General features: G+C 42.6%; 2 protein-coding genes across 4 annotated transcripts; both read right to left on the bottom strand.

Moving 5' to 3' along the window:
- Nucleotides 1-64,534: 64,534 nt before the first annotated feature.
- NSG2 (neuronal vesicle trafficking associated 2) lies at nucleotides 64,535-113,190 on the bottom strand. Its single transcript, XM_053376630.1, has 5 exons — nucleotides 112,939-113,190; nucleotides 112,003-112,153; nucleotides 85,786-85,905; nucleotides 66,499-66,609; nucleotides 64,535-65,053 (listed from the first exon to the last, which is right to left on the bottom strand). Exons 2-5 carry the CDS (start codon nucleotides 112,129-112,131, stop codon nucleotides 64,862-64,864), a joined length of 552 nt encoding a protein of 183 aa, XP_053232605.1. The 5' UTR covers nucleotides 112,132-112,153; nucleotides 112,939-113,190; the 3' UTR covers nucleotides 64,535-64,861.
- An 11,649-nt stretch (nucleotides 113,191-124,839) lies between these two features.
- LOC128407802 (uncharacterized protein C5orf47 homolog) lies at nucleotides 124,840-136,962 on the bottom strand. Of its 3 annotated transcripts, XR_008328907.1 has the most exons (6): nucleotides 135,989-136,962; nucleotides 133,271-133,359; nucleotides 130,091-130,193; nucleotides 127,738-127,792; nucleotides 126,663-126,712; nucleotides 124,840-125,225 (listed from the first exon to the last, which is right to left on the bottom strand). XR_008328907.1 is itself a non-coding variant. In XM_053376628.1 (5 exons), exons 1-5 carry the CDS (start codon nucleotides 136,410-136,412, stop codon nucleotides 125,199-125,201), a joined length of 693 nt encoding a protein of 230 aa, XP_053232603.1. In that variant the 5' UTR covers nucleotides 136,413-136,939; the 3' UTR covers nucleotides 124,840-125,198. The 3 variants fall into 3 exon arrangements, 2 of the variants coding, with proteins under 2 accessions (XP_053232603.1, XP_053232604.1); XM_053376628.1 differs by lacking the exon at nucleotides 127,738-127,792 and having other exon boundaries at nucleotides 135,989-136,939; XM_053376629.1 differs by lacking the exons at nucleotides 124,840-125,225; nucleotides 126,663-126,712; nucleotides 127,738-127,792 and adding an exon at nucleotides 126,725-126,790 and having other exon boundaries at nucleotides 135,989-136,960.
- Between the last annotated feature and the right edge of the window lie 7,217 nt (nucleotides 136,963-144,179).

Below are 144,179 nucleotides of genomic sequence, written 5' to 3'. Positions count from 1 at the left end.
CAGTGAGCTATGCAAATTTCAATATATTTTTCAAAACATTTTTAAAAAAGCATTTTCACAGCATTTTTTATATGTGTTTAGATTCCACCTGAGAGGCAGTGACTGGCTCAAGGTCACCCAGTGAGGTTCATGGCCCAGTAAGGATTTGAACCCTGGTCTCCCAGGTCCTGGTCCAACACTAGAAACACTACATCATACTAGCTTGCAGACATGTGTAGCATGTAGTTCCACCCTTAAAATAAATCCTGGGATTAACTGTTGAAGTGTGGTGTGATCATCTTTTAAATAACAAATCCTTACTCAGTAAAATAAGGTTTACCTCATCTCATTGGATGTAGAATAAGGATTTATTTTATTCTTCATTAATTAAGCCCCAGGAAGGCTTACAATAATTAAAACAATACTTACCACACTCGATTTCAAACTAAGGATTTCAAAGGATTTAGCTACGTATGTATCCAGTCGGCCAGTCACCTTGCTTCAAGACTCCTTCCTGCTTTAGCCTGGCATTTCTTCCCTCTGCAAGCACAGATGATTGAACCATGATAACACTCATGGCTGAGCTTTCAAATGCAGGTGAAATTATACCTAAGAGCAGGAAGGAAGTGCCAATCAATAGGTATATGTTGTATAATACGCTCAATATGTGACCCAAATCTCTGGGAAATCTGTTTGTAATTATTCCTTATTCAAGGCAAATGGAATCCATTTTCTAAACTTTTGCTTCAATTCTCTTAGGGCACCTTGCACTATATTACCTGTGGCATTATTTATCTTTCTTTCTTACTTTGCGTTTTCTCTGTGAGTTCTCCCACGCACACACAGACATTATGTAGGAAGTCTTGACACTCTCCACCCCAGCATGACAGACGAAAATATACAGAGCACTGCACTGTAAAATAACAACAAGCACAATTTCAGAGAGTGGCTTGTGTACTGCATTCTCTTCAATAACACCCTTACTTAAATCAAATCCAAATTTAACAGAATGCCATTGAGCTACTAGCATGCTATTTGCCACCCACCTGGGGTTAGAAAATGAAGCACAGATTAAGAAAGGATAGTTTTCAAAGAGAGTTATGTGGCAACAGTGTCACAACATGCAGCTGCTAAGAGATTAGGGTGACCATGTGTCCTACCTTACAGAGGAACCTCCTCTTATTCAAGGCGTCCTCTAATCCAATTTTACTTTGAAGATAACAAATCTAGTATGAAGGCAGAGTCAGGGGCCTTGAAGTTCCCCATCACCACTTAGCACCTGTCACACACTGTGCTGAGATGGCCAGCTCATTACTCATCCCTGACTCTACATTGTTTATGAACAAGTTGAAAAGTTTGAGGTCCATACCCATCCATGCTGGACTCCATTTTATTTTATTTTATTTTATTTTATTTTATTTTATTTTATTTTATTTTATTTTATTTATTTTCTTTTCTTTTCTTTCTTTTAAAGTTTTCAGTTTTACAATTACAGTCATACCTCGGCTCCCAAACGCCTTGGGAGTCGAACATTCTGGCTCCCAAATGGTTGAAAACCGGAAGTGAGTGTTCTGGTTTTCGAACTTTTTTTGGAAGCCAAATGTCCAGTGCGGCTTCCACTATTGTTTCCTGCAGAATCGGGAACCAATCGGAAGCTGCACCTTGGTTTCCGAACTTTTCAGAAGTTGAACGGACTTCCGGAACAAATTCCATTCGACTTCCAAGATACATCTGTACACTGTTTTCCATTCTTATACAGTAGTTCTTTTTTACTTCCCACCCAGCATTCCATAACAGTTCTTTTTACATCTTGCTTAGCTGCATATACATTAATTCCTTCACCTTATTTTCCACACTCTCATCTCTTTTATGTTGTCAACTGTTGGTCACAAAGTAGCCCCTACCTGGAATTTACATTTGAGGTCATTTTTTTGTAAATATTCCCCTAGATCCCACTCACTCCTTGCCTGTTTGTCATCTTGATTTCTTATTTTAAATCTCATACTGGCAAGCTCTGCATATTCAATTAGTTTATTTAGCCATTGTTCTTTCCCTGGGGTCTCTCTTTGTTTCCAGTATCATGCATATACTTTCCTTGCAGCTGTTGTTGCATATAGAAATAGGATGTGGGCTTTCTTTGGTAACTTATTCCCAAGTATACCTAGAAGGAATGCTTCTGGTTTCTTGGGGAATGTGAATTTAATTTTTTTTAAACTTGTTATACACCATCTCCCAAAATTCCTTTGCCCGTTTACATTTCCACCATAAATGAACCCTCTGCTTCTAGACATTTCCAGCATAGTTTTGAGCCTCTTTTATATATTGCATTTTTTGAATAGTTTCTCTTATTTGATAACATGCAGAGAAGTTCATTGCTGAATTCTGTATTTCCCCCCACTCAGCAATTTCAATATTATGCCCAGTATCAATAGCCCATTTTATCATTGCCTCCTTTATAAGTTCATCTTTAGTCTCCCATTCTAGCAATAGTTTATATATTTTAGAGATTAATTTCTTGTTAGACCCCAAAATCACTTTTTCAAATTATGATCCTTCTCATACAAATCCTCTTTCTTTATCTTTTTTGAACATCTCCTTTGTTTGGAAGTATTTAAACCAGTCAGGTATCCAATTAGACACCTCCCCCATATCTCTTAGTTTTATGTTGCCATCTTTATATTCAAGGAGATTTTTGTATTTTCCCCAAATCCTATCCATATTTAGCCTTTTTACTGCAACTGCTTCCACTGGTGAAATCCAAATGGCAGTCTTTCTTTCTAAAATGTCTTTATGCCATGTCCAGACCTTATATAGACTCCTTCTAAACACATGATTAAAAAATCCTTCTGAACCCTAGTGTTCTCATACTAGAGATAAGTGTGCCATCCATAGATCAGATCAGCATCTTCTAAATCCAGTATTTCATCTAGCTTAAACAGGTTGCTTCATAATATAATTTCAACTCTGGGAGAGCGAAACACACACACCCACACACACACACCCCAATGCTTTTCATCTGTTAGTATTTTATATTTAAGCCTTGGTTTTTTCTTTTACCATAGAAAATTTAGTATATCTTTTTCCCATTGTGTAAAGCAATTGGGGTTAGATATTACTAGAAATGATTGGGGAAACAAAATCATATTGGGGAGAACATTCATTTTAATTACGGATATCCTACCCAAAAATGACAAGTTCATTCACTCCCATTTTTAAGTCTTTTTAAATTTCAGTCCACACTCTGTTATAGTTACCTTGGAATAAGTTTAGATTTTTAGATGCAATCCAAACTCCTAAGTAATTTTCTTTTTCACTTTAATTCCTAAGTCATTTTCTAGTTCTCTCTTTGGTTATTTATATTCTGAGTTTGCATTTTTGTTTTATCTTTATTAATATAAAATCCCACTAGATTGCCACAGCTATTGGTAAGCTTACCTATGGATTCTCTACTGTTATTACTACATCATTCGCAAAGGCTTTGTCCTATCAGTATGCCCTTTATTCTCTCCTCCTCCCTAATCTTTCTTGCAAGTACCTCCAATACCAAATTAAATAATAATTAAATAAATTAAATAATAATGGAGATAGATCTTTCGTTAGCTCTTATCACAGCCAAATCATGTCTGTTCTGGAATGGACTTTCTTTGGGTGTGAATAGTAGGTGTAACTGCGCTTGGTGGGGTTTTCATGTCCTCATGCATCAACTAAATCTAAGGTTTGTGTCATTTCAAAAAAGGATCTCAGCAATTTCCCCTCCATTGGTTGGCCCTCGTTAGAAGTTTTATCTTCCAGAGAGATCGCCTCATTGTAAACAAATTAAGTCCAACAACATCTGTTTTTGCAAATAATTCACAATTTTATTTCTTTTGGTTTTGATGTTAAGACCATTTACATTCTAATTTAAAAGCTTGATGTTCATCCTTTCTGTTATTTGGTCTACTTTTGTTCCAAAGGCTCTTTAGTTTCTCCTAACACTTTTTTGCATAGAAACTCCACTTTCTACATTGCTCCCATCTATTCCAAGCAAAGGAATAGCCTCTTTGTACATTTAAATGTGCAATCATTGTGGCTGTGTGTGTGTGTATAATAACATGCTAAACTCTGGTTTTAAAAAAATGCTAAGCCATTTGGTGGGATTTCATTTCTTACATGCCAAATTCAAATGTACAAAACTCCCTTCCCAAATCATGAAATCTGGCTTTCACTATGTGTTTTGCTGCTTTTATTTTTTCCACATCATCTGCTCTCTATTTAATTGGAAAATACAACCTCCGTACTGTTCCTGTGTAACTTGGATTATGTTTTGTTTGTTTGTCTGTTCTTTTGATTTTTACATTTTAAAAATGGTAAGAAGAAATGTTAGGAAATGGTCCCTGAACAACAGGAAACAAAGACAGAAGGAATGAAATGCAGAGGAGTTGTTTCCTGGAGAGGGGGTGGGAATTCCAAACGTGACGGAAACAAGGCATTCCTTGGATGGGCAGGGAGTGCCCATGTTTAGTGAAAATATGGCCAATTCCCTTTTCAGTGAAGTAAACAATTTATGGACAGCTGTGCTGCTGCTGAAAAAGTGCCGTCTGCACCGTGAATAGTGCAGACGGCACTTGATGTATATGACATCATGCACCCATCTGCATCTTAGATTCCTGCCCTATTCCTCTCCCACTGGGAAGGTGAAAAGCGGAGTGGGTGATGAACATCATCTAACTGTCCATGCACCAGAATAGGGAGAAAGTTTCATCCTATCCTTCTCGGGGCTAACCAAGACGTGTTCCTGCCTGGGGTAAAGAAGAAGATGGCACCTCCTCCGATTCCATATACTGAAGCCTACTGGACTGGCAGTTAAATCTTTCTTCCCTACTGGCAGTAGAACCAGTGTGCTCCGCTGCACCGAAGGCAACAGGACAGAAACTGGGGTGCAGGATAGGCCATGAGGTACACATGGATCTGTCATCCAGCAGCCAAGAAGCTCAGGGAGAACAGCAGGGGCAAGGTCTTCCTTATTGTCATCCAGGTTTTGTTGGCGTGTGTGGCTGGGTGGGGCTCTATAACAGGGGTGGGACACCTTTGGCCCTACACATGTTGCTGGACTCCACCTCCCTTCAGCTACAGCAAGCATGACCAATGGCCAGGGAAGATGGGAGATGTAGTTCATCAACACCTAGAGTGCCTCAGGTTCCACATTCCTGCTCTAAAATTTTACTTCATCTGGATCTCACTATGCACTCACTCTGTCTTGCTGAGAAGTAATTACATTTTACCAGCGCCTGGTTCATTCCATTTTGAAAGCATGTTTTCAACCCCCTCCCCCCTCCTCCACAAAGTCCATTTGTTTTGCTTTGTTTTAGTGAATAATAATAATAATAATAATAATAATAATAATAATAATAATAATAAATTTATTTATATCCCGCCTTCCCCAGCCGAAGCCGGGCTCAGGGCGGCTAACAATACTAAAATAGTGCAACATTATAAAAACATTATAAAAATTAATTAAAATCAAAATTGATGGCAACCATAAACTAAAGTTTTGTAAAGATTGCATGCCTTTGGTTTCCCATTTCCTATGAGACAGCTGCAAATCACTACATGCACATAATGCATGCACAGAGCAGGGCCAGGAATGCTTAAAAAATTAAAAATCATTGCAGAGTAAAAGAGAGGACTTGGGAATAACTCTTCTCTTGTCTTTCTTCCTTCACCTTTCACAAAAGACCCTCAGCAGTGAAGCAAGGGCTTTCTAGAAAACATTTCCCTTGCTGTGACTGAAAGGGAACGTGGGCAGCAAAGGGCAAAGGAAGGAATTGACCTGAGAATTGGCTCTCTCTCATCACCGCCTAACTAGAACCCAGCTTCTGAGGAGATAGAAACCGAGGAGATGATGTGTGAGTCTCTGAGGAACTAAAGCTCGAATATTAGCAAAGCCTTTTAAACACTGATTGGTGATGCTTTGATTTGATGAAGTGGAGAAAGTCAAATTAATATCCAAGGCTTTGGAGCACAGTGTGGTGTCACTGGTTTTCTCAGTGGGTGGTACAGAAGGAAAGCCAGAAAAGGCAGTGAAAGGGAAAATGGGTTAGACTTATATACACATCACCCATCCACATGGTTGAGTGATCCCATAGGTGGAAGAGAGCTCTCTCTAGGTTTAAGAGTGTGTATTAGTTCCTGGGTGCTAAAGGGTACGATTAACATCTGTCTTTCTCTTACCTGCTGTTGTGTCTTTGCCCATTTAAACGTTTACAAAATTTACACTAATGGGCAAGTATTATCCAGTACACCTGCAGTTTTGGTCACAGTTTTGAGAAGGAGGCATGGGAGCTCCAGCAGTGTCCCAGAGCCCTCCTGTTGCCTTCTCAAAGCCCAGTACGCGTTTGCCTAGCTTTGGAAGGGAGATGTGAGAGCAGTAGGACCCTGCCAGAGCCCTCACACCTTCCCAAAGTCCAGCGCATCATTTAAATATATATATCTTCCCCCACCCACCTGCACAAAGCTGCGACCACATAAGTAAAATAAGCATAAGATGAGAATTGGTTGTGTATTTAACCAGGGTTGTAGGGTGGGATTAAGTCTCTTTTTCAGATATTGTACCAAGTGGGGTTCAGTTTAGTTTCAGCCTGATCTCTCTACCTTTTGCTTTTCTCCTGGGTTCCCCCACCCCCTCTATCACCACATCACTCAGTCTGTCTCTGAGCTCATCTTGCTGCAATGCTCCACATCTATCTCACACCTATACACACCATTGGGTAGCGAGAAGTGTGGTCCAGAGAAGCAAGAGAGGGCTAGAAGGAACCAGACAGGCTGCTGCTGTCATAGGCTGAAAGTCTGCCCTGCTATAGGGAGATTGGTTGCAGGGTTGAGGCCTCTAAGGTATGGAAGGGAAGAGACTCAGTGACAGGACTCTCAGGGCCTAATCCATCCCTTAGGTCGGTGGTTCCCCACCCCCAGTTTACAGTAAAAGGGCAAATGCAATTGCAGCCATGTGCAGATGGTCTGAATTTGCCCTCTGATCTCCAGATATTAAAGCAGAGTCCGGTAATTGAAGACAGAGACATAAATGACTGCATTTATCAAAGAGCAAGAAATTGCAGAGAGTCAGAAATAATGGCAGTGCTAACTTGTGAGTGGGACCTGGCTGCCAGGGGGGAAATGTTGTTTATTATACAACAATAGGCAGCAGATTTGTGTCTTTACAGGAACCACCCAGACTAATAGCTTCCCTGCACTTTGGAGGCCTCTACTAAAGGAAGTTCAGTAGCGGGCCCACATTATTATGACTCAGACGTGTATTCTGATGGGCTGTCAGAGGACAGTCCACTGTTTCAAGAGGGCGTCTCTTTAAACAAGACAGGCTTAAAGAAAAAGAACCATAAAAGGGGGGAGCAGAAGGAGCCCATCAGCAGTTTGCAGCACCTGGTCAACAGACCAGCAGGCACATGTGTCACACACCTGCTGTCTTCCCTGCTGTGGCAAGATGCACTGTACTTAAATTATAGTCATTATTTCTCAAATTGCATCTATATGTACAAATTACCATATGCATTTTTATGCAAATTGGTGCCTTCTTTTGTCCTTGCCTTTGATTATGCAAATCCTCTTCTATGGTAATGCTTAACTGGCCACCCGATGCAGAATAGACCCGTAGCCTTGAGGACCTTTTCCTGAAGCCATCACCTGTAATTGGGAGGTAGGCTGTGATGGTATGGAACATCAGGGTTTACTTTAAATACAGTGCCTCTGCCTGTCTGTGCACACACACACACACACACACACACATATACCTAAATAGGGCTACATGTTGGGAGGGAGAATATTCCCTGACTAGTTTGTAATCTCCAGTGGGAAACCACATTATAGAGCTTGATTTTCCCTAAGTGTAGACAAGACAACAAAGATTAATAAGAATTTGGTACAAAATGTATTTGTGCCATTCTTCAGTCTGCTTGGAAATACATTTCCATTTTAATTTAATTTTTTTGTTATTCTATAAAGGCTTTTGAAATTCCAAAGGGAGAATTTGAGCCAATGAAAAAAAAAAGCCTGTTTCTTTGAACATTGTGCAAGAATCAATGCAGGCCTTTCTCCTTTTTAGAAGACTTTCTTCTCATTAGTTCTGAAACCATTCATAACTCTAATTTATTAGGCTCTTCTGTGCTGATTTCCCTTGAAGAAGCTACCGAGGAAACCGAAATGGTACTCCTGCTGATTAGGGCCCTTTATGCACTGTTTCTCACATCAACATGTTTTCCTGCTGAATCTGTAACAAAGCGACTGCTGTTTGGTTTAAGTGTCACTTATGTTACCTGAATGATGTTGAACTCCATCAAAAACCTGAAGAAAACCAAAAGGCAAAACAGTCAAACTGGAAGGCTAAAGGATGAGTCAAAGATCCTGATCCAGAGACTGTTGCCCGCAATAAAGGGTTGCACACACAACTAGTAACACAAGGGGAATTTGTGTGCAGTTACATTACCTTATTACTCGTTGGTTAAATTAATGTGCCCATTCAAGACACATATAGTTATCTGTCTACCATATTTTTATACTGTTTTGCAATTTATCCAATGCCATAAGAGGCTCACAACATTGTTTTTTTAAGGAAGAATTCATTTAAAGCAATAACTCCAATGAAATCTAAATTTAAATCTTCAACCATCAGCAGATCAACACCAGCAGAATTAATCCTCAATACCTACTGGTAAAGATGGGCCTGTGTTTTGCAGTGCATGTGCTCTAAGTTGCACAATCTGTCCAACTGAACCACATCTCTGCATGTTTTCACTGACTTTCCTGTGCACAGTTGGATTTTGTAAAAGAACAGGACCATTTCCTGGACTCAGACTCTCACCACTCTCAGCCAGCATGGCCAGTAGGCAGGAATGGTGTAGGCCAAGAACATTGGGAGGACCACAGGTTCCCCATCTATGATTTACAGGAATTGCTGAACTGGAACATTAAAGCCTCCAACATTTCTCCGGTGAATACAGGGACATCCCATTCCATAATGATAATTTTACTATTCATACCCCACACATCTTACTGGGTTGCCCCAGCCACTCTGGGCAGCTTCCAACATATATAAAACATAATAAAACATTTTTTAAAAAAAACTTCCCTATACAGGATTGTCTTCAGACAGCAAGGGGGTCAGATAACTCCATACCCTCCAACATTTCTCTAATGAAAATAGGGATATCCTAAGGAAAAGCAGGACATTCTGGGATCAAATCAGAAACAGGGATGGCTTCTCTAAATCAGGGATGACCCTGGAAAACAAGGACACTTGGAAGGCCTGGAACATGTGTGCCCCAAGAGACTGAAGAAAGGTGGGGAGTCCCTTGCATCAAGTCTTTGGGTTTGTGTTCATAGTATCAGCCAAATGTTAAGCCTTCTGGCAACATGAGTGTCACCCCTCCCAACACACAACAATATTCCATGCCTTTCCTGAACCAATGGATGTAGCCACACTCATGGCTTTATGGCACAAGACTCTTTAGTCAGATATGAAAATTGAGATTGCAAGATACTTCTGGCAGAGGTCTATCGCATGATCCATGTTTCTCTTTTAAGTAGTTTTGTGCATAAACATATAAGAATAGCCCTGCAGGATCAGGCCAGTGACCCACCTAGTCTAGCATCCTGTTCCCACAGTGGCCAACCAGATGCCCATGGAAGACCCACACGCACGATGTGAGCACAATAGCACTCTCCCTGCCTGTTGTTTCCAGCAACTGATATTCAGATGTACACTGATGAGGCTTTATAATTAAATAATGTTAATGATTATCTTTAATAAACTACAGCTGACCCTGCAACACGCAGGGTCTGTGATTTACTAGGAACATCCCTTGGAGCACACCAGAGAAATGAATATATTCTGAAACCAAACTAATAATCTCTTTTCTCTGTCTCTTATCAAAGAGGCCTAGATTAGCCCATCCATACAATCCCCTCAGTCAGATCATTCTTGAGGAGTAATAAAAATTTCTCATCCCTGCTTTGCAGAGGCAAGTTTGATCCAGGATTGGACTACAAAAGGCTCACGCTTCATGCTAGCGAGCATGCTAAGGATTTCATCCACATACGCACCCCACACATACTCACACACCACCATCTATGGGCAAAAAAATCTTGACACTCAAAATGGAGAATACGTCATCCACCCATCTAAAAACAGTACAAAATGGGATCTGCAGTTTAATGTTAGGTTACTCTAAACTACAAGGTGGTTTGTGGAAGACAGATTGGTAGCCTAGCAACAGGGTGCAGCTATTTGAAGCCATCCCTCGTGAAAGAAAGAAAGAAAGAAAGAAAGAAAGAAAGAAAGAAAGAAGGAAAGAGAAAAGGCAAAGTATTTTTACTAAGGTATATCCATAAAATGTCACTCCCTTATACCCTCATTTAATATTACCTTCCCAACCCCTTTTGGCACACTTTTTCTTTCACAGACCTCACCACCTTCCTAATAAGAGTGTTACTGAAATCAGGTTTCCCACAAGCATATATTTTCCATTGTATAGAATGAGTCCTATTCAGTCTATACCCTGATATGCAGGAGAATATCTAGGGATTGTGCTGACACCCCCTGCCTCCCTCAAAATCAGCTCTAGCCATGGGCTATGGACAGATATTCCCCTCTGTCAAGAGAAATATCTCCTTGCGCAATGGAACATTCTTCCACCTCTCCTCCTCTCATGCACCTTCTAAACCTGTTCCAGGGGTCCCCTTAACCCTCTGAAGCAGATTTGGGGAGGGTGTAGGGTACAGAAGGATAGCGCGGGGGAAGCCCCAGTGCAGGGGGGACTCCTTGCACTGACAGGATGCAGTAGTTGACACAGGGTGTCACACTTCCACATCCATCTGCGATATTGTTTTTAAGCACTCACAAAAATTAATTGCAGTTTAATGTGCATTTAAATTCAATTTGATATAATATACATGTTTTTGCAAGCAATTTCTGCCAATGGAATGCAATTTTTGTATGTTATTGCCACATGTGTGAATTTTTGTGTACACTTTCCCCTAACGTACACAATTCCTGTACACAAAATTTGGAGAAGGGCAAATTTCAAAGGACAGCTGTGCATTTCAGTCCATGTACTGTTTGGGGAAGTGCAAATTAGGCAGGTTTTGCATGAAAATGAAATCTGAACCAAATTTCTCCCTGCTCCCTAGTGGCTCTAGGTGTACCATAGTCCTGTTGTCCAACATATAAGAAAGGACAGCTTGTCTTCCATGTTCCATTCCTTCAGGCAAAACACTGTTCTCTAGCACTGTCCATCCAGTACGGCTGGGTGGTATATGAAACCTGTTTGAAGTCCATATCGTGATATCAGCTTCATAATTTTTGACCTGGCAATATATCACGAATCATGGGGTGTGTGGGTGTATGTGGGTGTTATGCAAAAATTTCAGTGTAGGAAAAACTGTGAAGCTAGCCAATGCCTCTACACAGTTCCATCTTTATTTGAGATATTGTGATATATTGGTCTATCGTGGCATTTAGCTGGTTATATATTGCAGTGTTGAAAACCAGGTATTGCCCAGCCCAGCCATCCAGACAACAGCATTTGTGGTGAATGCACATATGTGACAGTGAAAGCAGGAAGGCAAGATTGTATGCCTGTTCAGTTGTATGTCACGGATATATCTAGGTGCACACAACCTGCACACACGTTGATTCTTATTTGTAGTTGGGGTACTTTGCAAAAAACATAATATCCCTGCATACATACCTACACATGTACAGTATGTATGCACACACACATATGAACAAGATGGGTGGGGGAGCAGAGCTTGTCACTGCAAACCTGCTTCTCCTACCCTGAACACATTTACTGTACAGATCATCGGATCACCTGAACAGCCCTCTCTGTTCATGATATATGGCATGGTGGGGTGCAAAGCAAAAGCTTTTCCATGCTGGCAACTGTTTTATGGAATAGCCTCCCCAAGGAGGCCTGCCTAGCTACTTCATTGTCCTTCCTGTGCCACATTTATATACATGTTGCACACACATTTTTATGTTATACTTTTTTATTGTGGATGCTGCTTTGGGCACATTTTATTAGCAAGGCAGCTTTAAGAGATAAGTAATAAATTAAATACAGCAGTTCGCCAGCTAAATGGGGCAGCAGCATCCTTTACCAGCATCCTTGGAGCAGCAGAAAACAAACTGGCAGAAAGCTAAGGGCATCACAACATTGGGAGGGTTAGCAAGACAGATAGGTTATTTATCATGTTAATTGCTAATTCAAACATCCTACCAAAAAGAAGAACAATATTGTCATGATCAATAAATTGCATTTTCCCCATTCTTGGCCCCGGCATCTCCGAAACTCATCTAAATGCACCTCTTTTACAATCTCAATTTCAGTCTCTGAAGAAAAGGAGGGGAGGGAGGGCAGCGTGCGGAAAGTATTCCATCCTTGATGCCAAAATGATCAAGAGTGTTCCACCATAATCAGCAGACCTATTGAATGTAGGGCTAGTATGTCGCTGCATTTAAAATAAGCTGCAGGCTATTCACTCAGGGATACCCTTTCATTGATCTTTAGGTAATTCATTCCCATAATTTATTTTCTGCTCGGCTCTCAGAGCCCTGTAAATGTGTTTGCATTCATCCAGCACAAGCCACTGCTTCCATTGTTTTTTTGGCACGGACAGGTGAATTTAAATGGAGCTTCTTAAAACTTGTCTAGAATTGTTAAACTTGGGTTGCTCTTATAAGGGTGAATGCCAATAGCTGGATTAATTTCCTCTTTTCAGCAACAGGATGAAATTGCATCCAGCTCAGATTAGTAGCAAATGGGAATGCATGGCATGTGTTGGGTTTTTTTATTCTATTTTAATCATTTCCAGTTCCTCACACCATGAATAATGATAGCAGCTAAACTGCAAAACTCACAGTGTGTGTGTGTGTGTGTGTGTGTGTGTGCGCGCGCGCATGTTGGGAGGAGGAATCTCTCCTATAATGGTAGAGCCACAAATCTTTTCCATGACAAGACCTGCCACCTTATGGAACGGAACCATCATTTCAACTGCCCCATAGGATGGTTTCACAGATGTGTTTTCATGTCCCCTAAAATGTCTAGCAGTGACTGGAACTGCCAAAAGCTGTATGACTTTCCAGGTGCAAATTTAGTGGCTGGAATTTCATTCAGCAAAGCTGTTTTACCACCACCACCGTCACTAGGAAACAAATAATACTTTTCTTTAGGAAAAGGTCATACAAATTGCATATGTATGTTACTGTGTGTACACACGGACATAATCAGCTGCGACCAATAACATTCCTGAAACTCAGCAAAACAGATATATGCAGGATTATCACATGTAGCATCCTACACAGAACTGTAGGGGAAATGCCACATTTAAAGTTAAGCACATGCTATAAACCAAGAATTTTCTGTCCAGATCAATTCTATGCATGTCTTTGCAGAAGTCTCGATGAATTCAGTGAGATTTGCCCAGTAAATATGTCACAGGACTGCAACCTTAAATGCCTGTTTGCCCTTTGGTTGTGGGAGAAATTTCACTGCCATCAAATGAAACATTGTGTATTAACTAAGTTCAGCACTTTTCTACAAAAGAACTTTGTGGAAGGTGTAATGACTGCCATGCAAATCAAGACACTGCTTAAATCATCCTGTGTTACCCTGCAGCCATTGCATTAGTTCCATCTCCTGCTGTTAACATAGTATTGAATACCTTTGTTAGGTTTTAATTTTTCATTCATTCATTATTACACAAAAGAAAGTTATTTTCACATATTGCATGGCAATTCAGTCAAGCCAGTTTGTACTGTGCAACCATTTAGGCTACTAGAAACGAAAAGTTTAAGGGTATCACCAAGAGTGACAATATTTTGCTGTAAATCTCAGAGTAGATGCCAGTTCGTTTTAATCAAATATTGACTGGTCAATCAAATGTTGGCTCATATATATATATATATATATATATATATATATATATATAGAAATTTGCAATAATATATTCTAGGAGTGTCCATTGTCTCTGTGTGCATCCTGAATGCATAGGTGAATTGTGACTTTTTAGGACAGACTTTCATGTTCCTTTCTGAGCTGGATTGTGCTCTCAGCAGAGTGTATCAAGAGAGATCATGCTGTCCCACGCCTTCCAAGTAGCTCTGTTGCTTCAGTTCTTTAAAAAACCTTCCTGCCACTACCACCCCTTTTCTTATATAAAAGAATGAATCCAAGCTGATCGGACAAATGCACAGAGCTGGAGAAGGGAGTGGGGTGGATGTTTCATGCCAGTGGACAACTCTAACTTTTAGTCACAGTGAATTATTTTTGCAGTGTGTACTCAGCACAGTAATTTCGGGGAGGGGTGTTGATGTAAACATGTGGATCTTTGTTCTCCTCCCAAAGTGCAGACTTGAGGAACAGCTTAGGTCTTAAATGTGAAAATGTAGGAAGGAATTCAACATGCTGTTGTTGATCATTGCATTGTTTCAGCCTGTCAGGTGGAATGATCCAACACCAACACTCCTCTGAGCCAATTTCCAGGGAGAGGCATGTGGATTGCCATGGGGAGGAGAGGGGGTAAACCCTGTTGTGCATTGAGGTCCACTCATAAGAACACGTCAGCACTACAAATACATACTGATCTATAGTTTTTGCTCCCACCGCAACCCAAGATTCCCTAAGGAGAGAAACAATCAAATTTAAGTCAGTGGTATAAAGTGTTTTATAGGTAAAGGTGAAGGGACCCCTGACCATTAGGTCCAGTCGTGGCCGACTCTGGGGTTGCGGTGCTCATCTCGCTTTATTGGCCGAGGGAGCCAGCGTACAGCTTCCAGGTCATGTGGCCAGCATGACTAAGCCGCTTCTGGCGAACCAGAGTAGCGCATGGAAATGCCATTTACCTTCCTGCTATTTATTTACTTGCACTTTGACGTGCTTTCGAATTGCTAGGTTGGCAGGAGCAGGAACTGAGCAATGGGAGCTCCCCCCGTTGCGGGGATTCGAACCGCCGACCTTCTGATCGGCAAGCCCTAGGCTCCGTGATTTAACCCACAGTGCCACCCGCGTGTTTTATACTTGGTGGCTTATTGTAATCTCTGAAGATGATGGAATACCATATTTTTCCGTCTATAAGACGCCCCCTATTTTGGGGGCCTCAAAATTTAGAAAATAGGGGGAATTGATCTTTTGGGGAGGATTATTTGGGGGAAATGCCGAAAATCACTCACCCGCTGGAATGCAGCACACAACCGCTCGCATCGCAGCTGCCTGATCGCCACCATTAGCCCTCCTGTTTGCCGCTGTGGCAGCCAATAGACAGCTGCCCTTGTCACAGCAAGCAGGACCCATCAGCTCCCCGATCGCTGCCAGCGGCCGCCAATCATACTCCCACTTGCTGCGACAAGGGCAGCTGTCTATTGGCTACCATAGCGTTCTGGCAGGTGAGCGATTTTTGGCATCCCTCCCCCAACAATCAAGCGGCCAATCGCCACTTACAATCTCAGACTCGCACCAAAAAACCATTTGCACGTCAGTACTACCCTTGTATAAGACGAGCCTAAATTTTGAACCTCATTTTTGGGTCAAAAAAGCTCGTCTTATACACGGAAAAATACGGTACATCTTGCAATTGAAATGGTAGACACCACAGGCCTGCACATTCAGTTCAACTTTTGATTCTGCATTGCCACAAAATCACATGAAACATGGATGATGCAGGTGACTGCACGCCAAGCATAACCTAGTTCAGCTACTTGTACTAGATTGCAACGGTTACAGCTGCAGCAGCATGGAAAGGGCTGCATTGGACTGAGTCCAGTGAATAATAACAGCAATTAACTTATGCATGAGCTTTGGAGCCCGTGGTAGTATAATAAGAAATCTGTCCACAGATTAAAAAATCCATGCCTAGCACACGTTCAAAGGGTCACATGAACAAGCCCCAGACTAGCAACATGGCGCACGCTTCCAGTTATCTAACAGTATCTTCCCAGAGCCAGAGAAAATATTTTTGAGTTACATTGAAGCAATATTTCACTTTATGGCAGTGCCCCATCTAAATCCCTGTCTCCATCTGGAACACTTGCTGGAGGAGCTCTGAAATACAGGGATTTAACATGAGAGGTTTGAAAGGTCAAACTCTTTTGGTGCCATCTTTCAGGATTTGTTTTCTGTCCTCGTACTCCAGCTCTTGTTCAGCAGCACAGATTCCTGTTCCTTCATCCACCAACTCTTTCCCCATCCTCAGACATCCAGATTAGTCAACGGCTATAAATAAAAAGGTCGCCTGGCTTTGCTGTTCTGGAAGAGTCCGGCTTTCAAAGGATTTTCAGACCCATAAACTTTCTGCTGCTCAGGCACTTGCATCTCTCACACTCAAGAACAGCAGGTGATTGCTTCATTGCATCAGAGTTTTTGTCCTTTTGGTCCTGCCTTGGACCAGGGTGAGAGATCAAAGTCAGCGGCCAATTTCCGCAGGTTGGTGCACCACCAGTACCAAGCTGCTGCAAGTCAGACATTGATAATTATTTGGTAGTTGAGCATGCAGAAGGCATGTGGGGAAGGTGAAGGAGGAGGGAATCAAATTTACACAACTCACTACAATGGCCTTTAAAAGACTTAGCATGAAAAACACATGACCTACCATGCATTATTTATTCTGCAATGAATAGAATTTTATGAAAATCAGGCTCCTGGGTCAAGGCTGACAAATTCGGCTTATTTAAACCTCACATCTGCCTGTCTGCTGGCCGTCATTAAGGGGATGAAAAGGCACCATAGCTGTGTGTCTGTATTCCTACATTTAAAAGATGTCCAGGTTCCCCCCTCCCCTTTTCCAGCTCACATGGGTTCGGCAGCTTTGGTGTGGTGCTTTTATGAATACTCGGGCATCTTAAAGATGAAGCCAACTTGCAATTTCTGAAATGAAAAGCCTCTTTTAAATTAAATGTCTACAGAAGGATCTGGCTTGACAACCCTCCTACACACACACACACACACACACACACACACACACACCGAGCCCCCTCCTGCTGTCTCTTTTGTTTCAAGATTCCTCATGCTCCTCCTGAATTGCATTAAGAGCTGAGGCACTGGGCACACTCCCTCAAGCAGCGCTGCTGATAAATGCTCTCAAGTTCTCTCTCATTCTCTCTGCCTTTCCCATTGTAATTCTTATTTGAAATTAATTTGGTGCAGTCTGTGGCCCAGCTGTGTTCTGAATGCTAATGAAGCCCATCTCCTGCTTCAGCTGGGGCTGCTCACTCACATGCTGGCCTAATACCGGATGAGGCAGGATGCTCTGTCTCCAGTGCCATGTACAGCGGCTTCCTCAGGCTTGCTCTTGCTCTCTCTCTCTCTCTCTCTCTCTCTCTCTCTCTCTCTCACACACACACACAACACACACACAAATCTGCACCCCAAACATGCATGCTTTCAACCAGAGCATGTTTGCTAACATGCTGTAAGATTGCTGGCAAGAATGACAATGCTTTCCAAGGTCAGACTTGGATACAAACTGCACAGACTCAATAAAGCCTGCCTTGGGTAAGAGGCGAACATTGAAAGGCTGCCCTCACCCCCCCAATGTTCTTCTCCGGCTTGGATAAAAATCTAAGCAAAAGAACAATACCCAGTTCCCACCATCACCCATCTCCATTAGCCCCCACCCCACTTTCCAGAAAAGCTATTCCTGCCACCTGCCCAAACAGTCCCTCCCTTGGGAGATCAACACCAGAGGCTAGCTCCAAGGACAGAGGAAGGGAGTGCTTTCCTTTTCCTCTTCCTTTCCTTCTTCCTGCAAAAAATGTTTACGTTAATGGAAATAATATATCCCCAAAATGCTTTATATTAGCAGAAATTGCTTTTTAAACTCTGCATATTTAAGCAAATTGCATAATCAAATGTGGATATCGGGAGAAAAAGCTGATGGGTTTTCATAAGGAAGCAAACTGATGCAGAAATGTGGCAAACTGAACTTTAGATTGGAAGAATGAGATACCAGAAAAACGAGAGAAGATATTTTAAAATGCTTATTTGGAGGATAAAGTATTTCAGATATCTAGATTTAAAAGTAGATATTCATGTAGATTTTTTAAAGGAATTTTGTTTAATGTGGAAACAGGATGGAGCAGACATATGAGTGAACAAATGTAGACTTGGCACAGACCAGAAATTGACTGATTTGTCCATCCGTTTGGAGATAGTTTGTTGGTCTTGGGTTGGGGGATTTAAAGATGGCCAAGCAGTTCTGAGGACTTGGGCTATGAATTGGGACAGAACTGTGAAGACACATAAAGCCTGCCCTTGCATGTCCAAAAGTGATCACAAAGCAGTGCAGTGTGCTAGAGGAGTCTAGGATTCCAGGACTTCATAGCCTGGAAACCTCATAGCCTGAAGCTTGGTTGAGCCAAGTGGGGTGCCTCTTCCCAGCTCTCAGTCTTCTCCAGGCACTAAAAGAAATAGGAGTTTGCAGCTTCAGCCCCAGTGATTAGCAAGTAATACAAAGCCATTGGATCGCCCAGGCCTGGTATAAGTAGGAAGAACTGGCCTGCAAGCCTTACCTGTTCAACAGAGCAGGGCCACCTGCTTATGGCACTTCAGACTCTGACCCAGTGCCAGATTTAGATATAAGCTAAATAAGCTATAGTTTAGGGCCCCGCTCCCTTGGAAGCCCCCAAAAAATTTAAAGGGGGAAAACTGGATGTACATTTCTAAAATGCAAGATAAAAAACAAATAAAATAAAACCTACATACAGCAACAGTGTTTTGTGTTGTGTAGGCTCCTATGATGTAAGCAATGGGCCCCACCTGCTAGCCTGCTCCCTAAAATATCACTGGTTTGCTCATTTCTATATATAGGGTGTCTACATTCTGCATGTGCAAACGGCTTTAGACACCTGTTAAGTCCATAAATTACCATATAGCATATATTCAACACAACCAGTGACAATTTGTTGTTGACAAAGGACAGCTGGACATATAAATGATCCCATTACCTTTAGTAGCTTAGGACCTGATCAAACCTAAATCTGATCCTGCTTTGACCTCTTCATCTCCAGCACAGGCACCCAAACTGAACTCCAGCAACTGATTTCTGGAATCCTGGGCTGGAGAATACATTATGTCCATTTGTTGTTGTTTAGTCGTTTAGTCGTGTCCGACTCTTCATGACCCCATGGACCAGAGCACACCAGGCACTCCTGTCTTCCACTGCCTCCCACAGTTTGGTCAAACTCATGTCCGTAGCTTCAAGAACACTGTCCAACCATCTTGTCCTCTTAGATTTAATTAATTAGGCTGAGCCCTGACATTAAGTCTCTGAATAAATTAAGGTTAATACAAACATTCATAACAGAAGCTTCTGTGGTTTGGAAGTGTACCAACTGGGAAACCAATTCTGCCAGCTTTGTAGTAGGTTTGTATTACCTGGTGCTGATTGGTTAGCATTTGAACATGTACCATGTGTATCAGCTGCCAGCAAGCCGACTGACTGACAGATGTAGTCTCTCCTGTCTTCACACACACACACACACACACACACACACACATCCTGGAGAGGTTTGACAAACATATGGTGTGTGTTTTGAAGTAAGGTGTCAAAGGAATGAATAAACTAATTATATCATGTAACACCTAACTATTGTAAACCACTGCAGGCAGGTGGGATCATAGCCTCCACAGCCAATCAGCACAATGCACAGCCAGGTGCCAGCTAGTTTAGCACTGTGCACAGCTGATACTGCAACAAAGCCTCCAGAACTAGCTAAGTAAGGAAGAAAACTGTTAGCCTTGATGGTAAGAAATAATAATGATAATGATACAGTGCCTACTACTTACAGGTACATCTCTGTACAATGCCAAGTAGACATAGAAAAACGGCAAAGGCATTATTCATTCTTGGCAAACTTAATATTTGCTTTTTCTTCTCCTCTCCTTGAATCAGAAAATGACACATGCAAAGCATGAATCATAAAGAAACTCGCAAATGTCTCAGTGCTAAGTGATGCTAGAGGAGCAATCTAGTCATACTTGTTTAGATATTGCCTCTGTCTGTAATGGAACCCATGGGAGGTCTGCATACTAATATTTATTTAAAGTAGGCGAGTTAAAAAGTAGAATCATGACCTTCGCCACTTTGTACTTGCAGGCAGGGTGCCGCAATAATGCCGCATGCAAAATTGATTCTATAAACTGGTTGGTGGAAAATTGTTACATAGAAGAGTAAGTTTTGCTGAAGTGGAAGCAGCATGCCTTCTGCCAGGGTAAGTCTTGCCTCACTAACCTTTTAGCATCATTTCAAAATGTCAACAAGCACCTGGATAGACACTGTGTGCTTGGACTGTCACAGATCCTTTGATGGAGTACCTCACCAAAGACTTGTGAGTAAGCGTTGCAGTCATGGAATTAGAGGAGAGGTCCTCTTACGGCTCAGTAAATGGTTAAAGAACAAGAAGCAGAAAGTAGGAATAAATGCCTCTGGAAATGAATAGAGATATTGTCCAATCTGCCCCAGACACAATGCTTTTCAAAGGAGTCAGTTCACACTTTTTAGTGAGAAATTCACTGTTTCCGATTAAAAAAACACCTATAGAATATTATTCAAATCAGCAAGATCAGTGAAATTATGTGTTCATTATAAAAGGAAATGGATTCCAGATAGCAACAGAAAATATTAGACAATTTATGGGTATTTTGATTTGGTAAGGAATCAACTTTCTTGGTGGCCACTATTTTTAGTGGGTGGTGTTGAATGCCTTGGAAGTCCACACAGTTCAGGAAAATTGGAAATGGAAATGGGGGGGGGGAAGGTGGGTGTGTTCTGTCTTTGTTGGGAATGTAGCAAAGTGCAAGAGTTTGAGAACAATGGTAATTAATCCAGTTAAATTAATATTTTAAATTAGTGTCCTGCTAGATTCCTTGATGTGCCTATTGAATTGTGTGAAAGGGAAAACCAAACCAGTATTTTGAACTTGGATATTATATATATTTAACTGTAGCCAGACTTCCATAAGCCAGATCATGAAAATACGCCTACAAGCAGAGTAAGTTTGATATGATTAGGAAAAACTGGGAGCAGCTGAGAACAATAAAACTAACGGTGCCACTTAAAGATAAAGAAAGTATACAGAATTTAAAGACCAGATGGGATTTAGTAACCCAATATGTTACATGATTTTATAGGGTAGTTTTAGGATGAGGAAATCACTGGTTAAGGTAATTTAACAGCCAAGTTCTTCTTTTAGAAAGACATCTGCTTGGGATGTATTTAATGATTATTTTAGCTATTTAATGAATTATTGGATGTATATTGTTTTTGCTTTTAATGCTGGTTTGTACAACTTCTAGGAAATAAAATAAAAATCAGTTGATGATGTCACTGAAAGCCAAGGCACCCATTAATTCTCTTCCCACATTCAGCCCGACAGACATCTTGTTACAATTTGTTGTGTTTTGTATAACATAGGAATAAAGGAAGCTGCCTTGTGCAGAATCAGGCGATGGGTCCATTCTAGCTCAATACTGTTAGCATTGAATGGCAGCAGTTGCCAGGATTTCAGACAGGCAAACTTTCTCAGCCCTACCTGCAAATGCTGCAGGATGCATCTGAGACCTTCTGCATGCAAAGCAGATGTTCTACCACGGAACTACGGACCCTTATAGAAATAGTATACAGATAGAGCAATCCAATCCCTGATCTAGAGGGGGGTTTGGATAAGAAAGTGTCTCCCACCAGCTCTGCCCAGCTGCACTAGGGCTCTACTGGTGGGTGACTCCACTAGTGGGTTTTCTGCCATCACAGAGTTTCTGGCTGCATCTGCCTAAACCAGAGATATTGGAGGATTCTGGTGGAAATGTGAGTGGAAATTGCCCCATGTCCAGAATGAAAAACAACTCATCAAAACATCTACTATTGATGTAACTTTTTGGTATCTTTCTGATCCTCCCTCTTTCCATTATTATGTTATATAAGAAACATATTTAGTGCCTGCTATTGATAATATGGTAACCTAACTTGTATAAGGCCCAGTCTATACTGAAAGGCTATTATGGGTTTATGTAACTTTCTGATGAGTATATTATATACCTAAAAATAAAACCTTCCCTACTGCTACCAGTATATTTCTCTACTTTACTTTTCTTTTCGGTACAATTATGCCCCAATGGGTCCAAGGTAATATACCATTCGGTTGTAAACAATATCCTAAGACTGCTATATCTCTTCACACTTCTACAGCAAAGTGCAATACTTCACGCTGATCAAACATCAGGCATAGTTCAGAGAATACAGCAAGAGAATTAAGATTATACTCAATTATATAGTTGGGGGGGGGATCCTGGCTATTGTTATTTCTATGAAACACTGACACATTCATTCTCAGCAAAATGGTTCCATGAAATTGCTATGCATATATATAGCACTATTTTCATATTTCATTTCTGATGTGCATCTTGACGGTTGCATTCATAGTGAATGTTCATTTCTTGACTTTTATCATGTTGATCATGTATTTCACCTATACACACACTCTATTTTATCCTCAGCTGTACTTTCTAGTATAATTCACATGGGGAGTTTGGTCCACCCTGTTAAATTTTCACACTACTGCAGGACAATAGAAGAGCTGTCAAGTGTCAATAAAACCAAGGCACAAAAGTCCACTATAAATGTAGCAGCCAAGAATCCTGTCGTGACTGAGATATTTGACAAATGTTCTCTCTGGCACATCTGAATGACTTTTCTTATATTCCATGGCAACCAGGTGGGTGATTGTCTGACCACATCCTTACACATGTTTACTTGGAACCAAACTCCATAGGAGTAAACCCCACTGAATTGTCTTGATTTCAAACTTAAATATGGTAAAAGAAATCATAATTAGACTTGTAAAATCTGAGGATTTGGTTGAGGAAGTAGGCTGGGAAAGACCCAATATTCTTTTACAATATACACTATGCGATAGACTCCCATTGCCACATAGGAAGTATGGGTCTCTATCATTGCTACTGGAATGACTTATTGATCTGGATTTCCAAGCATGTCTCCACTGCCTGATATCATTAATTAAGCATTCTCTTTCACTCAAGCTCTTTAATTGACCACAGATGTAGCTAATGTAGCCCCAACTCAAAAGCACATAATAGAGTCAAGGTCAGTTCCCTGGAACCAGAGTTTTTAACACCTAAAGGTTTGAAAAGTTGTTGCAGTTGGTATAATCAACAGTTACTATCTCACATTTATGCTGTAATCCAGTGGGAGGAAAATGAAAATCAAAAACTCTATTTTACTGACAGAGGAATGGAATGGATTTCAGGGAGCTTAGCTAGCAAGCTGGAGAACCTGGTAAGCAGGAGGCTAGAAAGCAGGCAATTCTTCTCATGTGAGTGGAAGATTGTGGCCATGCTCCCTCGCCCCAACCCTGGCATTATACCCTTGCCAGCCCTTCCACACATTGGGGCAAAGATCTGAAGTGGAGAGCCTGTTCTACACAACAGGAGCATAGAAAGCTGCCTTATACAGAGTTAGACCATTGGTTCATCTAGCTCAGTATTTGTCTACACTGACTGGCAGTGGTTCTTCAAGGCAAGGGACATTCCCAGCCTTCTGCGTGAACAAGGAGCATGGTCACATTCTCCCTCCAGAAGGATTGGTATTGTATGATGAATGAATGCCCAAAATAGGCCTTGAATTCCCTGCCTATGGGAACTTGCCTTTGAAACTCATCCTTCCTTACTTACTTACTGGACAGGACTTACACAAAGGTTAGCCCTGACTGCACAATGTTGTTCTGGAGGGAAAGAAGAAATGTTGGAATCTGGGTGTAACAAAGATCAAACGCAGACATTTGTATGCATCCTCTATAATTCAACCCTCCCCCCCCAAAAAAAAAAATCATTAGGAAGTAGGGATAGAATGATCTATCAATTTCACTTCTTTTCATTCTTCCAGTCTTCAATCCAGTTCCTAACATGGCTGTAGCAATTTGAATAAATAAATAAAATCCTCATAGAAATTCTTCAGCATTTTTGTGCCATTTTATGCTATCATCATCACTATCATTATCATTATTATATTTATTTATTTATTTATACCCTGCCTTTTCCCCTGCTCAAACTCAAGGCAGCTTACAGATAAAAATAAGAACTGCTAAAACCATAGAATTTTGTATGCAGCTTTGAGAAATGTACACCTTTTTGAAAGCAATTCCTTCTATTATAATGCATTTTTGTATGTAATCTTCACTAACATGTTCACTTTTATGTACATTTCCCTGTAATATATGCATCTTTGTAAACATTTGTTGGTTGGAGATGCGAATCACAAATTTCGGAAAAGTGTGAATTTTGAAGGATGGCTGTGCTTTGGTTTTCATATAGTTTCAGAAAGTGCTTTAAATGAAAACTGAATCAAATTTTGCTCCAATACAAGGAAGTGCAAATCAAGTTGGTTCACTTGAAAATGCAGGCCAAGCAAATCCGCCTCCCGTGCTCTCTTGGCAGAATGCTGTGTGTAAACAAACAGACCTAGAAAGAAATTGTAGCATAGAAATATAAAATCATTTCCAGAACTGCAAATTAAAATAGTGGGTGGGAAGCGATTGTGAAAGTTTGAAACAGAATGGTGGACTATTCATACATACTATTTTATTAACCATGAAAAATTCATTCCATTCTCCAATGTTTAATGCAATCCAGAACAGAGCATTCCAATGCTTTGGGTAATATCAATATAATATTTAAAAGAAAAGCCATCAAGCATACTAATTTGCTTCTTAAAGAAACTAAATAAATAAAGGAATGAATAAAACATAGAATGCATTGAAATCACATTTTATTTAGGAAAGACAATGTCTAACTTTGGGCTTATTGTGAAGAGGTGTGGTGTTGAATTATATAAGTTGAGTTTGACAAATCAACAGCCTTTCCCCATCAAGGAAGGCAATCAGCCTGGGCAACTTTTCAAGGCAATTCATATATATTTAAGCTGTCTCAGTCATCTCTTAGGAACTGTGAGTGAGGAAAACCAATATTATCTACCAACCTATCAATTAAAATTATATGTGATTTTTCCATCTTCATAAGATGCTCGAGTTTGCTAATAGCATCAAAATTAAAATACAGATAGCATCAACAAAAATAAGCATAAACATAAAAGTAAAGCAGAACTTCTTACAGAAAAAAACACAATGATACAAAAGGCCTGATAAAATAAAAATATTTAACTTTCCACTGGAATGCCAAATGAAATTCCAGAGGCAGAATGTTCCATAGTATAGGCACTATTATCAGGAAAGCCTTTACCCATGTGCCCACCAACTATACCTCTGAAGGCAGCTGAACAGAAATCAGTGCCACCTCTGGCAATCTCAACGGACAGGCAGGCTATATAAGAGAAGAGGGTCCTTTTTAGATGTCCAGATTTCAAGCAATTCAGAGCTATAAAACTGAACTGTGCAAAGAAACAGACCAGAAGCCAAAGATAGTGAAATAATAATGGTGTGATCCTTTCCCCCCAAACTGGCTCTGGTAAAAATCCATGCTTCTTTTCATACTCTGGGAAAGTGGAAATAGAGGCCTATGGTTTTATGAGAAAAGGTTAAGGTAGGGAAGGGTTAAACATGGCGTGGACCAAATAATTTGAAAGACAAGTTCTCTAACTGTACTGTTATATTTCAAATAAAATAACTATGATTTTAAGATAATAACAACACATAGCTTTGGTAGGGAGGGCAGGATATAAAATTTAGTGGATAAACAAAACAATAAAATACCTGTAAAGTGCTGCCCCCAGCTGCCAGGTGTCCTGTTCAGATGAATGCAGAGACTCCTTTCCCCTTCAGTTGCTACTCACTGATGAGGACTTCTTCCTACCTCTTCATATTTGCCATACTATTTGATAGCCCAAGACTTGGAAAGCAAAATTCTGGAGGGGGGTGGGACTGTCCATGGGCAGTATTAGAACTCACCCATAAAAGGGAGAATCTACCGCTAAAAAATTCATACCCAGATGCAAGAATGTGGATATTAATTTTTATTATTTATAGCAATTTTGTTAGGCTTATTGATGCAGATCAATAGTAGAGAAGTTAGGATTATTCCACCCTTTGGGTTGTTCTTCTAAATTTTAGTTAACATTTTCTAAAGAGTATCATCTTAATGAATTTCAAAATTTAATATTCATGAAAATGAACTGTGTATTATTTTCAATAGTTTTTTTCGCTTTGCATGCGTCTGCTCTTATAAACAGAACAATGTGTGAATTATATATAAACAATCATGGAATTATAGAGTTGGGTCATCTAACCCAACCTCCTTTTAGCTGCAGTTACTTAGTTTCCACAGTCAGCAAAACTCCAAAACGTAACTTGGAAATAGAAGAAGTCACTATAGCAGAATCTGTGTACTCCCTGCTTTCACTCTGTTCGCGAGCTGAATTTTCATATGACATAGAAAAACAGCTGAAAGTGGTCCAAATTTCAGATCCAGGCCTTTTTACTGCCCGTGATGTAAATGTCCATCTGAGCTTGAAACACGCCAATTCAACTCTGCCAAAATACTGACATTATAACTGTGCATATCAAATCCTGGAGGGGAGGGGAGTCAGGAGAGAAAGGCACATTGGGAGGAAGCAATAGCAACTAAACATGATCACCATTTAAAGCGAAAAATAGCTGCAGCACAAACCAAGCCCTAGTTATGAGCTGAAAGTCTATGAATAATAAATTATCTCTACTCTGCTGAGGACTGAATAGGAGAGCCATTCTTACATTTCCTTTATGCTTACTGGCATTCAATTTCACTTTGTATTCTTCAGTGACATGAATGTATTGATGTTTACATCACTACTATACATAGATGCCAGTACTAATAACGGAAAGATACTGCGATGCTGCTAACATGAAAATTAGCAAGACAAAAGTCCTTCTCCAAGAGATTTATAGTGCCCAATTACTCCCCCGATGCCAAACCACATCTCTGGCAGGGGAGTATCGACTCTTGTTTTTAAGCAGATCTGAATAAATGTGATTTAAAAGGAGCCACCAGACTCTTTGTTGATTTAAAAGGCTGAGACAGAGACAGGAATAACCACCATTTTCTGTTCAGTTTTTGGTTCTGATTTCCCATAGTCATTCTTTAGCATTTAGGGCTGGCTGGAGATGAGTGCATACAGTATATGAAAAGCAGCATCCTTTCATTTCCACGTGCCATATTTAAAATAAAAATTAAAATGTTGAGGGGGGAGTTAGATTGTTGGGGAGGGGACTTCTCCATTATGAAAGAGAGGGTTGTTGTTTTTTAAAAAGGGGGGGGACATTTCATTTCAGGGAGAGAGGCTTCCATTTCTGTCACAAGCTGAAATCAAGATGTCTTGTAACACTCAGGCTGCTCTCCACCCATAATGAAGTGTGATTGTTTCACAGCAGCAGCTCTGCTTCCTGGTGACAGCGCTCAATCTGCTAGATTCATTATATTTATGACCTCAGGATGAACTACAAGCAAGGTCTTGCTAGTATAAAGCCAGCACTTTTTAATGCATAGCAATGATGAATTCAACCAGGGAATTACATCTCAAGACATGTACAGTGGTACCTCGTGTTACAAACATCTTGGGTTACAAACACTTTGGGTTATAGACTCCGCTAACCCGGAAGTAGTACCTCGGGTTAAGAACTTTACCTCAGGATGAGAACAGAAATTGCGCACCGGCGGCAGCGGGAGGCCCCATTAGCTAAAGTGGTACCTCAGGTTAAGAACGGTTTCAGGTTAAGAACGGACCTCCGGAATGAATTAAGTTCATAACCAGAGGTAGCACTGTACATTTAATATGTCTGTGCCACCAAGCTGTAACAGATGACCCACATATTTGCAGGAAGGAAATGCAAAAAAAGCTACTTAGCAGCTGCAATGGACCTAGACATTTCGGTGCTCCAAGTTGTGTCAGAGCTAGCATTGTCAACCAACTATTCTGGAACACAGTCACATGGCAAAAGCATGGCACATGCACACAGAAGACCTGTATATTAGTAGTAGAGCAGAGACTTTGTTTGCAGAAGGTCCCAGGTTCAATCATTTATTTTGTAAACCGCCTTGTGATCCTCAGGTGAAGGGTGGTCTATAAATTTAACACATAATAAAATATGGTTAATCACTGGCATCTCTGATTAAAAGAATCAAAGAGTAGGTGATATGGAAGAACTTTGCCTGAAACTGCCAGTCAGATGAGTCCATACTGGGCTCCATGGAGCAATGGTCTGGCCTATCATAAGGCTTATTAGGGGCAGGTGATTGGTTTTCATTGCTCAACAGCACTCTCTGGTATGTGCCAACGCACAACAGAAAATGATACCTTAAAACTATCCACCCTACTCCTGGAAAATGCTGAGAGGGTATTTCATTAGACATTCTCAATAAAGGACTAAATTCTCCAGCAGTTTATTTTAGAAGAGGGAACATTGGCACAGCTATCTCTCCCCCCCCCCTTCACCAAATGCAACTGCAGAGCTTTTCTGTTGTCAGCCCAGCCAATAGTTTGTTCCCCAACAGTGCCCCATAGTCTCATTCTGAAGCATTGTATATGTGGAGGAGGGGAGAATATGGCCACCAAACAAAAAACAAAAAACCAACCAGTTGAGAATATCCAGAGGATATTCTACAAAACTGCAAAATTTCAGAGGGGCTCCGAACGAGAAAATCAGGGCGGTCTTTAAGCTCAGCTTTAGTCCCAAGTGACCATCTGCGTTGCTTGGGTGATGGCTTACTTTGGCTAGATTATTGCTCATGCATCCTTGATTCAGCACAGTCTTTGTGGCTTTCACTCTTTGTTCCCTTTGCTCTTCCCTTTTTCTATATGGGGAAAACATTTTACAAGGAAATTAATTATTTAGTGGCTTCTCGGCAGAAGCTCATATTCTGAGGAAGATTTTGCATAAATAATATCTCAAAAGATGTTCAGCCAGCTACCTGGGAAGGAAATTCCAAATTAATCTGGTTAACTGGAAATGAAAATAGAATAGACTGGAACTGTGCTGTCTTATGCTCTAGGTTAATGCTTAGTAAGTTAAATATCCCTTTTTCATCTGTCAAAAAATTCTTGACAGAGCTCCATCAATATGGTGCTAAATGTAGAATGCTACTATAACCCCCATTCTTTCCAACAGGGGTTTAGGACTGCAGCAATCTACCTATTGTTTCCCTTTCTCTTAAACAACAACAAGGATCCATTTGCAATTTGCATATTTTATACTTAATTAATATGGGGAAATTAGGAATGATCTTTTTTTGAAGAAGGGATATAGCACTCTGATAGCATATCTGCAGTGTTATAATCTGCCTTGGGCTAATTGATTAAAATAAAACACAGGAGAAATTATTATAAGATGCTAGGGTCCTGAGCTTTTCAGGTTTCACCTTAAGCATGGATTGTGATATTTCAAAACAGCATTTAGCTCATGCATGAAAGCAACATTAAGAGGTGTCCTGGGAAGAAATATATGCCTTCCCTTCCAGCTACATGAAATTAACTGAAGAAAACCACTATTTTGTGGATCTGGGAAAAACTCAAACTCAGCCATGTGATTGTTATGGAAGGACAAAGTTCTTGACATCTGGTGGGAGGGCGTTTCACCCGCCCTGTGGAACGCCCTCCCACCAGATGTCAAAGAGAAAAATAACTACCAAACTTTTAGAAGACATCTAAAGGCAGCCCTGTTTAGGGAAGCTTTTAATGTTGAATAGGTTATTGTATTTTAGTGTTTTGTAGAGAGCCGCCCAGAGTGGCTGGGAAGGCCCAGCCAGATGGGCAGGGTATAAATAACAAATTATTATTATTATTATTATTATTATTATTATTATTATTATTATTATTTTATTCCTAAGGAGAAAGAGTTGAAACATTGGACACTGTTACATCTGGCCAATAAAAAGTACCTAATTTTGAAAAATTAAAGTAGTGGACACAGATGTGGAATTGCTTGGGCCTGAATAAGCAATCAGCAGAGAGAGATTTGGGTGCCTTGGAAGCTGGAAAACAACACTTAACACAAAAGGTGTGGAGTAGAATGAGGTTGCTGGCATTAGGAAAAGATGGAGAAAATCCATCTATTTCAGGGAAAAGAAAAAATCTATTTTGTTTTGTTTTTGCATTTCTTATTTATTTCAGTAAAACTCAGAATCTCCTTGTGCGGGAAACTTGAGTCTTTTTGTTTGTTTGTCTCAGACACAATTCCATGACTTTGCCTGACTTAGGTCACCAACAGCAAGAGCAAGACTGCATCAGGCCAAATATCACGGAGTAAATACTGAGCTTTACCAGGTGACAGAAATAATACTTGAGACTTTATCCCTCTGTCTCTTGTACTTAGTTTGGAACTACAAAGCCTACCTTCATTTTCCCTGGTGAGAGCTTTACAGAACTTTCTCCATTTTGTTCTCATTAGAGGCAATGTCAGCTCATCAGACACTAGTGAATCTTGTTTCTGTTTTATCCAAGGCTAAATGTACCATGCCGTTTTGGTGTCTTATGAACAGATATCCTGTCATTTCCCATGCTTCACTGAGAAAAGCTGCACTTCCCATGTGAAACACACTGCGTGTTCCACGAAGGTCATCCAGTTAACTTAAAACCTGAAAAATACTGTACTGGCATCTCCAGAACAAGACTTGTCAGGGAACTGCCATCTGAGACGGAGGAGGTGAAAGGGCTCACGGAGGGTGAGAGAAACCATTCAGCTGAGGAGGGGACCAGCAGGGGGAGAAGTGGAGTTCCAAGGGAAAGTGAGTCGGAGGGAGGGCTCAGAGACACTTCAAGCGAAAATAGTGGGGAGATTTCAAGACCTCCTGTAGGGACACCCACTCCTCGCCGGAAACTGTCACGCCGAGAGTCCAGGAGACGCGTTTCCGTTAAGGAGCTTTTATGCTGGAAGAAGTTCCGCAAACGCCCACTGTCCGATTCAACGAGCGACTGATGGAGCCATGCTTAAGGAGCTCCGTCAGAGACAGAGGTTTGTGGACTTAGCCAAACTCTGAGGGACTAGGATTTTACGCACAAGCAGCTCACCATCCCATCACAGCAATCGGACAGTCCCTGAAAGCAGCTTGTGCAGAGAGGCATCATGAGCAACCCAGCCGGAGCCGGGGGAGCAGGAGGAGCTGGAGAGGGTCCAAGCCTGGAAGAAAGGTACAGGGTGTTGGAGCTCCAGCTAGCGCTGCAAACGGCGAGGCTAGAGGAAAGGAGGGCGCAGGATGCAGAAAAGACAAAAGGCGCCCCACTAGCAAGAAAGATGCCAGGATTGGTGCAGAAGTTTGGGGGGGACCCCAGGAACTATCAAGCCTTTAGGACAGAGATGCAGTATGCTCTCGAGCTGCAGTTTAACGACTTTCCCGATGAGGCATCGCGAGTGGCGTTTGTGATTGGCCATCTCGAAGGGGGGGCGAGAGACTGGGTTAGACCCCTGATGGCAGGGAATAGTGAAATGCTGAAGGACACGAGGAAGTTTTTTCGCGCCATGGATTTGATGTTTTCCAGCGAGATTGAACAGGGACTGGTGCGCAGACAATTGATGGCTTGCAAACAGGGGAGCCGATCGGTTCGTGAGTACTGGACTGAGTTTACAATGTTGATACATAAATTGGGATGGGACCTATCGGCGGAACCCATTCAAATGCTCTTTGAAGAAGGGCTTTCTTCGGCAGTGAAAGACGAACTTTCCCGGGCGCCCAGGGCGGAGTCTATGGACCAGCTGACCAAATCAGCGCTGACCATTGGAGCGCGCCAGGAGGCAAGAGCCTTGGAGAAGCGGGAGGGGAAAGGAGAGCGTTGGAGGGATTTCCGCATTCCAGAGATTCCAGAGCCAAGTTTCCCGCCAGGAGAGCCGATGGAAGTTGGAACAGCGTGCGCGCGCGCAGTTTCAAATCCCAGTGAAGGGAGGAAGAAGGAGGGAAAGAGCGCCAAGAAATGTTATCTCTGCCAGCAGCCAGGTCACTTTGCCAGAGTCTGCCCGCAAAGAAAGGAATGGCAAGGGATGGCGGGAGCTGTTGGGGGGAAGGAGGAGGGAGTCCAGGAGCCAGTAAAAGCCAACGCCTGGCTGCCACCGTCAGGGCACTGCAGCCAGGCCAAGGAGCAGTAAAAGTGCCCACTCCGGAACCTCCAAGACCAGCCCTAGTAATAGAGGTGTTGCTAGAGCTGGCAAACGGATACCCACTAAAGACAAAGGCGCTGTTGGACTCAGGCAGCTCCTGTAATTTTATGAGTAAGGAGTTTGCAGCTGAACACCAGATACAGACACTCCCTTTAAGCAACCCCCTGCAGGTGACCACGATCGATGGGAGGGAGCTGTTGGGAGGAGAAGTTAGCCTACAGACCGTCCCAATGGTTATGAGGGTGGCCAGGCACACCGAAAGGATAGCGTTCAATGTGGCCACCCTGGGAGGGGCTCCCGTCATTTTGGGAATGAGCTGGCTAGCGTTGCATGACCCGCTAGTGGGCTGGCATCAGAGAGTGGTCTCCTTTGGGTCAGCACATTGCCTGGAACACTGCAGAGAGGGAAAGGTGCCAGAAGGGGCAAAAGCCTTTCTAGCAGGGACGGAAGTGGCAGACAAAGGGAAGGTGCCCAAACAATACGCTGACCTGAGCAAGGTCTTCAGCGAAAGGGAAGCAGATAAACTACCACCGCATAGAGACTTTGACTGCCAAATTAACCTGGTCCCTGGGGCCCAGCTCCCCGTGGGCAAGCTGTACGCCATGTCAGACAGGGAAATGCAGGAGTTAAGGGAGTTTATTGATAAAAACCTGAAGAGGGGCTTCATCCGAGAGTCCAGAGCGGTGGGGGGGAGCCCAGTGTTTTTTGTGGACAAAAAAAACACGGATAAACCCAGGCTTGTAGTGGACTACCGGCGGCTAAATGCCGTGTCAGAACCAGTGACTTTCCCCATGCCCAGGATTGATGACATTTTGACCAGGGTGAGGAAGGGAAAGATATTCACGAAACTGGACCTGAGAGGGGCATACAACCTGATACGAATAAAGAAAGGGGATGAATGGAAAACCACCATGTTCACCCCTTTGGGGGCTTTTGAATATCTCGTTATGCCATTCGGATTGCAATCAGGCTCCGCCTGTTTTCAATCGCTCATGAACCATGTCCTGGGACCTTTGCTCTACAAGAATTGCATGGCCTTCCTCGATGACGTGCTGATATATTCAGAGAATGAGGAGCAGCATGTAAAGGATGTCAGGGAAGTGCTGAGCCAGCTGCAAGCAAACCAGCTGTGGGTGAAATTGGAGAAGTGTCAGTTTCACACCAAGGAGGTGGAATTCCTGGGGTACCGCTTATCAGACAAGGGATTAGCCATGGATCCAGGCAAGGTCCAGTCGGTGCTGGAATGGAAGACACCGAAAACGAAAAAGGATGTGCAAAGGTTCTTAGGGTTTGGGAACTTTTACCGTAAATTCATCAAGAACTTTGCCCACTTAACGGCTCCCATCACGGACTGTCTAAGCAGCAAGAAGAAATTCGTTTGGACGGCGGAGGCAGAGCAAGCATTTGAGGAATTGAAAAGGGCATTCGCTTCGGAAGAGCAGCTCCTGCATGTGGATTTACAAAAACCCATGAGAGTGGAAACTGATGCCTCAGACCGGGCGGTGGGGGCGGTGCTGCTTCAGCCAGGGAGCAATAAGTCGGAATGGAGACCGTGTGCCTTCTTTTCGCGTAAGCTGAACAAATCCGAGAGGAACTACACCGTATATGACCGAGAACTACTCGCCATTCACGAAGCGTTCCGGAGATGGAGACACTTACTAATTGGCGCACAGCATAAGGTGCAAGTGTGTACGGACCACAAGAATTTGGAGTATTGGAGAACGGCACGAGTGCTCAACCAACGACAAGTGAGATGGGCCCAGGAGTTCTCCAAATTCCATTTTGAAATCTGCTATGTGCCAGGTCCAGAAAACATCAGAGCGGACGCTCTCTCTCGCAAACCTGAATATTTGGAGGGGGAGGGAGCGCCTGAAGAGAGACATATTATCCCAGAGGACCACTGGGTGTGTGGGGCGGCCTGGGTGGGGCAAAGAGAACTGGTAGAGGGAACGGTAAACGATGAATACGCCCAGGATAAGCTCAGAGGTTTAAGGAGAGAGGGAGAAGACCCCGGAGGTTTTGAAGAAAGAAACGGGGCATTGTATTACAAAGGGGCACTATATATACCCGAAGGGGAATTGAGGGGGAGAGTACTCAAACAGCTGCACGACAATCCCACAGCGGGGCATTTTGGGCAACACAAGACCATGTGGTTGGTGACCAGGGAGTTTTGGTGGCCCAAGGTGAGGGAGGATGTACGGGAGTATGTGAGAAGGTGTGACCAATGCCAGAGAGCCAAAGGAGAAAGGCGGGCACCAGCGGGGTTATTAGAACCGTTACCCACACCAGAACGACCGTGGGAGGCGGTATCGATAGATTTTATGACTGATCTGCCTAAATCCCAGGGGAAAACCGCCATACTAGTCGTAGTAGACCTGTTAACTAAGATGGGTCACTTTGTAGCTTGCTCACATGCAGTCACGGCGGAAGAGACAGCGAAATTGTTTGTAGAACATATTTTTAGGCTGCATGGCGCCCCCTTGAGGGTGGTCTCCGACAGAGGGAAACAGTTCACGTCCAGATTCTGGAGGAAACTTATGAGCTTGTTGCACGTAGAGGTCAACTTTTTGACTGCCAGGCACCCTGAGACCAATGGGCAGGCGGAGAGGGCAAATGGTATCCTCCAACAATACCTGAGGTGTTATGTCAATGACAGAGAGAACGATTGGGTCGAAAAGTTGGCGCTAGCGGAATTTGCTTACAATAATGCAGAGAATGTGTCCACCGGGATGAGCCCCTTTTTGGCTAATTATGGGTGCCACCCCAGGGCGTTTCCAGGGGGAGGAGGGGAGAGATGGAGTGTCCCGGCCGCTGAACATTTTGTAGAAGAAATGGAAGCGATCCATCGTCAACTCCAACTCAACTTAGAAAGGGCCAAAGAAGAATATAAGAGGCAGGCAGACAAGAGCAGAAGGGAAGGTGAAACCATTAGGGTGGGGAGTCAGGTCTGGCTATCAACCCAAGGGTTGCCGTTCAAGGGGGGTTGCAAGAAATTGAGACCCAAAAGATTGGGACCATTTGAGGTCATCCAACAGGTCAACCCAGTGGCTTTCAGACTCCGGTTACCGAACCACATGAAACTGCACCCAGTATTCCACAGGTCATTACTGTCACCATATAGGGGGGAAGGTGAAGGGGTATCCACACGGGGGCCAGCCATAGAAGAAAGGGAAAGCAGCAACCATGTGGCGGAAATCATCGACTCCAGGTGGAAGGGTAATCAGGTGGAGTATTTGGTCGCGTGGGAAGGGGAGCCGGAGTCGGAAAACACCTGGGTGACGGCAGAGGAGGTCCGTGACGAGATCTTGATCGAAACGTTCCACCAAAGGTTCCCCAGGAAACCTCAGCCAGTAGCGAGGTTCCGGAGGGAGTACTTTGGCACCACCGACGATGAGGAGGAACTGGAAGGATTCAGGGAATCGGAGTTGGAAGGAGGAACAGACTCCGATGAGGAGGAGTACTTGGAAACCGGAAACAGCAACAGGTGGAGGGAAGTGTTCGAAACTTCGGAAGATGAGGGAGGTTCCTTCAGGGGTTTTACTCCCTCGCCTCCCGCAGAGGAGGGGAGGGAAGGGGGTGAAGGGGGCCCTGGAGGGGAGGTGGATGTCAGGGAACTGCCATCTGAGACGCAGGAGGTGAAAGGGCTCACGGAGGGTGAGAGAGACCATTCAGCTGAGGAGGGAACCAGCAGGGGGAGAAGTGGAGTTCCAAGGGAAAGTGAGTCGGAGGGAGGGCTCAGAGACACTTCAAGCGAGAACAGTGGGGAGGTTTCAGGACCTCCTATAGGGACACCCACTCCTCGCCGGAAACTGTCACGCCGAGAGTCCAGAAGACGCGTTTCCGTTAAGGAGCTTTTATGCTGGAAGAAGTTCCGTAAACGCCCACTGTCCGATTCAACGAGCGACTGATGGAGCCATGCTTAGGGAGCTCCGTCAGAGACAGAGGTTTGTGGACTTAGCCAAACTCTGAGGGACTAGGATTTTACGCACAAGCAGCTCACCATCCCATCACAAGACTGAATATCTATCCTACCGTTACCCATGATGGCAGGCAACAATTCCCAGGGCTCTGCTGTGCTTTTTCTAGCCACTGTTTTTGAAACTGCAGCTAGCCATATCCACGATGACAATGATTCACACAAGGTACCTGGCCATGAGAATGCATAGAAAGGAACACACAATTATACAAAACCTATCATGCAAACCAGCTGGTATTGATGCACTGTTTGAAGAATTAGACGCACGTGAAACTATTATTTTGCTTCATGATCTTATACCCTTCAGTATAAAACCTTTCCAGGATGTCTTGCAACGAAAGGGTGAAAAGAACAATAAGGATGTCATCCTTTGGTCCCTGGAAGAGCACCGTGCAAAGGAAAAAGCACCTAAATACAAAGTATATGGTGCTGTTTAAGAATCTGGGAGATAAATTACAGATTGCAGCTTTAGCACAACAGATGTACCCCAAAAATGCTCAGTTTTTCATTTTGCAGACTGCACAGAAACCTTATTATTACTTTGTGGTGGATTTAAATGTCTCCACACCTAAATCTTATGGCTGACTTTTCTCTCCAGACTAGCCTGTGTTAAGCACTATGAAAAAGGCCACACATAGTTACAAAAGGTACGGATTTAATCGCTTTGTATTCTCTTGAGCCTATCTGTCCCACCAAGCAGCATTCACGGCCACATAAAGAGAAACTTGCCCCTCTTACACCTTTTTATGAAGGCCCCTCCTCATCAGAGAAAAGCCATTTTAAATGCAGCATCAGGTGACCTGATTTCTGCAGTCTCAGAAATATCCCTCAACACTTCAAAAGGCAATATGCTGAAGTCCTCCTCACCAGGTGCATGTATTAATAAAAAAGCATAGCCTTATTAAAAGTCTGAGCAACAAGAGAGTATCACTAAGAAGTACAAAGCAATTGATGAAACCATCTGGAGGGGTTCTTGCACTATTACTAAGTTTTGCCATCCCTCTGATATCTGGACTTTTAACTAACAGGTGATGGAAAATGCTGCAAAGATGTATTTGGTTCCCAGCCATTATCTAGAGCAATTAAAGGGAGCCCCTCCTGCTACAACCTATTCACTTGATACCGGGGTGGAGGGAATTTTTTTACAGGATGGATCTAACTGATTCTGATGCAACTGTTCAAAAAGTACTGGGCAGTCTGCCTGTTCGATACAAGAATCATGTAAGAGTGCTGTTAAACAGAATGATGCAGAGCCAGAGTGTTTCTTTGTGGGATGAGAAAGGAGTCTTTGTGTACAAGGGGAACGCTATAACCACTTCCAATATGCTAGGCTTGGTTAGACTTGTGCCCTACTGGGGGGGCATCCCAAAACATTTTGGCACCTGAGGTGGACTGTGAAATGATGCCTCCCTGGCCAGGGAAGAAGGGTTGAGTGAAGATCTACATCAGGAACAAAGGGGAATAAAGATCTACACCAGGAACAAAGGATGGAGGAGACCAGGGTTGTAGAGGGGGTTGCTGAGGAGACAGCAGATCCAACCTCCAAGGAGTATGCCACAGCTGTTGCTGCCACCACAGCAACAGCAGGTGATGCAACCCCTGGCTTACCTGACAGGAAGTCAGTGTGCCAAGTCACAAGTTCGAAGTCTGAGGGTCGATCCACACAAGCGAAGTCCAAAGGTCAGGAAATGAGGTTCAGGGTCAACCCAAGTAGCCATGTCCTAAGTCTAGCAGTCAGGAGTGAAACCTGAAGCGCAGTCTCACTGAGGTCCAGAAGCATCTATGTCAAGCTCCATCAACATGGGCAGTTGAGCAGACACAGCACTTCAGCTCTGCTTCCCTTGTGTACTTTGCATGCTGATTGCAGCATCTGACCCTCACCTGCTCCCAGCCTGCTCCAGCTGAGGAATCACACACCACCTCCCAGAGCAAGCGAGCCCCATCTGGCCAGCTAGGGAGCTGAGCTGAGGGCCCTTGTCTGCCTCAGCCTCCTAGAGCATCACTCCTGCTGCTCCCTACACTTCAGAGCCCGCCATATTCATGGAGACAGGGGTCCCTCTGGCTCTGGTGATGGATCCTGCTGCTCTGGTTTCTGTACATTGACCTCCATCCCCTTGCTATCCTCCGTCACCTCATGTGTACTTCCTACACTAACCTCTCCTTCCCCATCCCCAGTCTGCCCCAGCGTGTCCCAGTCCCAACTACACCCCTTCCTAGGATCCTCTTCCTTCTCTTCCTCTTCCCTATTGTCCTGCCAGTTCATGACACTCTATAGGACCAGTCGTGCACCCTATTTGGGGTTAAAGAAATAGAACTTTAGCCTTTTGGTCCATTGGCAATTACATGCTCGTAGAGGGGTCACATGACTTCCATTTCCTAGATCCTCCCTTCTAGGGTGGGACTCCCTGGGAGGCAGAACATCCAGTGATATCATCAGAGGTAGGCCTTCCAGGCTTCTGAGATGGGACTTCCTGTGATAAACTCAAAAAGGATGGTGCCTAAAGAATTTGAAAGGAGGTGTGCTACCTTTACAACTGGTGAGGCAATTTGGAATCCAGCCTGCTGGCCAGCTTGAATTCCCCATCCTTGGTCTAGAGTGTTGAACACTTTCCAGTGTGGACTTTCATTTACACCATAGCTGTCACCTTTTCCCTTTTCTTGCAAGGAATCCTATTCGGAATAAGGGAATTCCCCTTTAAAAAAGGAAACGTTGACAGCTATGATTTACACATTCACTGTCAAAACTCACAGATGTGCACTGCACCTATACTTGATGCAGATTAAACCCAATCGCTAAAGAAAAAGCAGCTGGCATCCCTTTTTATGAATCATCTCTATGCAATGGGGGAGGGATAAAATGTGTTCATTCTCAAGATAGGAACACGAAGTTCAGATCTTTCAGAAGTAACTTTTTTCTGGAAGTACGGTAACTGAAATCATTAATTGATAATGGCTTTGAGATAAGCCAGGCACAGTGTTTTTCATTAACTTTTCATTTTCATAGTTAAATATTTAAAAATTTGAAAATAAATGGGCTGCAAAATTCTACAATTCTATGCATTGTTATTAAACCTTATGCTTTCTCAAATCCAGACTTTTAAAAAAAATATCTGTTGAAAGATGGATTACTATGGGGGAAGGGTGGTGCTTTACAGAGTGCATGAGAAAGGGAGGTCGAAATAGATTTAAACAGGAAAATAATACGGGATTGTTTCAATTCCACATGTTTTGCGATGTCTTGTTTCAGGCTTGGCCTCAGGGTTAGTTCTAATCAATAATTATTCTCTCATTTTCTCTTTTGTATGACTGATACTTAACATCTGAATAGTTGCTACTACCCAATTCACTACATAAGATATCTAGATTTTAGAGTTTTCTAATTTGGCACAACTGGGCACAGACGCGGGGGGGGGGGGATAATTTGCATTTTAATGTGAACTTACAAAATTTTCACTTCCCGAACCATTATCTAAACACAGCTCTCCTTTGAAATATGCATTTCTCTGAATTTCTCAAACCAAACAATGAAAAGAAGTGTATTAGTGAAAAGCACACACACAAAATGCATATATTGGTGACAATAAGGTACAACATGCATTTGGTTAAGGGGGGATTGTTTTCAAAAATGGGTTTACTAGGCAAACTTGCACAAAAATGCATAAGATAGGGAAAATGCACACAAAAATGCACATGAATGATTTATATATACACACAAATGGATTAACCAAAGTTTGGAAAAATGAGAAAAGGAGGAAAAATGGAACTGACATATTAGTGCATCCTTATAACCAGGGCTGTTTTTACAAGATTGTACTTTTTAAGAAACCTCCCCCATCTTAAATGAAGTATGCATAGCGATAACTGGTAAAATTGTGTATGACTTTATTGTTACAATTTCACTGGAGAATTGTCTTGTAGACTCCGTTTCCAAATCCCTAACACAGCTACATCCAAAGAGGCTGAACAAATCTCTGTTAATCCTCCACTATCATTATCATATTCATACACAAGGCTCGCTGCAAGCTACAGATGAGAGACTGCAGAACTTCCTTCTTCCTGAATGTCTGGAGCTCATTCTAATGTGAAATCTTGCACATACAGAGAATGCTTTCCCAAGAGATGCTGGAAAGCTATTCCAATTTCCAGTTTCTGTACATGTTACACCAACATAATTTATGTTGCATCAAAAGTTCCATTATTAATACTCCTAATAAAACCATGCCCACCATTTTCTTTATTTAATGAAAACAAGCAGCAGGATACATCACTGTTGAATTCGACCAGCTTCCACTAAAACCTAAGGCATACATTGCTTATCCCACATGACTACCTACAAAGCAGCAATATCAGTGTTCAGCCAAATTGTCATTGAATTACCCATGCTGCACCATGCCAGGTCATTGATCCTGGTAAGACGCTGATATAGCCCTTCCATTCTGTCCCTTGGTTTCAATGTAATAGGACATTGATTATTTATAACAAACAAAGCCGGCTTGAAAATGAATCGATCGGCTCCTTGTTGCCTCTGTATTTGAGAGAGACAGAAAGAAAGTGGCACAAAGCTTTTTATCATTTGGCTCCATTATGCAGTGAGAGAGTTGGTTTGTGAGACCAAGCTCCACAACATCATCTAATGATTTACTAAGGCGCCAGCAGGCAGCCAGGTCAGGCCCTGGCAGAGGGGCTCAAAAGAGCCCCCCCCCCCGGCACAACCCTGCTTCACCTGTAGAACTATGAAATCTATAGATTTTTGTCCTCTTAGGACTAGGGGTGTATTTTGAGTTCATTTATTTTAAAATTATTTATGAAACATCTTGTATTTTGCTACTTTAAGCTATCCCTGAAGCAAATACACTGTGCAAGAGTCTGCATATGTTCATGGGCTTCTTTCCCCAAATTTTACTTTTAAAATAATAATTTGCCTCTTTTTGTTTTTATTTTAAAATCCTGTTCTGCTAGGTTAATTGTGCGAGTAATCTCCATTTCCTCAGTTCTATTTGTTATTCTCTTTTTTAAAAAAATCCTTATATGTTAGTTTCACTTTATAGTGGAAAAGAGTGGGTGCTAGGGAAGATAGGACTTTGATTTTATCTAGCAGGGTTGTTCTTCTGTCTGAAAAAGGGGGGAATTTCTCACAGCAGTGCTGAAGCCCTCAACCCACCTCTGCTGTTGAGAAGAGTGGAGCAATCAAATGGAGGAAATCACAACTGGGGTTTAATTACAGAAAGCCCACTCCTGTTTGTGTTCCTCAACAACTGGTATTCAGAGTCATATATCATGCAAGTAATCCATTCCCTCAATTCTACATCACTACCTTATCAGTTACATTGATGGAATTCTTTTTACAAAACATACTTCAAAGTCTTATGAAATTTTCCCCAGGCAAGGCATGCAGGAAAGAGCGAGCTTCAAAATTATGAAAAACAACAGAGCCGCAAAGCAGAATGGGTTCAATAGTTCACACAAAACTAAATGGGATAACATCTCAAATCACATCCTTAATTGGGACTGTAGATCTTTACAATCTATAGATAGATATAATGTGTTTTCTAGATCTATGGTACTCTTGCAAATATAGATCTATAAAAGCTATCAATATCAAAAACAGAGAACTTCACGTTTTGGAATTTGCCATAGCCATCACTGTGACCCGTTACAAAGTTTGACAAGTGATACTATACTTGATCTTAGCCAAAAGGCCGAGATGAACTATCACCCAACTTACTTATTATTCATCCCCTATGGAATGCTGGAAAGGTTTGTGCTTCTTGAAAACCAGAAACAGTTTCTGCAACCAAGAAGCTAAAATTCAGCCCCACATCCCACGACAAAGCGACCATGCTGGTTCCTTAGAACATCACTCCCATGGCCTGGGCACAAAGATTGAACCTTGACAATATTCGGAATGTAAGATTTAAAATTGCCATTTTCATCTTATTTGTTACCTCCCCAATACATGGGGTCAGATTAGCCGAGATCTGGGAAGCTACATTCACACCACTTTGAAATCTTCCCTGCAGAACTGGCTCTGAGTTTCCTGCTCCTATCACTTTATTTTTGGTTGCATTGTTCTCTTGGGATAATTTTGTGCCTGTCGATGGTCAAAAAGGGCAATGTGTTTGCTCAGCAGGAGTTGATTAGCATATCCACTTTATTTTCTCTGAACAGGCCTGGGGATAAGATTGTTCTCAGAGGTGGCAGATATTAAAAAGAGCTAAACAACAACAACAAAAAAGAGGAGTGTATGCACAACACTGACTGAAGTGGAGTGAGGACAGGGACTTGCTGACTTAGGAGAGCAAGCTAGTTTACCTGCATAAAGGGATGTGCTTTGCGTGAGCTTTGGGAGCTGTGAACAGAGTGTGCTTCAGGGAGGCTTCAGGCAAAGGTAATTTAAGGGGGACTTGGGCCATTGGAAAATCTAGGCAGGTGCTATGAAACAGAGACTAAGGGTAGCGTTAGAATGAAGGTCAGGCAATCACAGGTGATGCAACCATGAGAGATTGCTGTGATTAATTGCAGTGCTGCGAAGAAGAGAGTATGGGATGGACACTTGGGCTGGGAGGGCATTGTGTATATGGATGATGATGCACCTTCCTATCAAAGTTATTAATGAAGTATAAAAACTCACTGGAAAAGGAAGAGTTGCACTATCAACAAATGTCCTGATCTCAAGAACTCCTATCACACGTTTGCACATCATAGTAAACCATAAACCAGGGCTTACAAAGAATGAGCTGATTGCACCCACTTTGCTTCTTTCCACTAGTGCTGGGGTAAAACAAACCATAGTCCCTGGCTTAGTGTTAAGTCTCATTCTGTCAGAGACTGGGAAGAGGAGGACATTTGAGAGGGGGTTGGTGTCAGGGGCTGGGCAGAGGAGGAGGAGTGGTGGAGACCACCCCCCCATCCTGACCCTTCCGGGGGGAGGAAGAGGAAGACAGTATCGATTCACAACAGTGGTTTGTGGGAGATCACAGCTCAGAGGCAGGTGAGGGGGAAAATTGGGAAATAATGGGAGAGGGGCAGCAGGCAGAGCTGGAGCAGCAACTGGCTGACACATTGTCACTAGAAAGCATTCCAGACCCACCATCTCTCAGAACCCAGTGAGCCTTAAAAGCAGGAGAGCAAACAGCTCGAAGACAGAGGGCACTTAGCAGCACCCGTAGAGGATGATGATGACGAATGAGAAAGTGGGAGATAAGGGGGGTCGGATGGAAATTCACTTGGGACAATACCATTATCCAAAAGACTAGGTTCTATAGCTTCTCTCTGTGAAGTTTGAAATAAAAAAGGACTGTAAGAAACTTTTTCTTGTCTCTATACTTTCCTGGGCAACCAGCCAGGGGCTGCTGACAGCATCCTGACACATTCAGGAATCACACTTTGTTCACTCCCAACAAATTCACTTAAACATAATCTGTAGCCATGGCTACAAATTTGCTGGTTGTGGTTTGTAGAGTGAAACAACCCAGGAGACAGCAAGAAAGCTGCCTAACTTTGGAAAGGGAGTTGTAAGCCTAAAATCCACTATTTCCCCCAAGTCTTCCTATGCTCTTATGCTCACAATCTTTACTGAAGAAAGCCAAGGTAAATGCACCTTGAGATAGTAACCTAGAGGTAGAAGCCATTTCCTTTCACCCACACAAGCACAAGTTGCTAAGTTTCTTGGGTTCTTTCTTGACTACTATGAAAAGGAACCATGATCTCTCCTTCCTACCATTGTTCTGGCTCATCAGCTGTTTAACTTGACCTTCTCTCCTCTCTCCACTTTTTCTCCTGTTGCAAAGGATTACAGCTGGGAAAATCAATTAATGGGTCGGAATGTATCTGGACTAGTTGCTGTGATGAAATAGTTACAGACAGGATGGAAATGACTGCTGAGATCTGCCGGAAACCACCATAGTTGTTCCATGGTTCACTGCATTGGTATTTCTTGAGTGCTCACCCTTGAGACAGAAGTCTGTTGAGATTGCTATACAGCAGCTTGGCCCCTGCGGATTGACATCTCTTCCATTTGTTAACAGCAGGGCATATGCTCCATTAAAAATAATGTATACACAAGCTTACTGCATTCAACTTAAAGAGTTTTATTATCCACCTAGGAAGATCCTTGATACAGTCCTGTCCGCTAGTCCATCTAGTTGAGTACTTTCTATACTGACTGACTGCTGCTCTCCAGGGTTTCACACAGGAGACATTCCCAGCCTGGAGATACCAAGAAAATTGAACCAAGGATCTTCTGCATACAAAGCAGGTTTCCACCACTGAGCTACAGCCGTTCCCTGGAGTGTGATAGACGACTCACACTGAATTGGAAACTTGCTACAGATGCTAGAGAACTAACTGGTGACAGGAGCCAGACTCCCCAGGATGCTGCAGAATCTGAAAACATCACACCCAAAAGAAACCCAAGAATTCCAAGAGTGCAATAGGGAGAAGAAACCAAAGAGCTTGAAGCAAAAGCAGAGTCAAGTAGGAGCAACGGCTTCTGAACCCTTTGACTTAAAGCCTAATAATGGAACATCACAGGTAGATTATTCATACTGCTGAAGGTCATGCCCGTTGGCCCTGGCTATGTAGGATCCTTCTTCTTCTTTGGCGATCACTCATAGCCAAGTAAGATTGTCTTCAATAAACACAGTTTTAAAAGTGAGTCCATAAGTGACGGTGGAGGCCAATTCTGGATCCACATGTCCTTCCACAGTGGGGACATAGGTTTCCGGGTGGAAGTTGATCAGGGTAAGGGTTTGCCAAGTGTGCCTTCCTTTTACTATGTTTCTCCCTTTTGTTCTGAGTTCGAGTGTCTTCAAAACGCATGACACCTTTGGTAAGGCTGTTCTCCAATTGGAGAGCTGGCAGGCCAGTGTTTCCCAGTTGTCGGTGTTGATACTACATTTTTTTAGTTTTGCCTTGAGAGAGTGTTTGAACCTCTTTTGTTGCCCATGCTATGTTGGATCCATAGCAGAGGTGGCACAAAGGAGTTACTGGCCAAATCAAACTGCTTAGATTTCAATCTTTATTAACAGAAAGAATACCAATAAATCCAGTGATGCCAATGTGCTCTTTTATTTCTTAAGTCCCTGAACAATTAAATCTGTGAAAAGCCATTTCACTATTATGTTAAAGCTATGTTTGATTAATCACATGCTGTTTTATGCATAAACAATCAGTACTCAGTTTTTTCCCAAGTTAACAGAGGAAGAAGACAGGGTTGCCCCATATCAGTGTTGCCTTACGCACTCAACAATTAAAAGATGTGACTGGGATACATGCTGAATCTACAAGTTACAAAATCAGTTTGCATGCTGATGATGCAATGCTGTGCTTACCTACTCCTTTAAAATCTGTAAGAAAAGTGCTTGAAATAATAGAGAAGTTTGGTGAAGTCTCTGGCTACAAATGAACTCATATAAGTCTGGAAATAAATGTGTTGCGATCAATTAAAGCAAATTTGATGAAAGTAAACAGAATTAATTGGACAGTTAAGAAAATAAAATATCTAGTAATCTCGTTATCTTCAAACATAGAATAGTTATTTAAATTAAATGATTAACCAATGATGGTTGCAGTGGCAAAATATGTTTTAAAAATGGCCCCCAGATTGGAAGTTGTAGCATTAAAATTGAATATAATTCAAAGGCTTTTTCTGACAGACGAAAAATGAAAATAATTCCTAAGATACTTTTTCTATTTGAAAATGCAGTGATAAAGATCGACAAAACGGTATTATTGAACTGGCAAAAACTACTTACAAATTTTGTGTGGAATAATAAAAAAAGCTAGAGTTCCCATGGCAACCTTGGGAAAAAGCTACAATGAAGGAGGAATAAAATTTCCCCAAATAGTAGGTTGTTATAAAGTTCCACGTTTATAAGTAGTAGCCCAATGACTAAATGTCTCAGTGTTATCTTCATGGTATAAATTAGAGTAGAGCTGTGTAAAAAGCAATTATTCCATGGTATGGTAAAAATAGAGAAAAGAACAACAATTTTTGGTCAATTCTTGTATAGTTATCCTTGTATAATCCTTCTATAGATACAGTACTAGATATTTGGAACAGAACACTAAATATAATATTAAGATATCCGTGCTCACATCTTTTCTTTTTAGCGAAGGTTTTAAAATTAGTGGACAAATATCAAAGTGGATAGATGATGATGTAATTACATATACAGAAATTGTAAATACAGGCAGTGCCCATTTTAGGTGTGTCCAATATGTGTGCAACCGCACACTCACGCATCATGCCAAACCTGGAAGTGACCCAAAAACATCACAAAAGGAGGCAGAATGGGGCGGGGCAGAATGGGACAGGGTGGGCAATTTGGGGAGTGGGGGGACACTGAAATCATAATCCTATACTGAACCAGTAATCTGTGATTTTAGTTTTATGTAGCAGTATTGTACATATAATTGCTGTAAGCCGCTCTGATATTTATAAGATTGTAGTGTATAAGTATTTTTCAACATAAATAAATGGGCTTATTTGGCAGGATTTGGGGGGAGGGGAGCCATAGGCTTTAAATGGGTTTTAAATAAATTGTGTGAATGTGACCTTAGTTGTATATCACCCACAAAGTGGAGGCAACGTATGGCCCTGTTTAACAAATAATAATAATTGACAGCCGGGAGAGTATCTTTTTCTGACAGCATCTCATCACCATTTGCACCCCATCACTGCTGCAAGGTAGTATGATTGAAGTTGATACAATTATTGTAGTGTGTAGATTTGGAGCGGCAGCCTACAATCAGATCCCCCAGATGAGTCACAATTCATGTCTCCATCTCATTCTTCACTGGGGTTTCAGCTTTTTGTAATCAATCCCCTCCCTCCAGAAGGCGTAAGGTGACAAATCATACACAAATGGTTTGAGAATGTGCAAATAACACCTTCATCTGCCACAACAGCTTAGAAGTCCCTATGTTCAATTTGTTTCCTAACCTCTACATTATCCTTCAAATTCAGCCAGCACATGAAAAAATAATTGGATAGTTTCTTTGTAAAAAACAGTTGTATGTAACCAACCATATTGAGTCCATCACCAAACGTCACAGTTTATCACCATCTAATCAGCAGTGAGCAAGGAGAATTATCATATCGGAATATGTCTGTCTCCATCAATAAGCCAGTGATTATTCAGCCAACATGAAGGCTTAGTCTCTCTTTGTTTCTTCAAATGTACGATCCTCCGTGAGGATTCCCCACAGGAGGGATTATTTATACAGAGGTAGAGAAAGCTCAGTGAAGGAGGCGATGGGAATGCTGAGAGAAATATTCCTGAACGTGAAATATAAAAGGCTGGGCCCCTAATTGGCATTTGCAGAAAGGAAATGCAAAGCTATATTGCCTAGCAAATTAAATATGCACCCCTGTATCAGTTTTGAAATGCCAAAAGGCTGCTGATATAAAGTGGTACCACGAGAAAACCATATCAGCGGAGACAGAGAAGGGGCAAACATCATTTTGGGAACAAGCTGTCCCATATGTTAGATTTCTGACAGAAAAAGAATGGTATGTTTCACATTAATGCTGCCATCCTATTCGATTTTTATTTTGTGGGGGTTAACGTTCAAGGAAGCAAGCTTGCAGCCTTATTTTAATTTCACTTCATGATTCCATCATAAATTTTATGTGAAAAGTACTTTCACTTCAATATCCTATCTGGATATTCTTACCTGTATCCCCTTATCCTCCCGCTGGTGTCACCTGTTCTGCTGTCCTGGCACTGGCAGAACGTAAGCACCAAAATAAACAGGCTTAGGGTTTTTTTGTGTGTGTTTTGTAACTTTCTTTTAAAAGCAGAGCAGAGACTTGGGTCATAGTAGTAGCTGAAGCCACTCTTTTTCTCTTCTCTTCCTAGCGCATCCTCTGTCTCCCTCTCCCCATTCTCTGCCCAGCAGACTGCCAGGGAAAGAGCAGCTTGCTTTTGCCAGAGGTTTCAGTTGCAAAGGACTTCCACCATTCCACCCATTTTGGCTTTTTCCCTGTGGCTTTCCCCCTCCTGCCCTTGTTTTCTCCCTACAGGATCACCCACATTCACATGGCATTAGATCATGGGCCACATGTCGCCCTGATGCCACTGGCTGCCCATTCCTGGGCTAAATCATGCCCTTTTGGCTTCCTCTCTCCATATGCCAGAGAGTCAGCTACTTATCACTTTCTCAGCTGCTGACCTACATCCTGCTGGGTCTGATACCATTTCCCATTGGCTCATCCTTGCACCATTTTAGTAAAGGTAAAGGTACCCCTGCCCGTACGGGCCAGTCTTGACAGACTCTAGGGTTGTGCGCTCATCTCACTCTAGAGGCCGGGAGCCAGTGCTGTCCGCAGACACTTCCGGGTCACGTGGCCAGCGTGACGAAGCTGCTCCGGCGAACCGGCACCAGAGCAGCACACGGAACGCCGTTTACCTTCCCGCTAGAAAGCGGTACCTATTTATCTACTTGCACTTAATTGTGCTTTCGAACTGCTAGGTGGGCAGGAGCTGGGACCGCCGCAGGGATTCGAACCACTGACCATGCGATCGGCAAGTCCTAGGCGCTGAGGTTTTACCCACAGCGCCACCTGCGTCCCACCATTTTAGTAGAGCACATTAAATGAAAAAGAGCAGCAACTTTTGAAAAAATGGCCAACACCGTTAGAGGGGTGGGGCCAGAGTGTTATCCACGAGGCAAGGAGTTTGTGGTAATGTGCTTGATATCTCTTTCTATGATTGGCAGGAAGTAGCTCATGTTTGCGCTTACCCTACTGAAATCTGGACAAAATTTCATCCAAGATGACATCAGTTGGCATACAAGTTCTACTAGCAACAAGTCATCTGTGCTGCTTGATTCATGTGCAAGGCATCCGTGATAAATGTGCATGTGTGGACCAGCCTTAAGCTATGTACAAACCTCAATTATAATTACAATGCACACATATTTCATGAAGAACATTTATTCTTATATGAACATTTCATTGCCTCAGCAATGAAATATGTATGTCGAGGGAGAAAAATGTCACTTCCTATTGTGATGTTAGAAACATGCAGAGCATTGCAAGTTGCAAACTGTGAATTTACCAGCACCGTGTGCCTCCTTTCCTCTCCTCCTCTCCTCCTTCTCCTGACTTTGGCCAGCCTTATGCTGACTTCCATACATGTGCTGGCTCATAGTTCTGGCACAGCATGGTAGAAAAAGAAACATGCCAGCAACAGAAATAATAGCAAAAAGCAAGAGGTGGAGAACATTGGAAAGAGTAATAACTTTGGGATAGCTGAACTAGATAAACTGCAAAATGGTTCTTTTCAGTGTAAAATGAAGCATACGTTTTACTCGAATCTATTAAGAACTGAGATCTGTGAACAACTGTCCCTCATGATGAACCATGGTGCTGCAGGTGGCAGCTTCTCAGTGAAGTTCTCTCAAAACGTGGACTGACTCTGTACACTCCTGGGCAGGAAGGAGTATAAGAGGGTTTTCTTTTCCAGTTGAGCCTTGCTTCAGCAATGAGTTATGCATTCTTTAGTTCTGAGCTGCCCCGATCTTCAATCTGGCCGCCAGGTTTTCCTTGGCTCTTGACTTCATACCTCTTCGGTGCTGGGAGACCAGGGAGGAGAGGAACTGCTCATCGCAGGAGGGGGAGACAGCCTGGTTTCCTCACCAGTCTGCCTAATCTCTGCCTCTTGGCTCCCTTCTTCTCCAGCCTCTGCTTCTGCCCTTGAGCCTGGACTGCTCTCTGCCACAGCTTCTTCCTGCTCACTGAACCCTGTTACCTCTTCAGCATCTGACACCTTCTCCTCCTAGTCTGCTCTCTTTTCTCCTTTTCTGAGCCTTCTTTCCTTGGGAACACCTCCCATCACTCCTCTGCATCCAGCCAGTCCATGACATGGTCTTGCTTTATACCAACACAGAGACCATTGGTACATCTAGCACAGCATTATCCACAGCAACTGGCAATATCTTTTCACTGTTTCAGGGAAATGAGTCTTTCCCAGTACTACCTGGATAATCTAGGAATTGAACATGGAATCTTTTGTATGCAAAACAAGTTCTCTGCTTCCAAGCTAGAGCCCCCTGCCAACAGTCTGCTCATTACATGGATGGACTCTACAGATCACCAGCAAGCTATGTGGTTAGAGTGGCCAATGGGGACACATCTACAGTACGTAGCCACTGTACAGCCATCTACGTCCATCTTCTCATTTAGCAAATGGTGGTTCCCAGCACCTCCCAATGAGCACAAGACAAGGATTTAAGTGCATACACCAATCAAGTACTGAAATGACTAAAGCTTGGATTCACAGACTTATTTAACACTTGGCTAAGCATCACTTAATGTGGTGAGGCCCAAATCATTCCTCTCCAAAGTGGAATATTTTGTCCCAGAGGAGCTGCAGTCATTACGAATCACAATTATTAGGCTAAATCAGTTTTCAGAGAGCCAGGCAGAAAAGAAGCCCATTTCATTAAACCAGAACCTTGTTCTTCATATTATGTTTTATTAAACATGGGGAAATTGAAGCACTACCCACTGCCAGTTGGGCCAACCACTGTAGACCACAGTGACACAGTGACACAGTGTGCATAGTGACACAAATACATCGTAACTGGAAACCAGTGTAGTGCATTAATTTCAAAGACTGGGTTTAGGTTCCTACTTAGCCATGACCTCTGTGGGGAAGAAACTCAACCAAGACAGTCTCTTGAAAAGCCCCCTTACATGACCATTATATTTGCAGCAGCCACTCATACTCTTGGTAAGCCACCATTACCAGCAGTGGTAGTAGAATGAGAGGTGTCCCAGGCCGAACTCTCTATGTATTCATGCCCTGGTAATGCTCAGATTAGACTGCTGCAAGGCACTCTGTGTGGGGCAGCCCTTGAAGGTTGTTCAGAAACTAGGACGGTTTAAAACACAGGTGCATAATTTGGTGCAGAGCTTATCCTAGTTCCTGTGGCTCAGTGGTAGAGTGAGCTAGTGGCTGCTATTAATTGAAAAGACATGTAATGGTTCTCTCAGCCTCACATGAGTACAAAAGCAGACTTTCTCTGTTGTAGCACCTTCCCTCTAGAATACCCTCCCCAAGCCCTGTTATTGCGAGGCGTCAACCATTGGGTGCTTCTGCCACTGAATAAAAGCATGTTTGTTTGCTTGGCTTTTCTGGACCACTAGAACTCTTACTTATGATGCTGGCATCCCTGTTTTAAATTATTTTAATCTGTACAGTATTTTATTCTTATAAAACCCTTTGAGATTTCTTTTAACGTAAGCAGCATCATAACATTATCAAAGAAATAAACTGCTTTGCATACTAAGAACTTTAGAAACATTCAGCTGAGAGCCAGTGTGTTGCAGTGGATAGAGTGCCACACTACGATCTGGGAGATGAGGATTCAAATCCCCACTCAGACATGAAGCTTACTGGGGTAGTCACTCACTCTCAGCCTAACCTACCTCACAGGGTTGTTGTCATGGCAAAGTTACCTCCCAGTGAGATTTATTTTGCTGTCTCCCAGTCAAGAGGGATCCATTCCAACTCTGCAGTTCTATGATTCTAAGACAACTGCTGATTTTCATCACTGGGTATCTTGACCATGCAAGAGTTTGTCTCTGTGCCATGCCCATTATCCATTAATGAGAGCACTTGCATTACATCCTTATTGGAAATGACTAGAATACCATCAACATTATGCATGCAGGGAGAACCTCTCACCAAGTTCTCAGCTGCAGAGAATATTAAATGTCACAAGCTTGGACTTCAGTGATGAACATGAATCTGCCAAGTGCAAGAACAAAGGACTACAGACTGTCCACGTGCCTAACCTGCCCAAAGGGTGGAGAGAAGATGTTGTGGTACTAAGGACAATTAAAGTACTCAAATGTCATTTTTGTCCTTGTCTACCAACCTCGGGGCCTCATTGAAACGCTTTTTTAAAAAAAGGGAATTTTGTCTGGCTCAAAGGCAGAATCAGTGCTAGGAGAGGCTTCTTTTTGCTTTCAATGGATGAGAATAACATAGCCGGACTGCCTCTTTTCATCCTCTCTTGAGCCAAGGAAACAGCCCCATTTTCAGTGTAATGGGCTGCTTCCTTCTAAAGCACTCATAACCTCTGCATCAGCTGGCCATGCTAGGAGTGAAATATGTACATGGTTCCCATTGACTTTAATTGAGGGAGACAGACAGCCCAAACACATTTGGAGTCTCCTGTAGTTAGCAGTAGTGCAAATGCTCTTTAATATCCTATAAATCGCTTTTGATTAGCAGCTGGGTGACATCCATCACCATGCAGCACATCAAAGAGAACAAGAACTATTTCCTTGGTTCTCTCGTTTCTTTTCATTGCTTTCCTCCTTTTGCCAAGTTCCCGTGGGACTCACCACCTGCAGAGGGCAAATGGGCCTAGACTGGAGGTCCACCTTGGGTGGGTGAGAGGAGTAGCAGTCTTCTTTCCTTCTGTTGAGAGGCTAACTACATTACCCATGGCTGTCAATGCAATACCAAATACTGGTGAAGTTTCAGTGCACTAGCTGCCAAGATGTCCTGGGACATCGTTGCTGGCCACCAATGTGTTTGACATCTAGATCACCAAGAGTTTCAGTAGGAGCAGGCATGGCCCTTTCCTTTCTTCCCATTTTGACAAGAAAGCTTTGCAGTCACTCCTGAATTAGAGTTCTTGGAGAGTTCTTGGAGTACTTAAGGTAACACCTCCCTCATTATATGCATGTTGCTCATGGGGGCTCTATGGCATTGAATGAATGGAGACAAATCACCTTATCAAGTAAGGTCCCAGAAAGTATAGCCCTGTTGGAACCTGTTGGAGATTCAGCAACTCTTCCCCTTCCTTTCTAGGACTGGAAAATCTGCTCCCAAACCCGGACACACTTTCTACCTCCTCAGTGCCCCAAGCATGAGCCATTTGCCTTGTTATCTCGTAATTTATTCTCTGGAATGTGTGCTCAGCATCACTGACATCTTCCACTGAAAACAAATGAGTTCTGGGAATATTTAACTCTGACTGGTTTGCACCCTTGTCATTTTTGTATTGGTGTGCAACAAAAGATTAACATTTATTTTTTGTGAAAATAAGCTGCACCTGTTTTGGTTTTTGGCTTCCTAGTTACAGAGTAAACAAGTGACAGCCAACTACAACTCCCATCATCCCTGACCACAGGCCATATTGACTGGGGCTGATGGGAACTGGAGTCTAACAATTTCTGGAGTCACCATGTTGACTAGCCTTTTCATGAACTGTTTAATTTTACACTTTTTGATAGCCCCTGTTCACTGTGTGAGACTTTCATTACCTGTCTTTTACTGCAAGGTGTTTGCAATCCCGGAACCCTTCCACTCAAGTAGGGAAGATTTCTGGTGAGAGCCTTTTCCATCTGCAGCCCCCACGCCTCATGTCTCACACCATTTCCAAAGTTACTCCCACCCCATAGGAGCCCAGGGTGCAGAGCACAAGGGAGGGGCCCAGGAAGTGCAGCAGGGAGGAAAGAAACCCCTGTTCTGCATGAATATGATTAACTCTATTTTATGTATGGAAGGAACGTTAGGAGACAAGCTAATAATCATGCTCGAATTCTGTAGGTTGCCTTGTGCAAACCTGAAAAAAAGCAACTTATTCATGTGAAAAATTAAATGCACATAATTAACAAATAAATGGTTGAGTGGATAGAATCTGAAGAAGACCCAGGAGAGAAGCTGGAAAGGGTATGGTCAATGATCCTTCAAAAGGTCTTTGACAATCATAGACCTTTCTTGTTAGTGGCTGAATTATTAAGCTGGTGAGCCTGGCTCACATGAGCACAAATGAGTGAAGTAAACACAATGTCCAAAATTTGTAACATCCAGTTATTGCCAACCTGGCTTTTCTTATGAATGCAGAGCCTTTTAGAAATGAATCACTTGTTTTGAATTCTGGAATGACTGTATGTAATGGAATTCAAAAATAAGCTTTCTGAAGCCGTGGGACATTGGAAAACTGCCTTTTGGTGTTATCTTGAATGATGCCTGCTTGTGTGTTCATTGCAGAAACACTCGTGAAGGCAGCTCTGGTGGAAATAGAATTTTACAGAGTGTGAAATGAAGACAGAACAGAACTGCAGTGCAGGCTTTTTCTTAAGCGACTGGCTTTGCTCATTCCACTGAAACGTTGGGCAGCTACATGAAGCTGTTCTCTTTTAATCTTCAACTCCTGAACTTGCCAGGTCCTAACAAAATAGCAGTAAAGTGACCCAAAAGCCCCTCATTCAGACAGGCCATTTCATGTCTCACGAACTCTTAGCTCTTTTAGAACTCCATCCTCATCTTGATATTTCACCACTCACGCCCCTCTCTCGCTGCTGATTTATAACTGCGGCCATGTTGGTTACTATTATGTACTCTGCATTAAGGGAATAAGACAGTCACAGATTTTTATATCTTAAATGGTTAAGTGTCAGCAACTGCTCACAGCCAGCCATTTAGGCAACAATCTTAAGACATGGCACAGACCCATCTCTAGACTGACCCAGTGGTGGATTTATGGTCCATGGAACCCTGTGTACAGCTCATTTGGGGGCCCTATTAATTCACCTGAATAAACATGACTATGTCCAAAAATATGACAGAGCTAAATGCATAATAATGTGTTAATTAGTAACATGCATCACCTTTTTCTATTTTATTATTAAACAACACTTTTTGTTTCTAATTAATTTTCTGCTTTTCACTTCATGGCACATAATATTGTTTTGTATTATACTTTCAGTGGAACGGTGTTCATAAATATTTACTAAGACATGTTTTGGAATAACACACAAATAAAACAAACTACAGTCAATGTCACAAAACAAAGAAATAAGAATGGATAGCTAGAACACTATCCAACTGCAGTCCTGGCTCAACTCTCATTTCACTGCTTCCTTGGTCTGACTTCTCACTTCCTTCTGTACCCTTAGTGACTTCTCTTGCATTTTCCAGACACTTCTTAGAATTACTACAAGCAACTGAAAGTTCTGTCAAGTTCAAGAAAAGAACATGGCAGCACTGGGCAGCCTGTTGGCTTATATGACATCACAACCGCTACATTTTAATCACGGAGTAGGAGAAATGAAGAGTGGAAACAATGCAATAAACAAGTAGTGGAATTGAGCAAGGGCAATTCATTGTTTGAAGTATCATTTCAAAGGTGTGCTCTCAATTAACAATGTATATTAATAACTCAGGGGTGGAGACTCAGCTGCACAGAGTATTACTGCCACTACTACATTTATATCCCGTAATTTCATCCAGTGAGTTCTAGGTGGCATTCAGGGTTCATTTAATCCCCACAACCAGTGCTGTTCTTCTAGAAAAAATGGTGCTGGTACTCACCATGAAGTTGTTACAGTAAGTGCCACATTTTGAACCAGTGATTTTCTTGCAGGAAAAAAGGTGTCTGTACTGTGTACACTTGAGTACCCCCAGAAAAAAGCACTGCCCACAACAACCAGAGATGCCACAAGTCCTAGAGTGGCCCTGGGAAGGTCACCCCAGTCTGCACTGCATCAGTAAACACAGCACGGCCTGGAGCAGATTCTGGGGAAATTGGGGCATCCCGGAATGTGTTCAGAAGCCATGGCAGCTTATGTAAATTCAGCACACTTGAGGGGTCTGGAAAAGTCCCCCATAACATCACATACTGGATGTCAGGATGGCTAAGGGAGCAGGGACATATTGTTTCAGAACTATATAATCTACCATATACACACTTGCAGGACTGTTGCAATGATTTTGTCTGAAGGTAGCACATTTGTTTACCTCAGTCATCATGCAAGAAGCAGCTTGGAGAGAAGGTTTCCTCCTCCTCTCACAATTTTCAAGGCCTAGCCATCAGCTTAGCAAACTCCAGTTTCCATGGAGAGTCACCTGCTAGGAAAATCTCTTACAGTGAATAACGCAAAGTGAATCTTTAGTAGTGGGGGCTTCCCTCACTGCCCCCCACATATCCTAAGCCTTTTGTCTCTTGTTTCTCTATACATCTCAGCATCAAAAAAGAGTACAACGTATGTGTGGCTGTTCCATTTAAAATGAGGGGAAAGAGTATCCCTGAAAAGCAAGCAAAATGGCTGCTAGTGAGGAAAATGAAGACATTCCTTCTGAGGGGAAGCACAGGAGCATTTCATCTCTATTATAATGATCTCTTTTTTAGTACACACTGAATCTAGGGCTTTTTAAGGAAGTGCACTGAAGAGAACTCAAACTGAATTTTTAGATCATTCGCTGACTCCCAGTTGGTACCAGAGCAGGAAAAAATGCTGTTGTAAATTGAGCCCCCTCAATAGCAGGGGCAAATTGGCAGTGCTGTGTGCATGTGTGACCCTGGTTTCCATCTTCTCATGTCATTTCCACACCCCATGGTATAACACTTGAACAGGGCTACAGTCTACAAAGGAGTTTTTTCTGCTTTAAAGATTTCTAATTAGGTAGAAACTGCTAGCAAAACATATGAAACTGCCTGTAATCAATTTGATTCTGTGCTGAATCTATATCAAACCAAGGGGTCATTTGTCAATTGCTTTGACTGATTTCCCAACACATCAGTACAAATCAATTAAAAAACACCACCACCACAAATAAGTTGGTTTAGATTTCCCTTCTGATTTCATTTGTGAAGCAGGAGAAGTTTGATGTTTTAGGGCAGAGGGTGAGGACCAACCCTGAAGGACCTGCATTTTCATGCAGGTTGCATTGCATTGTCCAAACCAATTCCCTGCAACTCAGAACCAATTAGCAGTCTACTCTATCTGAGCTGCTCTCTGGTTTTTTTATTTATTTTCATAAACACAGCCAAATTGTTACAGTTAATTACATTCTGCATACTGTTGACAGAGTTGAGTAATAGTGGAAAGAGGAAGCCACGAGAGTAGACCGAGTTATCTGCTTTCTTGTTATCATTTGCCTTCACTGCTTGAGGTTCCGCTCAGTTGTAACAAGTTCTCATTTTTTTAGGGCTCACATCAGGGTTTGCTCTCTGTACTTGGCAATGGTCTTGTACAGCCTCTTCTTTGCCTTTCTAAATGCAAATGTTTAAGGATTACAAATCCATTACCTCCAAAGTTCTGCTTGCTACAGAAAAGACAGAGGATTGGGCTCATTCAGTAGAGGAGAGAAATGAATGAATGAATGAATGAATGAATGAATGAATGAATTTTATTTGATTTCTTACCCACCCTTCATCAATAAGGCCCCAGATTGAGTAACAGCAGTAATAGTAACCAATGCATCTGTTTAAAATCAGGTGTTATGTGGGCTCTAAACTGAACCCCAGCCTTCTGCATTTCGGATAAGTTGAAGTTTCTGAGTGATCTTCAAGGGCAGCTCCATTTAAACTGTATTGCAATAATCCAGTCTGAAAGTTCCCCTAGCCTAGACGAAATGACCAAGTCATCTTTGTCCAAAAGGTGCCAGAGCTGGCAAACCACCCAGAGCCTGAAATAGGCACTCTTACTAACCTGAGCCTCCAATGACAATGTACTCCTCCATATTGCACTTTTGCATATGCTGCTATTTTGGATTTAGGTCTCACATTGCAGGGGAGCTTGAATTTATTTTTAATGCCCCAGAAGTCAAGTAGACTGGTTTATCTGCTACACCAGTTCAAAACTGTCCACATGGTATCTGTGATTGCAAGAGTATGTTGTGCTTTGGTGAAGACATTAACACCACATGAAATTTATATTTATATTTATAATCATCACTACCACCCACTCCAGAGAAGTGATTCCAGGAGGATAAGGAAGAATGTTACACCCAAAATTTACTGCCCAAGCACCATCTGTAGCATTGCATTAAAGGATATGAGGTTGGGTCATAAATCAGATTCCCCCTTTTTACAACATTCATACAATATGCTATATGAGAAGATAGTCAGGAAGCCTTCAATGAGGTTAGGGTTCACCTGCCAGTTGACCATTTCATTGCATGGCAGCTGCGTGGATAGTGCCATTCTGTAGTTTAGGTACTAGGAAGCACAAGGTCAGAAATTTCCTGTTGCTGTTCTGTTCTAGTTTAAAACAGACAACAAAGTTCTTGTTCCTGACCAATGATACTAAGCAATTGTTTTTGGCACCTGCTAAAAACTGCTTTATTCCAGCCAGGCACGTAACTTTAACCTGTCATCTTGATACATGATAGTAATAAGCATAGGTGTTTTATAATTGCTGGTTGTGTTTTTTTATTTAAACAACTCTTTAACACATCACTTGATGTGTTGGTATTTTTAATTATTTTGGGTGGTTGTGTATTGTAAACCACTGTTAGGTCTTCTATTCTAATAAGTGTTATATAAAACTTATGAAACAAATAAATAAATATTTCCCAGGAGGAGGGAGGAAGATGCAATGTCTTTGGCACTTGGCAATGGGGTGGGTATAACCATTCCTAACGCCATAAGCCAAATTAGAATTCTTCACTTACCTTGGAGACAAAAAAGCTCTTGCTATAATGAGGCATGTGCTTGGTTCTATTATTTGGGAAAATAATGACAATGCAAAAGGGTGTGGGTGTGTGTGTGTGTGTGTGTGTGTGTGTGTGTGTGTGTGTGTGTTAAAGGTTCCATCATTCTGCAGTATTTGTCCAGGACCACCCAATGCAGAACAGGCTATCCTGGCAGTTTGCTGTTCCAGAGAAATTAGATGCTGAGAAATTCAGCCCGTGCTGCTTTGAGTCAAGGGATCCCAATTATTCTACATTTTAAATGGGCATGACCTATCACAGAAACAGCCCCTGACAGCAATATCAGTTATTTCAAGGGTCTGGGTCCCTCCACGGTCTCAATTTCTTTTTGTCAAGTTATTATGAATACTCAATATGAAAGTCAAAAGTGTGGCACTTATAGAATCCCAAGTGTTGCTGAAAATAGAAAAATGTTCCCTTTTAATAATGTCATAGAGAGACACCACTGAGCCACAGAGACTTTCTGCTGGTGGCTGGGGAAGTGGAGTCCATAAAAATATGAAGCAGAATGAAAATTAGAAGCAGTCCTCCTCCACCTATTTATTCTGCAGTGGGGTTAGGGAGGGGGAAACCTTACAAAACTCCATTTCTAACACACGTTTACATTGTCATCCATGTATTACTTGCAAATCAGAACTATCATTTTGGAAAGTGTTCACATTATACTTTCATTGAGCAACTGGTAAGGTAACTGGGATATTGTATCAATTTTGACAAGATAATCTATTCTCTTACGGTTGGCTGTTCTACATTTTAAAAGGAATTTCAAACAGAGAATAACAAAGAATGCTTTTTGATGTTCTTTTGTCTAGGATGTGATTTCATTGGGATATGAGAAACTTGGGGTCTCTAGACACAGACTAAACACTTGTTGGGAGTCAGGTATAAGTTAGCTGACATCTGAAGCATCCTTATTTGGGAGGTACGTTCAGCTGATGTAGCCCAGCACCCTCTGAATAGCCACAGGCCCCCCTTCCCTGCTTTGCAATAAGGGAAAGGCCTTCTGCACCTCCTTGAGGGCACTTGTTCTTTGTCTTTTGAGGGGCCGATTTCACATTGCACTTTGCCACTGAGCTGCAGTCCTTCCCCTCATAGTTCTGCCCTAAGCAGCCTTTATAAAAGTTGAGTCAGACAGCAATTCAGATTCAGAAAGATTGTTTCCCACACTAGCTTCCATGACAACCACATTCAAACAGGCTGATTAGTTTCCACACAGGTGATTCACTGTACTCTTCAAAGCAGCTATATTTCTCCTCCATACCTTAAACATGACACCTATTCCAATCTATTGTCCTTTGCCTGCAAAATTATTAATGGAGCTGCAGCCTCACCTTCTAACTTTCCATAAACAGAATGTGCTCAAATGTGTTCTTCCACTCATGAGAGCCAGTATGGTGTAGTGGTTAAGAGTGGTAGACTTGTAATCTGGGGAACTGGGTTCGCGTCTCCGCTCCTCCACATGCAGCTGCGGGTGACCTTGGGCCAGTCACACTTCTTTGAAGTCTCTCAGACTCACTCACCTCACAGAGTGTTTGTTGTGGGGGAGGAAGGGAAAGGAGAATGTTAGCAGCTTTGAGACTCCTTTGGGTAGTGATAAAGCGGGATATCAAATCCAAACTCCTTCCTTCCTTTGCTCCAGCAGGGACTTCCATAAATGGAAGACAGTGTGTGATTTTCACAAATTCCACCATTTCTCTGTGCTGTCTCCCATAAAGTGTTCTTCTGGAATAAATTCAACAGAAATGGCCTCCTTCTGCCTTCCTTTCAGAGATGCCTCCATGGGATTGAAAAGCCTTCTGTGAGCAGAGTGGCACAACTGGACAAACAGCCCAATCATTTGCACCTGTTGATGGGTTTTTAGTTTCCTTCTTCCATTTTTTGAGTCCTTCATGTCACCAGAGGGCAGACTTTTTTTAAAGCCTGCAGCCACCTTAGGTCAATTCTACTGGATCTCTAGGGAAATTAAAGCTCTATCATTCTAGAGTTTTGAGGAAGTAATCTCCTCTATGAAAGTTGAAAGAGTTTCGCCACAGACCTTGTCACTATGCTTAATTTTGAAACCTAACTTCTTTGGTTTATATAACTCTGTTTTCATGACATGATTGTTTGATTCAAAGGGACAATTTTATCATCTCTCAATCATTGCCGATGACTCATCAAGCAGAACTGCCTTGCACTGCAGACTTTTAGCTTGGTTCTAAATGTCTGTTAATCATCCTGGAATTAAGCAGCAACACTGATAAGATTGTGGCAAGACTGTGATATCTTTTTGCAACTGACCTTTTGTGCTAAGGTCCATTCTGGCATTCACTTCTGATGCTATAAAGTAATTGAAGCTTATCAGTTTCACAAGGCAATGATTTCTTACGAATGCAGCCCTTCTTATTTTGCATGTCAGAGGAAAGAAAGGTTTCAGGACCAGCAGGCAGCCTGATGCAGTAAATAATCCTAGCTGTCAACTGAAAAGGTCACATCATGGTATGACAACTCCCCCCCCCCATTTGTATACTGCTCTCCATCCAAGTATTACAGGGTGGTTCACAACATATTACTTGACTATGGGCTGGCCTATGCATTGAGCAGAGGCAGCAAATCTCCTGGGCACAAGTGCCACTGGGTTCATGCTAGATAAGCAATAATTGTGGACTCAGTTATATTTGGTTGCTGCAATGTGCAGTACTATCCTATGCATGTTTGCTCATGAATCCCATATCTCAGTGGGACAATACATGTTTTGCATGCAGAATGTCCTAGGTCCAATCTCTGGCATCTCCAGGTAGGGCAAGGAAAAAATCCTACCGAATCTTCAATATAAGGCAGCTTCCTACATCCCTTTGCCAGCCCATCATGTTTAGAGAGAGAGAGAGAAAGATAAGGCAAATGTGAGCAATCAGTGCTTTGCAGTTCCAAGCATACTAACTCACCCACATTTTATTTGCCTCCCCCATCTTTTAAGTGAAGAAAATAAAAATAACCGTACCATAGTAGCTGAGACTCTCAGACACATCTAGCTTTATTTGTCCTGTCAGAAAAGGTCAAGAACTACACCAAAAATACTTCAGTCTCTTCTACCTACTGACATACAATACACCACAAAATTATAAATTGTCCAGTAGTTGTTCTGGGCATTGTTGTTGGGGGCTTAACCCCCCCCCCCATGGATTTGTACATTTCAGGTGAGAAATGAATTTACAGGTGAAGTATGAAGCAGGAAGGGGGTAGAGAGATAAGGATAAAAAGTCAGACAATGAGATTTGGCACTACAGTTTTGGCTACATTATACAACCATTTATCATAACTCCTTTTGTACTCCAGCTCCAACTCAATGGACTTTTTTTTTTTTGCAAACAAAATATACATATTTGACTTAAATAAGATATCTGACTTCCGAGTTCATTTTTTAGGATTCTCACTTGCAGTCAGTATAACACTTTGATTGGGTTTGATTCAATTTCACTTTGCTTAGTTTTCCTTTTAATTTGGTTCACTTTGGGCATAATCATCGAAACGTTGCTCCCGCTGACCACTCCCAAGCAAATTCCAGCACATCTAATTGAATGATCATTCACTCAAAGAAGTTATAATATTTCTTCAGTATGTTTATAACCTGCTTTCCCTCCGTGATCCATCATAAGACAGTGTACATGGAGTTCCCAGGCAGTTTCCCATTCAGGCACTGACCAGACCCAGACCTGCTTAGCTTTAACAAGGAGGTTGTATTACATGCCCTCAAACTATGCCCTGGGACTTCCTGCACCAGCGTCAAATTGCATGGAAGTGCCCATATGATCTGGGCACCTAAGGTGGTGCTAGTAAGCCTTGATGTTTAATTGATAATGCAAGCAGTAGCAGCCAGTGGCAGGGGACAGCTTTGCCCAGCAGGCTTCCCAACGAGGAGATCACTGCTGCTAACCAAGAGGGGAGGTGTCAGTGAAGTCGAGTGTGGTGGTGGGTTCAGCAGCAGAGCTGATGTGATGTTCCTGCCGCTGCATCCACACCGTGCCAACCTCCCAGCTGCCTCAACCCTCTCCCTCTCAGTTACCAGCAGCAACCTCCACACTAGGAAGCCAGAAATGCCGCCATACCCTGCCCTGATGACCACTATCCACTCCAAGGAAGCAGCACCCCTGCTCCAAACCATGTAAAGCATATTGGGCTTAAGGGTCAATTCACACAAATACTTTGTTTTCACAACGAGGTGGTTTTGTGCAGTCAGCTGGTGATGGAGACTGGCATGGAATCCACTCTTCTTGATGCGGTCAAAATATACTTGTCTCTGTCCCACCAATGACAAGCCTAGCAAGACTTGTTTATGGGAAATGAACATCCTTTCCTGAAGTCTTACCAATTAAAGGTTGGCTTTTATGCAGGAAAATGGTGAGGCCATAGCTCAGTGGTAGCACACATCATCTGCACGCAAGAGGTCCTGGGTTCATTCCCTAACATCTCCAAGTACAGGATCAGGTAGCAGATGATGTGAAAGAGCTCGCTCGCTCTCTTTCTGCCTGAAACCCCAGAAAGCTGCTACCAGTCAGAGCATTGGGCTAGATGGACCAGTGCTCTGACCCAGTATAAACCAGATGCCTAGATGCAGTAGCCAAGTAGTCTTGGCAAAATAAACACTTATAGACTTATAGAATTGTAGAGTTGGAAGGGACCCTGAAGATCATCTGCTCCAACCCCCTGTGGTGCAGGAATCTACAGCTGCCCCATGTGGGGATCAAACCTGCAACCTTGGCATTATCAGCACCAGGCTCTAACCAACTGAGCTATCCAGGCTCAGCTTCCCCCCACCCCGACTTTTAGAGGAATTAGACTATTTCTTTGTGAGTGGGGAATGGTATATGCAAAGTGGCTCCATGTCTCTTTGCCATCTACATGGTAATAGTTGAGTATTTTAGCTTTTGGCTTCATAGCTCATGGCAAAAATATGACTCTAGAGGGATTAAAACATATCATCCTAAGGAATCTAGCTATGGTCCAGCAAGGAAAAGCATGCATATGGTACACAAGGGGTTTGTCTGCCTGTTCTTTCCACAACAGCTCCAAGTAATATGCAGATTATGTGGGGGGTATATAAAATAATCACTTTGTCTGAAAAATAAGTCAATTGGAGGTTGAATGAGGTGAGGAACAGCTGAAGCAGAAAGAGTAGGAAAAAACCCATTTAGGTTTGCAAGTCTGAGAGGCACTCACCTCTGGATGTGTTCATAGAATCTTTCTTGTAAGCTACTAATTATCTACAGAATAAGCTAATTTCAGGAGCTTATCTTCCTCAAAATACTGCTCACTGCACTGGAGAATCAATCCTCCTGTGGCCTCTGAAGCAGAAAGAGGTCATTTCAGATATTCTTGTTTCAGCTTTTCTGACATCTAATAGGACAGGTATTTTAGAAAGCAAGAAGGTTGCCCTCAGACTCCTTTTACTGAGTCAGACAACTGATCCATCTAGTTCTGGACTGTCTGCACTGACTGGCAGTGGCTTTCCAGGGTTTCAGGCAGGGGACATTTCCAGCCCCATCTGGAGATGCAGGGGATTGAACCTGGGATTTTATGCATCCAGAGCAAATGCTTTGCCACTGAGCTATGGCCCTTCCTCAGTATTTCCCTCTGAGAGAGAAACCAAAGAAATGGCAGCCATGATCCACCAGGTCATTGCACATGCAGGGGACTCCAATGAATGCATTGCATCAAGGGCTTCTACCTCCATTTTCATTTTATAGATCAGATCTGTAAAGCCCTAAGTTGGGCTAGAGCTCATGCCCTTTTGCCCAGCCTAGTGTAACATTCTATTGTGTCCCTCCATCAACACAAGTTTCCCTTTTAATCTGACAAATTCCACAGTATTGTGTGTTGTTGCTGTTTTCCCTTTGGGGGCGGGCAAGGAAGGCCTGAGAAACTATGCTTGTGATTTCTTCTACTTCCTCGCAAATGTCCTCTGGATTTGCTTTTGTTTGTGTGTTTTTTCATTATTTTTTCATTTTTCTAACAAATCTTAAGCAATGATTTTAAAAATATTTGTACATTGTTAAGATATAGTCAACACCTAACATGCCTTTGTACAGGATTTTGACTTAGTTACAAATCAACGAGAACAATGCACCAAAGGAGGGGGGAGAGAGAAAGAGTGAAAGAGCAAGAGAGAGAGAGAGAGAAGAAAGAGAGAGAAATATCCATTAAGATGACACCTGCACTTGGAGTTGCTTTATTCTTGCTGCACTGATTGCCCAGTGCCCTTGCTGAACTAGAGCAATGCTTTAGAGACATGATGTTGTTCTTCCCCATTCCCCTCCATCCCTAGGCCATCAGCTGGCTTTAATGGCCTTCTGTCTTGGCAGCCTTGGCTTCATGATTTACCGATCCAGAGGAAAGCCAGGGAGAGACGGACCGTGAGCTGGTTTGCTTGGCCATGCTGTAGTGGCTGATGACGGTGTAGAATCTGCCCCTGGAGTTGGAATCCTGAGCGGAATAGTAAGCATCCAGGGAGGCTGGAATGCACCGCTTATGCTGAAGGGAAGAAAGAGAAGCATGACCATTAAGTAGCAATCTCATTTACAGAAACATTATTCATCCTGCATTGATCCAGGAAATTCTGAACATTTCCCTCCCTCCCAATATATTCAGTATCAGGGCAAGGGACAGAGGCTGCACACACTAACCCGTTTGTAGCACAAAAAGTGAAGTTTTTCTTGTCCTGAATTGTTCATGCTCATCCTCAACATGATGCTTTCAATCGAGATTGATTCTAGATCCTGCCATCCACAAGGGTTGGTGGGTGGTGACTTGTTACATGTTTGAAAACCTCCCCTCAATTAGGTTATCCATGCCTTTTACTCCCTTCACATGTACATGGTGATTGAAATCTTGGTAAACGCCCACTGACAACATCATTGGAAAGGTGTGGCTATACCCTCCATTGCCAGGACCACCTACATCCATTTTCAAATGGACACTCTGTGGGGTAATGCAGAATCAGTCTGAAATCAATAGATCATAGAGTTGGCCGGGACTCTGAGGATCATCTAGTCCAACCCCCTGCAGCTGTCCTATATGGGGATCGAACCTGCAACCTTGGCATTATCAACACCATGCTCTAACCAGCTGAGCTGAGCCTTTATTTTCACAATGAAATCAGCCCCCCGCCCCCCAAAAGCAACAGATCTGATTCTGCGTGGACTGCATAGAAAAAGCAAGTAGTGTACACAGTCTCCATTGATTCTAGAATAAAATATAGTGTGTGCCAGATTGTCTTGTTAGGATGTGGAAAACAGGTTCAGATCTCCAGTCAACCAGAAAACTCACTGGGTGGCAGGTGTTCATTTCACACCTGTCCATACTTAACCTTCCCCAACCTCACTCCCTCATCCCTCCCCCACTCCCAGTTATGATGAGACTTTGAAATTTGCTCTTCCAGCTTACCTCATCCACAAGTTGATCCAGCAAAATAAATCACCTCTTCCTACTAAATCCCTCTCATTTTAGAGGACTGGCATGGTAACCACCACCTTTTGTTTTCTATATCCTATGTTGCCTCAACCCTCAAGACAAATATCCTGCTAGAATAAGCACATGTTTCTCCCCAAGGGCACACATCCAGCATCTACAGAGAGTTGCCACCAAACCTCTAAAATTCACTGCACACAGTCTTTATCCCAAAATGTTCAGTGGCTAATCTTCATAGTGAGCGAACTCTAAAGGCCAGTTTATGTGAGCTCATTTAGAAATATGTGGGGTTGGCTTCATGCAGATCTAAACCTGTCAAGTTCAAAATAATTGTGGTTGGCAGAGGGTGCTACCAACCCCTATTTCCTAAATCACTAACTGCTTTTCAGCATGTTGTTGACAAATGATGTCTTTGATCCTGATGCGAAAATGCAGGACTAAATTGTAGCCGTGCGGTGAATTAGATTCTGTCATTAGCAGAGACAGTTCATCCATCTCAGACTTCTTACCTTATAAACAAATCCATCTGGGCAACTGTGGTCGTAGGTAAAAGCTTTGTATACCACAAGAAATACTATGCAGGCGAGGAACGCAAGAGCCAGACTGATGAGAATAGTGACCTGCAAAAGAGGGCTAATATTAGTCTACTGACATATGCAGCATCTCACAGTTAAATGACTTATATTAACAATCAGCCTAATAGACTGCAGTCTTTATCACACTTTGCAGTGCTTAACTAAGCATGGAAATTAAATGAATACCACATCCAATATCCCCAGGTTTTTATGTCGATTTCCCCTCTAAATTGAGACCCTGATGATGTGCATTTTTCTCTATGCATCATCTATAAAACCTGGGTTTGTCCCTCTCCCACCTTGCTTTCTTATTATAAACCAAAAATTGCTGCTGCATCTCCTTTGACTTCTGCTGGTTTCACACTGGAAGAGTATTTTGAAGATTTTGCCTTGTTTGGCACTTGATGGTAAGAACCTGTGTGCTACCAAGCGTGTAACTGTTAGTGGCATTGTGGGAAGGGAGAAACAATGCACGGTTCATTCAAAAGCAGCCAAGTGCATCTTGTAAGCCTTCACCACTCCTTTTACGTCTTCTGTTGCAGACCAAGCACAATTATGATGTGTTTTTAGATTTAGCCAAAGGAGACTTTCCCTGGAATTCGGTGAGGGTGTTTTTCTTTTCCTCCCTCTCAGAATATTGACACTCCACCTTCCCGTTTTATTTGTTGTTGTTTTTTAAGATTTGTGGTGGCTTGCAGCATTGAAAAGAGTAAAACATTGCAGCATTTAAAAAAGACATGGTCAGGCTTTTTGGTTATGGAAGATCATTGGGAGTGGGAGCAAGGAGCCCCTCCCTTGGCAGGGAGTTCATCTCCAATGTCAGAGATGCTGAAGGGATGTGGGGACAAACTTCTCCAGGCAATCTTAATGAGTAGTCACATTTGTGTGTCCTTTAAATACCCTGGTCCTAAAACATAGCTGTTAACTTTTCCCTTTTCTTGTGAGGAATCCTATTCGGAATAAGGGAATTTCCCTTAAAAAAGGGAAAACATTGACAGCTATGGTCCTAAACCATTAGGGCTTTAAATGTTATAAACACTGCTGTGAATTGTGCAGCGAGTTTGCAGCAAGTGACTGTTGATGGCAGATGGGTTTGTGGTGAGCTTGACTATTGGCAGACACAAAAAGGCAATAAAGAGTTATTCAGAACTAAACACTTCATTTTTGTGCTGTTTTATTTCGCACACAATCCCAGGCCACTGTTAGTAGTTTTAGAACCAGGTTAAAAAAGCCACAGCATATCTTGTTCTCTCACATAAGCACAAGCATCTCATGCAGACCTTGCTTTGGCTGAATGTATTTTTGTGCTAAGAACAGGGAGTTGAGATGAGTAAAGGGTCAGTATGTTCCTTCCACCTACAACAATCTAAGAATAGTGAAACCTTTCGCTCTGCACCTGTCTAGCGCTATTGCCGGGAAAGGTTGAACAAGTCTGAGGAATATAAATATCAAAGCGGCTGCCTTAGGTCTTTGCACTCGCTGCATGCCTTTGAGACCAAATTTGGACAATGTGGTCTTCCTGAGGGGTGCCCATTTGGCCAATGTGACCCGATTCCATCACAATCCAATGCAGTAACTGACACTAGGACTGACCAGCTGTGAAAGATGATGTAATCCAAGAATAGCCAATGAGTAACCCTCCAGATCTTGTTGGACTACAACTCTCATCACCCCCAGTCAGCGTGGCCACTGGTCAGCGATGATGGGAGTTGTAGTCCAACAATGTATAGGCAGCAGCACTTTTCATTACCCAGGGATAGTCAAACCCTAACACAGAGAAATGTGGTCATGAGCTTGTTGGCTTGTGCGTTTGCACCATCCCTCCTTCACCATAAATCAAGGTATCAGTTGCTCAAATATGCATTCACAAGAGCACAAAAAGAATAGGAACTCTCAGAGAATTGGCTAAGTCTAACCCACACAAGACCTTTCAAATTTAGGAAGTCAAGAGACACTCAGTGAAAATAATACACCAAAAGCATATTCAAATGTATAAAAGCATATATACAAGATGCTTACAGTTTACTCTGGAGATTGTTGTCTGAGAGTAATTTGTAAAAGCCTCCCTGCACAATGCTAGCTAATAGCATCTCAGAAAAAGAGGCAGGCTGTCATTTTGACAGAAAGGGGGGATATTATTTGTATTAGGGAAGACTCTTAACTCATGTGATCCCTCCATTTCCATTCCAAAGTGGTGCACCCTCAGCAGGACTGCATGGCATGCTTTTTCTGAATGTATAAATCTGCCATAAAAATGCAGATTAGCAATGAAATACAGAGTTGTTGCTGGGATAGAAAGCTGAATTGGAAAGGGTTACAATAACAGGCAAATATTCAAGGAGAAATGTCAGAGTTATTAACATTTTGAAGTTATGAACTCCTTGAATCTTTAGCACATATAAAATGAGCAAGCTGACATCTAGTATGTAGGGAGAAAATGTGCAATTCAGCACTTGAAATATTACTGGGTTGTGCTAAACATTACCAGGTTGCATCTGGGGCACTACAGCACCTGGAAACAAGAAAAGTGATCCCTGAAAGAGCGTAAAAGGAATTGTTCTGGGAATTGATCAAGGAGAATGCATGACCTTGTAGGACAGTCAATGTGGCAGAAGGAATGAAGTGTTGTGGGATGCAGTACAATCCAAACATAGGGAACGTTAGGTTGCATTGCCTAGAGGGCAGCCAACAAATCCCATGGCTAAAGCTTCAAACAGCTGAGGACCACAGCTCCTGCACCCATCAATCCATCCCCAAAACCTGCCCCACCAACAATATTGCTTTTCTCCCTCCCTAAGAGTCCCTAACACACCCTCCAAAACTGAGCCACGTTTTTCTTCCCTCCCAACTTGTCTGCTATTCTTCCCTCCTTCACTAGCGCATCCCAACCTCCAGTCCCTGCTTCTCTCTCCCACCAGGCTCCATCTTCCTCCAACATTCCTCTTCCTGCACACCAGCTTTTGATTATTGATAGAAGTGCCACGGCTACCAGCACAGAACGCTTGCCATAACTATGGCTTTAAACATTCTCTTTAGGGACTCTACTACTGTTGTATCTGTCTGTGAACCTCCAGTTTTATCTCCCAGATTCAAACCCTCCCTCTCCCCTCCTGTTCTTAGCCTCCCCTCCCTCCGGCCATCCTTGGTTACTCTCTTCCCTCTTCTACACACCCACAGAAATATTCTGTGGTATTGCATTATACCTGAAAAATGCACAACACACAATTGATCTGGATTAAAATGTCAGCAGCCATTTAAAACCAGAGAGAAAAATTTGGGGGGGAAACATGGACTGGAAGGTGACAAGGGTGAGTTACAGCTCTCTGGGTACTCAAGGAAATACAGGACTTCATTAGCATTCAGATTCTGCATGATCAGGCAGCTGAACTACCTAATAAAACTCAGGGTTGGGGTGTGTTTTTTAAAGAAGAGTATGAACCTTGGCAAATCTCAAAGCAATATAAATCCCCACAAAAGAGAAATAAAAAATTAGGGAGGGAGATAAAACTCACAGACATTATAGACAGGAATCCTTTGCAGGCAGAGACTGCCCTTACCCTACCAGCAAAGATTTATCAAAGATGGTACTTAATTGCTGCACTGGATTGCTATGGAAACTAATGCCCTCATTCCATGTCTCTTCAGTTGCGGTGGGGAAGTACTCAGCCTTAATTTTATCACTCTCTTTGCCAAAACAGTTGTCATGGGCTTGCAGCTATGTATAAAACCTTGATTGCTGTGACACACGGTTCTAGCTTGCATATTGTATAATGCTGCTCTCTGGGGGTATGGGCTGTATTTTACCAGATTTATTTTTGCTATATTTCATTCCTGTGAACCATCCTGGGAGTTTAAATGAGTCTCCTAAATAAACAAATATGAATACATGGTGTAGATTTATGAGACCTGTACATTTATTAAACTAAGTAGCCCTGATAATGTTGCTAACCAAGATACTTCCCCTTCATGCCACTGTCTAATTCCTATTGTTTTACATTAGATCAAAGCATTGTGGAATTCTAGCTCAAAAGAAACCTCCTTTACATGTTTCTTGATTCATACAACAAGTAGGTGTCATTTAAAACAACCAATTACCATATTTTCCTATTTGACAATATCCAACCTATGTTTGTTTGCAAGATGACTTTTATCTCATTCCATGAAATCCTGACTTTAGCACTTGAATATGAAACAATCAGAAACCGATGGGCTTCCTTTCGGGCACTTGTCTTAACCAGAATACACCCATGATTTCTGTGAGATGATCCAGCTGCTCCTGCCTTTCAGTGTTTTTAGTCAATAAATGAAATCAGGGTTGTGACTGACAGCTGAGCTGTTTGAACAAAAGGAATGTCCCTCCCACCTTCAATTATTTTCTGTCTAGTGGCTTCTGTCTCCTTGTACATGCAACCCCCAATTTGTGGGGGGGGGGTTTGCATTCCAGGTCATTGCACACAACAGCAGAGCACACATAAGCCAGCTCCGCCCATTATGCCCCTCCCCCATTCCTCCCCTTTTTCCACCCACTTCTGGGTCGCTGCAATGTGCGCATGTGAGTGTTGCACGTCAATTGGCCATGCATAAATTGGTTGTTGTATGTAATCTCCATTTCAGATCAGTGGTTACCTATAAATTATCTTCCGCAGATTCTCCTAGACAGGATACTCAGAAGTAAGTTTCCTTGTGCTTCATAGGGCTTACTCCAAGGTAAGTGGGTACAAGATTGCAGCAGCCTAGGCTTTCTTGTGAGGAAGGGGCAGAAAGTGGCTCATGCGTCAGCACAATTGAATACAGTTGGGACTTACACATTTAAACACACAATAATCAGGCCAAATTGGTTGAAGCCCCAGAGGTGTACTAATCTGGCAAGGTGGCAGGGAGAAAGAGAGAACAAAATATGTCCTTTTACAAAGATGCATCATTCTGGTTAAGTAAAGCAAAAATTAATACCTGTAATACAAGCACTAAGTCCCCTTTCACAGCCATTTTATACCTCCCTCTATAGATTCACAACAGTAATGTAAGGTAGGTTTTGCTGCTGGTTGTAAGCAGGAAGTGAGCAAAACAATGGTGAGCGAAATCAATTTATACGGCAAAACTGTATGTATTTAGAGTACTTTTTATATCAGGTTTGGCAAACTGTTTTCTGTTTTGTTTTTTCCTGCAAGAAACATCAGAGTTGGATGGCAGCAACCAAAGCAAGGAGGAGAGGGAGGAAGGCATGGCTGTTTTCCTGGCTTAGCTAGGCTTGGTTAGGCTAAGAGACACTGACTGGGCACCAAGTGAGCTTCTTGGCTGAGTGGGGATTTTGAATCGTTTTAGCTCAAAAATGAAAAAGAAAAAAAAGTTGTTATTATGAGGTATTAATAAATAGCCACCACAAATGACTACACGGCTTGCTTTCTGACTAATTAAATCTTGAATTTATCCAAGCATGAACATCTGAACAGAACTGCTGTAAATCTTAGATCACTTTTGAGCCCCTCTACGCCTGATGTTGCACTGAGTGTAGTATCGCAGCCTAAAATCAGTAGGTGAAAGACCTACAGTAACGCAACACATCTACAGCTCTGGAAGCTTGAGTTCTTTACATGGTTTAGGGTTGGCATGGGTAGAGAGCAGGGCAGATACTAAACACAATGATCCTTTGTAGTGTGGAACTACAACGATGGGGAGTTTCCCACCTTTTGATAGCCTGTCTCATTACTCGGATATTTTTGTGAGTGTTTCACCCCACCTGTAAAAGAAGGTACAATTCTGCAAGTGACATAAAATGGATGCTAATTTTTGTCTCCTTTGGCAAGTGCAGCAGGGCGCCCAATCTAAACACAGCATACTGGGTGCAGAAAATCCCATTGGCACTTTTGTTGACGGCTACTGGTAGGGGTTCCAATTAGGAATCGATGAGACATTCTATTCAGTACATATTTAAGGTCAAAACTGTTGTATTTGCACTTTCGGAAACCATATGTGAACCAACACACAGCTAGCCTTCAAAATTCAGAGTTATCTGAATTTTGTAATGCAGTTCTCTGGCCCAACAACATTTACAAAAATGCATGTATTAGGGGGGAGTGTGAATAAAAATGAAGATATTAGTGAAAACATACAGAAATGCAATTTATTGGACAAAGTTGCTTGCAAAATGTATGCCTTAAAACAACATATAAGAAAATGTTTAATAGGAGAAATTTGTACTAAAATGCTGGTGAATTTTCAAGAGGATTTTTATTTAAAAACTGTAACCTGCTGCAAAATGTGGAAATCTGAACTTACGATTGGAGAAAATGCAAGAAACTAAACTGGCAGATCCTTCCACCCTTGTCCCAATAAATGCTTAGAGATGGGAAATCTTACCTGAGCTTGATTTGCAATGAGCATGAATTAGCTCTAGCTATTTTGGAACAGCTGTTTTTAATTCTTAAAAATTAAAAAATGGCTTCTTAAATACCTTTTTGAACTAACTCTCTATTCCTAATGATCTTATTTCCTTCCACATAGCCATGTATCTGTCCCAGTCCTTTCTGTTTTCTGACTCCTGACAATACAATTATTCAGAGTAGGGAAATTAGGTATAGCCTGTACTAAAAGATTTCATACTTTAAGTTGATCTGGAAAGGGTGGGTTGCAAAACAATATTATCTGGAACAATGTGATGAATTCATTCTGTACTGGAAGCTTAAAATAAGTATCAAAATATGAAAAAATGTGCTAGAAGTTTTATGATGATTTATTATTCACAGAAATGAAAATGTAAAAAAAGAAAGAAAGAAAATTATTTAATTTATAAAGCATAATCCATGTATGATGGAGTGGAAGAATTATGATACATTATTTATCTAATATTGGACAGTTGGTAACTCTCTAGAACTTCTCTGGTATTCTGTTTTCTTTGTATCATATTTTTTAAAATTAAATTGAGAAATTCTGATGCTATACTAGCAAGTTAAGAACATAAGAAGGTCTCTGAAGGATCAGACCAAAGGGCTCTCTAGGGCAACATTCTGTTCTCACAGAGGATTATGGGAAGCCCAGAAGCAGGACTTGAGTACAATAGCACTCTTCCTACTCATGTTTCCCAGGACCTGGTATTCCAAGGCATACCACCTCTGCTACTGGAGGTTAGATATAGCCATTATTACTAGTAGCCATTGATAGGCTTATCCTCCATGGTTTTTTCCAATCCCAGCCAAGATGGTAGCCTACATCTTGTGATGAATTCTAAACTGGTCATCGGTAGAATTCAAAGGCTTAACGTTAAGGACAGACTTGAAATATGTTGCAAGCCAAGCACTCGATGTGTAAAATAAAGCTCTTGCTCTCCGAAACATTTCCCTCCCACTTTTATAAAAAAACTTTTCTCCCTCCCACGTAGCTATCCCACGACACCCTTGCCCTACTTCTTCTGCACATTTTGTAATTAAGAAAGAGCTTATCAGCTGAGGTGACATCTCCGCCGCTAATTCCCCTGCCCCGCTGTCCCGTGGGCACAGTGAAAGCACAAAACAAACAAGTACACCATGTTTCCAAGCAATTTGTCAAATCATTAAATTGCCTGGGCAATAAGTAGCTGGCTCAATTAGACTGGCCAATCTCCATCACATAATATGATTTCTAGAGGCTGTTTCAGTCCTAATGGATTTGATGTCTTAAAATGTTTGCAGTGCCAAGCTGCAGCCATGTGATGTACGGCACTGCCAAGTCCTAGGCACAAACAAAAACTACCATTTCACTGTGCAAGCACCAAAGAAGTCCTAAAATGTGATTTCTAGGTAGATACTTTAAAGTCCTTAAAGTTAACAGCTTGATTCCCCCCCCCCACTTTGTCACTGAACAGCCTGGAATATTGCTCCCCATCATTCAAGCGGGGAAGTAGCCTAAAATATTTTGAGTTTTAGCACATTAAAAAAAATGGAATGGGATTTGCTTTCCTGCAATCTGTTCTCGTATTGTGGGCTTGAAGGAGAAGGTTGACAGTGTCAGAATGGCTGCAAATATTCTTTGCTGAGCACATTATTTTCTTAAGCGAGCTACTGGTTTCTCCCTGCCCCCAATTCCATGCTTTGATGATAGTCATGGTCCATATTTTACAGGGGAAAAATACAGGAGATAAATCATACACATCAAGCCAGCCAGGTTATATCACAAAAATATTCTGTGCAGGTACAGTTTCACATTTTAAACTTACTTGGCAAATTTGATTTCTTAGTGTAGAAATGGGTTTGATTTTCCTATTCCTGAGCTATTCCTATTCCACCCATAGGGTGGGTGGAGGGTGGAGAGAGAGAAGTCAACATTTATTTTGGGTGGCAGTGAATTAGGAGCCCTGTTCAGATCTAAGAACTCATTTACTCCAATAATACTCCATCTGTTATGGATGTTTCAGCTGAGATTCCTGCATTGCAGAGGGTTGGACTAGATAACCCTTGGGGTCCCTTCCAACTCTACGATTCTATAAGACTGCAATCCTACCCTCCTGAGCAGGCAACAGGTAGATCAGTAGGCCTGGAGCAGTGGCTATGCTTTTATCATCATAGCACTACAGATTAGGAAGAGGCAAGGAGAATATCTACAGAGCAGCAGCATCTCATAGTTGTTTCCTGCAGGGTCTCATCTCCTACTCCCACAATGCAGCTGGACAGTGAAAAGCAGAGAGTGGCTTGCAGGCTGGATGAGGCACCATTGCTGGCAAAGTCAAAAAGCCAGCTATAAGAACATACAAACAAAAGAAGAGCCTGTTGGATCAGACCAGTGGCCCATCTACTCCAGCATCCTGTTCTCACAGTGGCTGAACAGATACCTGTGGGAAACCAGTAAGCGGCATTTGAGCACAATCAGGCAGTCTGATGAGGATAGGATTGGCCCTGTCATTAGGCAGAGTGAGGCAAATGGCCAAAGAGTAACTATTTGATCAGAGAGTGTGGGTTCTCTTTCACCTCCCCCAACACCCTACCATCACCGCTTCCCTGAAGCCTCCCTTACCTAGATCACGTGCTGGTTCCCACAAAGTAGCAGCAGCAACAATAGGTTCCGGCAAGATCCCACAAGATCTTGTGGAGCTCTTGCGAGCTCTCGGTGCGATTTCACTGGAAATGGCCCCCACTACTGGTGCTGCTTCTCTGCTGGTGGAAGAGGTGGGCAGGGCCTCTATGGGGGCACCCCCTCTTGGCTTTCTGTGCCTGAGGCAGCTGCCTTAGCCCACCTCATGGGTGAGCCGGCCCTGCATTACCTGTCTTTTGAGTGGAAGCTTAAGGGTTTCAGCATGCCCATCTACTCGGTTGGTGTGACGGAGACCAGAGCTAGACACTGTCCTCCTGACATGTGACTTGCTGTGAAATATGCAAATATGCCGGATCTCTGTGAAGCTGACTTGTTGTCATGCATCAAAGGGTTATTTCTGCTACTCACAGTCATGTCTGTGGCAGTGTTAGTAACAATTAACAGGAGAAACATTAATAACTGTTAGTAGGAGATAATATCAGAGAGTCTATTGTTGTCGTTATTACAGCTGCTTTCTTCCAAGACCACTATTGTGGCTCTGGAAAGTGTCTACAATGCATGTAGCTGACAAGAATATTACATATCTTTTAGATTTAATACAAGCGGATGAGTAGTTTGAACTCAATATGTGAACAATGCAGTTTGCTCCCTAAATTCAGGGTTTCTGGTCTTTGGGATCTGCAAAAGCATCTGTTGTTTTTCCTGCTAAGAATTTCCTGCCAGTGTTCCCAATTAATGCCCAGGTGCAGAAAAGCTTTATCTCTCTCTCTTTTTTTTTAGTGGATCATTAGGAAAGTGGGGGGGAGCGTGTTGAGAAAAATTGGAGCTGACTTGCCTTTCAAATCACTAATTTGAGCAGGTGATTCAATTAATGGGATTACTGCATAGGGGCATATCATCCTGCTGCTGACCTTTCATTAGTGACATCTCATAACTTCCCATCAGCTTGTGCAATGTGGCACTTTGCCACCCTGGCTACATCTGGGAGTTTGCATTAACAGAAGCCTCAGATCTGCAAGGAGCCTTTTTAGATGCAACAGTGACTACAGCTCAACAAAGATATGTCTAGGGAAGTTGGAATCCTCTGTGGCCACGAGGGAAGCTCATGAGTTGCAACATCTGGCTGCTGGTGCATTACTGTTCAATCTCCCAGAATCTCAGATTTAATTACTGAAAGGAGTCCATTTTAAGCTTCTGCTGCTGCAAAATAATAGTAATAAAATGAAGGGGAAATAATCAGCAGTCAACACGATCCAGTCAGCAAGGGTGACCTATAGCAAAGTGTCTGGTGGCACCTTCTAAAGACCAACACATTAATCATGGCATAAACTTTCAAAGACCAGTGCCTCCTTCCTCACATAAATGAAATACAATTTAAGTATGTTATGCAAAAATCAAACAGAGGAGCTCTCAAACATACAGTTTGCAACTCTCACAAGTAGGAGGCCTGAGCAGAGCATGCTCAACTTGAAGACTGAACTTTTGCCTCAGCACAGATCAGCTGCACAGATGGGGGAGGGTCCACAAGTGTAGTAGCAAGGATGCACCCTTCAGTGGCATCTTGAGAACAGGGGCATTGCCCATGAATACCTCAGAAACCTTACAGCAGGGGTGGGGAACCTGTGGCCCTCTAGGTGTCGCTAGACTGCAACGTCCATCAACTCTGACCATTGGCTATGAAAGGGGTTCATATTTGCAACAAGGGTGAATGTGCAGATTGTGTGTGTGTGTGCAATTGATAACACAAGTTCATTGTGTGCATTACAAAACAAATAAGCCGAGGTAGGTGAGAATAAATATGACACCAATAAAACAATAAAGTGCAGCTATGAAATCAAAAGATCCATTTAGAACACAATTGGGAGTGCGACTTCACAGCACTGAATCAGCTAAAACAGGAACACAAAAATGAATGACTGCTAATTTACAAATGTTTGACTTGACTCTTCCATTACTCTACACCCGGCCTTCATTATATATGTCATACACATTGCACAGATTATAAAATTACCCAAACATGGATTGCTTCTTCCTGCCACGTCACTGTTTGGAGCAACGAAGCAACTATACGAATCCAAGATGAATTTTCCGAGGTTGAGGGGTTTTTGTCCTCAGATCACATTTTAACATTTCAGTTGTTCATGTGCCTCTGACATTTAGTACGACATCCCTCAGAAGTGGGGCCTCGATATCAAGAGCCCTGGAAAAACCTGAAATTTGTACACAGATCAAAAATGCAGAGGAATCATTCCTCCGTCCCAAAGCCAGTGATCTTTTCACTTGAAATGAAATCAAAGGCAGTACTCTGAAGTATGTTTTAGATTTGTTTGTTTGTTTTGAAAAAGCTGATGTAATCAAATGCACTTTGCTCGGTGTATATCATCGTAGGTCATGAAGCAGAACTTTTTAAAAAGCTGAATTCACAGATGGTGGTACGATTTCCCTTCTACTGAACACATTATTATAGGCGCATGGAGGGCAAATGAAGGCCATCTAGTCCAAGCCATGAAACTGTGGCAACAGCCTCCGCTTTATGGATGGGGCAGAAATTTGATTCACCTCACTTTTAAAGGTGCATCTACCTAATTTGTACTTTCCGAAGCAATACACAAACTAACGTGCAACCATCCTGCAAAATTTGAACTTCTCCAAATATTGTTGTGCAGTTCGCCAACCAAGCAATGCGTACAAAAGTATATTTACTAGTGAAAATAACATACAATAACGTGTTATATTAGGAGCATTGCTTTGCTAAAAAATATGTGCACAGAATGTGACTCATCAAAGCCAGTATTCCATTTCCCACAGTGGCCACCCAGATGCTCCTGGGAACTCCATAGGTAGGGCATGAAGGTCATAGCTACCAGCAATGGGTATTCAGTGGATTATTGCCTCTAAACATGGATAATTTATATTTAGTTATCGGGACTGGTAGCCATTGGCTGATCTATCCATCATCTCTAGTCCCCTTTTAAAGCCAGTGGCTCACACCTTGTGACAACAAATGTCACCCACAAATGTGTTGGATGGGGAAGTAAAAAGAACATGAAAAGTATTACTGGATCAGGGTCTCTTTACTGTTCAGTAACCTCACTGCCCTTTCTGTGCCATTCACCCCCCTTCCCTTTGCTCCTAACTTTCCTAAAATAATTTTTGAAAAACTGAACACATTACACAACCCCTGTGCTTAAGTGACCCAACTGTGCTTGACAATTCACCTAAGTGAGAGGGGACAGTCTATGCTCGTTTGATTATGCCCTCTTCCGGAAGCAACAGGGTTTTTCAGCAGTATCTCTATGCCTCAAATACATTGGGCACGAGGCCTGATAGTTGTCATGGCGTCAACTTATTTTCCTACCGTGAACCGGTTGTTGCCTGAGCCTGTAACTATTTGTTTAAATGAGTTGCACTGAATAGACAGATTGAAAACACACAAGCCTGCACTTCAGGGGTATTTTCCTTATATAATTGACTCATCCATTTTGTTCGCCCTTGAAGGATGCCTGAATGGAGTACCAGCATTGTTCAACATCCTAACAAATGAGATGGGAGGGCAGAAACATGCACCAGAATGAAAGTGAGAGATGCCTGCTTATTATTATGCTTCTCAGGACACCCCTTGAAACCTGGTTTGAAGCAAAAGACTCTAGAAAATTCACTCATACCAGGCTATTTCTATTTCTGTTTCTCTCCAGTCAGAACAGCAAACACTAAAGAGGGAAGGGCTCTTTAACCCCTCAGTGATGGAGCACCTGCTCTGCATGCAATTTCAGTCTCTGGCATCTCCAGCTAGAGCTGGGAGAGAACCCTGCTTGCTAGTCAGTGTGGACAAATATGAGATATATGCACCGGTGGTCTGATTCAAGGCAAGGGAGCTTTCTGTGTCCCCAGATTCTGTCTCAATCCATTGCTGCCATCTGTCCCAAGACTGTGGCTTTCGTTTACAATAAGTTCAGAGGACGGACTGACTATTTGGCTTCTATGAAAGAAAGATCCAGAAGAGGAAAAGGCCAAGGCTGGAATCTGCAGGCCGTCACCTCAAATGATTCAAGAAACCATGGAGCTGGGCAGACCAAGGCTGACAGAACAGCTCTGACAGGATTCAGTGATTAGTAACGGTGATGCTTAACAGCACAACTAAATTGCCTATGTGTTCAGCTCATAGAAGCATAGAATTTTAGAGTTGGAAGGGACCCTGAGGGTCATCTTGTCCAACCCCCTGCAATGCAAAGGGAATCAAAAGCTTCTGGTGGCTTCTGTGCAAATCCTGGAGTGTTTGTCAGGGAACCATAGGAAACTTTCAGAAGACTCAAAACACCTTCAAGCACCCCAAACCAAACCAAGTAACTCCAAAGCGATTCAAGTAAGATGAACAACTGTAGAGTATTCAATGTATGTTCACTGTGTGTTCAGCCTGGCTTGTTCAATGGGTTCCTTGTAAAGTAGAACATTTTTGAAGAACAAAAACCTTGTTCAGCAGGGATGGGGAAGCTATGGCCTTCTAGTTGGTGCTGGACTACAGTTCTGAGCACCCTGACCGTTGGCCATGGGGCTAAGGCTGATGGGATTTGGAGACCAACATACTAAGAACCCTGAAAGGCTCATTCATCCAGCATCACAGTAATCAACCAGATGTCTATGGGAAACACACAAGCAGAATCTGAACACAACAGCACTCTCCCTACTTGTGATTCCCAGCAACTGGAATTCAGAAGCATTATCTCTCTGACAGTGCGGTAGAACATAGCCATCATAGGTATGTTCTTTGTCTTCCATGAATTTTCTAACCATCTTTTAAAGCCATCCAAGTTGACAGCCATCTTACAGGAGTGAATTCGTTTAATGATGTTCTGCATGAAGAAGGGAGATTCAGGACAGATAAAATGATACTTGTCCAACATTCATCGGATGGCCCTGGGTTTTAGTATTATGAGAGAGGGAGAAAAACATCTCTTTATTCACTTCCCCATCTCTGTTCTAGACGGCCTTTTCAAGCACATTCTTGCAGCGCAGGAGTAAAGAATTCTAAATTAAGACCATTTTGACATGCCTTTCTGCAGGGCAAACTCAGCAATGAAAGAAATTACTTTGGGGCATTGGTGGCTGGGCCTTAATGTCATTTTAACATCATTTTCTTGTACTCCACCTACGCAGAGTAGCAATGATGTTTGTCATAATGTATGTACAAGATGAGTCATGCAGTTGCAGAGTAATTGGTCAAAGTTCCGGGATGCTCTGTAATTGAGCTGAGCTACAAGAAAAATATAGTATCATATTTCAAAAGTGACAAGCAGCAGAAATTACACAAGATTTCAGCAAGAGGAAGAGTGAGCGAACAGCAGCTGCCTAGGGACAACAGCTCCTGTCAGATGCTACCACAATTAAAGAGATCATATCAGTGCTATCCTAGATGGATGACAGATGCAGTTGCATAAGCTTCCCTTCTATGGAAAACTCCAGCCTCTTCATGATAGAAGGATGTCTAATCATTCATTAGCTTGTTCAATAAATGATCACCACTGGGCACAGAATAGAGGTCATCTTCAGAGCTACCTACCAAGCACATACAGTTCTGAAATTTTCTGCAAGGGTGAAGCCACCGTCCCAGGAAAAGCAAAACTTCTTGCCATTTTATCTTTCTAGTCCTGGAGCAGGAGTCAGGGGTGGGAGAGGGATGCTACTGAAAAAAGCCCTTGGCGACTCTCTCTCTTCTCCCTCTTTGTAATTTCTACTGCAATTCAGCCCATGTCCTTGCATGATGACGCTGTTTATTTCCTTGCCCCCAGTAGGGACAGCCAATGATGTGAAGTGGAGATGAGAAAGCACATAGCGTAAGGACATCAAGGCAAGTTGCACTAGGTGCTGTGGAGCAGAGAGGAAAGAATTTGACACAGAGCTGCCAGTTTCAGCAGCAGTTTCACGCTTCTTGTAATGTTTTGTTCTGCCCATGGACATCCAGACTGGACCATTGCAGGGCTGCCTTTAAAGACAGTGGTATAAAAGGGGGCCTCCAGAACGCTGGTGGGGAAAAGGCAGTTGAAGCACATGACATCAATCTTGCACTAATTACATTGGTTATCAGTTTGTTTCCAGGGTCAATGTGAATGTTAGTCTTAAGTTTTAACAATTAGAGGCCTGAATAGCCTGGGGTCAGGTTAGCTTAAGGACCAGCTTTGCCCCTGTGAACCAGCCAAACTTAAGATTAGGGTCACAGGCCCTTTTCTCTGGCCCATCTTTAGCAGAGATTCAAGGAGGGGAGAGACCAGTGGCAGGGCCTTCTCAGTGGTAGCACCACAGCTATGGAATTCTCTCTTTCTGGACAATCAGTTTATGTTGGTTTTAAAAGCTGCTATGCTCTTAATACAAATAAGTGTGTTTTTATTGTTGGTGTTCTTTTTATCTAAACCATATAAACTTATTTTAAAAGCTGGACACAAAACACTTGGAAGAAAACAAACTGGAAAGCAAACACCCTCTCGCTTTGCCTCCCTAGCTTCCGCAAGCTCTTCTTCCAGCAGAGCCAACAGACTGAGATATAACGAAGGTGCCAATTTGCATCCTGGGAATGCATGAAACCTACTTCCGCTTCTACAACTGCCGTTCTTAGCCATGAAAGGCTCTCAGAGACTTTTGGTTTTCACGTTATTGCTTTGGGAGCTTTACTTGGGGTTTCTGTCTTCACTTCTGCGAAGGGTAGAGTTTTCTAAATAAAAGATATAGCCATTCTTGTATGTCAGGCTGTTTGAAGGCAATGGTTAAGGGAGTGTCTATGCCATGAAACGTGCACATGAAGCACACCCTGTAATAGTGAGTGCAAAGCCTCAGGTTTGGGTTTTTTGAAAAACGGCATGCTTCTGAAAGCAGAGATATGCTTGATAACGCATACGTACCATCAGCTGAAATTTCTGAAGGCCCAGAGGCACAGGGAAGGGAGCTTGAAAAAGAACTCCAGGAGTCAGGGGAGCATGAATACCCTCCAGAGTTCCTGCCCTTCCGCCCTGATAACAACACCCCAGCACATTATGCAAAATAAGCAAATTTGAACATTTGTCTTGATTTGCATATTTCAGACAGGCTTGAATGCAGCTTTTCTTGGTGCAGAATATTTTGCAGAGTGCAGAGAACCCTGGCAACCATTTTCTCAAGAGAGGGAGGGGGAAAGGCTTCAACAGCTCATCAGGAAGAGGTGAAGCAATGTCAGCTGCTCCTTTCCCTTCATGGTAACGGAGAAGAGGCAGACTTTGCAGTATTCCTACATCACTGGTCCCCTGAAGTGGTATTGCTCACTTGGCAATGGCATGGCAGGAAAAGCCAGAAGCAAGTCCCTTCCTTTTTTATCTTCTACTGACACAGTCTTTCAGGATTCTCTTACAAGAGCCGGAAATGATTTAGAGCTGCGCGTAAGCATAACTAAGGATGCCATTCCATACACTCCTACTTGTAAGTTCCATTGAGCATGGGGAGGTGTTTCTCAGTAAAATATGTCTGGAATTGCACCCCTAATCAAATTCAAAATCACATTGTGAACTTTAAGAGAAAAATCTCTTTTCCCCCCCTTCACTCAGGGATCTCTCTAGACAGCTTGGATTATTGTCACTCCTATTCCAGTCAATGGGATGATGACTCATTTGGCCTAGAAAATATCTATAGAGCCAAATCATGCACCAATTTAGAGAAGATGAAGGCATGGCCTCTGTGTATGTATAAGCGTTTCATATTTTACTGTAATATTACAGGAAGGTGGAAATGAAATTTCTAGCACATTGCTCACTGGAGGGCCATTGAGAGAGCATCCACCCAGCAACAGAAAATATGATGATCACATTTGTAATGTCTCTACGACTATATCTATCTACCCATCGCCAAAAGCTGAGTTAATAAAACTTAAGCATTTTACTCTTTTCCTTCCCGCTACAAAAACACAAATGCAAGATGATTTCATCAGCTCTAGATAATAGATATGCACATAACCAGAGGGAGGTATATTTAATAACTTGCCTAAAATATGCACTGGGTTCAGTACAGGAGAAGTACAGAAGGCAATAAAATATAATCTATTATCTCAGCTCATTTTGGTCAGGAAATAATACCGCAAAGTTAATATGGTGCATGTGAGCCTTATGAAAAACAGGCAGGAGAAGCTTACAACCTTATCTGCTGGCAGTTGCTATGATGGACGATTAATAAGTGACACTGAGAGGCATGGAATAGAAATCATATGGACTATGGAGAAAGGAAAGGGCTTGGAAATGAAACTGTCAGGTTGAGGAGGGGAAAGAGTTGATTCTACCACTGCACTCATAAAAAAGCAAAGGGAGAACTCCTTTCTGTAGTCAATCTGATGCTTCGTTGATCTCAGCAGCAGTGCAGCTGAGGTGGAATGCAAGGAAGTGCAATTCCAGGGTGTTTTTTTCCAGAGCAGGAATTATGACATCATCTGCAGCAGCACCAGGATAATTGGGGAACCTTCTTTGCTCTGGCACAGCTTTACAGTTTTAGTATTGATTATGGCATAGCATAGAGCAGTGATGGCCAAACTTGGCCCTCCGGCTGTTTGGGGACTACAACTCCCATCATCCCTAGCTAACAGGACCAGTGGTCAAGGATGATGGGAATTGTATTCCCAAAGCAGCTGGAGGGCCAAGTTTGGCCATCACTGGCATAGAGGAAGTCAGAGAAGTCTGCTTACCACTTTAAAGCTACAAACAGCATTGCAGGCTGGCCACTGGCCACCCCAAACACTGACCCAGCAGAGGAGGGTTGTGCAGACTCTTCTCTTGGTTGGCAGGGGTCAAAAACGGGCTTCTTTGCCAGTCAGGAGAATTGATCCCACCTGCCAAATTGGCCAATGGCAGGCAGCTTCTGGGACAGGCGCTCCTCAGGGGGCAGGACCAACTGAGCCTGCAGGCTTCAGTTGGTTTTGCTTCCTGGCCATTTAAAAAGGCCCACCCCAACCTTCACACACAGTTTCCTCATTGGATCACCCACCCACCTGCTCTGAAAAGCATCTGCAAGATCGACATTAGAGCTAATGTCTGGCTCTTTCGCGAAAAAATTTAATTCTAGAAGTGCGTTGTGAAAGCCAAGTACCTTATGCTTTCCAGGTTTGGGAAGGGCTGCAAAATTAAACACCTTGGACCAACACTGAGGGCCACACATCATGTTATGTTGGAGTTCTGGGACTGGATCTTGAAATGCATCTGTTAATGCGAGTTGTGGCCCACAAAGGCTTATGGGCTAGTCTTTAATGTGCCACAAGATCCTTGCTTGCTTCCAATGTCAGTTTGGTCTTCAAAAAGCAGCCAAAGGGAGGGGTAATCTGGATCAGGGTTGCAGTACAGGGGGAGAAGGGTCAATTCTCCTCTCCCTTCCACAAACAATACATTTTTGTGCTCATATTCTCCCCCTTCTGTGACTAGCAGCAGCTGGAGGGAGCTAGCAGCTGGAACCACAGTATGGGGGTGGGCTGAACCCCTTTGCCCCATGTCATGACTGATCCAATCTCCTCCCCACCCCACAGCTGCTTTTGTGCAGCTGTAGTCCCTGCCTAGGTCTTGGAGTAGGGGCTGAAGGCTGATAACTTGAAGCTGAAGCTAAGGAGGAACAGATCTGGCCGGTGCCAGGAAGAGTGGCCACCTGAGGAGGAGGAGGAGGAGGAGGAGGAGGAGGAGAAGAAGAAGAAGAAGAAGAAGAAGAAGAAGAAGAAGAAGAAGAAGACGACAAAGAAGAAGAGGAGTTTGGATTTGATATCCCGCCTTTCACTCCCCTTCAGGAGTCTCAAAGCGGCTAACATTCTCCTTTCCCTTCCTCCCCCACAACTAACACTCTGTGAGGTGAGTGGGGCTGAGAGACTTCAAAGAAGTGTGACTGGCCCAAGGTCACCCAGCAGCTGCATGTGGAGGAGCGGAGACGCGAACTCGGTTCCCCAGATTACGAGACTACCGCTCTTAACCACTACACCACACTGGCTCTCATGAGAACCCTCCATGTACACTACCTTGGGTTCCACAATGGAAGTAAAGTGGGATATAAATGTAAGAAAATAAAAATAAATCCAAAGAACAAAATCACGTTGAGAATTCTGACCCCATGACCCCAGCATAATGCACTATGGGACCAAGTTGTGCTATTTTAAAACCAGAATCAAGGCAACTGTCATCTATTAATTATTCCATGGTAATTAGCACTGAATATAGCCAGTTAGCAATTAGCATTTCTTACCTTTAATCTTTCTGTTACACCATCAGTGAAACTGACTGTGAATTCAGCAATTTTGGGCACTCTGAGTTTTCCTTTGTTCTTCTGGTCTGGTTGATATTCTGTTCTCGTTTTCACAATCACCTAGGAGCAAATGTTAACATCTTAAGCTTTCAGAACAAGGCAAGCACGGTTTTGTTGACAGAAATGTTACTTTCCCACAAACCCTCTCCTCAGATAACCTCATGTATGCTGCAATCAACATATTTTTTATTTCTAAAAAGCAAGGAGGAGGAGGTCAACTAAGTGCATCATTAAAACCTCACAACTCTGAAAGACGGAATGTTTGTTTTAAGTGCATGAGCATCCTACATCTGGTAGGATCTGCTCAACAGAAGCCTGCTTCTTTTCTCCCCCAGATAGCTATGCAGAAACAGCATGCCAATTTGGGGCATGGAAGATCTGGGTGCTCCACACCCTTGATGCTGTTCAAGTTACTTGGGACCCAGATTGTGGCACTAGCCTTGCAACCACTTGGCAATGCTAACCAGCATCATTCCAACTGACTCCTTCCATCTACCTGCTCTCAAAAACCTATCTCCCTGAAGCTCACTGGGTGACCATGGAACAATTACTGTATCTCAGTGCGTCCAACCCCACAAGGTTGTTATGAAGACAAAGTGAAGAGGGGAGAATCATCTATGCCACCTTCTGCTCTTCTGAAAAAAGGTGGGGTGCAAATGTAGTAATAATCTGTCATCTCCAGCTTTGTCTTCCTAATAAACTGCATCCTATTGTATATTTTTCATTTACTGCTCTGCCCTCTGTGGATATTTCAGCAACCTGAATCCAGATCAGTGCTGATAATTTGCAGTCTAACTAAGGTTGGAACCAAACGTTACAAGGAGCTACTGGTGGAGATGGTGGCCTCTTTGCTGAGTCCCCTTCTTTCCCTCCATAACATGTAGTGCAACTAAACTATATCATGGCCTCTTTGCACTGTGTCTTTCCTGCCTCAATAGAGACCAGAGGGGCAGAAATTCATAGATGAAAGATGTCAGAGAACAGAGATCTTCCATTTTAAGCCTTAAAGCTCCATATAGACCAGAGGTGGGGAACCGCAGGCTTGGGGAGCAGGTGCGGCCCTCCACACCTTTCTGTCCGGCCCTCAGAATTCTTCTGAGGCTGCACCTCCTCTCCACAGGCAACAGTCTTCCCTGCTTCATACCCTAAGTATTTTTGCCTGGTTGGAGCATGTCACTGAACTTCCTTGTCTAGATGAAAGATAGAGATGGGTATACGAGAGTGTGGCAAAACTAGCTTAATGTTCAAAGGCAAATTTGCATGTTTCGCTCATCTCGCTTTGCCTCTAGCCCTGCCTATCGCTGGCATGTGACTTTTGAAAGGTTGTCCAGAAGGGAATGTGGTCCTTAGGTTCAAAAAGCTTCCCCATCCCTGATATAGATCCTTCTTCCTCTGCTCTTGTATAAAACTAATTTGGGTCCTGTCTGCCATATTCCTTGACTCCCCACCCCAAAGAGCAGCCAGCCTTAATGCTGGTCATTTTGGTTCACTTATACAATACACACATGCTTCCCAGGTCTTCATTGTGTTTTGTATTGCATTTTAATTTCAGTGGGTCACCTTGGGACCCACTTTTTTTAGCTGAAAGGGAAAATAAAATTAAATATATTTGAGAGAAGAAAGTCTTTTTTTCTGTTGCTGTTTTTTTTCCCCAGGAGTGAACACCACTGTGTGAATAACTAAGCAAGTATTTAGATTTTCCATCCAGGATTTGTGTTCTAGATTTACATGGTGTTGTTCATAAGAACCTCCCTCAGCAGCATGGCTGGCTACTTGCTTTCACCTCGTTCCAAACACTTGAATCATTTTAAAACCCACGAGCCGGAAAAGCTCTTATCGTCAGTAGCCCACCCTTCTCACCTACAACTAAGAACTCACAGGAGTGACTGCTGATCCTTTTCGTTTTTCTGAAAAAGGAGCTCTTAGAGTGAGCACTGATAAGGAGTGAACCACTAGGACTTATCAACAAGGAAGTCATTTTCAATGTTTCACCTTGCCAAGAAAGAGATAGCGAGTGGGAGAGGGAGAGAGAGAGAGAGAAGTATGCTGAGAGATTTAAGTAGGATGAACTGACAGCAATCTCCTCTCTGTCATATTTTGTAATTTGCCCTGTGATTCTTTGATGAAAGGTGGCTTATAATTAAAAATCATCAATCAATAATTCTCCCCTTGCCCTGCCCCTTCGTAACTAGTCTTCCTCCTGTCACTCTGAAGTTATCTGCTTTTTAATTGGCAGTGCAATCCTATGCCCAGCTACTCAGATGTAGGCCCTGTTCTGTTTTGATCCATGAAATGCTAACAGTAACATTTTGAACTTGTTCTGGCAGCAAGTGGGCACACCTCTGAGCAGAGCAGTTATTTGCAGACAGGATCTCACTTGTTCTGCCCTAATGGCAGCATCCAGATCAGATGTCAGAAGGCATGTAAAATGACAATGAAAAGCATCAAGCAAAGGTTTGTACATTCATCTGTTGGTTTTGTCAGGGGCCAGGAGTCAGATTCCTATTTGGGTGATGGAGCTGGGGACTCTGAACCAAAAGGAGAAAGCCATGCAGAGCCAGCCCTAGAAGCACAGCAACATCACGAGAGGCTGTGACACTGCCATTCATAGATGCAGAGAACTTCACTGAAGACGCAGTGAGACCAGAGGGTCCACCATACTACGAGACTACTGTGCCTTTAAGCAAAGCAGTATCTTCCAATGGGGGGGCTAACAATTAGGATACAGCTGCTACTATATAGGGCTGCTACTATTTAGGGCTGAGTCTCAGTTTTGTCCTTGCTGAAGCAACATGGGAGTTCTGTGTTTCCTGAGCAAAGCCTGAGTCCTTCCCTACTTTGTACAGTGGTACCTCTGGATGTGAATGGGATCCGTTCTGGAGCCCTGTTCACATCCTGAGCAGAATGCAACCCGTGTCTGCAGGTCATGATTCGCCACTTCTGCGCATGCGCATGATGTTATTTTGAGCGTCTGCACATGCGCGGGCGGTGAAACACGGAAGTAACCCGTTCCGTTACTTCCGGGTCGCCGCAGAGTGCAACCTGAAAATGCTCAACCTGAAGCGACTTTAACCCGAGGTATGACTGTATTCAAGATGGTTGGACAGTGTTCTCGAAGCTATGAACATGAGTTTGACCAAACTGTGGGAGGAGTGCCTGGCGAGCTCTGGTCCATGGGGTCACGAAGAGTTGGACACGACTAAATGACTAAACGACAACAACATGACTGTATTGCCTTAGTTTCCCTGGTATCCAGTCAGAATCTCACCCTGTTCACAGTCTGATTTCTGCCTTGCATTGCCACAAAGCAGGACTGATCTGCTGCTTTGTTGTTATTTTTTATGAAACTCTTTTTAGAAGTAAAAAAAAAAAAGAACATTTAAAAAAATGTCCCAGAGACTGGGGGAGGTTTTATTAAGTTCTATGTCCTTTGGGAGAGCAAATCCAAACCATATTTTTTCCTCCAAGAGCTGGGCTGGATGTAGGGGAGCAGAAAGTCCCCCAAGCAGTTAGACAAACCAGAGGGTGGGGCTGGATGTTTATCCTGTCTGGTGGCAGCCTACTGACAGTCTTTTAAAAGGGACCTCTTCTTCATAAAGGGAGTCTGCCAGTAAGAAAAAGCCTCTACCACCACCAATCCATCACAGACTCCAAGCCTTCATATACTGAGCAGATACTCATGTGGATCCTGACAACTTGCATCACTTTAGTAGTAACTATCCAGTTCTGCCCGATTCTCATTTGTCTAGTCAACCCCTGGCCTTTGACTTTAGCATTCTGAATTAGCATGATAATCCTGACTCCAGCATGCATCAGTTTGACCCTGAATACACAGGTTGCCTTATATGTGTTGCTGACATGCTTTTGACATCATTTCCCCTAGCACACATGACGCTGTTCCCAGTACTGTGGATCAGACAGCCGTATACTTGAAACCAGCTGTAACATAGTTAAGTGTCTTCCATATGAACCACAGGCCCTAAAATACTGCTACAGAAACGTAACTGGCATGTTGCCATTTGCTAACAAACAAAATGGCGGAGGATCCAAATATTTGAAGGAACAACCCTGTCTTGCTTTTAACATCAGTAGGGAATACCTTGTTGAGAGCACCACCACACTCTGTGGTTTGACAGGTAGCGTAGCATGAGAGGAGCTTTATCCTTTATTAGGAACGATTTGACAAAACGAGAGAATTTCACACTGCTCGTTGCATGTGGAGATTATTTGTGCAGAATCTGCACCCAAAAACTCCCCAACAAAAAACCACAGATGGCCAAAATACAGAGAGAGCTTTTGAAATACCATTAAGATCTCTGAGCTCTGCAATCTTGCCTGCTGGTTATGCCAGCCGTAAAGGCACCAAGCAGTGTTCACATCCCTCTCTCATGCTTTGTTCCTTGCTGCAGTGTCTTCTGTTCCTAGCTGGGCCCTAAGGCAGCGTTCCATTTGTTTTCTCCATGCCCTTTGTGCAGCCTGGACCATTAATTATAGAAGTGTCCCATTAGCACCTGCTAAGTAATGTTCTTCAGAAAATGCATCTGTGTTCTATTTATAAACCAATCAGGCATCTCACCCAGGCCCTTGCAGCTCTGCAGTATGTGGAGGTACATCTCCCACTATCTCATCATGAAATGCAATGCAGACTCTGCCAGAGCATCCATTTTCCCTCTGTAGTGTCTGACTTCTTTCCAGGTGTAATCCCTTAGTATTCCTTTAAATCTTTTATTCCCTTGTTTAATTTATATCTGGTTTGTAGATGACCTATTGGAATCGATACAGGAGGACTTCCCTCCCATACTCAAGGACATCAAGCATCTATTAATGTACTTTGGAAATCAAGGAGATACAAGATGTACTAAGGCTCCTATGCGCACTTACCTGGGAATGCGTCACACTGGGACTGAATTTTGCACACATTGCAAGTACAGTGGTACCTCGGGTTAAGAACCTAATTCGTTCTGGAGGTCCATTCTAAACCTGAAACTGTTCTTAACCTGAGGTATCACTTTAGCTAATGGGTCCTCCCGCTGCCGCCGCGCAATTTCTGTTCTTATCCTGAAGCAAAGTTCTTAACCCGAGGTACTATTTCTGGGTTAGCAGAGTCTGTAACCTGAAGCGTCTGTAACTCGAGGTACCACTGTATGTTTAGAGAGCATATAGCCAGCGAATAATTTCTCAAGAAGGAGTTGGCAGCTTGAAAGCTTGCCTTTGACTTGGAAAGGCAAACCACATGTGTAGATTGTTGAACAGCAAGGGGGATGCATTTGCACATGTTTAGATGAACTTTTGTTTTATAGACTGTCGTTGAACTCAGGGCCTTTAATTAATGCTTCAATTTCCTGCATGAAGAAACTGCCTAATTACAGCAGAAACTGAACTGCATAAATGTGTGTGGCAAAGAGTCTGCTTCATCAAATGCATTCATAAGGAGGAGTTATGCCTTGACACCCCTCCCCAAATGTTTCATTACCATTTGCACACTTTCTACCATTGAGCACACTGGTGTGGACCTCCAGCTCGTGGGTCATTTGGCCTACCAGGCTGACATCATATATTATGTTAAGTGTGAGAAATGTCAAGAAGTAGCTATGGAGATTAATACTTCCTTTGCATCAAGAAGTCACATTTTTATCAAATTGAAAAATCAGCATCTTTTTCTGAATTCAAACTAGTGTTGAAAAGGGTCTTCTGATAGTGTGTCATCGGACACCAGATGACTGATAACCACTATACTGTAATGTCAGATGCCCTGCCCACCAGTCAAAAGGGTCGCTTAGGATCCCGCCTGCCAGCCAGATCCATTCCACAACCCAGATTCACTTTAATTTACATGAGAGCACAAGGAACTTGCCTCACCCTGGACCTGTAGGTGTGCTGCATGCTCATATAATCCTTATAATTAAAGTGCCTATAAAGGATTTAATTATTGAACTTTCCTTCCATTCAGTTACATTTGGTCTCCATTAAAATTTCTCTATATAGTATTGTACATTGGTATTTAGCATGCCATCCTTGCTACCATTATAACCCACAATGCTTTCTGTTGTGAGCAGGTTTATATACATTCAACTTCCAACAGCTGCCAGCTTACCTATAACCAAATTCCCATCAATGAACAGACATGGCGGTCCATCTCACACAGTTAATTTTCCTACAACATGCAAACAGTTTGGAGCCTTCCTCAAGTATACACTCCTCTGGGGGGTGGGGAAGCAATATAAACCAGAAGCACATGCATGGAGTTGTACCTGATCTTAAAGGTGTTCTCGTGACGGGGAATAAATGCTGCCAGCGGAATTCTGTTCTTGAGGGATTATGAGCTATCATCAGTCTTTCGAATCTTCCAAAACTAGTTTCATGAACCTCATATTCATCAGTAATGAAAGATCATGTAAGAACATTTAATAGTATGCTGTTACCACTATCAAACGATCATTGAAGAAGAAGAAGAATTAGTTTTTACCTTTAAGCCCTAAATGATTTATGAGCAGGGCATCTAAAACACCACCTTTAATAAGAACCTGTCTGATACCTAAGATTTGCTTCAGAAGTCCTCCTCATGGCACTTGCACCATGTGGAAACTGGGAAGAGGGGCTTCTCTGTGGTGGCACCTTGCCTACAGAATACCATTCCCCCAACCAATTGTGGAAGCCCCGATACTTTTAGCTCGTTGCCTCCATAAAAACCTCTTTGTTCTCCAAGGCTCTTAGCAGGCTCATTGTTTTTTTACAAATTATTTTATTGCCGCTCCTATAGATTTTACTGCTTTCTGCTCCTCTGCTTTTTAAGATCTTAATGAGTTTTATTCACCGTAGTTTATTTTTTATGTCTGCTGTTTGTATCATACCATGTTAATGTACTGCTTTTGAAAGACACACTGTGAATATTTTTATAGAAAATGGGCTAGCACAGTTTTAAGTTAAATAAATAAATGTGGCGACCGTTCTCTCTTATTAGACCTGATTTCTCAAAGCCCGTATATCATGTACACACATACATTTGCAGAATCAAATTATTTTCAGATCTTTCACTCGGAACTTAATTAATCATTCCAGAAGAATTCCCTTTAAGGAAACCAAATGTAATAAATCTCAGAGTGTTGTATCCCCCCCCCCCCTTCATTCAAACTGTTCATCATCCCACCGTTAGTCCTGGGGGCAGGAGAGGTGCTAATATGACACTTGATGATGCCTGATGGATTCCAATGGCTCCGTTCCTGACATTCAGTAGCTCATCTGTAACCAGCATGAGCACGCCAAATTGCAACCTGGAGATCCTCTTATGTCCCATTCCGTTCATCCACCCACCATTTTGTCTTCCCACTTCCCAAACTTGATCCAGCAGGCAATACTTCCATTTCTCCTCCCTAGGGAAAGGCTCAGCGTTAAAGCATCTGCTTTGCCTGCAGGAGGGACCCAGTTTAGTCCCCAGCATCTCCAGGTCTGGCTGCCTGAAACCTTGGAGAGCCACTGCTAGTCGGTGTGGACATGTGCTCCATGTGTTTTAATCTGTTTTTAGCTTTCTTGTAATTATTATTTGAATGTTTTGAGTAGTTGTTTTCACCAATAATTTTATTGTTTTATTCTTTTTGTAAGCCGCTTTTGTAAACTACGATCAAGCGGTATATACATTTATGAAATAAATAAAAATAGGCAACTCTGCAGTAGATGGAGCTGGGGTCTGGCTCATTGTAAGGCAGCTTCCTAAGCCCCTATATTCTTCCAATCTCACAACAGTGCCCCTCCAGAGACGGAGCCCAACGGTTAGACGATAATGGTGTATGTGCTCGCTCTACTGATTTCCTTTAGATACTGCCCAGGCTATTCAAACAAGGCAAAACAATTAACACCTGCCCAATACCCTTGAAGCAGAAGGGTAGAACTTAAAATGCTCTCTGAAAGAACCTAGTAAAAATGAAGTTATGAATAGGCGGGTAGAAAATAAAGCTAACGTGCACACAAGGAGCCACAAAACATAAGGGATTGTTTCAGCATGAGACTTGAAGGAGAGAACCTCACCTATGATGGAAGTGTTTTATTATGAACTTAGGCTACAGAGTGCTCCAGCTCACAGGAGGAGAAGTCATGGGTGTTACAAAAGAAACAGGATCAGGATAGGACAAATGTTCTGGGCTTCCTCTTCGTACGCTCCTAGTGTGACATCTGATGCTAGGCAGGAGATCCCACAAGACACATTGCACCAGATGCTCAAGAACAGGTGTGGGTCCCTGCTGCTGAGTAACACGTGGAATGTTTGCTAAACCCCCCCTTTACAGAACCATTGGGTAGGTAAAAAGAACAAGAACATGCCATTCACAAAAATAAACTTGGGTTGACCTAGATTTAAAAGCAGACCAGGCTAAATTAAGGACTATTACCTAAGAGGCTTTCTGCTCCTCTTTGAAGGTAAGAACATTAAGGACTTCTGCTATAACCTCTCCAAGAAGGTTCTACGGTGACTAATATGACTCGCAGAATGAGACAGGAATACTTCATATCAAGGAATGGAGACTGAGATAGTGACTTGCCTATAGTCACCAAGAGATCTGCAACTCAGCCTGATTTCAATACTCACTGAGCCAGACTAGTGCCATTCCAAAATCATGGTCGTTAATGAGGCTTAAATGGCACGTTCACATCACTTGACTCCAACTCTAGATCTTACTTTCCTGTTGACTCAGTTAAAGGCCTCAGTACTGTGTGATGTTCAAAAAGGAGTCCCACATTCTTGCATGTCTCCCATATACTTTGCAGGATTCCCTCAGAGCTAGTTTGTGTCCTACCTGCAGGTCAGTCTCCACTAACACCTGAGCCCCTGCTAACTAGCTGATGGTGATGAGGTCCAAAGGCATGTACTTCAATCTCATTCTGAAGCTGCACTCCTCTGCCCTTCCCACCAACAATCCCAGAGGGGCTGGCAAGTCTCACTCCACCCTGGATCCTTCACAGGCAACCTCTCCTTTCTCCTTTCCACAACTTGCTAAATTATACCTACTTCATGGTCTCAGAACTATGGATTGTACGCAACATGGTGCTCTAAGAACGTTCCACCATGCAAGGATTGCTCCTTTGTGTTTTTGATTACATTAAGGGCCCCTCCAGATATTCTTTTTATTGTGCATTATCATTTGTGCTCATGATGCTATCAGGGTGGCTGTATGCAATTGCACTTCCAATGCCATTTGTACCTGCAAAAACTTCAGGGTGGTTATATGGCTTCAGCTTCCGTTGAGGTGTGCCCCTTGGTTTCCTGCTAAAATCCCATAACTGTTTATGCTACAACTGTTCCAGCTCTCTTTAGAGTCCCACTTTTACTGCACCATAGCATAAGAGCATCTCTGCAAGGTGCCAGAATGTATCTGCTTCTAACCCATTCCAACATGCTTCCTGATGATGCCAGATACTGGCATCCCTGGAGAGGGGAATATTTTTGTGGAAATGAGCAATGCTTTAGCACAGACAACCACAGCCTGGCCATAAAAGCATAAAAAGTACACAAATGGCAGTATAGTGGATTAAAGTGGGGGAGTTGCAGGGAGGGAACACAGACAATGAAGTAGGCAAAGTTAAAGTGTTGTTACAATAATGCGGGAACACTGGGGGAGCATCGCAGAACAACTGATAAGTGGGGTGACATCTGGACAATCCAGTATAAATCCACTTCAAATGAACTATTAATGCATCAACAATGGCCGCTCAACATATCTACGGGGAGCAACAGTTGCGGCCTCCTCGTGCTCTGCCTTCGACCCCGGCAACTAGAGCTTGCTCACTTGCCAGCCACTGTTGGGGAATTTCCCTTGGCCGGTGGTAGCAAGGAGCAGTCTTCTGACCAAAGAGGGCAAATGTGAATTGGCCAAAAGGAAGCCCCAGTGGAGGGTGGTGCCTTGCTGGCTGGCCAAGCATCGGCTGTTGCCCTGCCCAGTCTGGCAGCAAGGCTTAAAAGGCTGGCAGCACATGGTTTCCACACCTCACATAGAAGTAGGGGGGGCACTGTGACTAGGACCACAATGTATTACTTCGTACACCCACAATAGAACAGCAGTCTGGAGCAGGGGGTGGTTAAGAGTGTTTGGCTCAGATTTGGGCTCAGAATAAAATATGCTATTTTCCAGCTTTGTGGAGGGGAGATATTTGAGTTTTCTGAGCTCAGTTCTGACTGGGGGGGGGGCAGTTTGCCCCACGACTAGCAGCAGATCACCAGCTTTGTAGGAATGAGCTCAGTTGCATGGCAAGGCCCCGAACCCTCCCCCTATGTTGGAATAAAGACACTTGACACCAATATTTTAGGTTAGTGGGCTAAAAAGGGCCACAACTTTATTGGGTACAGAAAGTGAGTGGTATTGGCTTAGGCATTGGAACAGACTATATCTGACTCCTGCCCGCCTGCAGGAAGTCTCAGAAGGGTTAACCACAAGTAGGGGGAGCCCCGTCGATGGAAACCAACTCGAACCAAAAAAAGGGAGCGAGTTCCCACCCACAGGCTGCTTTAAATGCTGCACACCACACTCCCTGGCCAACCAGATTGGTTGGCCTAGGATGCGTCATGGAGGGGGGGACTCCCTATGATGCAGGGGCTAGCCACACCCCCGCACATGGGGCAGGATCATGTCCAGCCCGCAACTCCATTTCCCCGGGGAAGGGAAATGGCTTTCCCGTATTCTCCACTTGAAAGCTCTCAGCTAGCAGGGCTGGGAAAGAGCTCTGAGGCCTTGGAGAAGGCTCCCAATTAAAAAGCAACAGTACTAATGGACCAATGAACTAGGTCAAAACAAGGACGCTCCTTTGATAGCCCTTTGGTGGAAACCCAAACGAGTGAAAGAAGATAGGAGACCTTTAAAAAGGATTACAATAGCTTGCTTTCCATGTTGAAGAATAAGAAGACCCAGCACTCTGATTTGCAATTATTCAGAATCCTTCCATCACTTGAGGAAATCCAGGATCATTTATGCTTGCACTTAAAACTTGTCCTTTCCTTCTTTGCCCAGCATAGAGCAATAACATTTAACAGAGCTGGGCATCGTGAATGCTCCTAAATTATTCATTTCAGGAAAGGATATGTAGGCCTGATGTAATTCTTGCTTTGCCGCCAAGGAGTATATAATATGTTGTAGGTCAGGTGGTGCAAAAAAAGTGCAGATCATGAAATTTTAAAATACTGCTCCTCGGGATTATTAATAATAGAAAGTCTCGCTCGCTGCAGGAGTCCCGGGGATTGGCAAGACTGATAAATAAAGCACATTGTTCCTGCCAAGGAGATTGATTGCTTCCAGGTTCAGGATTGGCCTGTGCACTCTTCCAAAGCTCACGGTCAGGGCATTCCCCGAGCAGGAACAAGAAAAGCAAACTAAGGGTTTTCATACTTTTTGATGGTGAATTCTGACTCATCTAACTCTATATTCAAAGCTCAGGTTGCTTTCGCAAAGGGCTGCACGTTTCTGTTGTTCTCCAGCTGCAATCTCTGTGGCAAGGACTGTCATTGTGGCCAAACTGGACTCTAGGTTTTAATGTGCCCAGCTTGGGGGTAGTGAGGGAGAGGTCACCTGAATTTCACCTTCAGAATCCCACAGAAGGATGTCAAGAGACAGCCTACATACTTTTTCCCTCAAGGTTGCAATCCTACACACAAACTTCCCTGAAGAAAAGCTCTGCTGAGCACAGGGGGAATTAATTCTGAGAAAGCATGTACAGGATTGCACCCGTCTTTTAGATACATAGTTAAGTTTCGCCCTGAAGCTTGCATTTATTATTTATTCATTTGTGGCATTTATATAAGCCATCCAACGGCATTGTTCTCTGGGAAGCATAAAATAGTAAAATGCTGTATTAAAATGCAATGTCCTTTCTCTTTGCCTCCATCTCCACCCCACCCCCATCTCACCCTCATCTTTACTCTCCTCATGCTTGCTGGCTCCTTCCTCTCTGCTTTCAAACATGCTTCTGTCTTCCTCCATATGGAATAAAGAAACAGCAGACTCTCTCTGCTGCTGCCATGCTGTCCCCATCTTTACCACTTTGGGCTGAGAAGAAGTACACAAACAAACCAATGTCATCTTTCATTTCACCTTTAAATCCTTCATACATCCTATCCACAACCATGGCCATCATATATCATCTTCCAACGCGTACCTTGACCCTCTTCTGTCTAGTTTTTGCCATTCTCACTTGCTTCTTGTTTCCAGTGACTTTCCTCTAGCCAAACTGAGTGGCTTCTCCTTGTGTTCTCAAATGTCTCAGTCTTCCTCTTCATATGTTCCTAGTGTGACATCTGAAGGTGAAACTCCTGCATCTCCTATCCGATGTAAGTGCAACTCATACCACATGGGAGACGCATGAGGTCCCACGTGACATACTGCACCAAAAGCTCAAGGAGCAGGAAATGTGGATCCCTGATTCTGAGTAACATTTGGAAGTTCTGAGAATATTTCACATGGTATGCAAAGAAATTTCTAGAGATTTCTTTTTAGATATTCCATCAATGTCACCAGTTGAAGGTCAAAACAGGACTTATGGTTTTCCTCAACCCTTCTCTATGAATAAGACAGTCATCTATCTACCATTTGAGTCAAACAACCTGAGATTCATCAATGAATGACCTCCCACCTTCCTTCTCCCATGTCCATTCAGTCACCAAATTTGTAGTTTCAAGCATCTCCAATAGCTACACTTCTCTTTTACTGTTGGCCAATAAAGCCTGTGTCCAAGCTGTGGTTGCCTACCAAACCTCCTAGGGTATCTTCCTAACTGTCCTTCCCTCCTGCCAAATATCTCTACTCCAGTTTGGTTCAGAAAGTCACTATTAGGCTTTTTTTCTCCAGTTACTATGACCATGTCATTCAGCTCCTTAAGTCTTTTCACTATCTTTTTGTAACTCTTGACATGAAAGTTTGAGTCAGTCCTATAGCATTCCCCTTCTCAAGCCCTTGCTATGGGCTGAACTATACATTCAAGAGTGTCACACAGTACTGCCCCTCCGGAGTCTACATCACTTCACACAGAGTGTTTGAAATGCTTTCCTACATCAAGCTGTTCTTGCCTGTAGAAAGACTTGACCCTTGGCATGTGAGCTTTTTACAGGCAGTATGTTTTTGTAAGAAGAAAGCATTCAAATTTATAGTAGTAGACTATCTGCAGTCTGAATCAGCATTGTGGGTCAGCTCTGCATCCCTTTTCCCACTTCTTTTTACACCCCTTCTCTCAGGCCAGCCCTATCATTAGACAGAGTGAGACAGGCATCTCAAACAACCAATCTGGGGTGTCATGAAAGAACAGCAAATAATGTTGTTGCTATTTTATTTTTATTGTCTGGAAGTATGAATGATACTTGTTGGATGCCAGAATATCTTGGCTGACATTGGGCACTAGGTATCAAATGTCTAGAGGAAGTGGGGGGTTTTGCACTTCAGGCAACAAAATATATTGGGGTGGCCCTGCCTTTCTCAGTCACCCCTCTGCTCTCAGTGTCATTTCTCTGATCCCCTGAGTCTCCATGCCATCTGCCAAGCTGCACTTCCTCTGCCTAGAACAGCCTCTTCTTCTCTCTCCATCAGGCTTGATCTCTTTTGCTCACTCTCCTTTTTCTCCTCCATGTTACTTCTCTAGAAACCCGCTTCTCTAACAAATCCCTGCCTGGATTATCCTAGCCTCATCTTGCCTGCCTTCTCTTTGCCATGTGATGCTCCCTGACCTTGATCTCTCCTTCAGTCTTCTCCATCCAATGCAGATGTGCTTACTAGGCAGAGACAGTGGACATTTCCATGTTATGAAGAGCCCATCAACGCTTGGTGCTATGCTGACATCTAGAATATCTAGATGACACTACTTTATAAATCTCTGCAGAGAAGCTGCCACTCCCTAGCTTTCATCCCTTCCATTTCTCATACTGAAGTAATTCACTTACCCACCCCCAAAAATAAAATAATTCAAAGCCCTTTTATTAATGCATTTCCTCGGCAGCAGGAAGCAACGGGAGTTTCTTATCCCTCTGATAATGCATGATGTCTGGAAAAACTGAGTGTATGCTGAACTCTTCACAACGCCCAGTCCCACATGGAACTCATGAAGGGGTGGTTACAAAAAAAAAAAGCCTTATGATGGGAGAAAAGTGAGTCCATGAATCAATCCTCCATCTGAGTCAAAGCCAGATTTATTGAGGCACACAGCACAAACATCCCCTGACCAACATGCCCTCATGGATTCATGTACATACTCAGCTTATATAGGAAGCAGCGTTCTAGTGACTCGGTCTGTTGGTCCACCCAGATCTGAACAGTTGGCTGGCAGCAGCTCTCTGGAGTTTCAGAAAAGGCTTTTCCTCAGCCCTACCCAAAGATGCTGAGGATTGAACCAAGGACCTTCTGCCTGCCAAGGCAAGTGCTCTACCACCGAGCTACAACTCTTCCCAAGAACAGCTGTCAAATCAAATCAAATATCTTTAATACGGTCAATGACCAGAAACAGCTGTCATTATATGTAAATTTAAAAGGCAACCTATTTAGTTGCACAGCTCATCTTTATGAACCACATATGTTTTTTAAAACCACAGAAAGTAAACCCATCAGGACTGGTGATGGGAAGATGGACTGACGTTTTGAACAACAGTGGAACGGTCTCCCTTGGGAGGTTGTGGACTCTCCTTCCTTGGAGGTTTTTAAGCAGAGGCTGGATGGCCCTCTGCCATGGATGCTTCAGTCGAGATTCCTGCATTGCAGGGGGCTGGACTGGATGACCCTCAGGGTCCCTTCCAACTCTACAATTCTATGAAGGCAAACTGGAAACTTTGGCTCCAACCAATATATAGAAATCAGCAAAAACAAATGCAAACACAGACTGTGAGAGAACCGGTGTGGATGGGTAAGGGTGAATTAAGCTTTCCACCACAAACCGAAGGGATAACACAACAAAATAGCTTTTCGTGTTATTTTTTGAGGGGGAGGATTGAGGATTCTATTGGACAAAAAACTTAACTGTTGCTGCCAGTAAGAAAAATACTGTTATCAGAACACATTATCAGAAATGCATCCCCTCCGAGATAGGGGAAGTAATACCATTTCATGATGCTACATGTTTGCTATCTCTTAAGTCAAGCATCGACAATCCGTGAATACTGAAAAGCTCATAGAATAAAGAACTTTGATCTAACCATGAGGTAAAAGGGTATTTTGACACATGAGTAATTGTACCTGAATATGTACTGGGGGGCTATGGTTTCAAAATGCACATCCCATTGAAAGCTATGGCATGTGGGGAGTAAGAATGCATGCCCAATGCACAAACAGATGTATATTATGATGCACAGCTTTCTCACACCCACAGATCATAATGCAAGATGTGGCAGTCAGTCAGATGCTTGCACCACACATGGATCTCCTTGGCAGGATGGAGGCATCATTTTGTCCTCTCTGTTGCCAGGGACAAGATGCAATGGGTTTAAACTGCAGGGAAGTGTCTTCCTAACTATAAGCATGATCCAGCAAAGTTTCAACAGGAGAAAGTTAAGCACACACTCATGTATCCATTGCTCATGGCCCATGACTGCAGTGTGCAACTGAGCTACACACCAAGAAATTCAGTTTAAAATGAAAGTAGTGGATTGACAGAGACTGAACTGCACACAACACTACAACCGATATCAGCAATTGGCTAGTGCCTACAGAAGCTGCAGTCTTAACTGCTGGAGGAGGCTTATTTCAGAAAAAGACGACTCATTATTTTCCAGACACTGCATCTTCAGGTCTAGCAGGATTTGCCTCATTGCAGGGGATGGGGCAAGCCACGCATCCCCGAATTATCGTGAATTGCAGAAGCCTCAGAATAATCCAACCCTTTGGGCATGGGACACGAATTATATTACAGCAGCACTAGAAAGAGCCCGTGGACATATAGAAACTCCTTATAAGCAGCTTAGTATTGCAGCAAATAGAAGTGAGACCTAATATGTGACTTCAGATAGTGTGGTCTTCTTTGGACCTAATTCCATGCTGCTTTTTTAAACTCTGTAAACTCTCTATTAAGTAGAATGCTATGCGTTTGCTGCATCTGGTTTTTGTTGAAGAAGCAAAGAATCATGAAGTTGGAAGGGACCCAAGGGTCATCTAGTCCAACCCCCTCCAATGCAGGAATCTCAACTAAAGCATCCATGACAGATGGCCATCCAACCTCTGCTTAAAAACCTCCAAGGAAGGAGACTCCACCACCTCCTGTGAGAGTCCATTCCACTGTCAAACAGCTCTTACTGTCAGAAGGTTCCTCTTGATGTTTAGTCAGAATCTCCTTTCTTGTAACCTGAAGTCATTGGTTTGGGTCCAACCCTCTGGAGCAGGAGAAAACAAGTTTGCTCTACCTTACATGAGATGGTCCTTGAGCTATTTGAAGATGGCTATCATATCTCCTCTCAGCCTCCTCTTTTACAGGCTAAACATACCCAACCTTAGGATGGGACACACCTAATGAGCCCCATCAGCAAAAGCCCTGCACCAGGACCTCCACCTGCACAATGGGGCTTCCCTACACTGCACCCCTCCTGCACCCCTGGAATTGGCGCTGAGGGTTTGGGAGAACCTCCAGCACAGCCGAAAGCTGAAATGCTTGCACGGGCAGAAGATCTCCTTAGTGGAATGCTGAATTATTCCCTTATGGTTTTACTGAAAGACATTTGTCCTTCAAGGGAAGGGAGACTAATACAAAAGCAGTCCTACCCACAAAAATAGCTTCATGGCCCCTGCTTTGCACGCAGAAGATCCCCAGCTCAGTCTCTGGCATCTCCAGGTAGGCCAGGGAGATGTCATTGTCTGAAAGCCTGCCTGTCAGTATAGACAATACTGAGCTGAATGGACCAATAGTCTGATTCCGTACAAGGCAACTTCCTTAGGTAGGTCTGAGTGACAGAACATGCGAGTTGTTTTCAAAATGGCTCTGTTACTATTCCTAGAGAGTCTCAGACCTGATCTAAATGCACAAGAGGATGAGGTGGTGGAGTCCTGGGAGGATGGACCATATTCCTTTCAGACGGCTAGTGGAGTTGAAATCAAGGCTTTGAATCCCTCAAGGAGATACACACAGAAAGGAGGTGGCTATGCTAGACTCTTTCTCCCTGATATGCTATGTTCAGGGAGGAGGATGGGTGCAGCCAGAGGGACACAGGTGGCGCTGTGGGTTAAACCACAGAGCATAGGACTTGCCGATCAGAAGGTCGGCGGTTTGAATCCCCGCAACAGGGTGAGCTCCTGTTCTTCAGTCCCTGCTCCTGCCAACCTAGCAGTTCGAAAGCACGTCAAAGTGCAAATAGATAAATAGGTACAGCTCTAGCGGGAAGGTAAACGGTGTTTCCGTGTGCTGCTCTAGTTTGCCAGAAGCAGCTTAGTCATGCTGGCCACATGACCCAGAAGCTGTACGCCGGCTCCCTCGGCCAATAAAGCGAGATGAGCGCTGCAACCCCAGAGTCGTCCGCGACTGGACCTAATGGTCAGGGGTCCCTTTACCTTTACCTTTTGCAGCCAGAAGTGGTACAGTCCACTCTGTCATCTCAGCATCCTACCAAGTCCTTCTGCTGCATATCTAAAGCTGGCCACAGACAATCCCATCACCTCTAGTTTGAAGTTCTTGGTATGAAAAGGCATTGCCTCACGCAGTACTTCAATTTTCAAATCCACAGTCCATATCCTGAAACATGACTCCATGCTTTGTTTGCCGAGGGGAGGATCTCCATTTTTTAAAGAAAACGTTTTCTGTCTGCACAGCAATGTACAGGCAGCACCGCAGAGTCAGGTGAAGCACCTATTGGTCCATCAATTCCCTAACACAGTGTCAGGGAACTGGATACGGCCAGTGGGCAGGTTCCTTGTCTCCCCCACACACCATAGGGCCACCCACTTGTCATTCACCTGCCATCACTATAACATCAAGCGAGCTGTTTTTGCCTGCGCCCACAATCGGCTGTTAGAGTCTGACAGGAAGTGCTGACAGACATAAGAAAGAAGGGATAGAGGAACCACAGGAGGACACTCTGATAGGATTTTCTAACATGCAGAGATACTTTAAGCACAAGAATATCCACCCCTGCTAACTATTCCTCTTTCCTATGGATTTATTCAGACTTATTTCCGCCACCACCCCCCGCTCCAGTTTGCTATAGGCTGCACCCTGGGCGAATGAGCTATACATGCTATGCATGCTATTAACCTGTGTGGGAGTATTTTTGTTGTATGTTATTAGCACTGGCCCTCTAACGCTTGTATTGTGAAAGAGGAAACTGCTGGTTTCTATTCACTTTTATCCCCCAGTATGTCAGTATTTCTCATTTTTATTATCTCCTCTTTAAACTGGATGGCTCTAGGTCAGGGATGAGGAAACTCTGTCCCTCCAGATGTTGTTGGACTCCAACTCCCATTAGCCATAGCCAGCAGGGCCAATGGTCAGAGATGATGGGAGTTGTAGTCCAGTATCTGTAGCACACCAGGGTCCCCCATTCCTACTTCATGTTAAAGATACCTTAGCAGTTTATAGCAGAAGCACCTTTTGATTATTTTAATGCCATTTCCCCCCCCCCCCCCAGTTGTTCCTAACAGCTTGTTCAGGTTTCTGGCGACTGCAACACATTGAGCTATCACATTCAGTAAGTTATTCAAGGTTTCTTTTTGAGGGGTAGCAACTCATGTATAAGCAGTCAACATTGATATGTAACTAGGATACCGGTTTTCTTTTTCTTTTTTTCACAAGTTACATCACTGTGTACTTTTTAGCATGGGCATTATTGGCCATTTTGAGGCCTACTCTTCCATTAACTGAAGTCCTGAAGTACCCACACTATCGGGAGCATGTGCTAGGGTTGGGGCAGGGGATGGAATGGAGCCCTCTCTAGTTGGAATGAATCCAACCTAATTAACATCTCACCTGGCCCTCAGAGAAAGCAATTTCTTGCTTTCAAGGGAACCAAGCAGACATCTATTTCTCATAATAAGTATGCATGTGCCTCTGGCTGCTATTATGAATAGGTTTGCCAACTCAGTATATCGAGCTGAATGCCTCTGGGCACAAACAAAGTATTTCCCCCATAGGGAACAATATATATATAGTGGTACCTCGGGTTGAGTACTTAATTCGTTCCAGAGGTCCGTTTTTAACCTGAAACTGTTCTTAACCTGAAGCACCACTTTAGCTAATGGGGCCTCCTGCTGCCACACTGCCGGAGCACAATTTCTGTTCTCATCCTGAAGCAAAGTTCTTAACCCGAGGTACTATTTCTGGGTTAGAGGAGTCTGTAACCTGAAGCGTCTGTAACCTGAAGTGTATGTAACCCAAGGTACCACTGTATATATATATACATACATATATATATATATATATATATATATATATACACACACACACACACCACACACACACACACACACACACACACACCAGGAGAGCAAAGTTCCTCTGACCATGAACAGAATGTTGCTCCATTGTGCATTGTGAAGGAACACCAGAAGGAATTCAGCAGAGCACTAAGGAGATTGTTCCATCAATGCAAGCATTTCATTTTCCCAGATGGAATTATCTCTCCTCTCCTCCTCCCATGCACTCTTCTGAGGGTTCCCTTGATACACACCCCAAAGCCAATTGGGAGGCAGGGGGCATGTGAGACAAAGAGAAGAAGCCCTAGTTCACTAGCAGAACATTTATGCTGGTGGATCTCATTAGATGAATCCAGCCCCAGGTTCTATTAAAAATGAAATGAAGTGCTGAACACCTCCAGGCATGTGCAGAGAGCCTTCCTAATCTGACAGAAAACAATATGAAACCTAAAATCTATATGGGGTGTAGTGCATTTGAACCTGCAGAGAACACCACCAGATTGGCACTATCCTTTTGAATAAAACATAATAATAATGCTCCTATATCTTAAACAAACAGGGGATATAAAAAGCAATACTTTGAAGTCAAAGTGCAGATTCCTCGTATCCTAGGACATTCAAGAAGGAACTGGTGTCATGTGCTGCATATTCCATCAGTCACAGAGCCACATTGAGTACACTGTGCACCTTCTCCTTCAGACCAACTCCAGTTGAATGGAAATATCTGAGCACACATGCTGCACACATGGGAGGCAAGTGAATGGGTGCCACCGCAACAGCAGGGGTGAAGATAAGGAGCTGGGGACACTCGGGGAATGGGGCCCAATGAGTAAGAGCACATTGCCTATCCATCAAAACCTGGAACTGAAGACTGGTAGGTCTACGAAGCTTTTGAGGGCAGGCCCATTTGTTCTGTTCTCCAGTCTGTCATGCATTTACCCATGCTCCACATGTGACCCACCAGTGTCAGAAAACTGCTTGCACAGGCCTGCCTGTGTATGTTGCAAATCAGCTGGGAAATGGTCATTTATCATCACAATGTATTGGCATTTAATGCCACCAAAGCAAAGGACACACAACCGGAACACAAAATTCATGGAGCACTGCTCTCTTTAATTCTCCATTAAAAACAAAGCTCTGGTGGACTCAGTTGTTGGCGACTTTCCCTATGATTTATTTCATTTCAATCCCAACTTTTCCTCCAATGAGTTTTGGGTGGCATACATAGTCCGCCCCTCCCCCCCCCCCACTTTATCCTGCCAATGGCCACATGAGGCAGGTTAGGCTAAGAGATGACAGTCCTAAGATCACCCAGGTAGTTTCGCAATTGAGGTGGGATTTTAACACTGGTCTTCCAGGTCCCAACACTTGAACCACCAGACAGGTGTTTCCCAAACTTGGGTCTCCAGCTGTTTTTGGACTACAACTCCCAACATCTCTAACTAGCAAGCCCAGTAGTCAGGGATGATGGGAATTGTAGTCCAAAAACAGCTGGAGACCCATTTGGGAAACCCTTCACTAGACTGATACTTAGTACTTCCCACAGGGTTGGCAAAGCTGCTTTCTGGTTGAATCAGCTGCAGGAAACTCAGTCATGCAGACAAGCCAGTAGGCTCGAACTCATAACCCAGATGCTTATGGGTGGTGACTTCAACCCTGCTTTCTGCTGAGATCAGCTGCGTCTCTACCACCTGCCCTGCATCTGACAATCATATATGACACCAGGTATGGGGCAAGTGGGCATGGTTTGCATTAATCAGCCTCACAATCTGAACTGGGGACTGTGTCAAGCCAAATTTGGCCCACAACTGGAGGTTTCCCACACCTGCATTAACCCATAAATAAGCCTAGCAGAAAAATCCATAAACAAACCCACTAGGTAACAGCCTCTAACAAACGGTATCAACTGGCTCTGGCTCTGCAACAAAATCCTTGAAGTTGTTTAAATGCCCTTTGGATTGTCACAATTTCACTAGGAGAGCTAAAGAAGGATGCAGTAAAAATCCCCATTAAGACAAGATGAAAAATGGATTCATCAGCTAAAATCCACATTCAGAAGTGCCATGGGGATAATGCTCAACCCAATTTATTGCACACATTTACAATAGGCTAGTAGCCTGGGAGAACACTGGGTTTCTAAGAAAGAAAAGCTTACAAAGCACATCGTCAGGATAGATAGCGAGATTATGAAACCTCAACAAGTGCTTTAACAGCACATTCTAAGAGCACAAGTCTACTCTGAAGTAAACCCCATTGAGTTCAAAGGTGCTTACTCCCGGGAAAGCAGATATAGAACTGAAACCTTAAAGTACCATTTTAAGGAGGCTGTTTGGGAAAATTGAAAAGAGAAAACACTTATCACTGGGGAAACAAAAGCAAAAACCCTGCAACCCAAACAAACCACTGCCTTTCTCTCATTTACCACCACCCCCTTTTCTTTTCTCACATCCATGCACACATTTTCTCTTCTCTACTCCTTCTGTGGCTGCCACATCTTTGTTCACATTTTCATGTGCAAATGCTCACAAAATGTCCACCGAAGGCAGCTGCTCAGTGACACACGTAGGAGAAAGAAGCGCTCAGCACACAGCTTAGAAAAGGGAGGCCTTGGTGAGAGAGGCCCCACCCCACCTTGGCTTGCACACAGAGCTCCTTCAAAAATACAAACTATCCTTTGTGGAAATACTATCCAATACTATCCTTTGTGGAAATTAAGCAAACATACACATCTCTGCTTTGCTATTATTATTATTTAACATATTCTGTACTTGAAACCCAGGTTATCTAAAAAGTACAGAATGATGTGTCAGAACAAGAGGGATGGATTTTGGAAAATAGATGAATTATGAGTTCTGCAGAACAGGAACGTGGTTACAGGAACAGAGGCAAGAACATAAGACTATGATCAGGTCCAAGAATTAGCCCATCTGGTCCTGCTGGGACTAGGAATGGCTCCTCAGGGTCTTGGGAGAAGGGTTTCCCCACCACTGGATAACTGGTCCTGAGAGATGGCACACACTGAACTTGGAAGCTTTTGCATCCCAAGCAGATGTGCACTACCCCTGAGCAAAATTTCTTGTAAGAGTTTTCTGAGGAAAATATGCCCCTAACCACATGCGTACAATTTTGCCACACACAAATAGCATGGAGAATTTGGAAAGGTCATTGTAGTTCATGGGCATCAACAGGTTGCTGGAGGACATGCTGATTTTCTAGTTGGGGAAAAATTCCTTCCTTACTTAACCTCTTCTCAAACAAAGCCTCATTTAATTAATAGGAACTTCTTAAGGATCTGTCTTCTGGGCAACTGATACCAATCCACACTCAATACAAAACAAACCAATGTGCTTCCAATCAGCTCCAGAGTTCCCATAGATAAGAGCTAAGTCTATCTCACCTACTAACACTTAGCTAAGTCTATCTCACCTACTAACATGTTTCCAGCACTGACCAATTTCAGATCTATCAAAAGTAAAGGAAACAATTAGAATGTACAGTGGTGATTCCATCATCATTTTATTCAGCTACTATTCTTTGGCTACTCACCATTCAAGTGCCTATGATCAATTTAATCCATTTTAAGTAAGTTATAGTGTGGGCCAGAGCATCCCACAACCTACTTTGAAATACTCAGTATTTTTAAGAGCTGACCTCTTACTTATAGCTCCTACATATGAAACCTCTGTCAACTGGCTGTAAGAAATATTTACTTATTAACTACACATCCATGGAAGGGTTGCATGAGAATAGCACATTTATTCTCAGAAGTCACATTGAGTGGGGAAGCAGACAACGGATCCATACTGTTCAAATGATTTTTCAGTAGTATTCTTCTTCAGTACTTCAGTACAACAGTATTCTTTTTCAGTATAAAAAAATTCAGTGGCCTGGCTGCACATAATGGGAGGTTTTCTTGCATTTTCAAGCAGAAACACCTGCTAATTTGTTTAAAATAATAAAATGTGACACATCTAACACCTTGTTTTGCCTTGTGCTGTCACTAAAGGAGAGAAAGTTTTTTTCACTAAAAGCTTCTTAGTTGTTTGATATGAAAATTTAAAGTATAACAACAACGTAATGCTGGTTGTTATTAGCATCATCATCATGACTGTTCATTATTATTCAGTCCTCGGTCAAAAGCTCCACATGTGCTCAAAGATGCATGTGGAGCTCCAAGGTAATTTAAGTTCTCTTTCCATCCTAGTAGGTGGGCCAGCTTCAAGTGTGATCTTATTTTGCTGTCCACCTTGCCAATCGAATAGAAGGTGAGCTGCCCTTACATGAGTTGATGCGTTCAGGACCGGAAGAAATTGTTGGAATGAGACAAAAGGGTTTGGGAAAGTAATGATAAAACGATTGCTTTATCTGAGACATTAGTCGGGTTTCCAAAACAGCCTTCCACACTATTTAGCTTGCTGGTTCCTCAACAGATACTGAGTCCTCAGACCATGAGGATTTAGTTGCACTGTGGTGTGTGTCTCCCTCGAACAGCATCCCCCACCCCAAACCTCCTGGTTCTGCATCACAAAACCATGAGATCCCTCTCGCTCCTCCAAAAAGCATCACCACCAAAACAGCAACAACCAGGATGTTATGCCTTACACGCCCTGGAGGCCAAATTAATCTGACCCGCCCATGAGGCAGCAAATGTTAAATGAAGACTCTGATTCAGCTCTCGACTCACACTGTCATCAATCACACAGCTGAGCTGCAGCATTATGAAGGTGGTCAGTGTGAACCCACCAATTGCTTGTGCAACAACTTATTTTAGCCTAGCTCCCTAGACTCTACTTAAGCTGCTGTCGTCCATGCTGACCTTGCAGCTTTCCGTCCCCCTGTGTATACCTGCTTAAGCGCGTGCCTGCCAGATCTTGGGGCTGCACAACCTACAACAGGCTGCAGTTCTGAGATCTGGTTCATCCACTTGGTCCAAGAGCTTTTGCCTAAAAAGAGCCAGGCTAGCAGCAGTTGCCTCCTCTTCCCATTTTGAGATATGGAGTGATGAGGGTGATAAAATGATTTGCTAATGCTACTCACTGGACCTTGAAGCCCCAGGCAAAACATGCTTTTTGGTGAACCAACCATTTAGGTTCATGCAAAACTACAGCAAATTGATTTCATAGGCAAGGGTTTTATTCATATCATATATCTGAAGAGGACAGGGTCCTCTTCAGAGACAGTCCACTTCATGCCCCTGATGAAGCAGACAGGCTCTTGCCTACATGCTACAACTGATGTGTCAGTCACTAGGCTACTCCTGTGGAATTCAGAGGAACTGTTTTCATTTGGAAAAGGAAAGAATGGGGGGAGGGGCAGATTTGCATTTCCACATTTTTATTTTATTTTTGTTGAAATGTTTAATCTACTTGGCAAAATGTGTGCCTTGGTTTATACGATTTGGGAGGTAGAGGACGGAGAAAGAATTGCAGTCTTATTTTGCAGCGACAACAGGAAAAGAACAACTCCCAAAAACTGGCACTTAGGAAGCAACCCTCTTCCTTATTTTTTAAAAAAATATGAGAAAAGAAAAGAAATATTCAGTTCTAAACCCCAATGTCAGACCTACTTCCAGAAGTTTAACACCACACCACAAACACTCATCTTGCAAACTGTGTGTTCTTTGCTTCTGAGAAATCAGTTTGGATTATACCTTCTTGCAACCAAAATTGTGGGTGCTCAGCTTGTCTTCATCTCTCCTTGCTTATACCAAACTCAGTCCTCCCTCAGTTACCATAATATAGTCCCAGTGGAGTTCCTCTATATTGTTATAATGATTCACTAGGCATATTACAGTCTTTTGCCACAAGTCTGATTTTACTGAAGTAATTGAGCCCAGTCGCTTGCACCTTTCCCCTTTTCTATTTGCCAACAGATATATTAGCATTACATCACCCATATCAACATGGTTTTCTGAACATTTATGACATGTGCAATTTGAGAATCAAATGTATTTACTCTGTCGTTACTGCATGAGGGCAACACCTTCTTTGTATTGTATATACTTCATTAAAATACAAAGACGCAGCACTGCAGTGGCTCTCTTTTTCCAATAAGGATTAATGCTACATAGATGCTCTGGGCACATAGTATTATGGTGAGATGTGTTGATGGCATTGCATTATCTCTCCAAATACAGTACAGTTGGGAGTTAACCATGTGTATGGAATACAAAACAGGCTATATAAAGATAACAGGTCGATGCACAGCTAATCAATGATGCCCACTTTTCAGCATGCCAGTCGAAAGCTACGAGGTTTGATTATGAGTTTCACAAAAGCGATCACTTCCCAGAAGCCCATTTATGGGGGAGGGAGGAGATGAAGGCACTGAATGACCCTCTGCATTATTTTACCTGCTCATCTATAGAAGGTTAGTGTAATATTGAATAACCAATATGGATTGCAGATATTAACCACACTCCTGGGAATTGTAAAATAAAACACCCCAAATCATCACAATCTCAGAGCAGGCACAGAACACAATGATTCATAAAATCATTTTAGTGGATCAGACGCAGCTTTATTTCTTCCCCCACTAAATTTGAGTGAATAATCTGTTGAACAGACTCTGCCATTTTGAAGACTTCAGTCACGAACCATTTCCCAGGTTTAGGTGGTGTGTCTGCTGGGCTTTAAATCTCTATCACACACACACACAAACACACAGGAAACAGTCAATCCCTTTTTATAAGGTAGCATTTAATTGGAATCATAGCTGTGCTTTAAAAAAAAACAAAACGCTTCCAAGGCACAACAGAACAAACTAGTGGGAAGACAGTGTTGCCTGCTCCTGTTTTGTTCTGTTCTGTTCCATTTACCTTTTCCGGAGCTGGGAACTGCAAATGATTTACTTCCAAGGGTGTTATCAATGGAACCGTCTGAAAGCCATCCTCATTGGACGGCTGCTGCTTGTTCTTGTCATTCAAATTGCTCCCAAGTTTCACCATCCTTAGACCTCACTTTCCAGACCTAAAAACATATAGAGACGACTAGTGTTAAGAGGGAGGGAGAAAACTGGAAATTAAGGAAGAGAGATGTTGCTTTGCCTTGCTTCCATCAACCTTGCCTATCACCCCTTCCTTTCCATTTGAATGTCTCTGCTAGATCGCTGGGGAAAGTTACTGGTGGGTGCGGGGGAAGCATCTCACATTTGGTAGCAATCTCTGGGCACCATTTAAAACAACAGAACATCATTCCCAAGCATGCTTCTTGAGCCACCTTCCAAGACAGTCCAGATCAAGCCTCCCCTTGCTTAGATCCAAACATAATAAGCAAAGCCATAAATCACGATCATGTCAGATGAGCGAACCCCGCCTTGCTGCTTTGTTAGAAATCCAAGGGAACCAGGAGACTTGCACAAGGAAAGGGTGGTTCTGGCCTGGGGCTTTTGTGTGTGCGTGTGTGCGTGTGTGTGTGTTGCGCTGTGCCTTGTTGTTTTAATCACGACTGCTGCATTAACCCCTTGGGGTGTGGTGTTTAATCAGAATCATTCTTTTAGCCACCCCCCTGTTCTGAGCCTGCCGTTCGAGGATGGACACGCTTGTGTCTGGGGCTGCATTTTTAACAGGAAGGGAATCGGAAAGCCCTCGTTTTCTCCGGACATAAATCTGCGCCAGGAGTGCTGGGCGGGAGAGACACAAGCGAACGGGCGCTTCACCAGCAGAAAGGACCGAGCCAAACGCCCACGCAAGACCCCCAGCCCAGCCCAGCCCACCCACCTCGGAGCCCGCCAGTCTCCCGCGCTGGCTACTTACTGCAGGGCACACCGCGCTCTCAGAAGGAGGTTCTGACCGGATTGCGCAAAAGGGCTGGCTCTGCTCTCCCCCCGCGCTCTCGCCTAGGTGGTGCTGAACGGACAGCGCTTCGCTCCTCAGCCCGGCTGCTTGCAAATGCTACTGAAGGCGAAGCTGGGACCGAGTGCGCAAGAGAAAGGAGCTCGAGCCTGCGGGAACGCAAACGCTCGCAAGCTGGGGCGGCGGCTTCTAGGCGGGATCTGGCGCCACCTGCCGCTCGCAGAGCGGAGCCGCAAGAGCTCGCCCAGAAAGCGAGGCATTTACCCACCGCGACGCCTACAGGCAGCTCGGAGAAACGCGCGGCTGGATTTCTGGCCCGGCATCGCATGCGCGTCTCCAACAAGTGGGCGGGCATCGTCGTCTGCCTGGTATGATGTCATTTGCAAACGGGGACGGCTCCGGCGTTAGACAGGGCGACGTGCAATATCTGTGGCTTTAGCAGGACGAGCCTTGTCGCCAAAGAACCTTAGGCAGGAAGAGAGCATTGTCCTTGGCGGATTAATGGAACGGGGAAGAGGGGGGATGGTTTGTGATTTTGCTGATCATGAGCAATAGGCGAACTAGAGGCAAACCTCGAGATATAAAAAGCAAAAACCACTGGGAACCAGTGGGTAAATCTGAAGAAATACGTTTAGCCTTCGAAAGAGTATGCTGGCGGGAAGGGGACAAGGGGCTAGTTGCAACACAATGCACAATGTACGTGTTGATTCAAACCAGGTTTTCATATTTCTGCATTGCAGGGGGTTGGACTTGATGACCCTTGGAGTTCCTTCTAATTCTATGAATTCAGGGGACTTGCTTCCAAGTGAACGTGCTCAGACTATCAGATGAGGAAGAAGGGCTTCTTTTCAGCCTCCCAGTGGAAAAGTCAGTAATATATCCAGTACCACAGACATGAAGATGTCAAGGACTATATCTGCTCAGACTTTAATTGCTCTAGCCAGCTGTTCATCTGTCTTACTACCAGGCATTTCAGCCTAGCCCGAAGTACAGCTATGTTTAATCACTAAACAACATGGTGACTAGTACAGTGACTTTCAGCCACTGGTCTGGACCCCTGTGTTGATTCCCAAATTCATTTTGTTGGAGAGGAAAATGTGGCAAAGGAGCCAATCCACTTTGCCACTTCTGGTGGGAAGTAATTTCAAATAAAAGAGAATTCCATAGTGCTGACAAAACTGATGCTGTTTTCACATTAAACACCAAACATCTTTGTACCTCTGCTGTGCTACTTGTACCATGAGTGAATGTTCTTGATGCAAGATAGAACAAAAACAGCATGTACATTTTTGTCAGTGCGTGCTTCATAATTGCATTTGTATGTTATAAAGGAAAAAAGGCAATTAAAGCTTGTTGTAAAAAATATAGTTTACCATCCCCTACTTAGAGCCTCTTCAGTTGCACATTACATTTTTAATAGCACGGTTAAGTGTGTGTGTTTTAATTAAAGTGCACACCTAACAATGCAAAGTGTGAATGTGGCAGGCAAGTGTAACATCATCCAAAGCTTGGATTCGTAATGGCTCTCTGGTGATCATACACTTGATGGGAAAACTGGATGGGAAAACTGGGTTGTTACATAGGATCATGAAACACAAACATACACACCTCCATCCAGGCAAGCAAGCAAGCAAGCAGTGTTTTCATAGTATAAACACATTCTAGCTGGGTAAAAGTACTTGGGAGGGTGCAGAGCAGGACCAATGAGTAAGGTGCAAGCCACAGGGGTTAGACAGAGATGCCTGGAGGGTTACATTCAGCCCCTAGGTCTAAGGTGCCTGGAGAGGAATAAAGGGGGTGAAAACACCGCTTAAGGTGAGCTGATTTATGTCTACTGATAGAAAATAACTTCAGAAGACAGGAGTGCCTGGCGTGCTCTGGTCCATGGGGTCACGAAAAGTTGGACACGACTAAACGACTAAACCACAACAACATTATGCTGAAGGTACAAGATATTTCAGACTGAACCCCACATCCAGAAACACACTGGAAGAGACATGACTCCCCAGTGGTCCTACCTTTGGTTCCCTGCCTGTTATGGACATTTGGAAATTAAGAGGCAAGAGGTGAGCAATGAAAGGAATGAGCAAAGCAAGAGGTGACAAAAGGACATGAGCCTGGCTCTTTCTCTTATTTTCATGATATCTGAAAGCATGTAAGAGGTAACAATGAGCAAAGATAAGACCAAGATTGAATTTAATTATGTGTTGGACATCAGAGGAAGCATCTCTTGACTTATTGCAGGACAAAACCACCATTCCATCCAGCATGATGCCTGAATGCAACTCATGAGTTAAAAACATAACAAAAAAAGAATGCATTATAACTTGGAGGCCAGAGCCACACATGTAGCAACATCTAATTTCCATAAATTCAGCTGTGGTGGAAGACAAGACAATTCCAGAAGAAGAAGAAATAATTTGGGCTTTTCTTATTAAGGCTGTAGAAACCCCTATAGCAATTTTAGAAGTTTTAAAGGTTGATTTTAGGGTTGAAAACCCTTCTCTTTGAAACTTGCCAAATCAATTATTTGCACATTTATGTGACGTAGCACTAATGAGTTGGTATAAACTGGATGCTTCGTGTTTAAAGCTGTCAGCCCTGCCCAAAGACTTAGAATGAATGAAATCTCAGTGGAGACACTATTAAGGCAGCAGAAGGCAAAGCAAGTTGGAAACAACAAATCAAAGCAAAACTTGAAGATGTTATCGCATATTAGATGTAATCTGACATATCTACCCACACAGGGACAAGACTTATTCGGCTAACAGAAAAACATGCCTGTGTTTTTAGTCTTTTAATAAGAGTTTCACAGTGCTTTTTTATCAGGCTAAACAAATCATAGTAGAATTGCTATTTTCACTATCACTTCTGATGATCCCATATGCTTAAGGGTCTGGTCCACCCATTTCAGCTGCCCTTAGCCTTGGATCTCCAGCATCTCTAATATTTCTAAGCAAATGGGCAAAAAAACCAACAAAGTCATCTCTTCTGCCTGCTTTTTAAAGTCTGCAAATAGCAAATAGCACTGGTGACACATATATTTCCTTAACTTTCCCAGCCATGTTTGAAACATGAATAAGCAAGCATATTCAGTCTCGTCTTTGACTCTAAATAACTCTTTTCCTTATCGCGCACATCACAGAAAATAAACCATTATTTAAATTGCACATTGTATATCTACAATGGCTACACATGTACATATGCCCGCAAAATCAGTAGCAGGTCAGCTGTGCTACATCTTGACAGAATTCTGCGGCTCCCTGTCCTCTCTGGAACTACTAATTATTGCATTCACGACTACAGTATTTTTTTCTGCTACACCACTATTCTAGGACTATGAGGATAGGGACACTTTGGCCTACAAGCTGGTGATTCCACATCCTTGTTCTACAAGACGGCTCAGTCTTGCTGTGGCTATAATGAGTTCCCATGCCAGCACTACTGCTTCAAAAAGGCATGTGATACCGGAAGGTAACTCTCCATAACAGGCTGGAGATGCATGTAGTCACCAAAGCCATAAGCTAGGTGGTTATACTCACCACAGGCTTTGGCATGCACACAGTGTCTACCCACAGACCTATATTCACTGTATCAACTAGTACTAGTCCAACCGTCGGTCCATCTTATTCAATATTGTCTACACCCAAGTGCCTGGGGGTTGAATACAGCTCTCGAGGTTTCCCTATCTGACCCTTGGGACTGCTTCTGTCCCCCTAGCCTCCCCAGGCCACACTGGCCACACTCCATGACCTCCTCAAGGGCTTTTGTCAGTCTGGAATGTGCCTTTGCAACGAGACAATGCTTCTTTCTTGGCTGGAAAATGGAGAGATGGGGGGAAGCAGAAACCTCTGAGTTTTGCAGGGGTGGAATGCAGCCTATTGTATAAAAGTAAGAGTCATACCCTTTGCTTTACTGGCTTCTGGCTCTGGCCCCATTCACCTTAGGCATGTGGTCTCTGGAAGGTTCCACATGAGGGAATGTACAAAGAGAGAGAGCACAAGGAACTGAGCCAGAAAATTTTTAAAAGGCAAAATAAACCTAAGATTTTAAAACACCATTCACTGTTACCATTTTAAATAAATACATCTATACTTCCTATGTCGTTGCTTTCTGTATTAATCTCAAAGGTTGTTTTGCTCATTTGAGTACACTTAAGTATGACCCTCGGATTCTATTCGTTTGTACTTTAGTACTGTTTATACACCAGTCAACATTTTAAATCAAAATTTCACATAACTGACTTACTAACCCAGTTTCTACAATATATTTATCTTTTCTAAGGAATTGTTGGTAATTATCCCTGCTGGAACATTGATTATTTATTTATTCATTCCACCTATTCAGCTGTGTTCCCTAGGCAGTTCAGAGCATGTTAAAAACAATAAATCCCCATCATGAAAAACCAACCATACAAAACATTTAAAACAGTATGAAAACAGCAGCTGGAAGTTTTGCACCAGCATAAGCCCACGTACAAGGACAATTCTAATTCAAGATCCAAAGTCTTTGGGGGGGGGTACAGTTAATTAAAAGCGTATTAAAAGGCCTGTGAGACTTAACCTAGCACCCAAGAGAATAACATAGGCACCAGGTGAGTCCCTCTGGGAAGGGCATTCTGTAGACAGGATATCACCAACAAAAAGGCCAAATTCCTAGTAACCACTCAAAATAGGTGCAGAAATTTGAAGCTTCCTATGCGAATATTAAGACTTGGTTGGAACATTTGGTGGAAGATGGTCAATGAAGTAATCAGGCGTCAAGTCACTTAGGGAGAAACACACACACCCCCGATAAAGCACATGGGGGGAGAAGACAGGGAATTGTTCATCCACTGGGGGAGCCAGTGTGGTGTAGTGGTTAAGAGCAGTAGACTCGTAATCTGGGGAACCGGGCTCGCGTCTCCGCTCCTCCACATGCAGCTGCTGGGTGACCTTGGGCCAGTCACACTTCTCTGAAGTCTCTCAGCCCCACTCACCTCACTGAGTGCTTGTTGTGGGGGAGGAAGGGAAAGGAGAATGTTAGCCACTTTGAGATTCCTTCGGGTAGTGATAAAGTGGGATATCAAATCCAAATTCAAACTCTTCATCCAGCAAGCTGAGATGCTTCTGCCTATGGAATGATCTCCAGAGAGCTACAATGAATCCCTCCTTCCATTTCTTTTTAAATTGTCATTTAAATTTTTAAAGATGACACCCTGTCTCTCCCCATACCCTTGCAGAGGACAGACTGTAAGGAGCTGAGAAATGTATCAAAGTCTGACAGGGGAGAGTGAGAGGTCTTGGAGATAATTAATGAGTTGGCAATATAAATAAAAGAAGAGCCCTGCTGGATCAGACCAAAATTTATTTATTTATTTTTATTTCTAATCAAATGTTCAAAGAAGAAAGGTCAGCGCTCATCAGCAGCAGCCGCGCGGCTTCGCTTCCGCGGAAAGAGCGATGGATTCACAGCACCGCTACCCCCTCCACGTTCCGGAGCCCCTTACGGGGTCCCTTCTGCGTATCCGAGGTCGCTCCTGGTGCCCGCCGAATCCCACGGCCACGGGCTCACTCTACCCGTGGTTTTCCTAAACGGGTCGTCGCTGTGCCGCAGCGCACGACCCTTTTCCGCGGAGCCCCTCTTCAACAACTGAAGAGGACCGCCATTGCTGTTTCGCGCCGCCTCCGGAAACAACAAACTCGTGAGTAAGAAATTTGAGGCTTTATTTGGACATCAAATTGGTGAATTTCGGCTGAAAGCGGGAGACGCTAAAAAGGAAGTCAGTCTTCCGTCCCTGTTTAAAGTACTGAGCAAAGTTTTTTTAAAGCGGAAGCGTTGAAAGGAGTTTAAAAGAAGTTGGAACTTACCCTGCAAGTTTGGATTTGATTGTGAGACTGTGCTATACCTCTCTATATTTTGTGGATTATAAAGTTATAAGCCCCAGCTCACGGGCTGCCTGGATACAAAGTAACATCAGACTGTGGCAACTGTGTATAGAGACATAAAGTTACATTGGGCTACTTTGCAGTTACAAAAAAGGAACTGTTGTTCACACCTTCGCAAAGAACCTTTATCATCTGCAGTTTAAAGTGAATTTAGAGGGTTTCCCCCCCTTATTTTGGATTTTACCATATTTGGGAATTAAATGGTGGAAACTTTTGGGGAGCTCCCCCTGCTGGATTGTGGAAATATAAACCTCTGAGAACTGCTGGTTGTTTTGGAAATCTTTTTGCCTGGATGATTGCTTTTCCCATGGGATTTACAATTTGACCTTGAAACCTAGACAGTTGTGGAATGAGTGTGGCAGGAAAAACAAGGGCTGCCAAGAAAGCAAAACAAACTGAACTATTGCAATCAACTTTGCCTGTGCAGCCACGTAGATCATCTGTTCCAATTGTGACAGGTCTGCAAGAAGGACAATTTAAACAGCCAGTTTTGGAGGATATGGCTGCAGGAGGATTAGACCCTATTTCTAAAGAAATATTGGATCAACTGGCAGCATTAAATAAGAAAGCTGATGAACAAGCGGCTAAATTTGACCAGGTTACAGCAACGATTAATAAGTTGACAGACCAAGTTGCTCAAAACACACAGGCGATAGGAAATTTTGAAAAGACTATATCAGAGAACCGAAAATTAGCTGAGGACGCAAACACGAAAGCAGACCAAAACAAAAAAAGGATTGAGGAATTAAGAGGGGAAGTAAGACCACTGAGTAGACAGGTCACTGAACAACAGGCCTATCTGTCTATGGCGGAGCTGAAAAACCGGGAAAGTAATCTTAGGATTAGAAATATTCCAGAACTAGAAAAGGAAGATTTGGCTGGCTTTTTGACTGCAGAAATATCCAAGTTCTGGGGTTTGGCAGAAGAGAAAGACTTCAAAATCGTCACCGCTTTTAGATTGGGAAGAGTGGCCAAGAAAGATAAACCAAGGGATTGCTTGATCATATTGAGATACAAGCAAGAAAAAGACAACATACTTGGCCTACATTTTAAAAACCCATTGGTGATACAGGGAAAGACAGCAGAAATCTTCAGAGACATACCAAAACAATTGTTGGACTTAAGAACTACATACAAGGATCTGGCAAGATCATTAAGAAACAACACAATCCCTTACAGGTGGGAATTCCCCCAAGGATTATCTTTTAATTTGAAAGGGAAGAAGGTGAGAATCAGAACAGCAGAAGAGCAAGAAAAATTCCTAAACGATCACGGGGAGGACCTTCGAAAAGGGACAGCAGGTACCTGGCCACCCCCCACGCCTGGTACAAAAGATCCACCTCCAGACATAGACGAGAAGGGAGACAACCCCATCGGCTAACAAGCTGATCCAGGATGTCTCTGCAGCTTTTTAGTTGGAATATCCATGGGGCAAATTCCCCTGAAAAAAGGAAAAGGATTTTTCACATTTTGAGGAAAGAACAACTAGACGTCATTTGTCTCCAGGAAACCCATGTGACTAGGCTCCACAGAAGAGTGCTAATAAACAAGCGACTAGGCCAAGAATTTATTTCATCAGCTAAAGAAAAGAAAAGGGGAGTCGTGATATATGCAAAGGAGAGCCTAGCACCAAAATTTGTGTTCAAAGATGAACAAGGAAGAATTTTGGCGATCGAAATACAATCACAAGGAGAAAAATTTTTGATAATTGGAATTTATGCACCAAATGAGGGGAAATCTGAATTTTATGGGAAGCTGCATGAGACAATGCTGGACCATATGGACTATAATAACATCATTCTGATGGGAGATATGAATGGGGTTGTCTCCACACACATGGATAAGTCACAAAATCAAAATGTGACTAAAGATGGCAGACTACCAAAGACTTTTTTTGAACTCACAGACAATATGGACTTGATTGATATCTGGAGGACAAAGAACCCCCTAGGTAGAGAGGGAACATTCTTTTCTGAGGCCCACCTATCCTGGACAAGAATCGACCAAATCTGGATATCTAGAGGACTGGCACCCAAGACCAAAAAAGTAGAGATCTGCCCTAAAACTTGCTCCGACCATAACCCCTTGAAAATGGACTTGAGACTTACACCAGCTGGATCCTTCAGATGGAGAATGAATGATGCATTGTTTAGAGACCAGGAGATAGTGAAGAAGGCCCAAAAGACGATGAAAGACTACTTTGAACTAAATTTGAACACTTCGGTGGAAAAAAAAACAATCTGGGACGCAAGCAAAGCTGTTATGAGAGGGTTTCTGATACAGCAGAATTCTATTAAGAAAAAACTCTGGAACGGTAAAAAGGACAAGATCTTGGAAAGGATAAAAGACGGAGAGAAAAAGTTGAGACTAAATCCAAAATCAAAAGAAGTTTTGAGAGAAATAAAATTCCATCAAGCACAATATGCAAAACTGATAAATCAAGAAGTTGAATGGAAAATCAAACAGATGAAACAAAGATCATTTGAATCGGCAAATAAATGTGGGAAGCTGCTATCATGGCAGCTGAAAAAGAGACAAAAACTGAACTTTGTTACCAATCTAGAGGTTGAAGGAGAATGTATTCAGAAACCAGAGGAAATTAGAAAGTGTTTCCAGAGATATTTTAAAAAATTGTTTTCCCAAGGACCCCAAGTGGAGACTGAAATAAATAAATTTTTAAAAAGCTATGGCCTACAAAAACTAACACAAGACAAACAAACTGACCTGAATTATAAAATAACCCAACAGGAAATCGAAAATGCCATTCAGAACATGCAACTAGGCAAATCCCCGGGCCCAGATGGACTTACCTCCAAATACTATAAGATATTGAAGGAATACCTGACTCAGCCATTGATGGAGGTATGTAATCAAATTATGGAAGGGAAGGGGGCACCAGAATCGTGGAAAGAGGCATTCATCACTTTGATACCAAAATTGGAATCTGAAAAGACTCAACTTAAGAACTACCGTCCCATCTCACTCCTAAACGTGGATTACAAGATTTTTGCTGACATTTTGGCAAATAGATTGAAAAAAGTCTTAAATGGAGTTATTCATAAAGACCAAGCAGGCTTTCTCCCTGGCAGGCATTTGTCAGATAATACTAGGAACATTGTTGACGTTCTGGAACTTCTACAGACAAATTTGAATACAAAAGCAGTTTTGATATTTATAGACGCGGAGAAGGCCTTTGACAATATATCTTGGAAATTTATGAAGAAGAATTTGGAAGGGATGGGAGTGGGAAGGGCGTTCCAAAATGGCATAGATGCAATATATTCAGAACAAAAGGCTAAATTGATAGTAAACAATGTGGTGACAGAAGAGTTTAAAATTGAAAAAGGAACACGACAGGGGTGCCCCCTATCACCCTTGCTATTTATTTCTGTCCTTGAGGTTTTGCTAAATTTGATCAGGAAGGATCAGCAGGTGGAAGGAATACAGGTCGGAGGAAAACAATATAAACTGAAGGCCTTTGCAGATGACTTGGTTTTGACATTACAGGAGCCGGTGTCCAGCACAAAAAGAGTATTGGAATTAATTTCTGAGTTTGGTCGGGTGGCGGGATTCAAGTTAAACAAACAAAAAACTAAGGTTTTGGCAAAAAACTTGACACCTTTAGAAATAGATGGGTTTCAGAAGGAAACAGAACTAAACGTTGTTAATAAAGTGAAATACCTGGGGGTCAACTTGACTGGGAAAAATTTGAATCTGTTTAAAGATAATTATGAAAAATGTTGGTCTGAAATTAAAAAGGATCTAGAAATCTGGTCAAGATTGAAACTTTCCTTGTTGGGAAGAATTGTAGCAGTAAAGATGAATGTATTGCCAAAAATGCTGTTTCTGTTCCAGACCCTACAGATCGTGGACAGAGTGGAATGTTTTGGAAAGTGGCAGAGGGACATTATGAAGTTTGTCTGGCAGGGCAAAAAGCCCCGAATAAAATTTAAAATATTAACAGATGCAAAGGAAAGAGGGGGTTTTGCCCTGCCGGACTTAAGGTTGTATTATGAAGCTGCATCCCTCTGCTGGCTGAAAGATTGGTTTTTGCTAGAAAACACTGATGTCCTAGATCTGGAAGGGTTCAACAATGCTTTTGGGTGGCATGCATATTTGTGGTACGACAAGGTAAAGTCTCATAAGTTGTTTAAAAACCATATTGTAAGGAAATCTCTGTTTTCTGTCTGGACTAAATACAAGGACTTATTTGAAAACAAGACTCCGAGGTGGTTATCACCGATGGAGGCTAAAGCCACAAAAATACTTAATATGGGGGGTGGCTGGGCAAAATACTGTGAAATAATAGAAAGAGTGGGTGACACTTGGAGGTTGCAGAGCTTTGAAAAATTGAAAGGGAAGGTGCGAGACTGGTTTCACTATGCCCAAATTTTAGAGATCTTTAAAAAAGATAAAAAAATTGGTTTCCAGGTGGAAAAATCAAAATTAGAACTAGAATTACTTGAACCTAAGACGAAAGTGCTTTCAAGAATGTACAACTTGCTGCTTAAATGGAATACTCAAGATGAGACAGTCAAATCAGCCATGATAAAATGGGCACAAGATATTGGATACAACATTATGTTTGAGGACTGGGAAAGGTTATGGACCACCGGTATGAAATTTACGGCATGTAGTGCCTTAAAGGAAAATATTATGAAAATGATGTACAGGTGGTACATGACCCCAGTCAAACTTGCAAAGATATACCATTTGTCTGATAATAAATGTTGGAAATGTAAGGAGGCTGAAGGAACTTTTTACCACCTCTGGTGGACATGCCCGAGGGTGAAGGCCTTCTGGGAAATGATTTATAACGAGTTGAAAAAGGTATTTAAGTATACCTTTCAGAAGAAACCAGAGGCCTTCCTCTTGGGCATTGTGGGCCAGAGGATACCTAAGAAAGACAGAACCTTCTTTCTATATGCAACGACTGCAGCAAGAATTCTCATAGCTAAATACTGGAAGGCACAGGAGCTACCCACACTGGAAGAATGGCACACACAACTGATGGACTATATGCAACTAGCCGAAATGACTGGCAGAATCCGAGACCTGGGAGAAGAGGCTGCGGAAGAGGATTGGAAAAAATTTAAGGACTATTTACAAAAACATTATAAGATATATGAATGTTAAAAATTTGCTAAGGTTTGAGGTAAATATGCTTCAGTATTGAAATTCGGAGTTGATAGAAACAAAGTTAATGATCGAGAAAAGTTTTAATTTCAGAGTGAATAATTAGATGAAAATACAAAAACACAGGAAACAAGGTATTAATTTGCTGTTTATATTTATTATAAAGAATACAGGGATGGAGGAGATGGGGAAGTCCAGTGGATGATGAAAAAAAAAAAAAAGACTTCGAAAAATGAATTTTTTCTTGTTTAATTTCTTTTTCTTTCTGTAAAACCGCTTTTGTTGTGTTATTGATGATGGATTTAGATTCTGGAAAAAAGCAATAAAAAAATTTATAAAAAAAAAAAAAATATTTATTTTTATTTCTTATTATTACTATTATTATGGCATCAGAAACTGTATGACTCTTGAACTATGATCCTCTGCTATGAGTCTTGGGACTTCCAGGCAATTCCACATAGAAGGAAATGAGTTGGTATGTACCAGGAGAATGAAAGCTGGAAGGAAGTGAAACCTTCCTCTAACTCCCAGTAGACTTCATTAAGCTGAATAGTTCTTGGACTCCTGCTTGCGCTAATGAGACACTGACACTGCATCCCAACTTCTACACCATCAATTCATAATGTGTTGTTCTTATGACCCTGTAGTATTACCCACAGTCCACTGTCCTTGAGGATGACTACCCTATATATTTTTGAAATACATTATGAGATTCAGGTAATATTCAGGCGCACCATTACAGTGTAATGGAAGCAGGAATTAAACTCAGTTTTGAGATACAAACTCCCAGACCTGTACATTTACTTCATAGATCCATACTTTATTCTGAGAAGCTGATTATTACAGTACATACACATAAAATCAACATTAAAAATATTATATTGTATTGTAATCATACTGCATTGTATTCCTTTATGAAAACCTAAACCCAAGTGCAAAGCTGATTTGCTTAATCACATTTAAACAAAATCAAACTTACATTACAATTAACCTATTACATGAAAAACACATAAATTGTTCCACATAACATGTATAGTATTTGTATTCCAGTACCTCTGATGCTAAGAATCTGTTTCTCCTGTATAGATAAAGGATTACTGGAAAACAGCTAAAATGCAAAACCTGAAGTAAATCTTCATTTCCTTGTCGCTTTGTTTCCTACACCCATCCAAAAATGGTTTCATCCTAATGGAAAAGGGAGATTAAAAAAACCTTTGGTTATGAATCTCTTGTTTACAATAAACAGGCTTATGGAATAGTTATCTTTGGAAGAAGTCTGCTTTGCAAAGCAGCCGCTTAATTGCTCAATGCCTAGACAACTTCAGGAGTTTCTGTACTGCCGTTTCTAGTTAAGTTTGACTAGATGAGATGGGCAAATAGACAGAAGGCTCCTTTGTTCTGTCAACCATCAGCTCTTAGGATGGTTCCTGATGAAATTACAATATAGAGCAAATTAAGGAAGAACTGCAGCATGGTCAAACCATAGTGCATGCATAGATGAAGTGTGGGAAATATCATATCCAATATTTCCTACATGTTAAGAGTTGGATCCTACCAGAAACATTTTCCTTCCACAGAATTCTATGAGCAGGGACTATTCTCCTGGTTTGGATCCCATATCAACCCCAAAATTTGGACTAGATTCAAATACCTCATTCCATTAGCAGAAGCCAACACAAGGTTTCCCCCGTCTCCTCCCCACACCTGCTGTTGAGGGTTACAAGATTCCCCAGAAGAGCATTCCTCCAGGCAAGTACAAATCCTTGTTCTGAAAGAACAATCACCTTAGCAATATGTTGAATTCCACCCAATATTTCTTGGGGTGGTAATCAACTAGGATCTAACTTATTCATGCTCATTAGTTTACATGGGTCTACTCTGAGTAAAACATAGCTGAATACTGCCCTTAGACTTAATTCAATTGTTTTTAAATCATGTTGATACCACAGTTTACAAACATTTGAAAATATTTAGCTCCAAAACCTGCAAAGTATCTAGGTGGAAAAAATATTTGTCTTGGCAGTAGACCAAAGAAATATAGTAAACCGTGTAAATTCTGTATGGCTTTTGCCATTGCACAGTAAGATATATCCATGACTAAGTGAGGAGATTTCACCACTCCCATATCCAAGAATCTGCTGATGTTCTCTGCTGATTCTCAGGAGAGGAGGGGGCGGTTTCTGCTCTCTACTTATTCCGCTCCAGCCTCACATCAAAGAGAGAGAGACTGAGTGTTAGAGAGAGATTGTGTGTATAGGTAAGGTTGCTGCTAAGAGCAAATATAGTTTACAAAACATAAATATGCCCTTCCTACCAATAAGCAAAGCTTCTCATGGGCCACCTCTAGACAATTCATCATCAAAATGCCTCTCATATATATACCTGAGATAAGTTGATGATATGCATGTCACTTGGAATGATAAATTAACTCTCACAGAATTTTACCACAGTTAACTGAAGCATTCCAAAAAGAGCATCAACATTTGCAATGCTAAATATATGAAGTATACGGTCCATTGTCATCCCTGATTCTACAACTTTTGCTTACCTCTCTGTGAAAGTGTAGCCCTTATTAAATAATTTTCTATCACCATTATGTAATTGAAGCAGAGTTTTACTTACAGTGTCAATGCAGGAAGTCTCATTTTGTACATTCCCATTTACATCTCTGCCTGTGGAAGAATTTCATGAGAACAAATATATCGCTTTCATTTGTATTGGAACTCTCATTACATTTCATCTGAAGCAATCTATGGTATTAAAATTGCAATAATCACTTTTAAAGAAAACAATTTACAGAAATAGCAAAATGTGGCATTAATAATCTTGTTTTTACTCTATAAACAAAAGTGCAAAACAATAACTGTTTGGTGCAAAACAGAGGCTTCTTGATTCAGACATGTTGTTTTGCATTTGCAGTCCTACTGTGATTACTCCAATGTATTTTTACTACTTATCTGATAAAGAATTCAGATCAATAGGAGACTTATCTCCTTAGTGCAATATTGTTCAAAATCTGCTAATTAGAAAGAAGGCATTCGAATCAAGTGCTTTCAGCTAAATAGAGTTTAATAAGTGAGCCACTATTAAAGCTCTGCAAAAATGAACTACAATTAGCACTGAGGGTAACATAATGGTGCCTTTCAAAAAGAAGCAAATTATAGCCAAGGATTATTGCCACTATGTAATTTCTAATGGATGATAACAACAATGGGCATCAGAAAACACAAGTAAGGAAAAAAAATACCAATGTCCATTCCTTCCTCCTGGCGTACAATCAAAGCTCTCAACTAGGCCACGCTTACTATTGTCAAAGCCAGTGGAAGAGGGATGCATTTTTAAGTGATCATATCTGTCAAGACAGAATGTTAGCTTTGGGATTTCTTTTGTTTTTAAATAAAACACAAATGCTCTGGAAAACCCTATAACTCTTTTTTGTAATTTAGTGAGAAAGCAAGGCAGAAAAAGGCTGTAGGGGAACCTCAAGTATTATGAATCACAGCTGCAGCAGCTGTAAACCGGGCAAACAGAACCCTCAGTCACGAAGACCACAAATTAGTTCCTCTGCTTGCATACAGGTATTGCAGTGGTTTGGGAATACAGGAACAGAGAAGGGACATATAAATAATACGACATTCAGAGAGTGAAATCCACCAAAAAACCCCACTGGACATAGTTTAATTTGATACACACTTACCTGGAGTAAATTCCACTGGGTGGTATTCAACTAAGTTTTACTTTGAATAGACCCACTGTAATTAATGAACATGATTAAGTTGGATCCATTCATTTCAACAGGGCTACTCTGAGTAAAATTGGTCGATTACTTAGAAGTGAACTCTGTGGAGTTCAGTGAGTGGTAAACACACATAGGAATTGGAAGTGCCACCCAAAACCATGGGATTTGCTTTCAGTCTAGGAGTGGGGCACAAGTACCTATTACTAATATTCCAAATGGCTTGTTGAATTTTGACTACTTACCTGAGCTCATCGGAGGAAATTAGATACTGCTTTAATACCCTAATCCCATAGTGAAGCAGCAATCCTATACACACTTATCTGGAGAAAGCCCCATTGAACACAGAGTGACTTACAGTAAAATCTTATGTATTTTTATTTGGAAGTAAGTATCTGCACTGGCACAAAATCACTGTCATGGTACTGTCAATGTTTATGCTACTGTAATTGAAACCATGCTACTATAGCTGAAACCAGTCTACAATATTGGACTTTCCTAATAGATAATTAGAAATTCTAGCTAATTTAAGTTTGGCTATTTGGAGTTATATGGAATGTGAACAACAAAAGGAAATACAAAACATTGCTAACAGAAACTACCAATGGTTATTTCCAAATACCAATGCATATTCTATACTCACATAATTTGCAGACTTCTATTGACATTAATGTAAGCTCAGCAGACAAACTGAGAATATGTCACTTTAAATTTAACACATAACACTTAATGGATTGGTAAATCTGTTTCCTAAAACTAATTAAACTGTGAAGCCAGAAATTCCAATTATGATTGTAAGCATAATATTGTGTTACTTTGAATTGTGCAGCAGCTACAAAGCTCTAATGGAAACTGCATCAATAGAATGTCAGTTTTAATTCATGCTTCATTTCCATCCATCCATTCATCATTCATTTGCATCCAGGCCTCAATTAGGCCACAAATATTCTAATATTATATTAGTGTAAGTCATAGCCAGCATTCATTGCAAGCTCACTTATTTATGTAATACTCATACATTATAGGCAGTCATCTTCTAATTTTACAGAAGAAACTCATTTTCATGATAGATTTTGTATCAAACGAGTATGGCAGCATCTATGTGCATCTCTCTTTTAAAAAAAATATTTTTATTTGATTTTACAAGTGAAAGGTTATAACAATGCCAAATACATAACCATATATAGAAATTTCTTTGAATCTCCAGACTTCCCACCCTCCCCTCCACGGGTCCTATTGTCAACATTTTCAACTGCATATTTCATCATCCATATTTTGTATCTCTCCATATTGTCCACAGTATTTGTTACATTACAAGTGTTAAAATCCTGCTAATGTTTTCATCTGCTTACAGTGGTTTCTTAAATAAAATTTTCCCATTCCTTCTTGAAGTTTGTGCATCTCTCATTCATAGCATTGTAAAATGAAAGTATGGAAAGGAGAGGTAGATGGTGTCAGCTGTGATAGCTTGTTTAAGCCTGGAAAAGTAGCAAGTATCTCTTTTGCTAGGGAAGTTTAACTGTAAATTCTGCCCTCAACACCATCCCAGAGGCTCCAGAGAAAAGGAGTGACATTGTTATTTAAAGCAATATAAAATGAATACAGAAGGTAAACCTCAGTCACCACATGTCAGAACACATGTAAAATACTACTTCCGGACAATTATTCTGATAAATCTCCAGAAGTGTTTTATAAATGTGGAACAGGTACTGAGAATAAGTGGTATCTATCTCTTATATTCAAATATAATTTATGGATGGTATTGGGGCACTAGTGCCTATGCAAGCCTGGGGCAGTTAGGGCTTTCTCTGTCCAAACTGTTGGTTTGAGTTCTGCCTGCAAGATTAGAGGAAGCCTGGAAATATTCTGAGGCATGTGTGCAATCTGCTCCCAAAGTACTTCATTGTGAGCTCTCCTTCTTAGAAGAAATCCATTGTGTCCTGTATCAGCTCACTGCAGCATCACAGCAGTTTTCATAGGGAGCCCCTCATGAAACAATTCAAATTAGAACACTATCCAACTAAACTTATCTCTGCTTCAAGTCTCAGTCAAATCAGTGGAAACTCAATCATTCATGACCACCTTCTCCTTTTTATATCAGGGGCATTAAGCCCAATTAACTTTAGTTAGATTAGGGCCACAGTTTTCAGATCCCAAGGAAACAAAGGAGTGGATGTTATTTAGCATGACAGAATGTAAAGTCCATCTTACCAGATGATACTGGTGAAATGTATGCCTGGATATCACCAGAACTTTCCACTCTGGGCATAGTAATGAAGTCAAGAGTACCACAAGAAGCTTACTTCTTACCTACCTTCACTTGGAAGTTCGCTACAGGACAGCAATCTGCTTCTAAAGTGTCCATTTTCTTCTATCATTTTAGAAATTACTTTACACACTCCAAGCCAGACTGTGGACTGGAAATAGAGATATGTGAGGTATGTCAACAGAACCACATTGCCTTACCTATTGATAAGAGTTTTTAAAATGTGAGAAGAGATAACACAAGTGCCTGTTTATATACATTGTTAAATGACTGGCCTTAAACATTATTGTCTTTTATTTTAAAAGGTCTAACCCTAAAAATGCATTATTTCACTTTTTTGTGTTACTTATGAGCTAGCACCTCCAAATCTGGTTCCCCACCCCCCAGTAGGTATAGTCAAAGCTAGATGCTGATCACTAAGAATTGTATCTTCTGGTGTGGTGTTGTTATAAGTCTAGTATATGAGTGATAAAAGACTCATCTTTGTTCCTCCATGAAGCAAACCTCTTTCCTAACAGTATTTTCCAGAGCTATTTAGAACCAGCTTTTACATCATGGATTAGCAATAACACAGACAGTATAGACATTTCAATATTGACTGTATCTGTGTTGTCTGCTAACCTTCCAGGTCAGTATTCTTGCTTGCATTTCACTCCCACTTGCTTGTTTCAGTACCAATCTTTGCATATTTCCTATTTATATTTGCTTCCTCTTTCAGAATTTCAACAGAAAGGTTTTTCCCCTTAGTAAATGTTGGGGTTGTTCAATTGCATCCCTTGCATGCATGTACATGTGATGCTGTTTGCAAAAAAAAAAAAAAAAAAAGAGGAAAGGGAACCACGAAACAGAATTCTTGAATAGCAGGGCTCCAGGACTGTAAAAAGAGAGTGTAATATTGGGCTGTAAGTTTTGACTAGGAGGATGAGATTCAAGTTCAGCTCCCTATTGAGGAAAGAAACTTGGGCTAGTCACTCTCTCACTAACCAAGCCTACCAGGTTGTAGCAAGGACAAAGAGAGAATCCCATTTACACCACCTTGAACTCTCTGGAGGCAGCAAATACACAGACCGAACGACATAGCATAGTTTGGCTTCTACTAAAATGTCACACAAAATTATCTGTGTCAAGTTGCAGAGCAGCAATGGAATAAGAGAGAAAGGATCCATAATCAATGGTATATGCCATACCAGTGGGAAGCAGTCAACAAAAATATTGTATGTAGACAAATCATGCCAGAACTTGTATTTATTTAACAGTGGGGGTTTTTTGGAATTTAATGAGATGGAAGATTTTGCATGAAAAAAGTTTGTGCATACAGATCACAGGAGGTGGTGTGGACTTTGCAGCACCTTCTCACATGAAGCAGCAGATTGTTTAACAAGCAGCCACAGCCATAGACAGATATACATATATAGTCTCACAGTCACACACATTATTTCACACATATGTGTATATTTCACAAAGAGCCCCTGGTGCCTCTAGGTACATGGGTATATGTTCCAAATGAAATGTGTTTGCCTCCTTCACAGTTTAACATGTGCATTGTGTGTACATGTTAAGAATACAGCTCATAAATCAGCTCATAGTGGTAAAACAAAACACTTCTTATAACCAATGCAACTAAAGTAGAAACTGGCACTGACATCAAGCTGAAAATGTAATTCATGTACATTCAAAAACATGCTAACACAGTTAAAATTACTACTCTGTGATACATTCAATTACACAATTTGAATCACATCAATGAAAGTGGCAGAAGCCTAATGATAATAAGAGAGACTATGAGTTAGCCTTACTTCTAATGCTGAATTATAAGGCAAATTCCTTGTCCTTCTTGCAAAATATTGAATAGGTAAACCATATAACAAGATGTTAAAATATTCCTTTAAAGGAAGTAGTTTTCCTCATTATTTTAAATCATGGATCAGTGACATTTGAATAAATTAAATCTGAGTTGATTACTTTACACATAATAAAACTATTAATCAGTTGTCAATTTAACAAACATGTCTGGTTTTATCCTCAGGCACTAGGTGAACTTTTCAGAGAGCACAGAATCGCATTTATGATACAGAATGAAATGTGGCTTTCTACTAATATAGACTCTAGTCTCTTTTCCAATCAATATATCCTTATATATTGCTTCCCATCCTTTGGGAGGAAAGGTGGGATATAAATTTATAATTAAAAAATTGGATGACCATTGTATTTTCCAAACTTTTAAAGCTGATCCTTCTTTTCTAAACATACTTGCCCTTCTAGAATCTTGCCCTCCTCAGCAAAACTGCACCAACTATCACCGTATCAGATGATCATATGGAGATTATCATGCATGATGACAGGCATCCCACTGCTACATGTGAGAATCTGTGGGTCAGGGTGAATGGATATAAAACTGATTGTGTAATCAGCCATTACAGCTGCTGTGAATAGTCGCTGTGCTTATTTGGTATACAGTTAGACTCAACCAAAATGTCAGACTGTACATTTTGCATTTAATTGTCATTTAATCCAACTTTCACATTCCACCCCCCTTTATTCCAGAGGTGAGGAACATTTTTCAACCCGAGTCACATTCCCACAAGACCAACCTTCAAGGGGCCACATGGTAGTGGTGGACTGGGAAAAACAAGTCAAACAGGCATATAAAATCATGAGTGTTTCTCCCCAACCCCAACCCTTCATTTCACCCCACAATCAAAGAAATATGCTACAATAAGACAAGAGAAACATGTGCTTAATTTGAGCCTGATCTTAGTCCCACCCACCCAACTGTTTTTAGTGCCTGGGCGTAATTCTGCAACATGAGAAATGGGACGTGAGTGCTGTTGAGCATGGGCAGAGTACTTTCCCTTCACTGCTAATTAATCACATCTGGGATTAGAGAAAGGCACTTCCAATTCACCAAAATAATGTCTAGGCAATCTTAAACCCTGACATCTTATCACTCTCTTCTTCAACTTATCACTCTCTTCAGTATTTTAAATTCACCCACAACTGAGAACATAATCTGCTTTCTTAACATATTATCCTCTTCTGAAGCAACACTCAGTGTATAGAACAATAAAGCCTCATCCTCCATAGAGAACCACTCTCATATTACACCTTAGCAGGGCCCAATTGGGTAGGGGACAGCTTCAAAGAATGCTGTAATGGCTAACCAGTTCTGGAACGGCCTGCAAAGCATCTTCATTTTTTATTTCTAGTGCCATTGTGCTGATGTTCTACCTCTTTCTTTTGATGCCTGATCTCACTGTTATCAACTTCCCAGGAAGGAGGAAATTCAAATGCATCTCCTTGAGTTTCCTTGCAGCCACCTATTAAAAGAGTTGGATTTTATTTGCCACTGTGTTTGTTTCAGCTACTGAAACTGTTAACATGTGGCTGTGAGACATCACAGATTTAAATCAGATCATGTAGCTCTAATTAAAATCTTATTTTCCCCCACCTTCCCTTGCAATCATGGTGCAAGTTTAGGAGCCAATCTCTCACAAACCACTTTGAAAGATCAATATTTCATATCACTTCAAAGCATGAATGTCAGCCTTGCAGAGGGTACAGCATAATGCTGCATTACGAAGCTCATCTTGTTCTTCAGATAGTAGCTGGAAACGAAGGCAAGATGGCAATCAGAATTGGGGGCAGGGGGAAGAACTCAATATGTTTCCTGCTGCTGCTGTGAGAAAGGCTTTTTACTGCAGTACAAATGGGGGGAGGGTTTCTAATGTCTTTAGATGTGCCGAAAAATATCATTAGAACTACCGTTAAGGTTCTTTTTCTTCGGGGGATAGAGGGGATCTTTGGGTGGGTTTGCCCTCCTACCTGCAGGACTACACAAACAGGGCCAACTTAAGTATATCCAGCGCCATGGTGCAAAGATCCCTCCAGCGCTCGCCCCCCCCCCCGCTTCCTGGAGTTGCCAACCTTTTACTGCGCTGCCGGCAGCTTTGCGGGGCTGGAGGTGGCAGGAAGCGGCTGGAGAGTGACTCCTCAAGCGGGGAAGAAGCGGAGGCTCTGGGCGCGGCACCGCTTCAGCGAGGCGGGCAAGGGCGGCGAGCTGATGCCGGGAGGCGCTGTGTCCAGCCTCCGCCTCTTCCCTGGTGCCCTCCAGAACTTGGCACCCTGGCGCCCCACACCACTTGCCTCTATGGGCAAGATGCCCCTGTATGCAAATAAAGTTGTTGCAATCCGATATCCACTTACCTGGGAGCAAGCCCCAATGAACTTAATGGAAACTATTTCTGAGGGGACATATATATCAAACAATTAACTTTCTATAAGTGAATGGTTTTCCAGCATTTATAGACACTGTATTACATTCTGAAAAATAATTAATTTAAATCATGAAATACTCCTTAATAGTGAAATGATTGACTAAGACTACTAGCCTAGTACCTCACGCCTTCTCCAAATCTGTTCTGGAGGGTCGGGAAAAACCCTCAGAACAATGCACGGGCAAAGAGATGGGAGACTGTTCCATCTGGCAAGCAGATACGCTTGCAGTGACGTCATAGCTTGATGCTGAATGCCATCCATGATTTTAGAAATAAATTTAAACCAAACTGAATTGGAGTGTGTAGAGTCAGTAAGATTGAATACATGTATTTCTCAGGGAGAATTTCAGCAGGTGCAGGTTCTCCTACTAGTGTTACGGTGACAAGAGGAACATATTAAGTGCACCAAATGGAGACAAAAGTCCTGTTGAAAAAACTTGTGTAAACAAGAAAAATCGTACTAGTTTCTGGCCCTTGTGTTTGTTTGTTTGTTTGTTTGTCTGTTTGTTTATTTATAAAAACTTTTCCCCCTTCTTTCACCTTAAAGGTCCAAAGGCAGGCTATAATAATAGAATATAGTTATAAAAACAGATAAAACCATTAAAATTACATTTATGTAAAGCCATTCCAAATGGAAATCTATAAAATCATCCAGAGCCAGATCCGCCCCCCACCAAAAAAAACCTATCAAAGGCCAGAGTAGGGGATGGATCTTCAACATACAGAGAACGCTTCATAGCAGTAAAATGAAGATGTTGGAGAAAAACCTCTGCAGTGAGTTCCACAAGTTAAGGACTGTCGCAGAGAAATCTTGTTACCCACAGGCTAGTAAAACTACCAAAGGAGCCCCCTCTGCAAATCTTAACAACTCACATTGGCAGGAATGGGGCGTTCTTTTGGATATTTGGGGCCTAAGTCATTTAGACACTAATGTGTTTAAATGCATCTTGAATCGGGCCTGGCAACAAACTAGCAACCAGTCTTGCATCGACACATGAAGAAACTTTTTTAAAAAGAAAAAATCCTGAGGGCCAGGAGGTTGCTGTCTATTTATTTTAACGGGGCAAGGCTTGGTATTGCAAGCTGTTAGATGAAAAGGCAGGCCGAGCTTCTTAGTCAGCAGAACTATTTCCCACTCCTCAAGGGAGCACAATCCTATGCAAGGGGAAATCCCACATTCAAAATGGACAAGAAATGATTCTGCCCACCAGTTCCTTCATCCGGATTATTGTGAGACCCTCACCACCCCAAGGCAGAACCACCATGGGAGGGGATATGCAAGTATTGCAAACAGGGCCAGATTTCGGTTTAATGAGGCCCTAAGCTATTGAAGGTAATGGGGTCCTTTATATGTCCAGCTGTCCTTTGTCAACTACAAATTGTCGCTGTTTTTTGTGTTGAATATACTCTATATGGTAATTTATGGACCTAATAGGTATCTAAAGCCATTTGCCCATAACCAAATATGTATTTTATCAAACTAATTGTTGAACTTAAATACAATTAAGAAGTATGTTAATAGTGAAATTGGGGGGAGGGGCAAGAGTGTGACTGTAAGCTATAGCTTGTTTAGCTTATACGTAAATCCGGCACTGATTGCCAAACCCTCATTAACACCACGAGAGGATACTGGCGAGGACACGCGGCCTCCTGCCCTGCGCTCTGCTCGTACCCGCTTCTTCCTGGCCGTCGGAGCCTGTGGAGTTGGCAGCCTCCGCCTCCGCCTTGCTGCTCCGCCCTTCGCGTGGCGTCGGCGGTGGCTTGACCCCAACCAGCCTCTCGGCTCTAGGCCTCTTCGCCTCGCCTCCTTCCTCCCAGCCTCTCCCGACCCCCTTCGCTCTCGCCTCGCCAGGGGCTTTCAGCCCCAAGCAGGGGCTCCCTCGTTCCCCGGAGGGAGGACCGGCTGCACTCCGAAAGCCTCTTCTGCCCGAGAGCGAGGCAGCGGGAGACGCGCCCGAGAGGCAGGAAGCCTCCGGGTCCCTCAGGTGGCCGCCGCCGCCATAACGAATCACATTGCCGCAGCGGTGGCTGCCGAAACTGTTCACATAAACCACCCGCCGCGACCTGCCCCTTCCCAGGCCAGAGCTGGCCTTCATCCCGAGGGAAGCGGAGCCTCGGATAAGGGGCTTTCTCCTGTCAGGAATACAAACGGGGAGGAGTTGTGCTGTGAGCCAATGAGGAGAAGCGGGGCGCCCGCACTGTCCCCTCAGAGAATCCTGGGCCCTGTGGTTTGTGCAGGGTTGTTGGGAACAGTAACTCTGTGAAGGGAAAACTACATTGCCCAGAATTCTTTGAGGGTGGAGGGAATGTGTCTGGAATGGGGTGTGTGTTTCCTGAAAATTGCACAGCCTTAAGCGTTGGGGTCAAGGAACACAAAACGAGAACACACATATTCATATTAAAGACAGCTTTTCCCAAGCTGGCCTCCAAACATTTTTGGACTACAACTCCCATCATGCCTTGCCACTGGGCAGGCTAGCTGGCAGGGATGGTTGGCTGTTGGGAGCCCATTGTCATCTGGCTGTGCTAAGAATATTCCTGGGTGACTCATACTGCAGCAGCAGCAGTGAGTAAGCAACTTGTTTCCATGGAGGGGATTGAACGTCAAAATATTCCAGCTTCTTGCAGTGAAGAAAGCGCGTATTTATATTTAGCTCATCATCATCTGACAGCCAGGGTGTCAAGAAGAAGCTATCTGAGCGAGCAACATAGAGGCTCTGCACCAAGTCCATTAGAGTAGAAGCATCCAGACTGCAGTAAATGTGTTTCTCTTTTGCTTTTCTAACCAGTCCAGTATGATAAGCATAATTTGCAAACAACAGCGTAAGAATCACCCTAGCACCTCTGTAGGTACTCAGGGGGTTGAGATTTATTACAGGAAAGGGGAGACAGGTTGGCACTGGGAATCAGGGCTGCCTTCAGGTGTCTTCTAAAATTCAGATTTCCTTGACATCTGGAAATGAAAATGACAAAAGTTTATTTCCTTGACATCTGATGGGAGGGCGTTCAACAGGGCAGGCTCCACCACCGAGAAGGTCCTCTGCCTGGTTCCCTGTAACCTCACATCTCACAGTGAGGGAACCGCCAGAAGGCCCTCGGAGCTGGACCTCAGTAATGGATCTGTAATGGCTGCTGCAGAGGCAGGAGGGGCCTGACACAAATAGAATCTCATTCTCCAGAGATTACATAATGCACCAAATCCACATGTCAGACAGGGGCTTCACATACACTGCTTCAAACAAACTTTCTATATAGAACATCCCACTATTTTTTTTAAAACCCACATCTTCCTTGCAGAAACATAACTGCAGTCTTCTCATTCACACCCACTCTACCAACTAACAGGCTTGCACTGCCACGTTAGTTTTCCTACTCTAATGACGCTGCTGCCTGTGAGCTTTAGAATCAGCCAGGGTGCTGAGACCATATGATTTGTGAAGGGCCCTGAACTGCAGAGGGTTATATGCAGCTCTCTATAACTGTCTAGTTTGCCCTTCAAGCACACGATGATTGAGGATTACCAGGAATGGAATGATCATTGCACTGAGCCACAGAGGAATCACAACATGACTATTAAATTGCCACAAAAGACTGGCGGGAGGAGGCCGGTTAATAATCACACGGAAAACATTCTTGCTTGAGCACATTGCAGTTTGCTGCCTTCTACAAATTGTGTGCTTGTAACGCACAAGTCATCAGGCATCTCCTTAATACTCACTATGCAAGAAATAAAATGAAATACTATGCAGTATTTCATCTGGATTTTGTGTCAGTCTTGCACTGGCTACAGAAAGGTACGCCGAGAAAGACAGTTAAAAAGGAGCAAGGTGGGGAAATGTGCCAGTTGGGTAAAAGGTAGTGTTTTACAGCAGTGAATTCAGCTAAGCAATTTTGACTATTTGTAAAGCCATATTTATTGCTTTTCACATGGAGCATTTCACGAGGTGATAATGGGCTCTATCACAACATTTCCTGGAACTAGGGGCATGTCTTATTTATTTAACTGTTTTTTAAATTACAGCATCTGCATATATTTGTGTGAGGTTTTCTTCAGGTTAAAGACCTCCTTTAAATACAGTGGAGTTTTCACTATAACAAAATGCAACTCTATTAAAGGATGCAAACTGTTGTTCAGAGACAAACCATAAGATGGCAGGCTTAGCTATCAAAACACATATACACAAAGATAGAGGGGAAAAGGGGGAGAGAGAGAGAGAATCTGGTGAGAGAGTGGGGATTATTGTAACAAGCCCATCCCTTAGGTATTCCAGAACAGTAGTGTATTTTTATGTTGCAGGTAAAATGTCATGCTGGCATAAGCACAACTTGCAGACACAAAGCAAAATGGTTTGCCATGAGTGATAGATAATTTGCTTCCCCACAGAGCAAGAAAGGCCTATCACAATCTCAAGATACCTATTCAACAAAAATGAGAGCCCATAAAAAGAAAATAATGACCAATGAATGAATGAGAATAAAATTACTTCTCGGTATTTTTAAGTCTGTTCAAAACAGCCATTCCAAGGAAAATGTATGTGATACAAAACAGGTAGGACGTGCAAACTGGCCTGCACATTAACAAAATGAAAATTCAGTTCAAGTGAGAGAAGAAACTAGTTGCCCATATTTTTTCTTATGCAATACAAACTTAGCACTCTGGTGAGAAGACGCCAGTGATTCTGATTACAGGATGTTCTTTTATTGACTATTATACTGAATGAATGGAAAAGGTATCACAATCCTAGAAACTATAGTCCTGGTTGACTTCTGCATTCCAGGTGCTCTTGCCTCCAGTAACTGGGCACTGAATCAAATTTCACATTAGCCACACCCTTTTAGCCCTCTCAGAGGAAAAGAGATTTACCTAACATTTTACATTTTACAAGACTGATACTGCTTGGCCACTACAGTGCTTAATGCCAAGCATACGGTATGCCCTAAGAACTGTGCTGACAACAGCATCCTGGAGGGTTCAGAGTGTACGTTAGGTAGGCAAAATGTGTGGGACAAGAAACAAATCAGCTGGAAAATGAGCATTGGCCTGGGTGTGGGGTCAAGTCAGCAGTAGACTTTGTAAAGCATTTCTTAAAGAGCTTGGAAATGATTTACAGAGAGATTGTGCCTTGACAACTAATGGCAGAAAGAAGGTTTCTGTCAAGCTGCTCCCTACAACTGGAACCAATAGAATGAGAAAAGGGGGTGATACCAGATGAGTTAGTGTAGAATGTGAAAAGCACTGCAAATGTTAGCATCTGCTTGCAGAACGAAGAAATGCTTTAAAACGGGTGGCCAACTCCCAAGAGACTGTGATCTACTCACAGAGTTAAAAACTAGCAGTGATCTACCCCTTTTTTGGGGTTCAGGTCAAAGTTGTTGTTGAGTTTTTTTCAGGTAAAATGTTGAGCTTTTTTTAGGGGAGCCACAGTTGTTCAGCTTCTTTGGAGGGAGCCAATGATCTACCAGTGATCTACTTGTTGAACATGCCTGCTTTAAAACAAGGATGCGTGACACTTCAGATATTCCCATCAGCCCCACCCCCTCCCTCAGCCAGCACAGCCAATGATCAGGGATGATGGGAGCTGTAGTCCAGAAACATCTGGAGGACCACAATTTCCCCATCCCTGCTTTAGAATAAAGACTAAAGCTTAAGGTTGATGCAGACTGTGGCAAGAAGCCAGTGCAGGTTTTCAAGGAGATGAGTGATGCATTCATAGCAATGGGAGGGAACAATGAAATGTGTGTTTTAATTTATGTGCTGTGCACAAAGCAACTCACCTCAAACACCAGCTTGCTACCAAAAGATGCAAGTACTGTTATATAGGCACCAAACAGTATGGAAATACTATCACTTGCAAATTTACTGATTAATTTGCAAGCCCTCAAGTGATGCTATTGTCCTATGAGATTCTCCTAAGAATCCAACAGCCTTGGAACAAGCACACTTGCCTTGTCTGCTTTGATAGAATTCTGGCAACATCCAGTATTTAATAAGCATGCAGGAGCCAAGTTGTGATTTCAGCCTGCATAACCACCATGGAACTTTTATATTCCCTTAGTGAAGGTTATTGGGCTGTTGTTTTTAAGCATGGCTCAAACCCAGTTACAAGCGAAGCTCTCAAGTTTATGATATTTGTGACGCGTAGGAAGGAAAATCTGCTGTTGAGTCATAGCAGAATTACTTCAGTCAGCTATAATACAAAGGCAGAACAGATTATCCACCTTTAGAGCTAGTATCTGGAGACACCTTGATGGCAACTGAGGCTACCCTTTGCAGTGACAAAACTCTCGCACATCTTTGAGAGGTGCTGATCAAGAATAAAGTGCCACAACAGGAGTGCCTACTTCTCCAGGAAACTGTCAGAGCCCCTGTTGCTCTCACTGTGGCCCCCACCCTGTTCAACAAGCTGTTCCCAAAATGTAGGGTATACATGGGAGTAGCCTTTAATGTGGTGTGAGATGCTGGAACCAGAGCAGGAAATCAAGATTGCACTCATGCACACATGAACACGTGAGCAGTCATCCCAAAAGGCTCCTTGGATCCAGACTCCAGAGGACTTTTGGAGAAGGTGATTCTCCAGCTTGTGAAAGACTAACTTCCCATTTAAGGGCCATCTGGATATGCCCCAGGCATGTCAGCAAGGTATATTTTATTTCCAGCAAAGGTTATGTGTGTCACTCTCAAAGAGAATATATATCCTTGCAAAGCAAGATTCACAATGAGTCCAGAAGGGACATAATGCTTACATCTGCAACTGGAATTTATCCAGCACATGCTGTTCCAGAAGCATTTGTAATTAGGGCTTGGGACTAAGGGCCAGTTCACAAGTACTTGATTAAAAAAGGATGAGTGTGAACTTATCAGAATGTGCATACAAGGTTCTGGGCAACTGTTTCTGCGATCACAGATTTTGGAGGAAGTGCAACCACAATTATCAGCATGTACAGCCGAGTTCACACTGACGTTTTGTGGTCTTGCACCGACACATGTAGTCATGCGGAAGAATTTGATGTGTAAACTTGCCCTCCACAGAATTGTTTCTCTTCCCTGGTTATGCCCCCATGTCTGCTGCTTGCTTGCTTATAGCTCTCATATATAATATGGACCTGATCATCAGGACACAAATAGCTTGTGAAACTTCATTGTACAACAGTCCTGTGAACCAGATGACCCACTGGGACCCACATGGATAACATGGATGATGGGGCAGTCCTGCCCTTTGCCTGCTTTTTGAAATTGCAGACCTTTTCCCCCCAAAAGGTGATAGATTTCAAAAGAGCATGGGAATGTCCAGAACTAAAATGCATTGGTTATTAAGAAGCTTCTATGGCCACTAAATCTTTCTGAAAGCTTGCTATGCAGACATTGCCTATGAACAGCAGAGAGCCCTGCAGGGCACAGTCCATTCATCACCTGGGAGCTCCAGTTAAAAAGGATTGAGCAAAGGTGATGAGAAAAGCACCGCAACTCAGAGTAGACAATTATCTGCTAGATGTACAAGAGTCACCTGGTGTACGGCAGCTGCACGTACCTCTGGAAAAAGCAGTAATAGAATTATTCAGAAGGCCCAGCAGAGGGAGTGCAACACTGTTAATTTCATGTGCAGAGAGATGGTGGGTGGTTTCCTTTGAGTACTAAAAGCCAGAGAACACAACACACTTACGTGATGGGCAAAAAACGGCCACTTCCACAACCTGCTTAACATGAAATAAATGTTAATACTACCTTGGTTACCCACAGATGATAATTCTATCATATTGCAGTGGTATAAGATGAAAGGTATTTACAACTAAGCCACTTGAATGTGATATATATATATATATATATATATATCTCCTGCAAAAGGCAGCTGCATACAGAGCTTCATTGCAGACGTTTTTCATACTGACGGACTGAATTGGCTTATTTTACTGAGAAGAAGAGATGTCAATGTTTTCTGCTCTGCTCTCCCTTCTGAGGCCATTATTTGTCTCCCAATTTCCTGTAGGCAGGCAATGGGCCTTTTGGACTGTTGTCTGAGCTGGCTTTCATGACACTGAATAAAGAACAGCTGAGGAATCGCCTCATAGGCATTTGCTGGGCAGCCAATTTTCTATCAACCAATCCGTTTTGAAGCAATGGGGAGATCTATTCTGCTTCCATTCCCAAAACGAGAGCAGGCACACACAATCAGGAATAAAATGGACATTTTGTCACCTAAAAATCACAAGAGGAGGATGGTTTTCTTGCGTTATAACAGTTTGTAAGGGATGGAAAATTTTCGGCATGGGATGTGCTATGCAGAGAAATGTGCAGTGTTCTAACCCATTATGCTGCACATGCCTCCTCGCTATCAAAACTCTAGCTTTAGGAAGGCAGTCTAAACAAATTCAGTTTTCAGCTTCCATTCCAAAGCTGACGAAAAGGACAAGCTTTAACCTGCAGGAAAAACAACTCCTGCTGAAAGCATTTGCACATATTCAACCCAGTCCTGATACTTCACAGGGTAACAAGAGCCATCTGATGCACTCTCTTTCTGACATACTTTCCTTTCTCCCCTGAAATATACTCGGAGTCGAGTGTGGATTTCATGCTCTTTATTCAGCTCATAGTAGTGAGGAAGGAAAGTTTCCCCAAAATATCTGCTTTATATACATTATTTACACAATGGGCGCACGTGATTGGCTAATTCTGGGATTCTCCTGTAGGCCAATCAGGTTGCGGATTCACTTCCACCTGGAGCTGGACTGGGTGGCTCCTGCGGACCAATCATACTGCTGCATTGTTCTAGGACCAATCAGACTGCTGCTTTTTGGATCCTATTCAACTCAGTACATAACACCCCCAAAGTTACCTTAGGAGGGGATACAGAATTAATTGGCTGGCTAGGGCAGAGCGACTGGGCTAGGTTCCTGGCTAGTGAGTTTCTGTTGCTTACCAAGAGGGAAAGGGGCAGGGATGTTAGAGCAGTCCAAACACACCAACAGGGGCTCCACCCCACCTGGTAATCAGCTTTGGAGACCAAATAAAAGCAAATGCAGTATTAGCACAAAAATAAAAGTAGGAACCACCATTCTTATTATCGTTAATTATATTCCCCGAGTTTGCGAACAGTCTCCCCTCAATACTTTGACCATACCCAGATTTGCTTAGCTTCAGCAAAGTGGCTGCATCATGTGCCTTTGGATCGTACTCTGGAGCCATGCCACATTTGACCACTTCCAGCATCCTTGTTTCCAGGCGTCACCAAGGAGCCACCAGGCTACTTAATAGTACACATAGAAATACAGTGGTACCTCGGGTTAAGTACTTAATTCGTTCCAGAGGTCCGTTCTTAACCTGAAACTGTTCTTAACCTGAAGCACCACTTTAGCTAATGGGGCCTCCTGCTGCCACTGCGCCGCCGGAGCACGATTTCTGTTCTCATCCTGAAGCAAAGTTCTTAACCCGAGGTACTATTTCTGGGTTAGTGGAGTCTGTAACTTGAAGCGTATGTAACCTGAAGCTTATGTAACCTGAAGCGTATGTAACACCGAGGTACCACTGTAGTACAAAAAAAGAGGATTCATCAGATGACTTCAGAAAGCAAGTAGATTCATACCTCATATTTAACTTGGGAGACAGTTCCCATCTCTCAACCAGGGCATGTAGCTCTAAACTCCCCTGATGCAGATGAAAACAGTGGCCCACCCTATTCCTTCCCTCCCTCATCCTGTCATCCTGCCCCCTCCCTCACTAGCCATGCTGTACATCCAGAACCCTGCTCCCCACAACCAGGAGGAGTGGGCCAGGCTCATAGCGTTGCCTGCTACATCAGGGGGACTGTGGCCAAGATGAGAGATGGCAACTGTATCTTCAGAATTAAATCTGGGATGTGGATATGGTG

This window comes from Podarcis raffonei, chromosome 2 (genome assembly GCF_027172205.1).
Source record: "Podarcis raffonei isolate rPodRaf1 chromosome 2, rPodRaf1.pri, whole genome shotgun sequence".
In the NCBI taxonomy this organism is placed as follows: Eukaryota; Metazoa; Chordata; class Lepidosauria; order Squamata; family Lacertidae; genus Podarcis; species Podarcis raffonei.
Note: the sequence above shows the minus strand (reverse complement) of the source record. Positions and strands in the feature narration are given on the sequence as shown.

Bases quoted from the DNA above. Each gene is read 5' to 3' on its own strand.
- NSG2 (XM_053376630.1), bottom strand. From the start codon at position 112,131: ATGGTGAAACTTGGGAGCAATTTGAATGACAAGAACAAGCAGCAGCCG. The intron at 66,610-85,785 runs GTAAGAAATGCT...CCTCTTTTGCAG, and splicing joins GTGTAACAGAAAGATTAAAG to GTCACTATTCTCATCAGTCT. The intron at 65,054-66,498 runs GTAAGAAGTCTG...TCTTCCCTTCAG, and splicing joins CAGATGGATTTGTTTATAAG to CATAAGCGGTGCATTCCAGC.
- LOC128407802 (XM_053376628.1), bottom strand. From the start codon at position 136,412: ATGAAGGCCAGCTCTGGCCTGGGAAGGGGCAGGTCGCGGCGGGTGGTT. The intron at 126,713-130,090 runs GTAGGTAAGAAG...ATTCTTCCACAG, and splicing joins TAGCGAACTTCCAAGTGAAG to GCAGAGATGTAAATGGGAAT. The intron at 125,226-126,662 runs GTAAGTAAAACT...CTTTTCCATTAG, and splicing joins AGACTTCCTGCATTGACACT to GATGAAACCATTTTTGGATG.